Source organism: Nelumbo nucifera, chromosome 5 (assembly GCF_055504915.1).
Source record: "Nelumbo nucifera cultivar China Antique chromosome 5, China Antique-T2T, whole genome shotgun sequence".
In the NCBI taxonomy this organism is placed as follows: Eukaryota; Viridiplantae; Streptophyta; class Magnoliopsida; order Proteales; family Nelumbonaceae; genus Nelumbo; species Nelumbo nucifera.
In genome coordinates, this window is record NC_142653.1 from 22,962,203 (window position 1) to 23,076,540 (window position 114,338).

Below are 114,338 nucleotides of genomic sequence, written 5' to 3' on the forward strand. Positions count from 1 at the left end.
TTGAACATAATTCAATTGCCCAAAATACCCAAAAAACTATCTATTATTTAGTTGTTGGGAGGGGTATTTTGGTCATTGTAAAGTTACTTATAAATTCCAATTTTATGAATTCCATGTGGGGCATAGCTCGAAACATGAGAAGCCATGTCCCAAAAGCCCTCCCAAAACGGGTGCTTATGGATAGTGAGTTACTGACTTGTGGCCTCACATAGCACTCCTCACACCATCCTTAGAGCAAGTAAACTTATTCATGGGCCAGGCTCAAGTTTGGTTTTTACCATAATTTGAATGGACCTAGCCCAAAGTTCAAATCCAACACAATGTAAAGTTAGGCTCAAAGTATTGTAAGATTAATGTGAGAGCGCTTTGTGAAAGTAAATTCGGTATCACCCCTGCTCTAGATTTTTTAGTCTTCTACCCACAAACTATTCTCACGTCCCTACCCGCAGAACACTAGAAGCGCGAATTGGAAATATCTTGGTTGTCATTCATCGAAGATGTCCCAAATACATAGCGGTAGTGTGAGTACACATGTGGGAAAAGTTTGTGGACAGGAGATCCGGGGTGTATAACCTTAAGTGAAAAAAAAAAAAATCTTGCGAGGGCTATTAAAAAAAAAACTTGAGACACCCACGGGGATGGGGATGGGAAATTTTCATCACTTTGGTGGGAATGGGGTAGGGACGGGGAGAGCACTCCCCACCCCGCAAGGATCCCAATTCCTGCTACTATATGTATATATGTACGTATACATTTATATATGTATATATCTATCTATATATGCATTTATATATTAATACTTTTAAAAATATGATTGAATATATTTGAATCTTTTCTAATATGACTGTAATTTTTAATTATTTTAGTTTTATTTTTTAAATAAAATAAAAAACAAAAACAAAATGGTTGACATTATAAAAAATCATGGGGAGTGGGAATCTCCATGGGGATGGGGATAAGATTGTCCTCGTTAGCGAGGAAGGGGATGGGGAGAGTTCTCTACAAGCCTATTAGTCCGCCCCGTTGCCATTCTTATTAGTGAGAATGAAACAAATTGTCTTGTCTTGATTTATGTCAGTGGATGGTGGGACCCACTCTTCACTATCTTTTGACTTTCTCTACAAGCTTTATTTTGTTTTTGCGAGAATTCTCTTGACATTCTAAACACTCACGTTGATATCCTCTTTGAGAAGAAAAGGGAAGAAGAGAAGATGAAGATATGCAAGCTTCTTACTACGTAAACAAGAGAACTTCAATCAATTGTTTTGGCTGCTATTTTACACTTATTCTGTCAAACTTTTGATGGGTTTTCTTGGCTCTTCAATAGTGGTTTTAGAGAGGGTTTGGGCAGCTTTACTTGGTAAGATCTTTCTCATGTTTGTTTATGGATATTTTACACTTATTTCATCTCCCATTTGTTTGATGATTGTTTTATGTATTCAAGAGAAGTTCATATCTCTTGAAGGTGCTATCTTCTAGTTGGAATTAGAGAAGTTGTAATTCCTATTATTCTTATTGATGTGGAAGATTTCTACATTAATGCCCTATGATTTTTCATCTTCACATTGGAAATGCTTTTCACGTTAAAATTTCAGAGGTGTCATTTCTCTTGTAGCATTTGATTATTTTTCTCATTAGCTATCACTTGTTATTTCTCTTTTGCCATCTACATTGTTCATTTGCACACTGTTAACAAGAGATTTTAATCCCAACAATATCCACTAACAACCTTGGTTCTTACTCTATAGACGGTTACTCCAAAATTCTCAGAATTTTTTACCAATTGTTGACCTTCTTCATCGTTGCTGCTTTGCAGCTGTGAACTAGGCCTCGAAAGCTGGTTTTGAGCTCTTTGGCTCGAATGAGGATTGTAATGGGGGAAACTCACCACATTATTAGGATTATAATAGGCCATTATAGTCATTTTGATGCATTTGAAATGCATCTTACCACATTCCACGATGCAACAATGAAAAGCAATTTTTTTAGACTTTAGAGGCCAAAAAAAGAGTTTTTCAAACCCCACCTAAGTCTTAAATCTAGTACAAATAATTACATTTTTGTGTAATATTTTATATCTACGAACAAAAGTTAAAAAAAAAATTACTTAAATAGAACGCTTGTTTATATTCTTTCGGATTGTTAAAATCCTCATATATGGTTTAAAATCAAAATAGATAAATGATTAATTAAACAAAATAAATATAAAAAGAAAAATTATACTTTTAGCTTTATAAAAAAAGTATACAAAACAAAGGAAAATTAAACAAAAAAACCACTTAATTTTTTGTCAAGTTTTCCTAAACAATAGTTACAACAATCAATATAATGCAACTAGATAGATCATTGAAAAGCTGTTGTAAGTGTAGTTGGGTAGAAGTTGAATATAAAGAGGACTAGTGGGCACAAATTTCAAATGGAGGAAAATTTTTATGAAGATTTTGTTTCATATTCCTTTATTGTTAGTAAAAACTTATAAATGTCAATTTTAGTAGTTTTCGGAAGAAGAAAGTAGAAGCGTTTGATAAAGGAGATAGAGAATATGAAAGATTATTATTATTTTTTTTTTAATTTGGAGAAAGATAGTTGCAAATTGACAAACATATTCCACCATTGCTTTTTTCATGGATGGATTATTATATCAAGTGCCTCAATGTTTTACTTATTTTTTTTCCCTCTTTCTTTCTCTAGCTACTTCAGGCGCCTCAATGTCAAGAGCAATAAAACCAACCATCGTGAAAGAAAAAAGTAATAATCAAATGACTTTTGAATGGTTACATAAAATTAATTAAAGCCTTCGATGTATTGTTGGGTCCCAATTTGAACTGGTTGAAGTCATGTTGTGGTGGGATCACGGCAATGAAAAGTGAATTCTTCAAAGAGAACTCGGATTCAGGTCTCACAAGACAGTGTTTATACCATGGTTTTTAAAAACGAACCAGTGATCGAACCGGTCAGAGGTCCAGTTACCAGTTCAAACGGTTCGATCGTTTGACCCGAACGGTCGGCCTGTTTTAACAAAAAACTAAAAAAATTGGAAAATGGTGAAAACCGTTCGAACGGTTCGAATGATTAATCAGTCAGTTCAGCGGTTTGTTGATCAAAATCATCGGTTTTAAAGGAAAAAGTGGTTTTGGGGAAAAATGGAACCGATGACCGGTTCCCAGTTTTTCCGGTCCAACCATCCGGTCCGGTCCGGTTTTAAAAACCATGGTTCATACCATATTCACACGCATTTGCAGTTGTATATTCAAAATATCTCCTCATGAATAAGAAGAAAAAAAACATACAAATATGGAGATATTCTTAATACACGTTTGCAAGTGACTGTGAATAAGATGTAAACACAGTCTTATAAGTACTGAATCCGATCTCCTTTGAAGGATAGGCCACGACATTTATGAGGAGTTCACATTAGTGCCCCACAGGACATAGTCTAATTGAGAAAAATTAGAAAAAAACTTTTGATTTCTTTTAAACAAAAAACTAGCGGAGGGGCCCTACTTCGTAGGGGCTGGAATGGAACCATCGATCTATTGACCTGGTTCCTGGTCAAAAACCGTTGAATTGGTCAATGATCCATTGACCCAAGCAGTCGAACCATCGACCCATTGACCCATTTAATGGTTTTTGGCTGTTTTTTATTTTTTTAATTGGGAACCATCCAAGCACCCGATTCTGTTTTATACTAATCTCAATCCCTAGCCAAAAATCGTTAAATCGGTCAATGACCCATTGACCCAGGCGGTCGAACCATTGATCTGTTCAATGGTTTTTGGTTGTTTTTTTATTTTTTTTTTAATTTTTGTTGTTAGAACGGGCCATCCATTTAACCGAACAGTCAAACCGTCGACCTAAAAACCGATGGCCAAAACGGTTACGTTTTCAGGTCATATGAGTCACATGCTCGAATGACATAACACGTATGGTACTACTTAATGAACATCACACACTCAATTTTTTGCCTGTAATTTTTGTTGTTAGAACGGGTCGTTCGTTTTTTTTTTTTTTTAATTGGGAACCATCTAGGCAACCAGTTTCGTTTTACCCCAATACCAGTCCCCGGCCAAAAACCGTTGAATCGGTCAACGACCCATTTGACCCGAGTGGTTGAACCATCAACCTGTTGACCCGTCCAATGGTTTTGGTAATTTTTTATTGTTTTTAATTTTTGTTGTCAGAACGGATCGTCTGTTCGAATCGGACGGTTGAACCACTGACCCGAAAACCAATGTCCAGAACGGTTCCATTTTCAGGTCGTATGAGTCACACGCTCGAATGACATAACATGTATGATACTGCTCAGTTGACCTTACACACTCAATTTTTTGCCTGTACTTTTTGTTGTCATAATGGGTCGTCCGTTCGAATCGGACAATCAAACCATTGACCCAAAAACCGGTGGCCAAAACGGTTCCGTAATTTTTTGCTTGTAATTTTTTGTTGTCAAAACGGGCCATTTGTTTGAACCGAACGGTTGAACCGTCGACCCAAAAAACCGATGGCCAGAATATTCCATTTTCGGGTCGTATGAGTCACACGCTCGAATGACATAACACATATGATATTACTTAATGGACCTCACAAACTCAATTTTTTGCCTATAATTTTTGTTGTCAAAACGGACTGTCCGTCCGAACCAGACGGTCGAACCGTTGATTGTTTTAAGTAATTATACTATTTAATTAAATAATCATTAATGATAGTTTTAATAATATTATTTAGTTATTTTTAATATAATAGTAATTATTAAATTTATGAATAGGATTTATCAACAATATTCATTAAATTAATAATTAACAAAATTAAATTAAATTAACAGTATTTATCAATAATAGTCAGTAATTATAATATTTTATTAAATAATCAATAACAATACTTTTAATAACATTTTTAATATAACAATAATTACTAAATTTATTAACAGTATTTATTAATAACAGTATTTATAATTTTAATTTAAAGTAAAATTAAAGTGAATATCTATTTATTAACAATATTTATAATAACAGTAATTATTAATTATAATCACTAATTATATTTTTATTAAATTACTGTAATAATCAATAATTATTAAAACCGGGTTACTAAATTTATTAGTAGTATTTTTTAATAACAATATTTATAATTTTAATTTAAAGTAAATATCTAGTTATTAACAATATTTATAATAACAGTAATTATTAATTATATTCACTAATTATATATTTATTAAATTACTATAATAATCAATAATTATTAAATTGCGGTAATAATTACTCTCACGTGGGATCTACTCGAATGAGTAGATTCCGTTTATGGATGTCCAATTCCTATTAATCTCTCTCTCTCTCTCTCTCTCTCTCTCTCTCTCTCTCTCTATATATATATATATATATATTAGAACAACTCTTCTCTTCTCTTAAACCTAAATAATCTCTCTTCTCCTAAAATTTATCCTAAACCACTTCCCCCACTTTCTCCATAATTATCTTTTATTCCTATTTATCTCCACAATTATCTCTAATTTAGTAGAGAGTTTCTCTCCTAAATTATCTCTAATTCCTATTTATCCTCTCCCCTACTTTTTATCCATACCTATCTAAAGAAAGTTCGAATTAAAAAAATTTAAGAATTATTTAAATATTCTAAAAGATTATATAATAAATTTAAAACATTTATTAAAAACACAAACAATAATATTATATTTTTACAAAATAGGTCACAAAATTATGTACTAACAATTAAAATTATGTTTTTTTTGGATTATCAATTTAAATGTTTTTCAAATATTTAATAATATGTAATAGCTTTAAATAAATAAAATTCAAATAACAAAAAAACTTAAATATTTTATAGATTATTTAAATATTTATCATAACTATATTTTAAATAGTTAAAATAACAAATTATCTAATAAATAATTTTATATTTTTAGAAAATATATCACGAAATTATGTACTAACAATTTAAATTATGTTTTTCCGGATTATCAATTTAAATGCTTTTAAAATATTTAATAATATGTAACAGCTTTAAATAAATAAAATTCAAATAACAAAAAAATTAAATATTCTATAGATGATTTAAATATTTAAATAACTAGATATTTATCTAACTAGATTTTAAATAGTTAAAAGAATGAAATTATGTAATAAATTTAAAAAAATTCTTTAAAGCAGAAAAATAATTATAACATAATATTGAAATTAATAAAAATTTAATATATTACAAAAATAGTAATGGAATTATGTAATAATAGTATAAATTATGATTTTATGAATAATTAAATTCCTTAAATAACTAATATTTTAAAATTTAAATATTCTACATATTGTACACACACAATATTATTAAATATTGCCGGCTTAGCCTTTGGTGTCAATGGTAATTAATCTTCGGCCTCTCTCGCTTATTGTACACACACAAATTCATGGAAAAACACGTAGGGAATTTCCTCCGCCCTTTTCTATTGCCATGTTCAATTCAAGCATCTAAGTTGATAACTAGATTCAAGTTTGAGTTCAAGAAGAAAAGCAAACAGCCTCGTCCAACTCAAAAATATACTAACCTATATACTAAAATTAATATTTATTTTATTTAAAGAATTATTTATTGTTTATGTGATAAATGTATTTTCAATAATTATGTATAAATTTATTTTGTTTTCTTATTTAATAGAAAACTTTCAATAATTATTAAAGATTAAACTATTATTAGTGAAAATTTTAAATTTAATTTATTGTACTTATTGTATTTTTGTTATAACTTATTGATTAATATTTATTAGAGACAAAACTATTATTTGAGATTATACTATTTATTGACTAAGTTAATATATTTTTGTACTTATTGTATTTTTTTCATTATCAATATATTTTAAATAATTGTGTATTTTTACTATAAATTTTCAATAATTATTGAAGATTAAACTATTGTTCTTTATCATAGATGAGACTATTAATTTAGCTGAAATTATGAGTGTTCATGAGTTGGTTCGGTTCGGTTGAAGGCTATTTGGCCAACCAAATTGACATGGTCAGGTTGGGTAGTTGGTCAGCTAAAACCGACTAATCTTTTGTGAAAACCGACCGACTCAAATTGTATTGGTTTGGGTCAATTTTTTGGTTTGGTCAATCGTTCAAAATATTTAAACTTAAAAATTAAATTTAACTTTAAAAATTATAATGTAATTATTAAAAAATAAATTTAAAATTAGATTTATGATATAAAACATTTTAAACTAAGAAATATGGGAAATTTCCCACTTTCCCATATTAAAAATTATATTTAAAATAAAAAATATTAATATATATCCATGGTTATATCATTCGGTTTTGGTTGGTTTACAAATGGCCAAAGTGAAATTGATACAACTTGGTTGAATTGGAAAATTTTTTAACCAAAGCCGACCTAAAATACTAGAAAACTGACCAACTCGGGTCGAGTTGATCGAGTTGGTCGGTTTCATCAATTTGATGAATAAACCTAACTAAAATTAATTATTGTTATTTTTTGTATTATAAAAAAATTTATTAAAAGTAGTATATAAAATATGAATAATTATTAATTATTTAAAAAGTTGAAAAAATAAAACAATTGTATACTCTTATGTGATTATATTAGGGTCATTTACTAGAACACATCTTATAATTTTACATATTTACTTAAACATACCTTATAGTTTTCATTTTATTAAAACATCCCATATATTTTACAACTTATTTACTTAATCAATATTTCATTAAGGAGTGTTTTGCCATTAGGCCCATGATTTTTTATTCCAATAATACCCTTAACACTTTTTTTTGTACAAAAAACAAAATTAACCAAATATAGCCAATAGAGTGGTTGTTCGTGTCTCATAAAGGGCAAAAATGATATTTATTTTTATTTTTTATTAAATTTATTTAAATGAACATTAGGGTCAACAATATTATTTTTCATTGTCATCTAATGGAAGATTGATTAAATCCATTACAAATTATAAGTGGTGTTTTACTAAAATTTTAACTATAGGATAGATTTTAGTAAATTCATGAAACTATTAAGGATATTTTAGTAAATAACCCTTTCTATTATTTAGCTTTCACTTAATAAATCCCGTGCATCACACGGGTCCCCACTAGTAGATATATATAAGATGGTTCTATTTATGGTGGATAAGAAGCCAGGGTGAGTAAGATCATTTCCTGCTTTATAAAAGTTTTTTTTTTTTTAAGGGCAATTGGTACTTACAAACCAACTAATTGGCACCATGGATGTGTATCCTGTTACTTACTGCTAGGGGTGTAAACGATATAAAAAAATTCATCAAATTCGAAATTTGACATAATCAAATCAAATTCGGATTATATTCGAATAAAATATTTTTACCAATTAGGAGTCCATTCGATTCGACAATATATAGGGAAAAGTACGAATAAGCCCATTTCAAAATTCTGAAATTCAGGCCATCCCATGCAGAACCCAAAATGGCATTTAAATTCAACTAATCTCAGGACAAATTCCCACCCCAACTCAGAGTTATACGGAACCTACCATCACCTTCTTGTTCGTTTCCCCGCTTGCCTAGATGTAACCTGATGAAGGAAGATTTGGCCCGACCTCGCAAATCACGGCACGTGGCAAAGAAGCAAGTAGCTCGGCACTTAAAACAGCGTACCGAGGGTACAAACGCCAAAGGGAAGGGACCAGCAGGTCCGAATTCCCTAGCAAGGGGCCCGAACTCCCTACTTAGAGCTCGAACTCCCTACAAGGAACCCGAACTCCCTGCAAGGTGCACGAACTCCCTACTTAGAGCTCGAACTCCCTACAAGGAACCCGAACTCCCTGCAAGGTGCCCGAACTCCCTACTTAGTGGTCGAACTCCCTGCGAGGAGCCCGAACTCTCCCTTTGACCCCGAGTCACACAAAGCAGAGACCCGAACTGGCCCGTCTTATGACAGTTCGGGCCCCCCCTTATCCGAACTCAAGACCGCCTCACGCACCGCTCCAGGCACTTCGCTTCCGGAGCATTGAACTGGACGAACCGCGCCGTACCTGACACCGAAGGAGTCCGTATCCAAGGGCGGCGCGCCTGACTGACTTGGGATCTGACGCTTGACGGCCGCATTTCAAACGGCCACCTGCCACCGTCACCTGTCACCACTACCTCCAGTTACAGAGACGGCTCCGACAAAAGGAGCAGTGACGGTTCTACCCCAGCAGAGGCGATGACGCCCGAACTGGCAGAAGCACGGAAATACTCATTCCCAACCTGACAGGGGTCTAGGAGTGAGTGCGCGAGGTGGTTATAAAAGGCTCTCCACCCCCAAAGAGGAGGTATGCAAACTTTGCGCTATCTGGTTTATCTTGCCTTTGAAGGATTCTAACTTAAGCTTCGGAGCCTTTACACCGGGTTCTCCCCGGAGCTTCCTCATCTCCTCCGTTTCAGGTTCTCTGCTACTCGGTTCAGAGGCAAGATCGCTGACAGCTAAGACCGGCTGGATTGCGCATCATCAATTGGCGTCGTCTGTGGGAACGCTTCAAAAAAGCCTCCCTCCAAACTCTCATACCCCCTTTTCTTCTTCAAAAAACCCAACACTCATGGCCTCTTCCAGCAACGCCGGACGCGGCACGGAGACAAACACCACCGGGGAACAGCTTCAAGTTCCCGTGGTGTGCGTTGGACAGTTCACCATCCCCCTTTCAGTGGATGGAATCCCCAGTTTGAATGCGCCACAAGCAGTGGCACCCGTAAACCTTCCTGCCACAAGCATCCCCTTTCCTCCCCCTATTGAGACAACCTTTACTGAACCGACCACCATCCCCCTGGCAGCCAGCCAAAACCGGTTGGATGACCTGATGCAGTGCATGCGGGCAATGCAAGCCCAAATGCAACAGTTCCAACAACACCAGCTTCACAAGCACAAAGTGCTGCACAATATCTCTCAGTATCACTATCAACAGCAGTTCCCCCAACTGCCACTGAACCAACCACTACTTCCACCTCGCCACCCTACTCCGAGGCCGGTCAAGGCCTCCCCACAGGATGGGCGCCCCCACCAAGGAAAGGCCTCCAGGCCCCAGAACCCCCCTAATAGGCAGGCCTCATCACTAGGCCGAAGAGAGAAAATAATCATCCCCACCTCGCAGCTCGCAGGCGGGTCGGGAACCTCGACCGCGAGATCGGCACCTCAGCGCTCCAAGTCCGAGTTCCCACTCACGGAAAACCGATTCGACGCACTGGCAGCAGCAGACTACCAGCATTCCGGGCCCATCGAGCTCGGCAACACGGAGGCCAGCAGTGCCAGTACAAGGCCCACTCAACAGCGAAGGCGCCGGCGAAGTCGTTGAACCGCCACCCGTGTCCTGTCAGAGCTCAGAGGCAAAGAAGAGACGAGCTCGGACGAGGTAGGAGTTGCCCCGATTCTCTCAGTTCCTTCCCCCCTCGCATCAAAACTCCTAGCGGTCCCCTTGCCCAGAGATTTCAAGCTCCCGCCTCTGGACAAGTATGACGGGTCCTTCAACCCCAACGACCACATTGACGCTTTCCAGTCCCAAATGCACCTCGCCAGGGCCAGCAAATCATGCATGTGCGTGGCCTTCACCACCACCCTCAGGGGGGTAGCCCGCACTTGGTACAGGAACCTGGCCCCCGGGTCGATAAAGTACTGGGCTCAGTTCGTGCAGGTCTTCACCGCACACTTTGTCACCAGCAAACGGTGCCCCAGAGCAGAGGAAAGCATCTTCGGAGTAGTCCAAAGGGAAGGATAATCCATACGGGGCTACATCAAGCGATTCAATGAAGCATGCTTGCAGATACCGCGGTTAGACCCCGCAGTGCAGCTCGCGGCGGCAAAAAGAGGGGTAACGCACAAAGAATTAAAATGGCACATGGTAGCTAACCTGCCCGCAACCGTGGCCGAATTCCTCAAGCTCGCGGACAAGTTCATGAGGACAGAGGAAGAAATCAACCAACGAACCGAGGGCGGGAACGAGAAAAGAAAGAGGGAAGGCGAGCCCTCTAACCCAGTCGACCAGAAGAACCTGACCCGAGAGCCTAAGCCGAACCAGTCGTTCCGAGCTCCCCTAGCAGTTCGGACGGATTACACGCCACTGAACACAAGGTGGACCGAGATCTTAATGACGATCAAGGACGCCCCATACGTGAAGTGGCCACCTCGCCTAAAGGGAAATCCGAACGAAAAAAATAAGAATTTGTATTGTAGTTTCCATAAAGACCATGGTCATAGCACCGAGCAATGTAATAATCTCCGGGACGAGATAGAGGGGCTCATCCGTCGCGGATACTTGAGAAACTTTGTACAGCACAACCATAACAACAATAAGGCAGGTCGGCCAGGGGAACACGAAAAGGATGCCCCCGAATCTAGCAGTAGACCTGCCGAACCATTGCAGCAATAGCCTCCGGAAGAGAGGCCAGTTCGGGGAACCATCCATGTAATTGTGGGAGGTTCGGTGGTAGCAGGATGTACCTTGGCAGCAGCTCGGACTTTAGTTCGCGAAAAGGCCCTCGAGGAACGGAACCCCCCAAAGAGACCAAAGACCGAAGAACCAATCTTCTTCACGGAAGACGACGTGCGAGGGGTCCACTACCACCACGATGACGCGCTTGTCATTAAACTAAGGATCAGCGACTTCGAGGTCAGACGCGTACTCATAGATTCGGGCAGCTCGGCGGACATCCTCTTTAAATCAGCATTTGACCAGCTACTGCTACAGAGGAGCAAACTGAAGCCCGCGAACACTCCTCTGGTGGGTTTCAGCGGAGAGGAAGTCAGGCCCCTCGGAAAAATAACAGTACCTGTGGAAGTCGGCACATGGCCTTGTACGGTTAGACTCAACCATGATTTCCTGGTGGTCGCGACCCCCTTCCCATACAATGCCATAATAGGGCGGCCGATCACGCATATCCTACAGGCGGTGGTCTCCACCTACTATTTGGCCATGAAGTTCCCTACGAACTTCGCTGTAGGGTAGCGTGGAGCGACCAACTCGAGTCCCGCAAGTGTTATGTTGCCGCCCTGAAGGGAAAAACCAAGGCAGCCGACGACCTCGAACTGGAGCGGCCTGCGGAGCAAGGCGAGGAACGAGCTTCGCCCACAGAGGAAACAGTCGCAATCCCGACTTTGGCTACGGACCCAGCTCGCACACTCCAGATCAGTGCTTCGGTCGAGGAATCCCTACGAACCGAACTGGTGAGTTTTTTACTTCAAAATTTAGATATTTTTGCTTGGTCCGCGGCCGACATGCCCGGTATTGACTCTGGCCTTATAACTCACAAACTTAACACTGACCCTATAGTCAGACCCGTTAGACAGAAGAAACGCAACATAGCCCCAGAACGCTGGAGGGCAGTCGACGAGGAGCTCGAGAAGCTCCTCGCAGCAGACTTCATAAGGGAAGTCCATTACCCGAGCTGGGTGGCCAACCCTGTGCTGGTAAAAAAGGCAAACGGCAAGTGGCGCATGTGCGTCGACTACACCGACCTGAAGCAAGCTTGCCCGAAAGATTGCTTCCCCCTCCCCAGAATTGACCGCCTAGTGGACGCGACCTCGGGACATGAGCTGCTAAGCTTCCTGGACGCCTACTCAGGCTACAACCAAATCTGGATGGACCAGTCCAATGAGGAAAAAACCAGCTTCATAACCGAGTTCGGCCTATACTGTTACAAGGTCATGCCCTTCGGATTAAAAAATGCCGAGGCGACCTTCCAAAGACTTGTAAATAGGATGTTTCGACCTCTGATTGGCACGAAGATAGAGTGTTATGTAGACGACATGGTCGTCAAGACACAGTTTTCACAAGAATTAATACAAGACTTAGATTTTGTCTTCCAAATCCTGCGTCAGTTTAGCATGAAATTGAACCCCAACAAATGTGTCTTTGGCGTCACCTCGGGCAAATTCCTAGGCTACATTGTCAATCGGCGCGGTATTGAGGCCAACCCGGACAAGATAAAAGCCATCCTAGATATGAGACCACCTCGGAAAGTAAAAGAAGTTCAGAGGCTAAACGGCCGCATAGCCGCTCTAAGCCGCTTCATGTCCAAATCAGCAGACCGCTGCCTACCTTTCTTTAAAGCAATCAAAGGCAAAGGGTTCGAGTGGAACCAAGACTGCCAGCTCGCGTTTGACGAGCTAAAAGGTTACCTCGCTAGTGTGCTAACCTTAGCCCGGCCCGAGGAGGGCGAGGTCTTAGAACTGTACCTCTCGGCAAGCGACGAGGTGGTCAGTTCGGTACTAATAAAAGAAACAGACCGGGTCCAGCGACCCATATATTATGTTAGTAAAATTTTGCAGGGAGCAAAGACAAGGTACCCGCAGATAGAAAAGCTAGCATACGCACTGGTGATAGCAGCTCGGAAACTCTGCCCGTACTTCCAGGTTCACACCGTCATCGTTCTGACCGACAAACCTCTGAGACAAGTTTTACTCAAACCCGAGGTTTCCAGTCGACTGACGAAATGGGCCATCGAACTCAGTGAGTACGACCTCCAGTACAAGCCAAGAACTACTATTAAGGCCCAAGCCTTGGCAGATTTTATCGCCGAATGCACGTTTAGCCTCGAAGCCCCTGAGCCGGTCGAGCCCGAGATCCCCAGTTCGGGCGAGCTCGGAGCTCCCAAGCCAATCGAGTCTGAACCCCGTGAAGTAGCAGCCAGTGTAGCATCTCTCCTGGTTAGACCAAGCGCGAACTGGGATGAGGAGCCCTAGATCCTTCACGTAGATGGCTCCTCGAACCAGCAGGGCAGCAGGGCTGGAATAGTGCTACGCGACCCGAGCGGAACAAAGTTGGAATACGCACTATGCTTTGAGTTCGTGGCATCCAACAACGAGGCAGAGTACGAGGCACTGATAGTCGGGCTGAACCTAGTGCACAAGGTCGGAGCAAAGCACGTAGTTATCTGCAGTGATTCTCAGCTCGTGGTCAACCAAGTTACAGGCGAATACGAAGCACGCGAGCTCACTATGATTGCATACTTGGCAAAAGTAAAGAAGGCTCTGCTCAACTTCCAGTCACACTTCATCAAGCAAATCCCGAGGTCAGAGAACACTGAGGCCGATGCCCTATCCCGAGTAGCCAGCACGAGTCACAACGCCATGAGAACCGTCTACATAGAGGACTTACCTCGGCCCAGTATTCTTGGTGGGGCAGAAGAGGTCGCTCCCGTCTCTGAAGCAGAGCCGAGCTGGATTGACCCACTCGCGAGCTTCCTGCTAGACGGAACCCTCCCTGCGGACCGCAATGCAGCCAAGAGGGTGCAGCGCCAGGCAGCCAAATACGTCATAATAGACAAATGGTTGTACCGACGATCCTACACGCTCTCCTATCTGTGATGCTTGCGACCGGTCGAAGCCGAGCTCGTACTCCGTGACACTCATGAAGGCTTGTGCGGCAGACACCTGGGGGGCAGAGCCCTCGCTCAAAAGGCACTTCGACAAGGATACTACTGGCCAACAATGAAGACAGAGGCCGTCGAGCTCGTCAGAAAATGCGACAAGTGTCAGAAGCATGCCAATATCCACCATCAGCCTGCTGCCGACCTCAAGTACCTCACCAGTCCATGGCCCTTTGCGCAATGGGGCAACGACCTTCTGGGGCCATTCCCACCAGCGACAGGTGGGAGAAAATTCCTAGTGGTGACAGTAGATTACTTCACAAAGTGGATAGAAGCTGAACCTCTGGCAACGGTTACAGCCCGAAACATACATAACTTCTTTTGGAAGAACATAGTATGTCGCTTCGGGCTACCTCGGGTACTGATCTCCGACAACGGCAAACAGTTCGAGGATATCAAGTTCCAAGAATGGTGCCAAAGTATGGGAATTAGTCAGAACTTCACGTCGGTCGCACACCCGCAGGCAAATGGCCAAACAGAAGTAATGAACAGAGCCATCCTCCGCGGACTGAAAGCACGACTAGACCGAGCTAAAGGGTTGTGGGCGGACGAGCTACCAAGCGTTCTATGGGCTCACCGAACTACGGAAAAAACCACCACAGGGGAGACCCCCTTTAACCTCACCTCCGGCACCGAAGCGGTAATCCCGGCGGAAATCGAAGTACCTACATTGCGACTAGAAGCATACGACGAACAGACAAACGGAGACGAGTTACGCACCAACCTCGACCTACTAGACGAGGTGAGAGACCTCGCGCACATCCGAACTGCGGCCTACCAACAAAAGGTAGCTCGGTACTATAACGCCAGAGTAAAGAAGAGGAACTTCCGCGTCGGCGACCTGGTTCTCCGTAAAGTCATGGTACCCGAACCCGGCGTAGGAAAACTCGGACCAAATTGGGAAGGACCCTACAGAGTAAAGAAAGCACTCGGGGGGGGTATATGAGCTCGAAACCCTAGACGGAAAACAAGTACCCCGAGCATGGAACATTGTCAACCTAAGGCGATACTACCTATAGACCGCCAAGCAAAGTGGATAAAATCACCACCAAAGCCTACGGGCTAGGATGCCAAACTAATGAAGGAACCTCGGCACAAGCAAGCAAAGAAAAGAGCCAAAGGCGAAACGGAGACAACGAACTAATAGGGACATCGGCATCTCAGAGCACCAAAACAGGTCACGCGAGTGCGATAACACGGGCAGAAAACAGATCGGACGTATAGTCAGTTCGGCAAATACGTTCAGTCCGGCAAATATGCTCAGTTCGGGAGAAAGAATAACCAGCACTTAAACAAAAGTCATTCCATTTCAAAAGTAAGGTAGTATATATATATGAAAAAAAAAAGAAAAAAAAAATTTACAAGCCCGAAGCTATTTCTTCATCATCAGAAGGCACTTCAACAAAACCCGAAGGCCCCGCCTCACCCTCGGAGTCTAGCTCGGCGTCAGCAGCATTATCCATCTCCTGAGTTATGCGCGAAGTGGATATGGCGCTAACATCGAGCTTGGGGTACGTATTCTGGATCATCCACCGGCTTAGTTTAAAACCCCTCCTATATGAATCCACCATCAGATCATCAATGCTCGGCGAAGCAATGTACTCATCGACGGCTTTCTTCTTGGCATCTTCGATACCGTGAGAAAAGATCTGCGTCCTCTCCCTGATATCCTCCTGAAGATACTCGACCTGATGCTGCAGATCCAACCTCAAGTCCGCCATGTGCTTCACCACCACTCCCATGGCCTCGGCATCTCTTTGAGACCTCGCCTGCCTGATCCGTGAAAAACAATTAGTCTCTTCGGCAGCACGAGCAGCCTCCTCAGCAGCACAAACAGCCTCCTCAGCAGCACGAGCAGCCTCCTCGGCAGCACGACGAGCCTCTTCGGCAACTCGCGCCTGCCTCGAGCTCCTCTCCACCTGAGCCGCCAAGACATGAATAGAAGAATTCACATACCAAAAGAGACCGAATGATCAAAAGAACCAACAAAACAAAAGCCAAAGAGCTCTAAAAAAGGAGAACACTTACCACCATGGCATGGGTAACGGCACGGCAGGCCACTTGATGCAGAGGGAGATCAGTCCACGCCGCGACCTCCTCGGGGAAGATAGCCTCTTTACTCTTTTGAAGAGCATGGATCGGTGTCAACACACTCCTGAAATCCCCCGGGGCCCCCGAGCCAGAGGGCCCAGCTCGCGTATGAGCAGACCCAGAGTAAGCAGGAGCACCGGAGTTGTAGGAGCCCTTGCCGACTCCTGCATCGGAGGGACCATCTCGGGCTCCCTGGGCGGATCTTCTGGCTGATAGCCCGACACCTCGGGCTCCGCATCCTGGGGCATCTCGGCGCGAGTTCGCTTGGCAACCCGCTTTCTCCTCTTCATACCTTGAAACAAGTGCCCACCCCAAGTCCCTCGCGAATCCATCACACATGCGAAAAGAAGTTCACCATCAGTAAAAAGCAAGAAAGACGGCAAGATAAGAGTCTCTAAGTGAAGAACCTACCCGATCTCAGGCCGGCCGCAATGAGCTTGGCTTCCGTCAGATACTATTGACACTTCAGCCTAAGCCGCACCCATTGCCAGAGGCCCTTCACCGTCTCCTTGTCAAGCGTGACCCCGGAGTCAGGAGCGGCCATCCCCCACCCAGTCTGAAAAGGCCACCCGAGTACACTTTGCACCCCGAAATAGTCCCGCTTCCATACTGGGACCTTGTTGGGGAGCTCGTGTAAAAGCTTAAAGCCCGGGCGAGGAGACAGGTAGTAAGCCCGCTTGCGCCCAGGGAGGGGACCCACTTGCTTCTTAAGCATCAAGATTGAAGAAAAAATCTCCAAGTCCAACGGAAAGCTCTCGTCGCAGAATAAGGTGATTGTCCCCACCAAGTTTCGAATGGAATTCGGGTGAAGCTGGCCGACCGTCACGCCGAAGTGGTTCAAGACTTCGACAAAGAGGGGATGGAAAGGCAATCGCAGCCCCGCGGCGAGCTGCTCCCGGAATATCACGATCTCATCAGGACCGTGTTCCCAAGGAAAGCTACCCGAAGGTATGAAATAAGCATACTCCCCGGACAAGTTATAGTAAGTAATGAGGGATTGGAGCCCCTCGGGCGTCATGGTCGAAGGGCCGAACTTGTCAAACATCCGACCCCGCCGAGATGTGGACGCCAAACTACCCGAAGCGCCACGGCCTACGAGCTCGAACTCTTCCTCGAGCTCTACCTCCGGCTCGCTAGGGCTATCGAGGGATGCAACTTGGTTCGTAGAACCTACATCAGACCCGTTGAAAGGACTATCTAATCCATCCGAGCTAGACATCGGGAGTGATGAGATCCAGGAAAGTACTCACCCGGAAAAAAGCTGTAGACCACAGGAGCACGGATGAGCGGAAGAACTTGAGCGCGAACTGAAAAAACCTGGACGCGAACTGGATGCGAATTGAAACTCAGACGCGAGCTCGAGAGAAATACAGAAGTGACAACAACTGGGGTCCCCCCCCCCGCTATTTATGCTCACAGTGACTGAAAGGCAACGACTTAGATCAAAGCCAATCCGACGGCCTACAGCCGCACTGACCGCACGTCCCCCGAGACCGAGACGTGATTGGCGCACGTCTTTCTGAAACTGACAGTGCCGGCGCACATATTTTCGAAACTGACAGAACGCCGGCACACGTCTCCTCAGAAAAAATGGCAGCGGCATGTCTTTTTCAAATCTGAAAAGATGCCCGCTATCGCGCCCCCCAAGTGGCGCGCTTTTTGGAAATTTCGAAATAACGCGCGTGCCGCCACATCTATTAGCGTTTAGACAGGCCGGCGCACTTCCCGCCTAAATGGATGCTCGAAGAGGCCCAAGAAACCCTGACAACGCACCTCGCGCCAGCAGAACCAAGATTCAAAGTGCAGAACAAATCTACCCTACACCTTGCGAACTCCCCGCGCCAGGGCAAGACCCTTAGCACGAGGAGTGGGGGGCAATTGATGAAGGAAGATTTGGCCCGACCTCGCAAATCACGCCACGTGGCAAAAAACAAGTAGCACGGCACTTAAAACAGCGTACCGAGGATACAAACACCAAAGGGAGGATACCAGCGGTCCGAACTCCCTACAAGGTGCCCTAACTCCCTACTTGGAGTTCGAACTCCCTACAAGGTGCCCGAACTCCCCACTTAGAGCTCGAACTCCCTATGAGGAGCCCGAACTCCCTGCAAGGTGCCCGAACTCCCAACTTAGAGTTCAAACTCCCTACGAGGAGCCCGAACTCTCCCTTTGGCCCCAAGTCACACAAAGCAAAGACCCGAACTGGCCCGTCTTATGACAGTTCGGGACCCCCCCTCCTTTATCCGAACTCAAGACTTCACCTCACGCACCGCTCCAGGCACTTTGCTTCCAGAGCATTGAACTGAACGAACCACACCGTACCTGACACCGAAGGAGTCCGTATCCAGGGGCGGCGCACCTGAATGACTTGGGATCTGACGCTTGACGGCCGCACTTCTAACGGCCACCTGCCACCGTCACCTGTCACCGCTACCTCCAATTACAGAGACGGCTCCGACAAAAGGAGCAGTGACGGTTCTGCCCAAGTAGAGGCGATGACGCCCGAACTGGCAGAAGCACGAAAATACTCATTCCCGACCTAACAGGAATCTAGGAGTGAGTGCGCGAGGTGGTTATAAAAGGCTCTCCACTCCCCCAAAGAGGAGGTATGCAAACTTTGCGCTATCTGGTTTTATCTTGCCTTTGAAGGATTCTAACTTAAGCTTCGGAGCCTTTACACCGGGTTCTCCCCGGAGCTTCCTCATCTCCTCCGTTTCAGGTTCCCCGCTACTCAGTTCAGAGGCAAGGTCGTTGACAGCTAGGATCGGTCGGATTGCGCATCATCAAAATCGATGCTTCCCAGTTGAAGATTCTAAAATTGCTTTGAAGATGGAGTCGATGCTTCTCAGTTGTAGATTCTGATATTGCTTTGAAGATGGAGTCCATGCTTCCCATCCAACCGTAGTTTGAATAGATGCTTACTTAGTTATCTACGTGAGATAGAGAATGGGAGCCCCCAAATCACTCGAACTTGGAGATAGAGAATGGGAGCCCCCAAATCACGCGACACTCATGAAGGCTTGTGCGGCGGACACCTGGGGGGCAGAGCCCTCGCTCAAAAGGCACTTCGACAAGGATACTACTGGTCAACGATGAAGACAGAGGCCGTCGAGCTCGTCAGAAAATGCGACAAGTGTTAGAAGCATGCCAATATCCACCATCAGCTTGCTGCCGACCTCAAGTACCTCACCAGTCCATGGCCCTTTGCACAATGGGGCATCGACCTTCTGGGGCCATTCCCACCAGCGACAAGTGGGAGAAAATTCCTAGTGGTGACAGTAGATTACTTCACAAAGTGGATAGAAGCTGAACCTCTGGCAACGGTTACAGCCCGAAACATACAGAACTTCTTTTGGAAGAACATAGTATGTCGCTTCGGGCTACCTCGGGTACTGATCTCCGACAACGGCAAACAATTCGAGGATATCAAGTTCCAAGAATGGTGCCAAAGTATGGGAATTAGTCAGAACTTCACGTTGGTCGCACACCCGCAGGCAAATGGCCAAACAGAAGTAATGAACAGAGCCATCCTCCATGGACTGAAAGCACGACTAGACCGAGCTAAAGGGTTGTGGACGGACGAGCTACCAAGTGTTTTATGGGCTCACCGAACCACGGAAAAAAATCACCACAGGAGAGACCCCCTTTAACCTCACCTACCTATAAACCGCCAAGCAAAGTGGATAAAATCACCACCAAAGCCTACGGGCTAGGATGCTGAGCTAACGAAGGAATCTTGACACAAGCAAAGAAAACAATCCGCGCGAGTGCGGTGACCCAGGCAGAAAACAGACCGGACGTATAGTCAGTTCAGAAAATACATTTAGTTCGGCAGATATGCTCAGTTCGGGAGAGAATAACCAGCACTTAAACAAATCATTCCATTCCAAAAGTAGGGTAGTAAAAAAAAACAAAAAAATTACAAGCCCGGAGCTATTTCTTCATCGTCATAAGGCACTTCAACAAAACCCGAAGGCCCCGCCTCGCCCTCGGAGTCTGGCTCGGCGTCAGCAGCATTAGCCATCTCCTGAGTTATGCGCGAAGTGGATATGGCGCTAACATCGAGCTCGGGGTACGTATTTCGGATCATCCACCGGCTTAACTTAAAACCCCTCCTATATGAATCCACCATCAGATCATCAAAACCCGACGAAGCGATGTACTCATCAACGGCCTTCTTCTTGGCATCTTCGTTACCTTGAGAAAAGATCTGCGTCCTCTCCCTGATATCTTCATGAAGATACTCGACCTGATGCTGCAGATCCAGCCTCAAGTCCGCCATGTGCTTCACCACCACTCCCATGGCCTCGGCATCTCTCTGAGACCTCGGCTGCCTGATCCGGGAAAAACGAACAGTCTCTTCAGCAGCACGAGCAGCTTCCTCGGCAACACGACGAGCCTCCTCGGCAGCTCGCGCCTGCCTCGAGCTCCTCTCCACCTGAGCCGCCAAGGCATGAATAGAAGAATTCACCTACCAAAAGAGACCGAATGATCAAAAGAACCAACAAAACAAAAGCCAAAGAGCTCTAAAAAAGAACACTTACCACCATGGCATGGGTAACGGCACGGCAGGCCACTTGATGCAGAGGGAGATCAGTCCACGCCGCGACCTCCTCGGGGAAGATAGCCTCTTTACTCTTTTGAAGAGCATGGGTCGGCGTCAACACGCTCATGAAATCCCCCGGGGCCCCCGAGCCCGAGGGACCAGCTCGCGTATGAGCAGACCCGGAGTAAGCAGTAGCGCCGGAGTATGTAGGAGCCCCTGTGTATGTAGTCTCAGCATAAGGGCCCCCTGCCGGCTCCTGCATCGGAGGGACCATCTCGGGCCCCCTGAGCGGATCTTCTGGCTGGTAGCCCGACACCTCGGGCTCCGCATCCTAAGGCACCTCGGCGCGAGTTCGCTTGCCAACCCACTTTCTCCTCTTCATACCTTGAAACAAGTGCCCACCCCGGGTCCCTCGCGAATCCATCACACCTGCGAAAAGAAGTTCGCCATCAGTAAAAAGCAAGAAAGACAGCAAGATAAGAGTCTCTAAGTGAAGAACCTACCCGAGCTCAGGCCGGCCGCAATGAGCTTGGCCTCCGTCAGATACTGTTGACACTTCAGCCCAAGCTGCACCCATTGCCGGAGGCCCTTCGCCGTCTCCTAGTCAAGCGTAACCCCGGAGTCCGGAGCAGCCATTCCCCACCCGGTCTGAAAAGGCCACCCCAGCACACTTCGCACCCCGAAATAGTCCCGCTTCCATGCTGGGACCTTGTTGGGGAGCTCGTGTAAAAGCTTAAAGCCCGGGCGAGGAGACAGGTTGTAAGCCCGCCTGCGCCCGGGGAGAGGACCCGCTTGCTTCTTAAGCATCAAGATTGAAGAAAAAATCTCCAAATCCAACGGAAAGCTCTCATCGCAGAATAAGGAGATTGTCCCCACCAAGTTTCGAATGGAATTCGGGTGAAGTTGGCCGACCGTCACGCCGAAGTGGTTCAAGACTTCGACAAAGAGGGGGTGGAAAGGCAATTGCAGCCCCGCGGCGAGCTGCTCCCGGAATATCACGATCTCATCAGGACCGTGTTCTCAAGGAAAGCCACCTGAAGGAATGAAATAAGCATACTCCCCGGGCAAGTTGTAGTAAGTAATAAGGGATTGGAGCCCCTCGGGCGTCATGGTCGAAGGGCCGAACTTGTCTAACATCCGACCCCGGCGAGAGGAGGACGCCAAACTCCCCGAAGCACCACGGCCTACGAGCTCGAACTCTTCCTCGAGCTCTACCTCCGGCTCACTAGGGCTATCGAGGGATGCAACTTGGTTCGTAGAACCTGCATCAGACCCACTGAAAGGACTGTCTGAGCCATCCGAGCTAGACATCAGGAGTGATGAGATCCAAGAAAATACTGACCCGGACAAAAGCTGTAGACCACAGGAGCTCGGACGAACGGAAGACCTTGAGCGCGAACTGGAAAAACCTGGACGTGAACTGGATGCGAGCTAAAACTCGGACGCGAGCTCGAGAGAAATACAGAAGTGACAACGACTAGGGTCCCCGCCCCCCCGCTATTTATGCTCACAGGGACCGAAAGGCAACAGCTTAGATCAAATCCAATCCGACGGCCTACGGCCGCACTGACCACACGTCCCCCGAGACCGAGACGTGATTGGCGCACGTCTTTCAAAAACTGACAGCGCCGGCGCACATCTTTTCGAAACTAACGGAACGCCAGCGCACGTCTCCTCAGAAAAAACGGCCGCGGCACGTCTTTTTCAAATTTGAAAAAACGCCCGCTTTCGCGCCCCCAAGTGGTGCGCTTTTTTGAAATTTTGAAGCAATGTGCGCACCGCCACATCTATCAGCATTTAGACAGGCCGACGCGCTTCCCGCATAAATGGACGCTCGAAGAAAACCTGACAACTTACCTCGCGCCAGCAGAACCAAGATTCAAAGTGCAGGACAAATCTACCTGACACCTTGCGAACTCCCCGCGCCAGGGCAAGACCCTTAGCACGAGGAGTTGGGGGCAATTGATGAAGGAAGATTTGGCCCGACCTCGCAAATCACGGCACGTGGCAAAGAAGCAAGTAGCTCGGCACTTAAAACAGCGTACCGAGGGTACAAACGCCAAAGGGAAGGGACCAGCAGGTCCGAATTCCCTAGCAAGGGGCCCGAACTCCCTACTTAGAGCTCGAACTCCCTACAAGGAACCCGAACTCCCTGCAAGGTGCACGAACTCCCTACTTAGAGCTCGAACTCCCTACAAGGAACCCGAACTCCCTGCAAGGTGCCCGAACTCCCTACTTAGTGGTCGAACTCCCTGCGAGGAGCCCGAACTCTCCCTTTGACCCCGAGTCACACAAAGCAGAGACCCGAACTGGCCCGTCTTATGACAGTTCGGGGCCCCCCTTATCCAAACTCAAGACCGCCTCACGCACCGCTCCAAGCACTTCGCTTCCGGAGCATTGAACTGGACGAACCGCGCCGTACCTGACACCGAAGGAGTCCGTATCCAAGGGCGGCGCGCCTGACTGACTTGGGATCTGACGCTTGACGACCGCATTTCAAACGGCCACCTGCCACCGTCACCTGTCACCACTACCTCCAGTTACAGAGACGGCTCCGACAAAAGGAGCAGTGACGGTTCTGCCCCAGCAGAGGCGATGCCGCCCGAACTGGCAGAAGCATGGAAATACTCATTCCCGACCTGACAAGAGTCTAGGAGTGAGTGCGTGAGGTGGTTATAAAAGCTCTCCACCCCCAAAGAGAAGGTATGCAAACTTTGCGCTATTTGGTTTATCTTGCCTTTGAAGGATTCTAACTTAAGCTTCGGAGCCTTTACACCGGGTTCTCCCCGGAGCTTCTTCATCTCCTCCGTTTCAGGTTCTCTGCTACTCGGTTCAGAGGCAAGATCGTTGACAGCTAAGACTGGCCGGATTGCGCATCATCATAACCGCTTCCGATTTTTTAGTGTTTCTGCTCACCACCTCTTTAGTGGTGAACTCTCTTAATGCAATGGCAGCGACAAATTTTGAGTCCGCACCATTTCGAGGTCTACGTGTTGCCGCAATAAACTCGTATACTTGGCTGCCTTTCTTCGCATTCGATTATAAACTGGTTTCCGAGCATTCTAAGCAGCATTCCGGGATTTCTGAAATGCAAAGCGAAAGCGATACAGTAGAGGGAGGGAGGAGGAGGAGGGAGGAGAGAATGAGAGTGCGAAAGAAGAATTCTGAGTTTGGGAGGAAGAAAGTTGCAGGAAGAAGAACAGGAGAGATAAATAATGGGTCTCATCAAGGTCATTTTAGTCTTCATAAATTAATTAGTAACTTTGAAATTGAAAAAAGAAAGAAAATCTGAGTTGCCGTGGGAAGCTATCTATTGAAAAAGTTGAATTTAAATGCCATTTTAAGTTTGTATGAATTGGCCTAGATTTTAGAATTCTGAAATGGGCTTATCCTTATTTTTCCCTAATAAATATTAACCTTATATGTGCATATCGATATTAGTGGTGCAATTATATTCATATTAAATAAATATATTAATATATTGTTTTGTTAGAGTACAGTGAAATGATGAATTTTGAAATTTTCTTTTACAATATTATTTTAATAATAAAGACTATGATGACTTTTCGGTCAATTAAACGATTAAACAATTAAACGAATACAGATGTTATGTTGAACTTTGAAACAAATAAATTAATATTTTAATATTTTTTATCAAAATGCAGTATTTCATTAATTACTTTGTACTTTTCATTTCAATCACATTTAATTTTCTTCCTTCTTCTTCGTTCTTACTCTTTCTTCCTTCTTCTTCATCGGTTCTTACTCTGCAACATTTATTTTTAGCAACTTCTCTTTTTTTTTTTAATTCGGTTCTTATTTTTCAATATTTCTTACTCTTACTTTTTCTTTTTCTTAACCGCTTTCTCTCTCTTCCTTTTTCTCTATCTCTTGCTCTCTTTCTCTCTTGATGTTGCAAAGTACAGGTGAACAATCTCTCCGTTGCAGATTATATTAATGGCGACGCTTGTTACAGTGATATCAAATAGATGGCTATAATTCAAAAAAAATTTAATTGTTTTTTTTCTTTATTTTTAGAAAATTTGATGGATAAGGAACGAAAAAACTTCAAACCATGTTTCTTCTTCCTTCTTTAGTGAAGAACTTGTTAAAAATGTATTTCGAATTCGAATCAAATTCCAATATACAATTATTTAGACGAATTCGAATTCAAAGTATTGTTTTAAGAAACCGCGGATATCAATCGAAATCGAATATTTATTTATTTAATGAGTTTCGAATTCGAACCAAGTCTGATTCGATTCGAATTCGCTCGGTTTACACCTCAACTCGGCTCGTCTTGTTTTGTATTATTTAAAAAAAATATTTTATAAAAATAAAAATTATATGTAAAAGATATTTTATATTTAAAAATTTAAAAATTATAATATTTTTATTATATAAATTAAATATTGAACCGATTTGCGAGCCTCACGAACTGAATTCTAATAGACTAGAACTCTAACACGAATTAGAGTGAAATCGAGCCGAATCGAACTCGAACAGTTCGTGAAAAATTCGACTCGTTGCCATCCTATGCCCAACTAACCCCAAAAGTCTAACATCCGCTCAACTAGTGTAATCGAACCAAACGGTCAAACCATTAACCATGTGACCTATACGTGTACTTTCTTTCAAAAATCAAATGTAATCACCGAACAGGACAGTCTAATGAGCGAAAGTGAACTCATATATATATATATATATATATATATATATACCTGTGATGAACTCAGCAGCTCCAAGTCCTACCAAGAAAGGCGCGGAATTTTAGAAATGGAAACTCCATTGATAGAAGAAGACCAAGAACAGAACCAGGTAACTAGAAATAAAAGTAGTGTGTTGTTGAAGCAGGTAGGTGAAGAGTCCAAGAAGCTCTGGAACATCGCAGGGCCAGCAATCTTCACAGCCATATGCCAGTACTCGCTGGGCGCCATCACTCAGGTGTTCGTTGGACATGTTGGCACTCTTGAACTTGCCGCTGTTTCCGTGGAGAACTCCGTTGTTGCCGGCTTAGCCTTTGGTGTCATGGTAATTAATCTTCGGCCTCTCTCGCTTATTGTACACACACAAATTCATGTAAAAACACGTAGGGAATTTCCTCCGCCCTTTTCTATTGCCATGTTCAATTCAAGCATCTAAGTTGATAACTAGATTCAAGTTTGAGTTCAAGAAGAAAAGCAAACAGCCTCGTCCAACTCAAAAATATATTAACATATATATATGGCATACCTTTTGTTTTCATCCGCCTTTTGCTTAGTTGGGAATGGGGAGCGCATTGGAGACGCTGTGTGGCCAAGCATTTGGAGCAGGAAATCTTAGGATGCTGGGAATTTACATGCAAAGATCATGGGTCATTTTGCTCTGCACCGCTCTTGTTTTGGTCCCTGTATATGTCTTCTCTCCTCCTTTACTGAGGCTCCTAGGCCAGACTGCCCAGATTTCAGATGCCGCCGGTGCTCTCTCTCTCTCTCTCTCTCTCTAGAATTGCAATTTTTTTTCACAAATGGACATCGCTATCTCCAAATTTTCCTTTGAACCTTTAAACGAAATGAAATGAAATGTGTATCTCACCAAAAACCACAACTTTTTTGGGGTATAGAACTATAAAACACTTAGCTTCAAATGGTTGATGGATAATTAGATAAATTCTATGACCTGAAACGAGTCCAACCACACTAGCAGGACTGATGACTATCACAAGGTATATATGTATGATGGATGGTTAAAACTTGTTGATGGCACAGGGGTATTCGCTCTGTGGATGATTCCTCAGTTGTTTGCATATGCCCTTAATTTCCCAATACAAAAGTTTTTGCAAGCACAAAGAAAAGTCATGGTAATGGCTTACGTCTCCGCAATTGTTTTGGTAATACACGTGGTGCTTAGTTGGTTGGTCACGCTGAAACTTGGATGGGGCCTGGTCGGTGCGGCCTTCACCCTCAACTTATCGTGGTGGCTCGTCGTTCTTGGTCAATTACTCTACATTTTCATTTGGAAATCAGATGGTGCTTGGACTGGTTTCTCTTTGCTAGCTTTTGCAGACCTGTATGGGTTTGTCAAGCTTTCCTTGGCGTCCGCAATAATGCTATGGTACTCTCTCTCTCTCTCTCTCTCTCTCTCTCTCTCTCTCTCTCTACCATCTATCTGATCTTGTTGCATAACATGGCAGCTTGGAGTTCTGGTACTTGATGTTAATAATAGTGATAACAGGACATCTAAAGAACCCATTGATACCAGTCGATGCCATTTCCATCTGGTAAGAGTATTTCATCATTAATTCACTCTGTGCTTATAATGTTGAATTTACAATAAGGTATTTAGTTTTCTCTCTTTTCGACCTGCTGAGAATATCGTTTAAGACTAATTTGTTTATTTGGATACAAATTTCCTTTCACAGCATGAACATAAACGGATGGGATTTAATGATTGCAATTGGATTCAACGCTGCCATAAGGTTTTACACTCCCATATCTTCTTTTTTTTTTTCTTTTTCACTTGTCGCTTTGATTGATCCTTCAACATTTCTGTTCATGAAATCTTCCTATACGGTTGTTCTAACAGTGTGAGAGTATCAAATGAACTTGGAGCCAGTGATCATCAAGCAGCAAAGTTCGCTGTAAAAGTGGTGTCTGTGACATCCGTGATCATAGGACTGATTGCCATGCTTTTGATTATGACAACAAGAATCTACTTCCCTGTTCTGTTCACCAGCAATGTTGAAGTCATGAAAGAAGTTTCCAAGCTTTCTATCTTGTTAGGTGTCACTGTGCTTCTGAACAGCCTCCAACCAGTCTTGTCTGGTAATTAAATATCAAATACTACTTTATTCTTTTTCAGGTTCTTCTACATTGTAAAACCCATTAAAACCACTGTGGTTTACTGGAACAAATCACCTAGGAGATCTCCTACATAAAAAATAAATAAATAAAAAGAAATTTGAACCTGATGGCCAAAGGCCTCCATTTGAATTCCTTTGAGAGGGCTATAAATGTGTGAAAGGTCCATAGATTATATCTAGACAATTTATGATCATTCCAGTTTTCTTGAAAACACAACAAAAAAAAAAAAAAAAAAACACCCATGACAGAGTCAGAGAACACCCGGCCCCTATATTAGCATTTAAAACAAAATGTTCATTATTTATGAATGTTACGACTGTATAATATTTGATTCTTGTTTCCTTTATTCAGGGGTTGCTATTGGAGCTGGTTGGCAAGCAATCATAGCATACGTCAACATTGCATGCTATTATATTGTTGGTTTACCTATTGGCCTATTACTAGGGTTCAAATTTGATTTTGGGGTTGAGGTGAAGTATTAATTAAGCACGCGTGATTTAAATGAACAATTGCTAAGATCGTATAACTATTACTACTGAGACATTCTTTTTTCTTTTCTTTTTTTTTTTTTTTTCTGAGTTGCAGGGCATTTGGGGAGGAATGATTGGTGGAATTCTTTTGCAGACCATAATCTTAGTGATAATCACTTTACGCACTGATTGGAAGAGGGAGGTAAGTACCCAGAACTTCCTTAATTGCTTGAGAATTGAGTGGATATAGTTTATCTGTTTCATCATATCTCGCTTTGCAATTGTTTTCTCCGTCATGTATTATATTTGCTTTGTCTCTGGCATGTAGCCTTTATACTTATTCTGTCAGATCTTGTTAACTGAAGTCTGAAGATCAATTAGTACAAAGTTACAAACTACAAACAATTGATGCCCTTTTAACCTTTACCATGCATAACTGATGAATTTGCAGGTCTCACAAGCAGAGAACCGAATCAAAAAGTGGGGAGGATCAACAGGGCAGGATTGATATCCCGCGCACTAAACTTTTAGCTACATTGGTGTCATTTATGGTGGCAGTGGTGGATTTGATTGTCTTCATCAAGATTAACACATCACTTGTGAATTTTTCATTGAAATTATGTTATCAACATAATATTATGCGTAGGAATATTAATTATGAGTTTCTTTTCAAAAAAAAAAACAGAATATTCATGTTTTTCAATTGACAACTATCAGTATCTCTAGAGAAAAGCTCCAATAAACCGTATGGTACTGAGAGAAGCCGGTGTATGTGTAACCTCCTAAGAAATGAGTACTATGAGGCTGGTAGAGACGGGTCTTTTTCTTTTTCTTTTTTCTTTTTTATAACTAGCTGAGGTACTAGAGTTACATTGGCGCCCCCCACGGAGTGCGCCCCACATGGACATCTCAGCGTGCACTGGGAACATCTCTCATAGTTGTCATTGGGAGATGTTCCCAATACACGGTTCGATTTCGTTGCTTCTCATGGATGGAACTGTTTATTGTGGTTAGGGACATTCCACAGCATTTTTTCATCTGTCATTATCTCTTGGATGGAACTATTTATTTTTAAATTATTTATTACATTGTTTGTTTACATTATTTTTATTATAAATATATTTTTATATTCATTGATAATTACATATTAGTGTTTTATTTTATTCATTATTATTCTGTATTATTATACCAATTTATTTTGGATTTAAAATATAAGAATTTTCTGTTCAAGATCGCTATATATATTATTTCACAAGTTGTATGTGAAATGTATCAAATCTACAGTTTGGTGTAGGCAAGTCCACACTACACTTGCAAAAACACCCCTATGGGTGTAGACAATTTCAATCCATACATTTTATCCACAATTCAGAATAGTTGCAAACATTGGTGTAATGTGGATTCATTCTTGCCATAGTGGTGGTTCACACGCAACAATTTTTCATCCACGTTACATAACACCCCCCTGAATTTAGTGAATATCCCTAGCTACTTGACCTATTTATTGGGTAGAGGTCCGTGGGCTGCCACGGGTCGTGCCGTCCTCCCTGGTGGAAATTTTGGGGGGTCGGCCCAGCACGGCCCAGGCCCAAGCGGGCCCGTGCCGTGTCATGCCGGCACGCGGGCCTGGGCCGAGCTAGGCTGCAAGCCGTGCCGTGGGCTTGGACCGTGCCGGGTTGGGCCATAGGGCGGGCCTTGGGCCTAGGCCAAACTGGGCTACACTATTTTTTTTTTTACTTTTTATTTTTTTTTTTGAAAATTTTGATTTCTTTTCTAAGTAAAATTGTAAAAGTAAAATATTTAACTTTCTTATGAACTTTGGGAATTATGAACTATTTAAAAAATTAAGAAATGAGAAATTTAAGTTATTTAATACATAAATGAAAAAAAAATACTTAACCAATTTGAAATAAAAATGATGGAATGACAAATTGGAAAAAAAATAGGAATTTTATTTCATTTAAATTTGAAAATTTTCCAAACCGGGCTACTCAGCTTAAAAGCCTTCATTTTTCCCATAGTACTACTACTACTGGGGTGGGAGTTCCACTTCCATCGACATCAAACGCATCCGCATCAGTGCTAACACTAATAATATCGTGATGCGATTGAATGTCATCCATGGTGAATATGTTGTGGAATTGGTTTTGAGAAGGGCCGGCCATTTTTTTAATTCTAAAAAGATAAAAATTAATCTAATTCAACTTACCCGGATTGCCGATTCAAAATCCTAGCTCGATTTCAACGGCTGAAGCCTTTCAACGTCCAAGCCTCCCGAATTGAAATACTTGAGCTGGTTGAGCAAGCATTCTTCTTGTTGAAAGTCGAAACTTCGATAAAGTTGATACTTGAGAATTGGAGAATGTAGAATCAGACAATCAGCTAATCAGAATTTCTCAAATTGCAGATAATTGAGAATGTATGAGTATGAGAGAGAGAGAGAGAGAGAGAGAATTAAGAGAATTGTTGAATTGGTATGATGGGAATGGTGGAGGATAGGACTATTTATAGGATTTGAACATAATTCAATTGCCCAAAATACCCAAAAAACTATCTATTATTTAGTTGTTGGGAGGGGTATTTTGGTCATTGTAAAGTTACTTATAACTTTACCCAAAATGCCCCCTAAACTAGTTGTTATATAGCTCTTGGGGGACATTTATGTTATTTTTTCAACCCCTATAAGCAAAATACAGAAATACCCCCTAATATAGTTGTTTATAGTTGTTGGCGGGGGGGTATTGCTGTAACCCCCCCACCCCCCCTCAAAAAAGCTGAAACTAGCCATTGGGCCCCTTTGGGAGGGGGGGCCCAACGGCTATATTCCTGAGCGGGTTGTGTCGGCATGCGGGCGGCACGGCACGTGATGTCGTGCCATGCTGGCCCGGCCCGATTTACACCTCTATTATTGGGGAGCCTCTCTAAAAATTTCATTACAATAATCCACTCAAATCACAAAAGTGTAAAGCAATGAAGTTTCTACATCTAAGGGTGGAGAGTTTAGTTCCACAATGCATCCTTTGCTATTGTCCCTATTAATGCGTGCAATTTATGCACATTATTATAAAAAGAGTCCAGATCTGCTCCTCACACCAACCTCACAACAAGTCTCATCTTTTGCACATCAAGAACATTTCCCATACTTATATGTTGTTGTTCATGGGGAGATGTTTCCAATGCATAGTGAGATGTGTTATAAAATTGATATGCATGAGGAGCAAATCTGGTTCATTATAAAAGGCTTAGAATATTGAGGGTTGAGCCATTATGGAATTTCTTGCAAATAAAAACTCTACATGCACTCTTGAATAGCATGGGAATCTAGCTGCATGTTGGGAACATCTCCCCATGAATTTAACATACACGACACATGTAAGGGAGATATTCCCAATGTGCAACTTGGTGCTATGTCTATGTGAGCATAACTTTTGCTTGTAGGAGATCTAGGCTCAATTTAGTCTTTCTTTACTAAAGAAAGGCTTGTTTTTGGTAGAACACTAAAGAAAGCTTATACTCACTAAGGATGTTCATTAAACGGTCTTAGACCACCAAATCAAATCGAACCAAACTAAAACTTGCAGTTTGGTTTGATTTGGACATAAAAACAATTTGGTTTGGTTTCCTACATTTTACAAACTAAACCATACGACATATACCAATATATATAAATATATACCATACAAATTATCATTTATGCAAGCATATATGTTGTTTTAGCTTTCTAACAGGGTTAAACTAAGTATAATGGCCCAAACCATATTAGAAACTGCACCAAACTATAATAAAACAGTCAGATTTGTTTTAAATGCCATGAGGCATCCATATATATTGCCATGTGGCCCAAATCATTAATAAAAATTGTCATTATTCAAATGTCATGTATTATTCGTGTGTGCTATCACATTGAGGGTTAAACACCACACATGATGTTGGTGTGCACATTATAGAAAGTATAAATATTTTTTGAGCCATTGTAGAAAATATAAGTAGCTTTTTAGCCCAAAAGTAGGATCTATTTTTCATATTTTGTAACTTTTGGCTTCTTTATACTTTGTATTTTTAAAATGCATATTTTGTGAATTTATACTTTTCATGCTTTTGTACATTCAAGAGTGCAAAAGTATTTTGCAAAAGTATATCCAAATATTGCTAACTTTGGGCCCATTTGAGAGGGCTAAACTTAAGATTCAACTACCTTGGTTCAATAATTGCTTTGAAATGCTCTAAAAAACTATTCAAAGAGGTAGATAATTGAGAATGTATGAGTATGAGAGAGAGAGAGAGAGAGAGAGAATTAAGAGAATTGTTGAATTGGTATGATGAGAATGGTGGAGTGAGTACACATGTTGGAAAAGTTTGTGGACAGGAGATCCGGGGTGTATGCCCTTAAGTGAAAAAAAAAAAAAAAAAATCTTGCGAGGGCTATTAAATAAAGACAAATAATAAGGAAATGAGAAAAAGAAGAATGATAAATTATAAAGACCCCATAGCCATTAAGTCAGATGACAAAATGTGTTAAATTACCAAAATATTTGCATAAACTTTTTTTTTTTTTATTGTCATATTCTCTTTTAAACTCTAACCTAATCTAATATTTATATTCCCTTCCCTAGTGTTTATTGTTCACCAATCCATTCTCTCCTTTCCCATTGCTTCCGCCTTTACCCATTATTATTGTCAGTCACGACTCACCTTCAACATTCCCCACCGGTTACCCACACGAATAACGGAATAGAAGGATCAAAAGACCTGCAATAGTGGCCTCTTTCTAAGTCTCTTGATGTCCCTCACATAACAAAGACCAAAATGTTATTTACCTTTTGAAAAGAAATGGCTATAACAGGCAAAGAATGGTGCAACGAACAAAAATCACCAATTGAAGAATATTGAACAAATCAAGGTGATAAGAGTTGTAAGTGAAACAATAAAATGTCAAAACCTCATTGATGGTTTACAGTGTTGGTTGACATAGAAGGGCCAAAACTCTCCTAGGTTTCTGAAATTCATATATTTTCCATCTTCAAGGAAAACAAAAATCTCATGTCATCATCATTGAGTCTCCTTGAAAAGCCTAATTAGAAAGAAACTCAGAATTTCCAGTTGGATCCTACTACAAATGAATTTCCAAGATGTGACAATGGATTGAAGACTTAGACAAAACCCAATGTTTTCTTGGTTTCATTAGGTCTTGATCATCAATATCCTTTCATGATCTGCAAAAGAGCCTATCACGAGCAAGACTATTTAATAGGACAACAAAACAATCCAAATTATGTTTGTAAGGTCTCTTAGAAACCTAGTAAAAGAACTGCAATGACGATAGCGAGTCTTTGGATTTCTAACAATCATAGTGATGTATTTTCACCGTTCAGATAAATAAGAAAAGTGTAGTTTAAAGATTTAAAAAAAGAGTTTTTATAATTCAGTCCACTCGGGAAATCTTAACCCCACCCTACCGGTGGGATGAATCTGGCCGTGGATTGATGTTAAATTCATGGGTAAAATACAGTTTAAAAGAGGGCTATATTAATAGATTAAGAGGGACTATAATTTTAAATTTCTGAGGTCGACTGTAGTTTATCTATCCCTTAAAAAAATACATATATACAGGTGAATGAATTTTTTTTTCAAAATTAATTAATTAACTAACGCAAGCAGAAGAGATCTTTGTCTAACAGCTAAAGTTCAGGGGTATGACTATTGTTAGTCTTTCGCTTTCGTCCCATATTCCTCCAAAATCTCATTTTTCTATTCTTTCCTTGCACAACTTCTTTTCTAGATAACCACCTTGTCAAAGCCCTATCTATATCGCTCGTCGTCTCTTCCATTTTTTTCTGGTATTAATCAGTGCCTGACACCCCTCTACTCTGTTTAAGTGAGCGGTATAACATCAACTCAACAGCTTCATAAAAGCGGATCCGAAACCGCACCACCCTCGTCTCTTCCACTTTGGTCGCTTCTCTCATCGCTTTGGAGACCACAGACAGAAAAATATGTTACATCCACACTACTTTCCGATGATTTCTATGCACAGATAATCACTGGAACTAGTCAACGTAAATGCGCTATTGCTTGCGTCATTCTCCAGGAAGGAACCGACAAAATGATTATCAACTACCGTGATGTCAGGGTACAATCTTTTTTGCATTTCTTTTTTTTTTTTTCAAAATTAGAGCTTCTTGATATATTGTTTGGTTCCATATTTTCGATGTGTCTGGTAAAACCAGTGTTTCATGTTTGGACTTCAGATTTGTAATCTGCGCTATTATAAGAAAAATAGCATTGCTTGATAGTGTTTTTGTGCATCAATAAATCTGCGTAATTACATGCTTTTTTTGGTCCCTATTCCATGGTATGATATGAAAGAAGCTAATAATTTTCAAGTAGTAATTGAACTTCTTACTCTCCAAGATGAATTGCAGCGATGATCCGAGACCTAGTAAGAGTATTTAAATAACACTTTTTTGTTGTAAATGTTTCGTTTTTCACTTAAATGAGAAAGAACAGAAGTGTCGCTTGTTAGTTGTGTCAATTAAGCAAAACTGGTTCGAGAACATTTACAAGAGCTTCAAGTTTAAATTTATGATGTAACTGAGTTATGGTAGATTGTATGTTGGCTATGGGTTCTACAATTGACCGTAGCTTATGAGAGGAAATAACCACACGAGTTGATGAAGGTAGTGACAATATAAAACAACAAAAGTTGTATCCTACTGTTATCCAGCCATGATCTTGTTACTTGTCAGTGGTATCTTGGAGCTTCAACACTGTTATGATATCAGTATGTATGTTTCTGGATGTCCTATAAGGCTAGAAACTTATTAAAACCTTTGAGAGCTTATCACGGCTAGGATTATATCAAGCAGAAAGATGGTTTTATTATGAAAGGAGGCTAGCAAGGGGTGGGAATTCTTTTCTGAGCAGCTTTGTAAAATGAAGTAAACTTTCAGGGAGGGTTAAGAGATTTTACCCCTCCCTCCTGTTGTATCCTCCTTTTTAATCTCTTTATTAATAAAAGTTTCTGTTATTTATCAAAAAAAAAAAAGAGGCTAGCAATAACTGGAATGGGAGAAACAAAACTAGAATGTTGGAAAATGGGATCAAGATTCAAAATGGATTGTGTTCATGCAAGCTTTGAGTGGGTAGTACTCAATTACAACATTCTGGTTTTGTTTTAACAAAAGGGGAAAACTCACACTCACTCAAAGCAGCCTTTATAACTTGCCAGTCTATTTTGTGTCCTTGTTCACCATGCCAGCTTCAGTAGCCGGTACCCTTGATAAATTATGCAAGGATTTTCCCTAGGATGGGCCTAATGGTGAAAGGAAACTGCATTGTGTATCTTGGAGGTGGATATGTGAGCCTAAGCATTTGGGTGGTACAGGTAAGAGGCATCTCAGTAACATAAACAAAGTGCTTCTCTGCAAGTGGTTATGGTGGTATGGGGAAGAAGAAAATAGTCTGTGGCAGCAAGTAATTGTTGGGAAGTTTGGCTTAACAATCAGTGAGTGGGAGACTTGTGAAACTCTCAATTCTTACGAGACAAGGGTCTGGAAGGGTATAAAGAAGCATAAGGATGCTTTTCCTGGTAAGGTGAAATTGAAGCCTGGAAAAGGTGACAAGACTAATTTCTTTTGGAAGGACACTTGGTGCTCTGCTCTGATCAGCTTTTATGTAAGGTGTACCCTTCTCTCTTCTACATTGCAGCAAACAAGGAGGCTTGGGTATTGAACTACTATGAAATTCTAGGTTCTCAATTGGTGTGGAATCCCACATTTCGGATCAATATCAATTATTGGAGGCGGGGTGGAGGTAAGGGTGTCAATGGACTGGTTTTGGATTGGACCCCGTCCAGTCCAAAATCAATTTGGATGGATTGGACGGACCAACAAGACATATTGCATTGGACCAATCCAGTCCAAAATATTTATTAGATTGGATTGGACCTGGTCCATCCATAACAAATTTATATTGGATTGGGTTGGATTAAGCCAATATCTGGTTCATTGATATAAGATAGGAATATATGTGTCAATGGACTGGATTTGGGTTGAAACCAATCTAAATCAAAATGAATTTGAACAGATTGAACGGCCCAGACATTGAATTGGACCGGTCTAAATTGGTCAAAAACATTCATTGGATCGGATTGGACCTGGTCCATTTATAATGGACTCACATTGAACTGGATTGGATTGGACCAAATCCAGTCTAATTGACACCTCTAGGTGGAGGAGCTTGGTTCTCTATTCTTGAGGTTGAATGAGTTTAATTCGGTCCCTACGGACAGTGATAGAAGAGTATGGTTAGCTAACAGACCGGCTTGCTTCTCTTCTAGCTCATGTTATAGGATGTTCTAGCAGGCATCACCTAAAGTAGCATTCTTTTTGTGGACAACTGCTAGAGACAAGGTTCTCACCATGGACCACCCACTAAACAAAGGATGAAAGGACTGCCCATTGAAGATGTTTGTAGGCTGTGCAACTCAAGCACAGAAATCTTCTCCCACCTTTTTATCCATTGCACTTTCATTTACTCAGTCTGGGTTCATTTCCTTAAACTCTTCAACGCAATCTGGGTGACACCCCCTTATCTGGTCTCTTTGCTGGATTCTTGGTCCAAGCCAAGTTTTTCTACTAAGGCTCAATTTGGAAGGAGTACAAATACAAATAAGTACAGTGCAAATATATACAAAATAATATAAAATACAAGGTTGTGCACTCTACAGGTTGGTATTTGTACTCCTTCCAAACTGAGCCTAAAGGGAAAATTCTTTGGAAATTGCTCCCTTTGGCCCTTTGTAGGGGGTGTGGAATGAGAGAAACAGTAGGGTTTTTGAAGACAAGGCTGCACCTATTGAAGTAGTAATCAACAAAATTTAATGGTTGTTGGTTTAGAGGGTGCAGGTTTTAAATGCTTTTGAGGGCATACCTAGTACAACTTTTTTGAATAGTTGAACCTCTTCAGTTTTTAATCTGAACTACAGTATGTATAGTATGGGTTCATTGATATACTTGTAAAGTTTTTATATACACGCTTTGGTGGGCAGCTCGCCCTCCTTTTTTAAATGAATACACACATTAAATCTACTTATAATTCTCTAGATTAAATACAAGGAAGAATAGTCAGTAAAATACTAAAAAGAGAAATAGATAACTATAGATGATGGATCTTACACTCTGTTTGGTTTGAAGGAAAAAGTAGGGAAAGGTAAGGAAACCTATACAAGCTTTGTAAAGGTTTCCTTACCTTTCCCTTCCTTTCCCTACCTTTTCTTTCAAACCAAACATAGCCTTAGGGTTGTTTGTGATGAGAACTAATAAATAATGATTGAAAACTGAAGTCCTACTACCCATGTACTTTCAAGAATAGGAAATTCAATGAAGGGAAGAAGTATTCAGTTATTAATTTGTGATGCTAAACCATCAGCATTATCAATCCTGATAACTATCAGCTGATTGTTATTCTCAGATGCAGTAATTTTTCATCCAGGTACTTATTTGAAATATAGTAATATCCAACTATCCTGGAACATTGAACATCAGTATATGCCAACATTTTCCATTTAAGTTTTGCTCGGTCCTGTACTCCTGTATTCAGTATCAACTGCATAGTTCTATATAGTATGCCACGTTGTATCATTTATGACAGAAAATTCATGTCAAAAGAAGCAAGCAAAATGATATTATCCAAATATGTATGAAAGAGGTTTCAAGTCAGTATTTAATGCATTATCGGTCTTTAGAATCAAATAGATTCCTATTTTTTCCAAGTAGATTCTAGTGATTTTATTCATTATGACTTATTGTTGGGTTTCCATTGTTGTGCAGGAATACCTTCAGGAGAATCCATTATGGTTACACTATGTCAAAATTCCATTGGTAACATTAAATATGAAAATAGCTACTATGTGTTTGTTAAAGCTCATGGGGATGGTCTAACTGGTTAGTCTCAAGCAGTTCCTCTTGGTACTGTTTGTGCATTAAAGGTGAGTGAAAATCACAGAAACAGAACACCTCTTAGGAAAGAAAGCCTTCTGATCAGTGATTCAAGAGGAAGAAAGTAGGCCTTAAGATTCCCTGCAAAGCCCCATAGTATTCAAAACATTGAGGTTAGAACTTAAAAAATTACATGTTTTTCTTCCCAGTCATGTTTATTGAATTTTGCAAGTATTTTTTGGTTGTGCTTGTTTTTTAAGTTTTGAAAATGTAGCTTTTCTTTTTAAAACTTTCCTGTTAAACCCTGTAAAAAGTTTTCATTTTTGTCAAGACCCACACCTAGATTTATAAGGCCTTCCAGGTTTTTAACCTGCCTCAGGTGTAGGATTGGATCAACATGGGTAGTTTGTAGGTTTAGATAAAATTATTATATGCAATGGTTATCGCTTGTTCTTTTCTATTGTTGTTGCCATCATCAGAAGACATCCTGCATTAGTAACTCTTAAGTTTATTTATTTAGTTACTACACCCCCCTGACCTAATGTTGTTACGTCAAGGCCTTAATCCATAGAAAGCTTGATTGCAAACGTCCTTATATCTTTTCGAAAGGCATAAATGCACATTCATGCAAAGAATATCCAAATACTAAGCTACCTAATGTAATGAAGTTATACTGTTTAGAAGGTCTCAACTGCATAGGCAAGTAAGGGAACAAGAATGATAGCAAAACCATTTGCTTAACTGCATTTAGACAAAGATATGCCTAGCAGTTAGGGTTTTCTAAGTGGCGTGTGATTGCCCATCTGAGGAGTGGTTTAAAAGTTGTACAATTAAGAGCTATGGTATTTTTCTTCTAATTTGTGCCTCTTGTAAAATTTGTTAAATATGTCTAGGAGTTGTTGATTGACAAGGTATCTTTACAACAACTGATCACTTGATCAGTAGTAGAGTGGAAATGTAATAGGCCTTTGAGTGGCCCAATTGGAGTAGAGGATTCTATCGAGGCAGAAACGATTATATTTTTCTCTCTAGTAACTGAAGAGGGGATTAAAGCAATAGATTTTGATGGGGTTAAGGACTTTAAGAGGGTCTTGGAAGATGGTCAAATTGCTTAATGAGATGAGTCTTCTTTTATCCCTTGCTCTGTACTGACTAGATAGATCATAGTTGACATATATTTATAGTAGGCCAATGCTAAGCTAAGCTTCCACAACTTGTTAATGTTGGATCCATGGTCCTTTTGTCAGAATGCACCATCTACCTCATTCATCTGTTTTATCACTTATTTTTCTCCTTGACTTGGTAATGTAGTGATGCAACGCTACATTTTGTACCAACACCTTTCAAAGAGCACCAGTACAAGAAAACAAGAGAACTCATGTCATAATCATTGATCTTACTCTAGTGTCATATTCTTCTTATTGCAAAATAAAAAGGATCCACTAAAATCATGGATACGTTATAATCGCCCTTCCACAAGGAGATATAAGCTGAATTACAAGTAAGGGGGAGATGTGCGGTTATCCAGCTGCACATGGGATCTCTTGCAAACATTACAGCAAATAAATAATCTCATGCGCAACAAAATCATGGTTAATCGAATCGATCATTTTGGAAATTTTGGAAAACCAAAGGTACTGGTTCAATTTTAGTTAACTAATATGAAAACCGGCAATTAACCAAATTGATCGGTATTTATATTTATGTATATTATATGTTGTTATGGGTCCGGGCGTAGGATCCTATCATGGGTCGGCCCATAGTGCGAAAGCCCTGCTTTTCTTTGCGCCTTCCTTTGCGTGTAGACCCTATTGTGGCAATCGCGTGGGTGATTTGTCCAAGAGATCACCCGAACTCTCCTAATGGGTGATTTGTCCAAGAGATCACCCGAACTCTCCTTACTCTCTTTCTTGACTACGAAAACCGAATGCTTTATTTCAATTCGTAGCTCCTTAAATAGGAGATTACAAAAGAGAATTCCTTGTTGGATTCGGCTAGGCTAGGGTAATCCAACTCAAACTAAAACTTCTAATTTCCTACTCAAACTAAAACTCATAACTCTTACTTAAGAAGATAAAATAAAATAAGGATAAGATAAGATAAGATAAGGGATAAGGGATAAGATAAGCTGGCGGCGAGTTGGCTTGACGTGTCCAGATAAGGGTGGGCCCACCCCTATGAGCTGTCGTGTGGGCCCCGTTCTGTTGCTGCTGTCGGGTGCGTGCACGCGACTCATGGTGCCGCTGCCGCGCAGTGCGTGCGCGCGGCTCATGGTGCCGTTGTCGTGCGGTGCCGGGCGTGTGCGTGGTGCATGTTGCCATGTAGTGCGCACTGCTGCCTGGCGGTGTGTGCTACGCGCCATGGTGCCGCTGCCGTGCGGTGCCGGGCGTGTGCGCGATGCATGCTGCGCGCTATCGGCGGTGCGTGCTGCTGCCAGGCGGTGCCTGCTGCTGTGTGTGCTGCTGCCTATGACTGTGCCGCAGTGCGCTGCCGAATGGTGTGACCATAACATATGTTTTATATTTATTTATATTTTATAAATAAATATTATGCATTATACATATATATATATATTTATTTATTTATAATATAATATATTATAGATATCAGAAAATTGAAGAATCTAACCAGTCAAAAACCGAATGGATCAATCAAATTAAGTAATTGGTTTTGATTCTATTTTGGTTCATGGTTTTCCAAAAACCCAAAGGACCAATTTGATTTGAAAAATAGGCCGATGTAATTGTAAGTATGCCCAAAGAGTACATCTCAGCCATCCGGTACTTGTCATGGAGAGATGTTTACTATAAACGGTTGGGATGTACAATACGGATGCAATCCAATGCAAACAGCTCAAAGAGTGTTGTATAATTTTTAGGGGTTTTAACCCTTCAGTCCACCTCTAAAACTAGGTGTTATAAGTGAAGGTGTTCATAAATTTGAATTGTTGTAGGTCTGTATTTTAAATTTGAATTTTGAGGTGGAGTATAGTCTAAAAATCCCTAATTTTTATTACTCTCAGCAGTCAGGACAACTGGGCTCATCTCATGAGTTATGAAAAAAATTGGGTCACTGGGATGTATTTGGGTGTGCCGAGTTCTTGTCGTTGTTGACGTGGTTTTTTAACTACGGAAAAGGGATTTTTTATAATAAATGCTTTGACGACAGAAGTGCCCAATTATTTGGCTAACTACTTGTATTCGTACTCGTATCAGATGGATCTCAAGTCTTAAAGCGATAGGGCTAGAATTTTTACCGAAAAAACGGTAGGGCTATTAAAGTTGCTGCAATATGACAAATTTCGAATGTAGGATAAATAAATAATTTCATTTTCGGAATGAGTGAAGTAGGGTGTATTATTATCTTTACAATTAAATTAATGAATTAAACGTCTGATTAGTCTTTTTATTGAAAATTAAACGTCTGATCAGTTTTCTTATTGAAAAGCAAACGTCTGATTAAAAATAAGCCATTCTATCGCATTTTTTGTATATTATAATCGTTTTATAGGGGAACTCATTAGTCATTACTTTACGGGCGGTCATCCAACAATTTATATATTTCATTAATTATTAAACAGAATGCCTATCACGTACTTTTTTTCATAAAAAAAAAACGAGGGAAAGTATAATTCTTAAGTAATTTCACGATATTCTCTTTTTTTAAAGCCAATTTCACGATACTTTTTAAGAACTTTCCTCCGCTTCGGTTCATTTATATATGGAAAACCGAACGAAGGCCCAAGCGCAACGATAAAAAATTAAAAATCAATTCGGATGAACTCCCTCACAGGAGCCCGGATTTGCTCTTCACATAAAGCGCTTCAAAGCGCCTCACAAGTACATCCTATTATACATTAAAAATATGTAAATGAGATATTCTTAATGCACGGGGAATGTGCATATGAGGCATCTGAATGTGGAGCAGATCCCGCCCCCTGACAGAGAGCGCTGAGGCTGAGCGCCCCACAGCACGATCTATCCGTACATCTCCCCATGACAAATTGGGGGAGATGTTCCCAATGCATGAGTGGATCGTGTTGTGGGGAGCCCGTGTGCTCTCGAAAAAATCAACATGAAAAAACTTGATGAAACGTGTACAATTAGCAATAACACTAGGATCGGAACATCGAATGCCATAAGGTTTGATCATCGAGTTGAGATTGCTTGTTCGAGAGGGTTTAGAGCCCACAGCCCATTCAATGATCGGCGACGTTCCGTACACCTCGGAAAAGATCTCTTCTTAAAAATTATGATCTATATTTTATATTACTGTCATCGAAATTAAAACAGACACCATATGCCATTAATTGGGCTTTTAATCTAAATACTAATTACTTACCAATTTTTCTTTAAGCAGTTTATTTGTTAATTGTTATGACTTATGAGTTATGACTCAAGTTGTGACCCCATGGCCTGCATGTTTGGCACGTGTATAAAATTATTTCCCTCCCTTTTATTTTCCTATTTTTGGACTTTCTTTCTTTTATTTTATCGTTTTTATTTAATAAAGGCAATCTCGATTCTCAATCTTTATATTTGGACTCCCATTGTTGCAAAAATGTTTCGCAACAAAATAGCAGTGACGTCGACGTTAACGGCGCGATTCTTCGCCGTTAAATGTGACGCATCGTTAGCCAAGGGAAAAAATCAGGAACGCCGAACCCGAACGATAGTCCCCAATTGAGTTGAAGATGGTCATTCTGGAGTTTGTCTTCTTCTTCTCCCTTTTCACTCTCTCACACTCTTCTTCGTCCATCTCGTCTTATAGGTTTATAGGCTTTATAGCACAGCCAAAGCCCTTCTCTCAGTCTTGAGTCTCCCCTTTCTTTGCCTTTCCAAAGAAGGTAACAACTATTTATTGGTTCGCTTTAGCTAATTAGCTTCCCCTCTAAGCTTCTCGTCTTCCTTCCCCGAAATCCCTCCCAACTCCCACACCGATCTTGATACCTTTCTTCTCTCTGTAATCCGATCGTCCTAATTAATCGGCTTCTTCAGAATTTTGTTCCTGCTTCCTTCTTTTCATAAATCTTTATGGAGGATTACGTAAGCAGCGAAGAAGAGGACTATTATTCGGATCGTGATTCTCTCGAAGGGTTGGAGAACGAAGAAGAGGATGATTTGCAATGGCGTCCCAAGGCCGCTCCTTCGAGTTCGAGTAAGGTACGAGACATTTCTTTAGGTTTTTCTTTTTCCTGGATAATAATTGCATTGAATTTTCATCGTCCTCTTCTTTTCGTCACTTTAGGTCTTTCTCTACTTTTTCTATATCGTCCTTTCTTACGACTGGGAGATGCTGCGACGAAAATACACGGTGTTTTGAACCGGAATACAATATCTTCCTCTTGTTTTTTTGTGATGATTTACGTGGTTTGACAATCGTTCATTTCTGACTTTTGTTAATTGAAGTAGTGCCAAATATTGGCTTCATGGATTGCCTCAGAATAGTTTCTTTAGCGATTATTGTAAAATAAATCAAAATAAACAATCTTTAATCGCATAAAAGCTTGTTTGTCAATTACTATTGACACTTTGTTTTTTCTAAACGAAACAAAGCAACTAAGCCCTTTGCTTTTCTCGTAGTTGCTTATGCAAGAGATTGTCGACATAATATGGAACTATAATTCTCCAGGTGTTCATGGCATCTAATAAATAGTGAAATGTGCGATGTTAACGAATTAAAATAGTAAATTTCCCTTGTTTCGAGAGCCAATTCGTCTCAGGAAGGAACAGTTTTGGTGTTTTGGAAGATTTAATGTGAATTCTTAGGAATTAGTATTTTAATTCTTTTTATCTATTGGTATCTGAAACTAGCATTTGAAAGTGCATTTTTAAGTTTCCATTTTGTGCTTTTTTAACTCAATCAGCACGGCAAGTATGAATTTGTTTTTAAGTCCAATGCACACTCACATGGTTTATACCCCTGGTTTTGGACCAAATTCAGCATGTAGACCTGTTTTTTCTCACATTTTTTTTCTGGAATTTATTAACGAACCAGCTGGTCCTTTTGCAGGTAATCACAAAAGAATCCCTTTTGATTGCACAGGTAAATTCATCCTCCAGTATTTTTATTCTGAATATAGTCATAACTCACAATTATTGTTTTTTGCCACTCCTACAACTTGGTTATATCACATGGTATAAATCCATGCAGAGGGAAGACTTGCGTAGGGTAATGGACTTGCTAACACTTCGTGAGCAACATGCACGGACCCTACTTATTCATTACCGCTGGGATGTTGAAAAGCTGCTTGCAGTGCTTGTAGAGAAGGGGAAAGACTGGTTATTTGCTGAAGCTGGTGTCACAGTGGTTGAGCGCAAAGATCCTCCCTCACTACCATCTACATCTACAGTATTGTGTTGTATCTGCATGGATGACGTTCTTGCCAAGGAGACTACAACAATGGACTGTGGCCATGGCTTCTGCAACAACTGTAAGAGCTCCCTGTGTTTTCTTAGGTTTCATTTCACAAAATAACAACTGTGATTCTCTTTCCTATTTAATATATATATATATTAAGTATCTGTACAAAAAGTGTGCAATCTGGTTTTATCTCAACCCTAAACTGCAATTGCTGTATTAAGCTAATTACACTAGTTGTTTTTATTAGTTATTATTAAGTACAGTTCTGTTCTTCTAGTATTCAATCCCTGGTGACGGATATCTTTGTAATATGGGGAAAGAATATTATATTTTTTTATTTCCCTTTAACATAAGGGGAGAAACTGCATTGCCATTCTCTTATACTACGCCTTGAAAAATTGTGTGTTTATCTGTATATAGGTTGGACAGAGCATTTCATTGTGAAGATAAATGAGGGTCAGAGTAGGCGTATAAGGTGCATGGCACACAAGTGTAATGCTATTTGTGATGAAGCCATTATAAGAAATCTAGTCAGTGCAAGACATCCTGATCTGGCAGAGCGATTTGAGCGTTTTCTTCTAGAGTCGTATATTGAGGACAATAAAATGGTAAAATGGTGCCCCAGTGTTCCTCATTGTGGTAATGCAATACGTGTTGAGGGTGATAAATTTTGTGAGGTGGAATGTACATGTGGACTGCAGTTTTGTTTTAGTTGCTCAGCAGAAGCACACTCACCTTGTTCTTGTCTGATGTGGGAGCTCTGGACCAAGAAGTGTCAGGATGAATCAGAGACGGTTAATTGGATAACAGTGAACACAAAGCCTTGCCCAAAATGTCACAAACCAGTTGAAAAAAATGGTGGCTGCAACTTAGTTAGCTGTATATGTGGACAAGCGTTTTGGTGAGAGTTCTTTCTGTACTTCATTTTTTATTTGCAATTTTACACTATATCCTGTGGTAGGTTTGCCAAATACTTCAATGCTTTTCAATACAAACTTAATTTGACATTAGATTCCACAGTCATGCAGAACTTGTGTTTTTGCGCTAGAATGACACAATGTTATGATCTCATTGATTCATCCAGGTCTAATAATTTTTATCAACTGCACCTCACTGCCTACCAAAAAAACTATACCATGCTTAGCCTTCCCTTACTTGGCAAAACAATTTAGAGGCTGGTTGTTAAGAATTATCTTACTGCCCAATTGACATATCTGAAAGATCAACAGACAGCATTGCAATTAACAGTTCCTCCACTTTGACAGTGGTCATTGATGATGTTTGTTTCTTGATTTCATTATCATGTTTTAGCTGGTAACCTGTATGGTCGTCCATTATGAAAATTCTCGACACATGGCCTTACAAAAATTGGTTATGATATAATTGCATCTAAGGTGAATAGTGTTCTATCCATATTTCTTACCAAAATGGTTTGCAGGCTAATAGCTATAGTTGCACCTTATACAATGAGAAAATCAGGAACCAGCCTACCTCTAAAAGAATGCCCATAGAAAATGGATCTAGTGCAGGGAAGACTCCTGAAAAAATGAAGCATTTGAAGGCATAGATTGAGATTGTCTGCTGAGCTATTCATTTATCTTCCAGCAGAACTGCCAATGGGTTACAATGGAATTAAGCATATTGTTCAATAGACTGTGGTTGGGAGTACTAAATGAGCCTTGGGATTTATTTACTAATACTCGTTGCAACCCCAAGCTCCTAAAAGGTGCATGATTTGAAAAACGAAGGGTCTTTTCCAACATAAAATACCACTTTTTTTCTAATGAAATCTTCTTTGCTTGCATTTTTCTATCTGCCTCTTATGACAGACTTATTCCATTAGCCATTGGCGTATCTTGTTATTAGGAAGTTGTTTAGTGATGATCTTTTCAATTATTAACATGTAGTTGGCTGTGTGGTGGAGCTACTGGGCGGGATCATACATGGTCAAGTATCAGTGGTCATAGCTGTGGCCGGTATAAAGAAGACCACGAGAAGAGAGCTGAGCGTGCGAAGCGAGACCTGTATCGGTACATGCATTATCATAATCGCTACAAGGCCCATACAGATTCCTTTAAACTTGAAACCAAGCTCAAGGAAACCATACAGAACAAAATTTCTATTTCAGAAAGTAAGGAATCAACACTGAAGGATTTTAGTTGGGTAACAAACGGGCTCAATAGGCTCTTCAGGTCGAGGAGGGTACTCTCATATTCATACCCATTTGCATATTATATGTTTGGGGATGACCTATTCAAGGATGAGATGTCTAAAGAAGAAAGGGAAATAAAACAACACTTATTTGAGGACCAACAGCAACAGCTTGAATCAAATGTGGAGAAGCTCTCTAAGTTCATTGAGGAACCATTTGATGAGTATACCGAGGAAAAAATCATGGAAGTACGGATGCAAGTAATCAATCTTTCTGTGATTACTGATAATCTCTGTAAGAAAATGTGAGTTTAACCGTTCCATACCCCTGATCTCCTTTCGGATTCATGCAAGTCAATTAGTCTCACTCGCTTGTATGCAGGTATGAGTGTATCGAGAATGATTTATTGGGTTCTCTCCAACTGGCTATTCACAATATAGCTCCTTACAGATCAAAGGGTGTTGAGAGGGCGTCAGAACTTTCCGTCTGCTGGAACACCAAGGCCAATGATACCGATAGCTGTATACTATCAGATACTAGCATAAATGGTACTGGTATTGAAAATTTGAAACCTTTCCAGCTAGGCCTAATCGTATCTAACTAATCATTTACCTGATTATTAATTAGTGTCTGTAGTTTCAAATAATCCTCCATAATTACTTCTCTCTCTCGATTATAGTTTTAACTGGAAGCGAATTTGAAGATAAATAAGACAGTCTTCCAAAAGCTACTGACACATGCAATATATAGGAGGAAGAGGAACGATGGAACCTGGTCGGCATTTTCGTGGGTCTCCGAATTTAGATGAAATTGGATGCTCTTCTCGGAAACGTTCTAGGAAAGAAACTTTGGGAGATGGCCTCTTTGACCTCAACTTGCCTGCTGAAGTGATAGACAAGAGCTGATTTTTTTAGGGTTCTGGCGTCGTTAGACAGACTCAAGTGTACAGCTTTTGAGTTTTAACTTGAAGCGACCTCCGATACCATCAATTGCCATTTGTGGATGAATCACCACCTACCTTAACTTTCTTCAACCAGGAAACAGAAAGTGAGATAAATAGATGATTCTAGACCTTACTTTCTTTTTTTTTTTTTTTTGCAATCTTATTTTGTACATGCCTGTCTATTGGGGCAGATGTCCATATATTTATGTGTATATTTTCTTTGAAGGGCTTCTTGAGAGTTAAAAGAGTACATGAAGATTGGCCGATTTGAAGTGAACCGCTTGGCTATATACAGTACATAGGTCACGGTTATTTGAACTTGCATCAGGATGGAAATGCGTTTTCTTATCCGTCTCTGCAATCAGTTCGTCACATCTCGCGTCCTAATGATGCGAAACTTTTAGTAGATACTAAAAAATCTAATAACAAATTATCACCCGCGTGCAAGTTACTTTCTTGGTTCGCTTTCACCTAGCAAAATGTAATTTTAGAAAAGCATAATAGTTATCTCATGAACGTCTGTAATTTCAAACCATTTACCAAGTTTTTCACCAATTTGAAATTAGCGGCAAAGGGTCAAGAGCTATCGGATGTTACTGGCGTAATTCAACGATTTAATAGTTTGTCTATCTATCAAAGGGCATCCCACCGTATGGCTAATGCTGACGATGTGACAACGATTCTAGAGATAAAGAATAAATAATTTTATTACTGCCTGAAATGAATTGTGACATTAAAACAAAATGGCAAAGGCTTAGATGATGATGGTGATGATGATGATGATTATGAAACGTGAATCAAAGCTTGCTTGTTCAATATGATGAAATATGCATTCGTGGTAATGGTCCATTGGATCAAGTTTCCTCTGGCAAAGGGGAGATGATTATTGACCATCACCCAGAATTTTCATATTCCTGTTGTCGACTCCAAAAATCAGAAACCACCCTTGTTCTGGTTGGGTAGAGATCTTGAATTTCTGAGTCTACTGTAACTTATTCAACAATCAACATAGGCGGCCCCGGCAATTAGGAGCACCACAATGGCAAGAATGTCCTTGTCCTGGAAGCAACTTATAGTGATAATCAAATCCCAATTCCTCACCTGCAGATATCTGAAAATCATGTAAAACAAGTTAGCAAATTGCAAGCAAGATGAAACCAAGTGAAGAGATATAACTGTCAACACTGTATGGGTAAGTAATCCTGATTCTGTCACAGTACAAGTATCTGCAGTACACATACATGTAAAATGTCATTATACCATAAATGACTTTCCCTAGGCAAGACCTACCTGTTTCTGCCATTCGGAAAACCCCAAGGCCATTCCAGACCATCAGATGAGGACCTTCATCAGGATCAACCATGTGTCCACATCAATTAGATGAGGACCTTCATTAGGACCATCAATGGGTTGGATAGACCCAACAGAATTGAACATAATCGACCCAATTATATAGGGTCCAGTTCTGCATCACAGGTCCCGATTGTAATTGGGTAAAGATCGGTTTTGCTTGTTCCAAACTGACCATATGTGTTAGTATTGGCATATTACAAGGCTAACCTCATAATGACCCTAGCCTAATACCTTTCTTTCTCATGATATAATTGTAATGTAATCAATTTTTTTGGAAGCCAGCAATGTAATCATATTATCATTTCCAAATGTGTCCAATTTAACAACCATCCAAGCTTATTGTCTAACCACAAGTTAAAACTAGAGTATCAATTATATTTGGGTCTCATTGAATCAAATGTCTATGGAGCATTTCAAAAACCAGTACAGATGGATGACTGAACCATTCAGATCACCAGTTAAGTCACCTTAACAGTTTGTTTTTACCACCTAACCATTATTTCCTTAAATCATTGGTAGGTCAAAACCAGTTCAAGCCTTCTGTGGATCAACATATCTATGGCATATGTAACATTGCTAAGAAACCATCCTTTTTTTTCTCTTGGTAATAAATTCAAAGGTTTTCATATAATTTTTCTATCCTCCCCCTTCCTTTTTAGTTCTCTTCATGTTCTTTTCTTATTATTCTCTTTTTAACATTAATATGCACTATTGATGACATCATTTAGGGATCATTGTGGAATGCAATGGTGAAACCTGGAGCTGATGGCATGAGAACACAAGTTTGAGTCTGAGAGCAGCCACTTTGTTTAAAAAACAAACAAACAAACAAAGGTTAGGTCCATTTCCAGCCCACCCCTCCCAAAACCCAGATAGCCAGGACCATCATTGATTGATGACATCAAACCACTGATGCTTATGTATCAAAGTCTTTCACAAACCATCTATATCTAATATGTATATGCATTCTCCATGTCCTAAACATCATAGTGTGAAAAAAAGGCCATCAAACATTCCATCAGGAAAAGAAAAGAGCTCATACATCTTGTCTGGCATAGAGACCAATATGTGCAAGCCGACAATCCATGCTATCCACGAGAACAAGATAGTTCACAAGATTGGGCGAGCAACTACAAAACCAATATGAACAAACACCATAAATTAGTAATTCACACCTTGAGCAAAGGAGATACAGGATAATGTTGATGAACAGGATTAAAAATCTCACAACTCTCTTGATGAAAAAAGAGGCAGCATTCTTTGATGCCATAAAGCTCAAACTTCAATTGGCAAGCCACCTATAGGACAGATCATGGCCCAAATTTCATATTAACATTTAGGTATCTTACTATTCATTCAGGTGCAAAACTTTAAGATGACTTTGTTTAATAATGTGAAAATAAAAGCAAGGTATTAATTTATTCAATTCATTGACTTCTAAATGGCAGATGGACCACCACTTGAATGTTCCAGAACAATTCACAAATAGTATTACCAAAACATGTTGCACCATTCAAGCCATCTCAGTGACATCTGGGTAAAGGGCAAAATTGTGGCACTTATTGACCAAAATGTCCCTGATGTATTATCCTGTTGGAAGACTTGTTGACAAGATACCCTTCTACATGGACATGTCTGTGAACAGGGTAGATCTTTTTGACTTAGTACATTAAGAGCATGTACAAAGATGGTTTTACCAATGGTTGATGAACCGTGAAACATTTCCAAGTATTGTGGCATCAATCACGTATGGAACTGCTCCTTCAGTCAATCCACTAATATCATTGATGTGGGGATCAATGTCATACAAATAGCTACAGCCTTCATTATCAAACCTGCAATTTTGAAATAAGACATTTATATGCAGCTTAGAACTTAGAAACCAGAAGAGAACATGTGATAAATCTAAGACCTGTTGCCCCTTCTATTTGCCTCTTGATCAGCCAAAACCTCCCCAATGTATTCACACACAAAAGTCCCACTGAAGGATTGGCTCACCAGCTCTGACTGCCCAACCCTGTGAATTATCAAGTAGAAAATAAATATAGTCCATAACTACTAGAAAATAGTTGAAACTATTACCCTATTCTCTGTTTTGAAGACTTCCAATTTGACCTGCACCCCGTTCTGCAATACCCTATTCCGGCAAGTTCTGTCACAGCTGCACATGGAATTGCACTCATAAACTGGATAACCCTCCTGCAAAGTTCAGCAAGTAGAGTACTAAGCTTAATCATCTACTTTTCGTAAAATGAATATGTGCATGAGACAAACATTGGAGTCAGAACAGGACTAGATAACCCCCTGCAAAGGTTAGCAAGCAGAGTACCAAGATTAAGGGTCTGTTTGGTTTGCTTCCGCTTGGAATTGGAATCGCAATGGTCTATTCCCATAGCCTGTTTGGTTCAGACGGGAATCAGAATCGGAATTGGAATCAACTGGAGTGAGATCTCATTTCCAAGGGAGAGGGAGAGAATGGACATTCCCTTAAATGGGGGAATGCCATTCCACTAGGAAGGGGAATGGGATTTCGATTCAGCCCAACCAAATGGTTGGAATTGGAATGGGCCATTCTGATTCCAGATCCTTATTCCCATGAACCAAATGGGCCCTAAGATTGTCTTTCTATAAAATGAATCTATTCTATATGCAGAAGATAGAAATATTGATGTGAGAACAGAACCAGCTAGGAGAGTGCCAAGCTCAATAATATGCATTTTCTATAAAACGAATCTACTCTATTTACATATGACAAAAATGTTTGGAGGCTGTGATCCTCTTACTCTATTTTCTATAAAATGAATTTACTTTACTCTATTTACATCCCCCTTTGTCAGCTCCCTTACCTACATTTCCAGACCTTGGCCTTCCCATTTGTTGTAAGGAATATAAACATAAGTGTAATGCTCACTGTATCTCTAAACACCTTTCTTATAGCCTTTTGTCACCCTCATACTATTCTTTTCCAGACTGTCTCTACCCAATCAATCCATAAATTTGCCTCAAAAGCTTTATCTAAGCTAGAATGAAGGAATGCTATTTCTATGAGAATGGAGATGGAAGCATTACATAAGAATAATAAGTAGGACATTGTTAATTTTCCTAATAGGAAGAAACCAGTTAGTTGTAGGTGGGTGTACACTATCAAATACAATTTTGATGGATCCATTACAATATGTAAAGAACATTGATGTGGACCCCACTGATTGTTAGACAATGTATACCCTTAGCTCCAATCAGAATGATGTACATTATGACATTTAATGTAAATGAATAAAGTACATATTTGATTCATGTTATTATGGTGTGTTTCTGTGTAATACCCTTAAATTGGACACATATGAGACTCGTGTTAATTTAGAATCTTCACAGCCGTTGGATAGATCTGGGGAGATTTATCCTGCCAAGGCTGATACTGACGTGCCACCAAGTTGGTTGGGGTGGCCTGTTTCAGTTGCCAATGTGAGACCTGGGGTACATGCAGTGTGGGTTTTCTTGAAACCCTGAACCGGACCAGAATTCCAGTATTGCCCTAGACCTTGGAGATAGATGGGCAAAACTGGAATGTTACACCTGACCCCTAGACTCGATTATGATACTGCACTAGGTGTCAAATTGGCCTGTCTTTGATATGCCAATCAGTGAGATCCTTAGAGGGGGTCAAAACCTGGGTATGTTGGGACAGTCCGAGAATTCATCTGAGTGGGTGATCATAGTGACAGGATCAGCCCCTTTGTCAGACAAAGTGAATGATCGGGGATGCACTTTCTCTGATGGAAACCTAAAATCCGGCAGTTGATTTCAACCGTTGAAATTTGTTTTGCAAAATATATTTATATAGAGATATACATATACATACATACATATATATATATATATATATATTATGGTTTCAAAATGTTTGCAAAAGATTTTAATTCCCGGGATCCATGTGAGTAGAGAGTGCAGCACTGTACCTTCCAGCCAAGGGAGAGGTCCTCTCTTGTCGGGCAGTGTTTGATCATTATGGGCTGAGAGGTTAAGTGTAAGACCATTGAGGGTAATACCTGATGGGCTAATCTTGCATCTGCCCACAGTCCTTGGGTTTTTATAAGGTGGCTTGACCCAAGGACCATTTAGTGTAAATGTTGGGCCCATTCAGAGCCCATGGTGATGGACTCAGGGGTTCACTATCTCCTACAGTGAATTCGGCCAAGCCTTGTAAGAGAGGCTGGGTTGAACCCATGTGGCTGATGTGTAGATCAATGTTTGGGTCCCACGCCATACAAGGATAACCAACTGGGCAGCAGATTGAGGGGCTAGTGAGCAGATAGACTTAATGGGCCTAAAGCCCAATTCGAACTGGCTTAATGAGATTAATTAAAAGAGGGTGGTTCTGGAGCAGATAGGATAAGGGATTATCCCTATCCACTCAGAGTCCAGATCCAAATAAAGATTTGGATCAGTAAACTCCTAATTAGATTAGGAAGGCTGATCTTTATTTGCATATAAGATAAGGGATTATCCTTATCTCTTAAAGAGAGTCCATATCCAAATAAAAGATTTGGATTAGGAAACTCCTAATGGGATTAGGAGAACCTCTCTTTAAGGCTATAAATAGAAGAGCAGGGCGACCCTCAAAATCATCTAACAGACTACTGAATTCTAGAGAGAGACAACACAGTTTGACTGCACTATCTCCTCTCTTGCTCTTGCCGCCATACCAGATCGATCTCCACCTGTGAGAGCGATCAAGAAAGGTTCTTGATATTACCCTTTGGTAGAAAAGGTAATCTGAAGTCATGCTCACTAGCCCTCCATCACATTCTTGCTAAAGAATTTGGTTCTTGCTGAAGAGCCGTCCTGCTGATTCTGCTTCATCCTGCATCGTGTCATCTTCGGTGGAAGCAATCTTGGGATTTTTCCTTGGGCGTGAACACCTTCATTGGAGGTTATTATTACTTCGTATCAGGCATATCCCTCCACTCCCTTTTGGTTTCAGATCTGGTTCGGTTTGGTTTCAAAATTGATCCTTGAAAATACAGTTTTCTAAAATAGGGAATGCGATTCCTACCTGGGAGAGAAATTTTTGAAATTTCGCCCAACCTTCCTACAGGCTTCGGCCATCCATATGATGGATCTCTCATCCCTTCACTGATGTGGTCCCCATAGAGTTCGTATGGCAGCAATATTTCTGTTAGATATGACAGTGTTAGTTGGTAGTTATTTCAGCTTTATTATTAGTTATTTCTTATTCTATTTGCCATGTAAGAAATAAGGGTAATTCAGCCCTTTTACAGTTAGCCAATAGTTATAAATACTAAGAGAGGGTCGACAGAAATTATGACCTACTCTCTCTTTTCTGAAACTCTCTTCATGTACTTCTTTTCTTCCTCTCCTCTCTTCTTCTTCTCTCCAATTTTTTCATCCTTTTTTTCTTTTAATTCAAGACTGATTGTAGTCTAGATCGACTACTTGATATCAGAGCCGACCTAGGAGCTCTTATGCTAGTCTGATTAGGTCGACTACATGAGAACCACCTAGATTTGGAAGTTTTTCAACAAGGAAGGAGGATTGGCTGATTCTTGGAGGTTACTGGTAGTGTGCGGCTGCTACTAAAGAGATTGTAGAAGTCTGGGAGAGTTCCAGTAGTCAGGAAGAATTAGAAGAAGCTTCGGATCCTCAAGATTAGGGTTTTGCATCAACCAGAAGGTGGCCGCCAGAGATTTTTCCATAAAGTAAGCTTTTTCTTGTGACTCTGTTCAAAAAAGATGATCTTGGTTTAGTCTGAGAGGTGCGGCTTCAGAATTTTTTGTGTTTTCTTTAGGGTTTTGAGAGAAAACCCTAAAAATCCAGAACTGTTATTTGTTTCAGATCGGAATTTGAACTGGTTTCATTCAGAATTTTGTTTTCTGTGTTCTTTGGAAGAACTAGGCCGACTGTTATAAGTTGCTTGGGTGCTATTTCTCCTATTACAGTAGTTAAAAAGTTTTTTTTTTTATTAATTCTTGATCAAGAATGGAGTTCAAGAGTCAAGGGGAAGGTGTTTTTGGGACTAGCAATTCTGGTAACATGTCTGAGAATACCTTTCATATTACAACAGTTAAGTTTGATGGATCAAACTACCTAGAATGGGCTCAATCGACCATGATGGCCATTGGGGGTGGGGGAAAACTGAGCTACTTGTTGGGAGATGCGAAAGAATCAACTAAGGATGACCAAACCTATACCAAATGGGTTCAAGAGAACTATTTGGTTATGACATGGTTGTGCAACTCTATGCAGCCACATTTCAGCCGGAACTATTTGTGGGCGAAAACAGCTAAAGAAATCTGGGATGTCATGAAAGAGACCTACTCCCAACCCCTTAATGTTGCTAGGACTTATGAACTGAAATGTGAGGTTAACAACCTTAACCAATGAGAGAAATCGGTCTCGGTTTACTTCTCTAACACTGAAATCTTTGTGGCATGAAATTGACCACCTAGAAACACTTGAGTGGGAAAGCCAGAAGGATGCACAAACTCATAAAAAGCAGGTTGAGACTATTAGGGTTTTTGAGTTCCTAGCTGGTTTGAATCCTAAGTATGATATTGTGAGACAACAACTACTGACAAGAGACAATGTGACCCTATCACAAGCCTACTCCTTAGTGCACAGTAAAGAGACTAGGAGAAAGGTTATAATGCAGCATCAGCCCTTCCCACCAGCCTTGGCAGCAGTCAAGCCTAAGTCCGGGGGTGATACGGAGAGGGGTATAAAGAAGGAAGACAAGCGGGATCTAGTATGTGAACATTGCAAGAAACCCAAGCATACTAAAGACACCTGTTGGAAGCTGCACCCTCATTTAGTCCTAGCAAAACTCAGGAACAAAAGGGGTAATGCTAATATGGCTGTTAATACTGATTGTGCCTCTTCATCTAGCCCAAAATGCACACCCCTAGACACCCTAGCTGCTGCCCGGGCTGCCCTGACTCAATTGGAAAAGGAAGTTGGCAATTCAGCTCTATCATTTCAGCCACCATCAGCTTTTGCTCATTCAGGTACTTAGGCCTCAGCTTATCATGCTTCAGCTCCAGGTAACACTGAACATTGTTGGGTAACAGACTAAGGTGCATCTGACCATATGACTGGCTTGCCATCACTGTTCACTACCTATCACTTATCTTCTAGCAGAGATAAGGTGTCCATTGCTGATGGTTCCCTTGTTCCCATTTTTGGCAAGGGAGACATCAAGTTGTCTAATGCCATATCCTTATCTTCAGTTCTGCATGTTCCTAAGCTTAATACTAATTTTCTTTTAGTCAGTAGCATTACAAAACATCAGAATTGTTCAACAACCTTTTTCCCTGACCGATGTATTTTTCAGGACTTGGAGACAAAGAAGGTGATTGGAACTGGTCGTGAGACGAATGGGATCTATCTGCTTGGAGAGAGATCACATTGGGAAGATAGTGAAGATAGGAAGTCTTTTGTTTCTCAGTCTGTTAGTCAGGTTATGCTTTGGCATAATCGGTTGGGTCATTTATCTTTTCGGTCTTTGAAGAGTTTGTTTCTTGATTTATTTGAGTCTATTCAGATGTCCAATTTGAGGTGAGAGTTGTGAGCTTGCAAAGCATTGTAGAACATCTTATTCATTGAGTAATAAAAGAAGTAATAATCCTTTTGATATTGTGCATACCGATGTTTGGGGTCCTTATCACGTCACTGCTATAGGGGGGTACAGATATTTCTTGTTGTTTGTTGATGACTATACCCGGTTTTCCTGGGTTTACCTTATGCGTTCTCGAGATGAGGTTCCTACTTTGACCCGGATCTTTCATCAGATGATTTTAACCCAATTTGGGGTCAAAATCAAAATCTTCAAATCCGATAGTGCGAAAGAATACTTTGCCAACCAATTAGCCTCCTATTTGCTTGACCATGGGATTATCCACCAAAGTACTTGTCCTCATACACCACAGTAGAATGGGGTTGCTGAGAGGAAGAATAGGCACATATTGGAGGTGGCCAGAAGCATCATGTTTAACTCCAATGTGCTTATTCATTTATGGGGAGATGCTATTCTTACAGCAGTTTATCTCATTAACCGAGTTCCTTCATGGGTTCTTGACATGAAGCCTCCATTTACCCTCCTATACCCTAATAAAGACTTGTTTATTGTTCCCCTTAAAACCTTTGGTTGTACTTGCTTTGTTCAGATTCTTGGACCTCATCGTTCCAAATTTGATCCTAAGGCCTCCAAATGTATTTTTCTCGGTTATGCACAAACTCAAAAGGGATATTGCTACTATGAACCCACTTCTGGGAAAAGATTTGTCTCTATGGGTGTTACTTTCTTCGAAGATGTACCCTATTATCCTAAGGTTTCTCCTCAGGGGGAGAGTAGTGAGTGTGGGGTTAACTCATCTGAAGTTCCTTTACCTGTTCCATTGAGTGATGAGGGATGTAACGGGGAGGAGTGTCAGAGGTGTCGGGATTTGAGAGTCTACCACAGGCGGTGGAGGCAGGTTGATTTCGGTCACCAGCAATCCAGGCCAGCCCCAGTTCCTTCTGTGGATCCAGATCCAGGTACTACAGTTCCTTTATCGGATCCATGTTCCACTGAGATACCTTCCACTATTGAGCCCTTACCTTCTTTGGATGACCTTGACCTCCCCATTGCAATCCGTAAAGGCAAACGGTGTTGCACCACATCCACAACCCACTACATTTCCTAATTCTTGTCCTATGATCACTTGTCCCCCTCTTACAGGTCCTTCCTTACATCTATTGTTGATATTCCTATCCCCAGAACAGTGCAGGAGGCCTTGTCAATTCCTGTGTGGAAAGATGCAATGAAGGTTGAAATGGATGCTCTTCTGAGGAATAATACTTGGGAGCTAGTTGACCAACCTAAAGGGAAGAAACCGGTTGGATGTAGATGGGTATTTACTGTGAAACATAATGTTGATGGTTCCATTGAAAGGTATAAAGCTCGGTTAGTTGCAAAGGGATTTACTATGACTTATGGTATAGACTACTTGGAGACTTTTGCTCCAGTAGCAAAGATGACCACTATTGGAGTTTTATTGTCCCTTGCAACCAGTTACTCTTGGCCCTTGTTCCAGATGAATGTCAAAAATGCCTTCCTCAATGGAGACTTGCAGGAAGAAGTCTACATGCAGTTGCCTCTTGGATTTTATGATGCAGACATAGGAAAGAAGGTTTGCCGGTTGAATAAAGCTTTGTATGGACTAAAACAGTCCCCCAGAGCTTGGTTTGATAGATTCAAACAAGCCCTTGAAAGGTTCAGCTATGTATAGGCCCAGTCAGACCATACATTATTCATTAAGAGAGTGGACTCTTTCTTGACCTTGCTTGTTGTATACGTGGATGATATTGTAGTGACAGGGAATGATAATGGTGAGATCGAGTCTCTCAAACAACTCCTTCATCAAGAATTTGAGGTGAAAGATCTGGGAGAGCTACAATATTTCTTGGGTATTGAGGTAGCTAGATCTAAACATGGGATTTTTGTTTCCCAAAGAAAGTATGTTCTAAATTTGTTAGAAGAAACTGGAAAGTTAGGTGTTAAGCCTGCAGATACACCTACTGAACAGAATCACAAGATCAGTGCAGAGGGTGGAGAGCCACTTGAAGATAAAGCTATGTTCCAGCGGTTAGATGGAAAACTCCTCTATCTTTGTCTCACACGACCGGACATCAGTTATGCGGTCAGTGTTGTCAGTCAGTATATGCACTCTCCAAGGACTACTCACTTACTTGCAGTTGAGAGGATATTAGCATATTTGAAGAGGTGCCCAGGTAGAGGTATACTATTCAAGAATAATAATCACATGAAGATAGAGGTTTATACAGATGTTGATTAGGCTGGGAGTATTGATGATAGAAGGTCTACCTCTGGATATTGTGCTTTTGTAGGAGGTAACCTGGTCTCCTGGAGGAGTAAGAAGCAAAGTGTTGTTTCTTGTTCTAGTGCAGAAGTTGAATACAGGTCCATGGCTAATGGTGTGGCTGAAATCATATGGTTGAAATCACTATTTGAGGAGTTGGGTATTGCTTATGAGAAGCCCTTAATGCTGTATTGTGATAATCAGGCTGCTATTAATATAGCTCATAATCCGATACAGCATGACAGAACTAAGCATATTGAAGTAGACGACATTTTGTCAGAGAAAGGGTTTCATCTTAAGAAGTGTGTCTTCCGTATATCACCTCCAGCATGCAGCTTGCAAATCTTCTCACCAAGGTTGTTCCAAGGAAAAAGCTAGAGGCAGATTTGTGCAAGTTGGGAATGACAAATATCTATTCCCAACTTGAGGGGGAGTGTAAAGAACACTGAAGTGGTCCCACAGTGTTCATATGGCAGCAATAATTCTGTTAGATATGACAGTGTTAGTTGGTAGTTATTTTCAGTTAGTTATTTCAGCTTTATTATTAGTTATTTCTTATTCTATTTGCCATGTAAGCAGTAAGGGCAATTCAGCCCTTTTACAGTTAGCCAATAGTTATAAATACTAAGACAGGGCCGGCAGAAACTATGACTACTCTCTCTCTTTTCTGAAACTCTCTTTGTGTACTTCTTTTCTTCCTCTCTTCTCTTCTTCTTCTCTCCAATTTTTTCATCCGTTTTTTCTTTTAATTCAAGACTGCTTGTAGTCTAGATCGACTACTCAAGATACAAGGCCTGCCATGTCACCAAGGGATATACCCAACTACTCAACTTTTTCTTCCTCTCTTCTCTTCTTCTTCTCTCCAATTTTTTCATCCGTTTTTTCTTTTAATTCAAGACTGCTCGTAGTCTAGATCGACTACTCAAGATACAAGGCCTGCCATGTCACCAAGGGATATACCCAACTACTCAATTTTTTCTTCCTCTCTTCTCTTCTTCTTCTCTCCAATTTTTTCATCCGTTTTTTCTTTTAATTCAAGACTGCTTGTAGTCTAGATCGACTACTCAAGATACAAGGCCTGCCATGTCACCAAGGGATATACCCAACTACTCAATTTTTTCTTCCTCTCTTCTCTTCTTCTTCTCTCCAATTTTTTCATCCGTTTTTTCTTTTAATTCAAGACTGCTTGTAGTCTAGATCGACTACTCAAGATACAAGGCCTGCCATGTCACCAAGGGATATACCCAACTATATGGCATCGACTTTGGAGACTTTTTCTCCTTTGGTCAAGATGAACTCCATTCATGTTTTATTATCCTTGGAAACCTCTTTCTCTTGAACCCTGTATCCGTTTGATGTTAAAAATGTCTTCTTGAATAGGGACCTTCACGAGGATGTATATATGCCACTTCCTCCTAGGATGTATGGTAAGGATATGCAAGGAAAGGTCTGTAAGTTGAAGTATCTCCATGGACTCAAGCAATCACCATAGGCTTGGTTTGAGAGATTCAGCAATGCCTTCATTGCAGTTGGTTATGTTTAGACGTAATAAAACCATACAATCTTTGTGAAGAGGAATGATGCATTAGTGACTACACTCATTGTTTATGTTGATGATATCATTGTTACAAGGGATGATGTCAAGGAGATTGGCCAACTTAAGCAGTTCCTTTCTATACTGAGTTTGAGATTAAGGATCTTTGGGGGCTACAGTATTTTTTGAGTATTGAGGTAGCCTATTTCAAGGAGGGGATCTTTATACCTTAGAGAAAGTATGTTCTTGCTTATTGATAGAAACAGGTGAACTTAGGGCTAAGCCAGCTCCTACTCCTATTAACTACAATCATAAACTATCTATTTTAATGGAAAGTTATTGCCTGTCAGGGGAGTGTTTCAGAGACTTGTCGAGAAGTTATTATACCTCAGCATTATCTGACTAGTTTATGCATGCTCCCAAAGACACTCATTTAGCTGCCACTACAAGGTTTTTATGCTACTTAAAGGGAACTCCAAAAAAGGAATTATTTTTGCTAATCATGGATACAAGAGAATAGAGGCTTATAGAAATGTACATTAGGCAGTGTTAACAGGTGTATTACATGTACTGTTCACAGACTTAGTACCCGTAGGGGTATTTTTGTAATTCTGTAGACATATTGTTATGTACGGCCAGAATAGTATAAATGCAAAGCTTCACTCGACTGAAGCTAAGTTTTTGAGGCCTTAACTCTGTAGCCTCTTCTTCTTCTTCTTCTTCTTCTTCTTCCTTCTTCTTCCCTTCTTCTCCTTCTTCTCCTGCTCAACATGGTATCAGAGCAGGACTGTCCAGGCCTAGAAAACAACCAGCTGAGGTCTCTCTCCACTGCTGCGTAGAAGCTATAGTCCTAATGCTCGAAGACAAGGAGAGGAAGCATTCTCTAGTGCTGCGGATTGTCTCCACTGTCGAGTTGGGTTCTGCTACATGAAAGCTGACTGTTCAACTTCCTGGCGCAGAAAAAAAAGGGTTCTGCTACTGACTGTTCAACTTCCAGCCTTAGGTGCTGGTAGCTGGTGTTGCTCGGCTAAGAAGTCTATGGAAATCCATCCCAGATGTTCGAAGGAAGGTTCTGACCTGAAGAGAAGTTCGAATCAATGACTGTTCTACCTATTCACAGTTCGGGTGACATAGGGATTGAAACTTTTTTTTTTCCTGTTTATGGCTCTCTTCTTGCACGACTGTTAATGTCCCAAAATCTGTGTAGGGACTGTTCCCCTTCCTCCGATTGTATGTTGCTCTATTCAACTCTCCAAGAGACTGTGGTTGAACCCTAGACCCTAAGTGACTGTTCGGCTGTCCTAGAAAGTGGATATCAGCCGATTAGGTGTGGTGCACCACCACTTGTATTGCTGTTTCTACTGAGTTTTTTTTTTCTCTCTTGGTTGAGAAGCTGTATTGAAGTTGCAAAACTGTAGATCATTCAGACCTGGTTACACTGCAAGAGCAGTTCGTATATTGTTCTGTGGACTCCTACACAGTGTAGGTCATACATCCTAGTACTGCAGCTGCAGTGTTTGTGTTTGGTTCTCTGTGAAACTAAAATTCAGCAAGTGCCTAGTTGTGGACTGTAACAGCTCTGTAAGGCAGTGTGCCTGTGTTTTGAGTACTTCTAAACCTAGAATCATGAATAAGGAAAGATTGTGGTGCACTAATTGTCAGAAGCCCCGGCACACCAAAGATACCTGTTGGGATCTCCATGGGAAACCAAAGTGGGCTCAAGATTTACCTAAGAAGCAAGGCTTAGATGTAATTAGAAGACCCGGGCAACAAGGTACCAAGAAACACCACATGGCAAATATGGTTACTCGGGAGAATCAGCCCTCCACTTCTACTGTGCCTCAAACACCACATAGCCAACACAGCTACTCTGGATCAGACCCAAGGGAGGATATTGTAAACTCCTTCCGTGACCATTTGGAGCTTTATGGTAGAGCAATTCGCCAGATGGATGCTCCTCCCACCACCTCTTTTGCATCCATATCAGGTAATCCTGCCACAGCTTTCCATGCTGCCTCACACAACCTTGACTCTCCATGGATCATCGATTCTGGAGCGTCAAAACACATGACTGGTATGTCCTCTTACTTTCAAACTTATCATCCTCTTTCCGAAAGAGATAAAGTGAGACTAGCTGATGGATCATACACTTCCATAGCTAGTCAAGGAACTCTCTCTCTTCCCCTCGGCCTTACTCTTTCTGATGTTCTTCATGTTCCAAAATTCCCTATGAATTTGTTCTCAGTCAGTAGTGTTACAAATTCCTTGAACTGTTCTGTGACTTTTTTCCCTACCTATTGTGTGATTCAGGATCTGGCCTCGGGGAGGACGATTGGTAGGGGACGTATGGTTAATAGACTCTACATGCTGGAGAATACGGCTGGCCTTCATGTTACAGAGTCTATGAGTCAGTTCAAAAAGAGTAAAATGTATTTGTGGCACTGTCGTCTGGGTCATTTGTCTTTTGAGACCATGAAATTGGTTTTCCCAGAACTGTGTAAGTCAATGTCTGTTTCTAATTTTTCTTGTCAAACGTGTCAGTTAAGCAAGCATTGTAGAACTCAATTTCCTCAAAGAAATAGTAAATCTGAGTTTCCTTTTCACATTGTGCATTCTGATGTGTGGGGCCCTGTTACTTTACCTTCTGAGAGTGGCTACAAGTACTTCATTACCTTCATTGACGATTATTCCAGATACACTTGGGTATATCCAATGCGAACCCGTGAGGAAGTACCAAAAATTATCCAAGATTTTCAGCGGATGGTCTTCACCCAATTTCAGACCGAGATTCAAATATTCCAGTCAGACAATGCAAAAGAGTTTTTTCATAGTGACCTCACGGAGTTCTTTGCTTCACATGGCTCTCTTCATCGGAGCTCTTGTGCCCGTACGCCACAACAAAATGGTGTGGCTGAACGGAAGAACCGACACCTCCTTGAAGTGGCACGGGGTTTACTACTCCACATGAATGTTCCCAAACATTTTTGGCTTGAGGTTGTCCTTTGTTCTACATACCTCATTAACCGAATGCCCTCTCGTTGGTTAGAGTACAAAGCCCCACATCAACTTCTCTTTCCTAAGGCCCCTCTTCTTTCTATCCCTCCTCGTGTTTTTGGTTGTCGGTGCTTTGTCCAAAACCTATCTCCCACCCGGGGGAAATTGGACTCTCGTGCTATCCCGTGTATATTTCTTGGCTACTCATTCTCTCAGAAAGGGTATCATTGCTTTGATCCTGTTTCTCGGAGATTCTATGTCTCCATGGATGTTACCTTCTTTGAAGATGAGCCCTTCTTTCCTGTTTCTCCTCAGGGGGAGTGTAGGCATGAGGAGAAACTGGTTCAGCTTCCTCCTCTTCCTAATCCTTCTCCTTCTCCCCCTTCTCTTCCTGATCCTCCACCTTTCCGTGTTTTTTCTCGTCGTCATAAAGGCCAACCAAGTTCAAGAGCTGTGGAGAATCTAAAAGTTGTACCTCAAGTGCCATCAAACTCCTCGGGGGAAGATCATACTCTCTCAGGTAACTTGACTCCCAATGATAGTCCTGACCTCCCTGTTGCTAATGATCTTGACCTTCCTATTGCTCACAGGAAAGGTGTTAGGTTGTGCACCACAAAACACCCCATTTCCAACTTTGTCTCCTATGAGAACATCTCACCTTCATTTCGTGCCTTCCTTACCTCCATTGACAGTATCCCTATTCCCAAGAATGTCACAGAAGCTCTCTCAGTACCAGAATGGACAAATTCCATGAAGGAAGAAATTGATGCTCTTCATAAGAATGGCACGTGGGAACTTGTTGATCTCCCTAAGGGTAAGGTTCCAGTTGGATGTAAATGGGTATTCACTGTTAAGCATGGGGCTGATGGAACTGTGCATAGGTATAAAGCTCGTTTATTGGCAAAGGGTTTTACTCAAGTATATGGAGTTGATTATGCAGAAATCTTTGCCCCTGTTGCCAAAATGAACTCTATTAGAGTACTTTTCTCTCTTGCTGCCAATCTGAATTGGGATCTACATCAGCTCGACATCAAGAATGCCTTCTTGAATGGTGACCTTGAAGAGGAAGTTTATATGGCTCAACCCCCCAGTTTTTTGGCTCAAGGAAGTGAACAGAAAGTGTGCAAGTTAAAGAAGTCTTTATATGGGCTGAAACAATCACCAAAAGCTTGGTTTAGCAGATTTCATACTGCAGTTCAGCAGAGGGGATACAAGCAATGTCAGTCAGATCACACACTGTTTGTAAAAATGGTAGAAGATAAAATGGCTGCCCTAATAGTATATGTGGATGACATAATTGTTACTGGTGACTGGGAGGATGAAATTCAAAGTTTGAAGGGCTTCCTTGCCACTCAATTCGAAGTGAAAGATCTAGGACCTGCCAAATACTTCATTGGAATTGAGGTTGCCCGATCAAAAAAGGGTATCTTCATATCCCAAAGGAAATATGTACTAGACTTGCTTAAGGACACTGGAAAGATTGGGGTTAAACCAACTGACTCTCCCATTGACCCCAACCATAAGTTAAGTGACAGCCAAGGTGAACCTCTTAAGGATGTGAAGCAATTTCAGAGGCTTGTAGGAAGATTGTTGTACCTCTCTATGACTCGTCCAGACATAGCATATATTGTCGGTGTCCTCAGCCAGTTCATGCATGCACCTAGGTCCACCCATCTTGAAGCAGCAGAGAGAGTACTTCGGTATCTTAAGAAGTTCCCGGGTGCTGGTTTATTATTCCAGAAGCATGGACACTTGAGGGTTGAAATTTACACAGATGCGGATTGGGCTGGATCCCAAAGTGACAGAAGGTCTACTAGTGGTTACTGCACCTTTGTAGGAGGGAACCTTGTTACTTGGAGGAGTAAGAAGCAAACCGTGGTAGCTAGATCCAGTGCTGAAGCTGAGTACCGTGCAATAGCACACGAAGTAGCCGAAGGTAAGTGGATAAAAAATCTATTGGGAGAGTTGGGTTTTCCAGTTGGTAAACCCATGACTCTACTCTGTGACAACAAGGCAGCTATCAGTATCGCTGCCAACCCGGTATTACATGATAGAACAAAGCACATTGAAGTTGACAAGCATTTTATCAGAGAGAAAATCATCACAGGCGAAGTATGCACTCCATACATCAGCTCTGAAGACCAACTAGCAGACTTATTTACAAAAGGGCTAAACCATTCCAAACATCAAGGTCTCTGTGACAAGTTGGGCATGATTGATATCTATGCCCCAACTTGAGGGGGAGTGTTAGCAGGTGTAATATACGTACTATTCACAGACTTAGTACCCGCAGGGGTATTTTTGTAATTCTGTAGACATATTGTTATGTATGGCCAGAATAGTATAAATGCAAAGCTTCACTCGACTGAAACTAAGTTTTTGAGGCCTTAACTCTGTAGCCTCTTCTTCTTCTTCTTCTTCCTTCTTCTTCCCTTCTTCTTCTCCTTCTTCTCCTGCTCAACAGGCAGGTTGTGTTGATTATAGGAAATCTATATTTGAATATCGTACTCTTGTAGCTAATAATCTAGTCTCTTGGAGGAATAAGAAACAATCAATAGTGGGTCTTCACAATATTGCATGTTGCTCATGATACACCAATAATGCAATATTGTGAAAAATTAGGCAGCCATCAACATAGCCTATAATCTAGTTCAGCATGACAGAACAAAACATATTGAAGTGGATAGACACTTCATAAGGGAGAGAGTGACTTCTGGAAAAGTGTGTCTTCCTTTTGTTGCTTCAAAAAAAAAAAAAAAATCAATCAATGTTTTCACAAAGGGGGTTCCCAGGTGTAAATTGGAGCAGTATGTAAGCAAATTGGACATGATTGAATCTATGTTCAACTTGAGGGAGAGTGTTGAGCTGCAGGCTTGGGCTTTACTTATATTGCCTTATTTTAGTTTTATTGTTAGTGGGCCTTAGGTGTAGAGGGTTGTATAACTAATGTACTTCCTATTTTATTCTTGCAGCCACCCCATCAGGGGTAATCTTTTAAATTATTTTACATTAACATTACTCTAATAAAAGAATGATTAAGGGGCTGAGGATTGGATAGAATCTCTTGACCACCTGAACACATTTTTCTTCCTCTCATCTTCGTGCTCTTGTTCTGAACTTCTCTCACACATTTTTTATTTGCTATCAAATCACACTTAATCCTTTTTAGAGCTGTTTTACTTCTGTATTGTATAGCTATTTTGAGCATTTGGGAATTGACTTTAGTTATGAACCTTTTAAGGACATTTGTGACCTTTCAACCTAGCTAGCACCACAGTGCAGATAGGTCCCACCAGATAATCTAAGTATTACAATAACCATGTCTTCAGTTGCCTTAACTTTGGAAACCAGAAGTACAATTCTCTTGCATGAAAATGAGTTGATTAATTCTTATTTTCCTAGATCAAGGGATTTCAATTGTCAAGGATGACAAAATGGCAAAGGTTTGGGCCTCAACCAATTTTGAATTTTTGACTTCTAAATCTGAAAGCAAGGAACCAGAAAAAAAAATTGTGAAATCTGAGGCATGGTAGATCCCAAACAACCTGAAGATGCCCAACTTGCCATGGACAGCTTACCAACTAATTGTTTATTGTTATATAAGCAGGCTTACTATCAAATTACAAAGTTTATTACCAATCAATAAACATTGATCTTGTTTATTATCAAATCACACATTGAAATTTAGAGTTGTCATTATGTCAATAACAATCAGGCCTTATTGGGTCAGGCTTGATAGGCATGAATTGCAATTCTGATCAACATCAGAGTTGGTTCTGGGTTTACTATTACAGACCCTACAGGGTCTGGTTCAGGACTGGGTCTGCAAATTTCTTTCAGTTCAGGGTTGGGTCCACCCTCACCCAAACTAGACCCAATCCATTGGCAGCAATGCATTCAGGCTAGGTGACCAACAAGGATGCCTTGTTGCCCAAGCAATGCCTAGACAACTATTTAACTAATTAGTTGACCACATTTTAGTTACGAAGGTGGTTGAAGATAAAAAGGGCTTCAACTTACCTCCAAAATAATCCGGCCTTGTTCATCATATGGAAATCTCCCCTGATTGGTTTACCATAGATGTCCTTGGCATTTTCATAATCATTACCGAAAAGATATACATGGTCACATTTCTCAGGATAACATGTTGAATGTGAGCAAGCACAGCCCAATTGTGAACTCTGCACAGAAAAGACATGGAATATATAATCATTCATCTGTGTTGATTCGAGACTTTGATTCAAATATATGAGGTTACACATGCATTCATATAGACATGGTATTTTTCTATTTGAAAAGCTTATGTACAGCACACTTAGATGCCTTTCCTTTTCCCTTTTCTTTTCTTCAAAGCCCTGTAGGTTGTTTCTTTTTTTTCTTCAAGATTTAGCCATTAAGTATCAAGATCAATGATGACATCTGTGATTATTTAGAGGCTAATCAAATCATGCTTTCTTTTTGTAAAACCTCATTTGATCATCATTGGAATTTTGCACAGGTTTTTTTTTTTCAATAAAATGTAAGACTTTGTTGTAACTCTGACACTGGGAGCTTGTCTTGCACCATAACAAAAACTTTTGCCAAACTCGGATGATCATGGATCCTGAATTGCCTTTTTGTGCAGATATGACACTAAATAGAATGGAATGGCGAAATAGGATTCATGTTGCTGACCCCATGTAGTTGGGATGGGGCAAAATAGAATGGAATGGCTGTTATTTTATTACAAAAACCCTTCATATTATGATCTATAGATTCTATACTCTGCTTTTGTTTGAAAAAAAAAAACATGAGATGTTAACACGTCATATGGTATATACTCTAGTTTCTTTATTTGCTTTATTTTTGGATACTATGCTATATTTTATCAAAAATCTAAGCTTCCATCTCATTGACCAATGCATTCTCTGCTGTTATGCATATTTCCTTTCTATATGTTTGCTCATTTGGAAATTCTCTACAATGCTTTTATTTGTCGATGGTTGAACTTTTTTTTTAAGATAAATAAAAAATCTTTATTAAAAAAAGAAACACAGAGAAAAGGTGCTAAGAGATCACCCAAGAGAAACAACAAACCCTCAAAATCCCAAAAAAATTCCCAAAGACCCGCCCCTCAGCAACACAAAAACAAACCCAACAACAAAACTCCTAAAAGAACCCAAACAAGGAAATCACAACTTCAAAAACATTACACAAGAATATCCCCAACAATCACTCCCCTGCAGATTAAAGCTTCTTTTTTACTGCATCTGGATCAACTTGAGACTTTAGGGTCCATTTCGTTTACAGTCGGCATCAGAATCAGAACCGGAGGTGGTCTATTCCCGTAGTCTGTTTGGTTCAGACAGGAATCAGAATGGGAATTGAAGTCAGCTGGAAGGGGATTTCATTCCCAAGGGGGAGGGAATGCCATTCCACCAGGAATGGGAATGGGATTCCAAGTCCACCCAACCAAACAGTTGGAATCGGAATGGCCCATTCTGATTCCAATTCCAGACCCCTATTCCTGTGAACCAAACAGGACCTTAGTTCCTTGCAAGATGGTCAAACTTTATTAATATGAATAAAAGAATAGTATGTGCAACATAATGCTTAATCATTTTATGCTGGGCTATCCTTGACTACCCAACCCCAGTTTATCTATGGTATGGTCCCCAGTACAACAGAGACCCATTAACCCCTTCTTTAACCATTGAATGAGACTTATTTGCTGATCTGTGTACTTGTAAATGTATGGTTACAGGTATTAGAAGCAGAAAAGAGCTTAGAAGTGAAAGAGCAGTCACGATAGGCATGAAAAAGGGACTGCTCAATGGAGAAAAAGTTAGTCCACCAGTCAGCTAGATATCTTTATAAAACTAGATAGACACAAATACCTCTGTTTAATCATGACCAAAAATAAAAACAAAAGAGAAAAACTAGTAATGGAGTTCTCACGGCAGTATATCTGATTAACAAGGTGCCTTCTCGTATACTTGGATTCAACACTCTGTTCAGCCTTCTTTTTCCTCAGGGGGAGATGTTTCATATTCCTCTAAGGGTGTTTGGGTGTGTCTGCTTTGCGCATATCCTTGGTCCTTACCATTCGAAGCTTAATCCCAAGGCAAAGAAATGTGTGTTCCTTGGATATGCAGAGAATCAAAAAGGGTATCGCTGCTATGATCCAGTCTCTGGGAACCGGTATGTTACTATGTGTTTGCTGAAATAGAGTTGTCGAATGAGAGGAGAAGAAGAAGAAGAAGATATGAGATGGGCAGCAGAAGTGTTCTCAGCCAGCCCTAATCTATTATATATAAGAACATTACATAATGTTACATAAATAGACCAGAATGCCCCTGATTAGTAATGGGACACCTAGTCAAAACAAACACTAAATAAGATTAGGCCCAGTAACTAAGGCCCAATAACTAATGACTTAAGACCCAACAAAGATAAACATACAAATTAAGACAGCCGAACCAACACTCCCCCTCAAGCTAAGCATGGATGTCAATCATGTTTAGCTTGCCAAGTAAGTCCATGAATTTCATTGTAGCTAGCCCTTTAGTCAGAACATCTGCAATCTGCATCTCGGAGGGAGTATAAGGGATGTAGAGTTCTCCTGTGACGGTCTATCTCAATATGTTTCGTTCTATCATGTTGCACTGGGTTATTTGCAATGTTGATGGCAGCCTTGTTGTCACAGTACAACCTGAGAGGACACTCAATCTTAATTCCAAGTTCACCAAGCAGGATCTTAAGCCATAAAAGTTCAGCAACACCATGAGCCATAGCTCGATATTCGGCCTCTGCACTAGATCTAGCAACCACATTCTGTTTTTTCCTCCTCCATGTAACTAAATTTCCTCCAACAAAGGTGCAGTACCCAGAAGTAGACTTCCTATCCCCAACAGAGCCAACCCAATCTGCATCAGTATATCCTTCAACTTCAATTTTACTGTTTTTCCTGAACATAATCCTTTTCCCCGGGCAAGACTTCAAATATTTGAGGATCCTTTCCACAGCTTTCATGTGAGGGATTTTAGGAGTGTGCATGAACTGACTGACAACATGTACAGCATAAGCAATGCCAGGGCGAGTGAGGAACAGGTAAATCAACTTCCCCACTAGCTTTTGGTATCTTTCCTTATCAAGGTAGTCCTCTCCTACTGATTCCTGTAGACCATGATTCTGTTCTATTGGAGTATCTGCTGGCCTACACCCCATCATGCCTGTCTCTTGAAGAAGATCAAGAATGTATTTCCGCTGACATATATAGATGCCCTCTTTGGATCTTGCAACTTCAATCCCAATAAAGTATCTCAGTTGGCCCTGGTCTTTGATCTCAAATTCAGCAACCAAGACCTCCTTTAGTCTTTTAATCTCTTCCTGATCATCCCCTGTAATTACCATATCATCCACATAGACAATAAGTGCTATAAGTTTGCCATTTCTCTTCCTTATGAATAGGGTATGATCTGCCCCACTTTGAGTGTAACCCCCTTTCTTCATGGCCCCACATAGCTTCTCAAACCAAGCTCGAGGGGATTGCTTAAGGCCATATAGGGCTTTTTTCAGTCTGCATACCTTCTTCCCAAACCCATAACCTAGTGGAGGATCCATGAACACCTCTTCATGCAGGTCACCATTCAAGAAAGCATTCTTCACGTCCAACTGATGTAGTTCCCATGAGAAATTTGCAGCTAATGATAATAGAACTCGGATTGTGTTGAGTTTTGCCACCGGAGCAAAGGTTTCTTTGTAGTCAATCCCTTCTTTTTGAGTAAACCCTTTTGCTACCAGTCTAGCCTTGTACCTTTCAATGGACCCGTCCTCCCTATGCTTCACAGTGAACACCCACTTGCATCCAACAGTGCCTTTCCCTTCTGGTAGATCCACTAATTCCCAAGTCCCTGCTTTCATTAAAGCCTTCATTTCTTCGTCCATAGCCTCTTTCCATTTTGGGTCAGATACTGCCTCAGAATACCTGGTAGGAACATGCACAGAAGAGAGAGCAGACACAAAAGAACGATAACGAGGAGACAAATGTGAGTAAGACACAAAATCAGCAATGGGGTGTCTGATAGTACAAGAACGAGTAGACTTACGAAGGGCAATAGGAAGATCCAAGTCAGAGGAACTGATAGGATTACCTTGAGTTTCTAAGACAGGTTGATCCGAGTCCAATTGGTTGTTGTCATGAGTTAGAGGGCCCTTCTTCCTTCTGTTGTAGGTGATTCTGATATCTCTTTGTAGCATGTTGGAGTCTTCAGTAATATTTGCAACATCACTACTAGTAGTTGGTACAATGGGAGCCTCACTAGATTCACCCGGGATACCACAACTAGGTGGATTAGGAGAAGATGGAAGGCCTAAGGTAGAGAGAGGCACAAAGAATGGGGGAACAGAAGAATCCTCTTCCATCCCACTAGTCTCCCCCTGAAGAAGATTCTGGGAAGAATGAAAATAGGATTGAGACTCAAAGAATACCACATCCTTTGTGACATATTTTTTCTTGGTAACTGGATCATAACACTTGTATCCTTTCTGAGTAGGGGAGTACCCCAAAAAGATTCCCTTTGTAGCCCTAGGATCCAATTTGGTCTTCTTCGAATCCTTGACATGTATAAAGCATACACAATCAAAGACTCTCGGTGAAAGAGAAAAGTTAAGAAGATGAGGGCAAAGAACAGAGAAAGGAGTTTTCATCCCCAATACCTTGGATGGCATTCGATTTATCAGATCTGATGCAGTAAGGATAGATTGAGACCAATAGTTTTTTGGAACTTTGTGCTGAAATAGTAAGGCTCGAGCAGTCTCCAATAGGTGCCTATTCTTGCGTTCAGAAACCCCATTCTGTTGGGGGGTACTAGCACAAGATGACTGATGAATCATTCCAGCATCCTCCATAAATAGATTCAAGGACCTTTCAAAGTATTCTGCAGCATTATTTGACCTGAATTGTTTGATCTTCGTGCCAAATTGTGTTTCAATCATTTTGCAAAATGTCATGGTTACCCGCGGTACTTCTTCTCGTGCTTTTAATAAGTAGATCCATGTGCATCGAGAAAAGTGATCAATAAAACTGATAAAGTATCGAAAGCCATCAACAGAAATAATAGGAGAGGGGCCCCAAACATCAGAGTGGACCAAGTCAAAAGGAGCTTGAATGTCATTACTCGAAGTTGGATAAACAGTTCTACATTGCTTTGATAGTTGACAGACTTCACAAACTAACTCTTGACTTGAAACACTTTTGAATAATTCTGGAAACAACACTTCCAATGATGAAAACGGTAAATGACCTAGCCTAGCATGCCACAGATGTAACCTAGCTATTGACTCCACATTGGACTGACTACTAGTAGCAAATGTTTGTAAGGCCGAACTGATGTCTGCATCAAGGTAGTAGAGACCTCCACACTCATGACCGCTCCCAATCGTTCTCTTCGTCAATCTGTCCTGAAAGACACAATGAGTAGGAAAAAAGGTTATGCTACAATTCAAATTTTTGGTAAGCTTTGAAACAGATAAGAGATTTGAAGAAAGATTGGGAACATGCAAGACAGATTTGAGTGAGAGGTCCTTGCTTAGGTCAACCACTCCTTTCCCAGAGATGGTAGAGAGAGAACCATCAGCAACCCTCATTTTATCTTGGCCAGACATTAAATGATAGGAAGAAAATAGAGAAGACACGTGTGTCATGTGGTCAATTGCACCAGAATCAATAATCCAAGAGGCAGGATCAATAGTACTAGATGCACTAAAAGCAGAGACAATACCTGATCTGGCAAGGGAGGAGGATGGAAGAGAATTGGTCCTTAGACGGGCTAGGGCCCGGCTAAGTACCTCTACCTCATCGGCAGTAAAACCCAAGGGCCCAGTTCCAGGGGAATTAGTGGTCTGTCCCATGGAAGAGGAAGTAACTGTGGATGAGTGTTTTGAACCATCATCACTTTGACCCGTAGCCAGATTGACCCTTCTGATGCTTCTTATCTTTCCTCAATGCAGCTGGCTTCAGATGCGGATGGAGAACCCAACAGGTCTCTTTCACATGCCTTTCCCCTCCACAGTGGGTGCACTTCAGATGTCTCTTGTCAGAGTGCCTGTTTCCCCTTTGATTTGTAGAGATTAGGGCCGAATGTTCCACAGACTGTTCAGCTAGTTTAGTTTGAGTATCAACCTGCATCTCTTTTCTTCTCACCTCTTCATTCCTCACAAGGTAGTAAACATGATGTAAGTCTGGCATTTCATCCCTTCCCAGAATTTGGGACCTTATGCTCTCATATATAGGATCTAGGCCAGCTAGAAACTTAAATGCTCTACCCTCTTCAACTTGTTTGTCATGCTTTTCCTCGTCTCTGGCATTCTCCCAATCAATAATAAGGTGGTGATCTAACTCTTCCCATAGTCCTTCCAGTGTAGCAAAATATGCTGCAACACTCATATCTCCTTGCCTCAAGGCAGCAATATCTTGATTCAGTCTGTAAATTCTGACATTATTCTTTTTCTGCCCATAGGTTTTAAAAACTTTTTCCCATATCTTGGCAGCCGTGGAAAAATGTTGAACAGTCCTAGCTACTCTTGGAGTCATTGAGGCAAGTAGCCAGGACATAACTGTAGCATTCTCCTTGCGCCAAGTTGCATATTCAGCACTCCCCACTTCGAGTTCCTTCTTCTGCCCGTCCAAGTAACCAGTGAGTTCCCGGGATGTGATGAAAAGCATGGCTGAGACATACCATTCTCTGAAGTTGTACTCATCCAACAACACACTTGTGATCTGTAGGCTGTGCAGATTTGGATTCTCCAAATTAGGAGATCTCCCACAAGCCCTAACATCTCTAGAAGACACTTTCCTGGATATGGAATACATCTTCTCTTACTCGTAAATGTCAAGACTGTAAACACAATATATAGTGAACTGTTTCACACTTACGGAACTTGCTGCACTGTAAACTCAGTCCTGAGAACCCAACACAGAGCTGAAACACCGAGTACTGCACTACACACTGTGCCCTAATTACTGCTGTCACAGATTATAATCTGTTGTGCTACCTTCTGCTGTGTTCTAATCACTGCTGCCGCAGCCTGCAACTTGCTGTGTTGGCTTCTACTGTGTGCTAAGCACTGCTATCGCAGGTTATAACCTCACCCACGAACAGTTCTAGGACTGCTGAGATTAGTCCTTCCGCCTAGATCTGTTCTACACAGATCTATCTTAGCCGAATGGCTATAGTCTGCTATACTGCGTCTATTAGGGCATCAGCCTCTAGGTCTAACTCCCCTTGGGCCCTACAACCAAGGGAAACCCTAGATGTAGGTCCAGCTGTGTTCTACGACCAACCCTAGGGTTTCTTTGCAGCAACCAAAAAAAAAGAAGTGAAAGAGTTAACTGCGAGTAGAAGAAGAGGCGGCTGCTGTAACCAGTCAAAAGATTAGCGCTCTGATACCATGTTTGCTGAAATAGAGCTGTCGAATGAGAGGAGAAGAAGAAGAAGAAGATATGAGATGGGCGGCAGAAGTGTTCTCAGCCAGCCCTAATCTATTATATATAAGAACATTACATAATGTTACATAAATAGACCAGAATGCCCCTGATTAGTGATGGGACACCTAGTCAAAATAAACACTAAATAAGATTAGGCCCAATAACTAATGACTTAAGACCCAACAAAGATAAACATACAAATTAAGACAGCCAAACCAACACTATGGACATTACCTTTTTTGAGTCTACGTGCTTCTTCTCAAGGAATCCTTCTCAGGGGGAGTGTTTTGGGGAAGTAAGTTAGCAGTCTATCCCTCTCCTAGTTCTAGTCCCTGTGTCTACTCCTGTGCTTGACCACCACCCGATATCACCTACCTTGCCACCTCCTTTGCGTTTCGTCTCACAGCATTACTCACGGCAGAGACTTCATAAGGTGGTTGATTCCACTACAACAGAACTCACACCACTTCCTATCAATCCCTTGAAGACTCCAGATTCGACTGATACGGATTCAGGTATTCCTCTTGATCCCACTACTATTTCAGTTCCCATTGGTCCTACTAACACTGCTACAGATAACCTTGATCTCCCTATTGCTCTTAGAAAAGGGAAGAGAATGTGCACTGCTCATTGTATTTCACAGTACTTATCCTACAGTGGACTTTCTCCTTCATACCGTGTTTTTCTCTCTTCTCTTGATTCAGTGTCTATACCCAAGGGTGCTAGTGAGGCTCTCTCCAAACCTGAGTGGAAGACATCTATGCAGGAAAAGATGGAGGCTTTGATTAAGAATCAGACATGGGAGATTGTGGACCTACCAAAAGGCAAGGAGACAGTTGGACGCAGATGGGTTTACACAGTAAAGTATAAGGCAAATGGAAGTCTAGAGAGGTACAAGGCAAGACTTGTTGCGAAAGAGTACACACAGACCTATGGCATTGATTATAGTTGAAAAACAGTCCTAGAAGTATGGGACTGTGCTAGAAAACCAGAAAAACTAACAAGAGAAGATTAGAGAAGGAGAGAGAGAGAGAGAGCTGCGGCAAGGAGAGTTAGAGGATGAGGAGTTCGAACTTAACCTCCCTCTAACACTCTAATACTCTTTTATTAAGTTAATCTTTTAGTAATTACAAGAGAGGTCCTTAGTTGGACAAGAAATTACAAAAAAGGAACATAGAAGAGTATGGGCCCAGAATAAGGCCCATTACAGAGAAGAACATAAAGATAATATACAGTAACAACCTATGGGCCATTCGGCCCATCTTCTCTACACTCCCCCTCAAGCTGAGCATAGATGTCAATCATGCCCAGCTTGCTAGTGTCATGTTGAAGCCTTGCCTTGGGAAGTCCTTTGGTGAGGAAATCTGCCAATTGTCCTTCAGAGGTAATGAATGGAAGGCACACTTCACCTGAAGAGACTCTTTCTCGAATAAAGTGTCTATCAACCTCAATATGTTTAGTTCTATCATGTTGTACGGGGTTGTGGGCAATGTTGATGGCAGCCTGATTATCACAGTACAACATCATTGGCTTGTCATAATCAATCCCAAGTTCTTCCATCAATGACCTTAGCCACAACAGTTCAGAGACTCCATGTGCCATGGCCCTGTATTATGCTTCTGCTGAGGATCAGGTCACAACTGATTGTTTCTTGCTCCTCCAAGAGACAACATTACCAGCCACCAGACTGCAATACCCTGAAGTGGATCTTCTGTCATCAATATTTCTAGCCTAGTCAGCATCAGTATAGGCTTCGAGTTTCAGATGTCCATGCTTGGTAAACAGAATCCCTTTTCCCGGAGAGCCTTTCAAATAACACAGAACTCGTTCTGCAGCTGCCATATGAGTATCTCTAGGTGCATGCATGTACTGGCTAATACAACTAATAGCATATGCAATATCTGGCCGAGTCATGCACAGGTACAGAAGCTTCCCAAGAAGTCTCTGAAAAACCCCTTTGTCTTCCAACAATGTCCCATCTGAAACAGACAGTTTGTGACTCATATCAATAGGAGTAGCAGCTGGTCTAGCACCCATCTTCCCAGTTTCAGAGAGCAAGTCAAGGACATACTTCCTTTGGGAGATAAGAATCCCATTCTTGGATCTAGCAACTTCTATGCCAAAGAAGTATCTCAATTCCCCCAGATCCTTAATCTCAAATTCTGTACGAAGGAAAGACTTAAGAGCACGAATTCCTGAGGCATCATTACCAGTCACAACAATGTCATCAACATACACAATGAGATAGACTGCCAGGGAATCACTTCTCTTCACAAAGAGAGTATGATCTGACTGTGTCTGTGTAGCCAAATTTAACAAGTGCTGTTCTAAATTTCTCAACATGCTCTAGGAGACTGTTTGAGGTCATAAAGAGATTTCTTCAATTTGCATACCTTTCCTTGCATCTCATTTCCATACATTCCTGGAGGGAGAGACATATAGACTTCCTCATGTAAGTCACCATTCAGAAATGCATTCTTTACATCCAACTGATAAAGAGGACAATCAAAGTGAGATGCCAGAGATAAGAGAACTCTCACAGATGTCATCTTCGCAACTGAAGCAAAGGTCTCCAAGTAATCAATCCCATACGTCTGTGTGTATCCTTTGGCAACCAGTCTGGCCTTATACCTCTCAATAGTCCCATCAGCCCGGTATTTAATGGTAAAGACCCACTTGCAACCAACCGGATCCTTCCCTTCAAGCAAATCCACCACTTCCCAAGTATCATTTTTGTGTAGGGCATCCATCTCAGATTGCATGGCATCTCTCCATTCTGGAATCTCAAGAGCTTCTGACACAGATCTAGGAATAGGGTTAGAAGCAACTGAAGAGAGATAGGCAAAGTATGAAGGAGAAAGTAGGTCATAAGAAAGGTGTTTGGAAATGCAGTGTGCAGTGCACTTCCGTTTTCCTTTCCTAATAGCAATAGGAACATCAAGATCCGAAAAATATGGTTCCAAAGAGGTAAAAACAGCACCTGTTGTCTCATCTGCGATTGGAAGTGTATGAGACTCATCTACAGCAAGAGAAACAACCTGCTCATTCCTGGACCTTTGCCTTTGATACACCTTGGGATTGTGGGTAGGACGAGGAGGTAAGAGATAGAAGTACTAGGACAAGAAGAATGAAGTGACTGGTCCCCCCCCTGATTCATTTTGTGAGGACATGGGCCCATCAAGAGACTCAACTGGGACAGGGAGAGGAAGACCAAACACTTGTGACAAACTCTCCCCCTGTTGACAATGTCCTTCCTGAGAGGACCCATAAAAAGGAGAAAGTTCATCAAAGGTAACATCCATGGAGACATATCGAGTGCCAGTCTTTGGATCAAAACAACAGTAACCCTTTTGTATGGGGGAATAACCAAGAAAGATGCATTTGTGGGCTTTTGGTTCAAACTTATGTCTCTGGACACTTGGAATGTGAACATAATAGGTGCAGCCAAACACACGGAGAGGAATAGGGAAGAGATCCTTGTTTGGATGAAGAAGACTGAAGGGGGATTTAAACCCTAGAACCCTGAATGGCATACGGTTTATGAGATAGGTAGCAGTGAGAACAGCATCACCCCAAAATCTTGTGGGAACATGTGAGGCAAATAAAAGGCTCCTTGCAACTTCAACAATATGCCTATTTTTTCTTTCAGCAACTCCATTCTGTTCAGGGGTTCTAACACAGGAACTTTGATGAACAACTCCCATGTCAAAGAGATACAAGGATAAACTCTTCTCAAAATACTCTTTTGCATTGTCAGATCTGAAAATCTTGATTCTGGTATCAAACTGAGTTAAAACAAATTCATGAAATTGCCTCACAAGTCTTGGAACTTCTTCACGAGATTTCATTAGGTATATCCAAGTGAATCTAGAAAAGTCATCAATAAACAGGATGAAATATTTGTAGCCCCCCATAGAAGATAAGTGGTAAGGACCCACACATCAGAGTGCACAATATTAAAAAGAGAAGAGGATCTTTTATTGTCCAAAGGGTAATTGTTTCTACAATGCTTTGATAACTGACAAGACTCACAATTAAGACTGGACACACTGACTCCCTTAAACAGTTCAGGAAATAGATGACTCAAAGCAGAAAAAAACAAATGACCCAAACGACAATGACTCAACATGATTCGACTGACAGACTCTGACAAGGTAGATCCAAAGGCAGCATTCTTAGGATGATCAATGCATTGTCCAGGAGTGTCAAGCAGATATATTCCATTCGCATCATGGCCACTCCCAATCACCTTCCGAGACTCCAGGTCCTGAAAAACACAATGAGAAGGAAAAAAGGTTACACAACAATTCAATGATTTGGTTAAGCTACTTACAGATAACAAATTAGTATTCAATCTAGGTACATGAAGGGTGGGGGATAGGAGTAAGGAGTCCGTAGCCTTGACAGTTCCCTTGCCAGAAATAGGGGCAAGAGAGCCATCAGCTAAGGTGATTTTGTCACGGCCAGGAAGCAAATCATATGAAACAAACAAAGTGGAAAGATTGGTCATGTGATCAGAAGCACCTGAGTCTATGATCCAAGGGATCTAAGGATTACCTGAGGTGGTTGCATGGTTAGCAAAAGCCCTTATTCCTGAGTGAGCAAATGCAGTGGTGACTGAATTTTCCGAAGGGTTGGATGATGAGGTCACTCCTTCAAGATGGCTGATCATCTTTCCAAACTTTTCATACTCAGCCTTCATGGCTACCAATTGTGCACAGGCAGACTCAATTTCAACATCTGTACCCGTGGCTGCATTTGCACTCCCTGTCTTCCTACCATCATTTTTCTTCTGAAATCGAGCAGGAACAAGTCTGGGATGTAATTTCCAGCACTTGTCCTTGGTGTGCTTTGGCTTCTTGCAATACTCATAGACAACCTCTTTCTTTCCAGTTCCACTGGGAGCCCCTATAACTCCTTTGGGTTTAACCCCCATATTTGCAAATGCATTAGTGCCAACTCCTTGTACCTGTACCTGTCTTCTACTTTCTTCACTACTAACTAAAGCATATGCTTGTGATAGTGAGACACTTTCCTTGGACAGAATATTTTGTTTTGTGATGTCATATTCAGGGTTTAGCCCAGTTAGGAACTCAAAAACCCTGTTCCTTTCAACTAATTTCCGGTAGGTCTCTGCATCATTGAGAGTATCCCATGTCACTGCCTCTATTAGATCAATTTCTTGCCACAGAGATTTCAAGGTGGAGAAACATGCTGCAAGGGATTTCTCCCCCTGTCTCAGATTCTTCACATCACTCCTTAGTTGATAAGCTCTGGCTACATTCAGTTTCTGGGAGTACGTTTCTGCAACACTATCCCAAATTTCCTTAGCCGAATTCATCCAGAGATAATGCTGACTAATCTGTGGCTGCATTGAATTCATAAGCCACCCAATCACTGTGTAATTCTCTTGCACCCATTTCTCATAAGAGGGATCATCCACTGGGGGAGCTTTCTTGCTCCCAAAGATAAACCCCCACTTCCCTCTACTGCAAATATGAATTTTTACAGATTGTGACCAAGCCAAATAATTGGTTCCATCCAGTTTAACTGTAGTTACAGCCAACAAGGAATCAGTTGTAGTTCCCGAAGTATGTCCATATTCAGCAGTACTCTTGTTCTCAATTTCTGAGAAGTCCATTATGTAACAACTCCAATTAGGGTTTCGGCAAGCTACCAATAGTATATTGATTTTAAAGAACTCAGATTGAATTGAATCAACAACAAACACAGCAACTCACAAATTCAATTCAGGCCTAACAGCCGTGAGAACCAAGTTCGGTGGCAGCACTTTCAAGAAGAAGGAAGCCTGATTCAGCCTTCAAGGAATAATCAGCCGACCTCCAAACACTATGTATTCTTGGTTCCCAACAATATTTTCCCAAAGAGAACAAAAAATATAATCCACAGTACTTAAGAGGCCTTTTTACAAACACTATGTATGCACCAGTCAACACTCCACTGTTAACAAGTAGGAATCACTTCAAGAACACTCCATATAGGTCCAAGAAGTAGCTGAACTAAAGTAGAGGCTTGTACCACTTGGTTTAGATCAGTTTTCAGCAGTTTGGAAGTCCAATAACATCCGAACCACACTTCCAAAATAACCCAGAAATTTCTGAGTAGAATCAGTCCAGCAATAGTGGGCCGAATGGAGGTGTGCTTTGAATGCCTTAATAATCCTCCCAAATAACAAAATAACTCAGCAAAGAACTGAGAAAACAACTTACAGTATCTCTGGTTTGAACTTCAAACCAGGCCGAACACTTTGCTCTCTGAGCTAGCTTCGAAATCCCTTTTCTCTGATTTCAAATCAGGCTGAAAAACTTGCTCTCTAATTCTTCCTGGTCACCGAACCCTTCTCCAAGTGTATAGGAACTTGGCACCCTCCAATGACCTCCAAGAACCAGGCGAATGACTGTAAACATTCAGCCCTAGAACCTCCTCATGCAGTTAGCTGAACTAGAACCACATGAGGGACACGCCAAGCAATGACCCGCTCTGATACCAAGTTGAAAAACAGTTCTAGAAGTATGGGACTGTGCTAGAAAACCAGATAAACTAACAAGAGAAGATTAGAGAAGGAGAGAGAGAGAGAGAGCTGCGGCAAGGAGAGTTAGAGGATGAGGAGTTCGAACTTAACCTCCCTCTAACACTCTAATACTCTTTTATTAAGTTAATCTTTTAGTAATTACACGAGAGGTCCTTAGTTGGACAAGAAATTACAAAAAAGGAACATAGAAGAGTATGGGCCCAGAATAAGGCCCATTACAGAGAAGAACATAAAGATAATATACAGTAACAACCTATGGGCCATTCGGCCCATCTTCTCTACAATTATCTAGGGACATTTGCGCCAGTTGCAAAGATGACCTCTGTTCGGATACTCTTTTCTCCTACTGCCTCATACTCTTGGCCCTTGTTTCAACTGGATGTGAAGAATGCTTTCCTAAATGGGGATCTGCAAGAAGATGTGTATATGGATCTTCCAGCTGGTTTTTATGATAATGCTGAAAAGGGAAAGGTATGCAAGCTGAAGAAGTCACTATATGGCTTGAAACAATCTCCCAGAGCATGGTTTGACAGATTCAGAAAGGCCCTGATTGTTTTTGGCTACACTCAAACTCAATTTGATCACACCTTGTTTGTGAAGCGCAGGGGATCTTTGGTGTCAATCCTGATTGTTTATGTGGATGTTATTGTTGTCACTGGGAATGATCTGAGTGAAATTGATAGTCTGAAGAGGAACCTGCATAAGGAATTTGAGATTAAGGATCTTGGTGAATTGAGATACTTCTTAGGCATCGAAGTTGCGAGATCGAAACATGGAATTTTTATCTCTCAAAGGAAGTATGTCTTGGACCTTCTCCAAGAGACAGGGAAGCTTGGAACAAAGGCAGCTAGCACCCCCATTGATCAGAACCATAGAATCAGTGCATCAGAAGGTGAACCAATAAAGGACCTTGGGAGATACCAAAGACTTGTGGGTCGGCTACTATACTTGTGTATGACAAGACCGGACATCTCCTATGCAGTAAGTGTAGTGAGTCAATACATGCATGCTCCACGAGACCAGCACTGGAGGGCAGTTGACAGGATCCTTGCTTATTTGAAGGGACATCCAGGTAAAGGCATATTGTTTACTGATCATGGACAGTTGAAGCTAGAGGCTTATACAGATGCGGATTGGGCAAGATGCCTCGATGACAGAAGATCAACTTCAGGAGTGTGCACCCTAGTTGGGGGTAACCTAGTCTCATGGAAGAGTAAAAAACAAACAGTTGTGGCAAGATCAAGTGCAGAAGCCGAATATAGGGCCATGGCACATGGAGTTTCAGAACTTCTCTGCATTTGTTCTCTGTTAGAAGAAATCGGTGTACAGGCAGAAGAACCTATGATGCTATACTACAATAACCAGGCTACAATTAATATTGCCCATAATCTAGTCCAGCATGACCGAACTAAGCACATTGAAGTAGATAGACACTTTATCAGAGAAAGGGTAACTTCTGGAGAAGTTTGTCTTCCATACATTTCTTTTGATCTGCAACTTGTTGATGTTCTCACAAAAGGCGTTGCAAAGAATAAGCTGGAGCATGATCTACGCAAGTTGGGAATGTGTGACATCTACTCCCAACTTGAGGGGGAGTGTTGAATGGGCCGATTTGTGTTTAGTTTATTTTCTTTTAAATTAAGAAGTTGTTGGGCCTTGGGCCCATTAGTTTTTATTTTTAAAAGAGTTGTAACTATTTAGTTTGAGTTGCCGCCCTACTAAGGGCATCTTTGTAATATCTCATATTTAAGTTAAATATAAATAGAATGAGGGGCTGGCGGCTAAGGTTATGATACACAATCCTAGTTGATCTTTTTCTCCTTTTCTTCCTCTTTCTCTTCCTATTGCTGAAATCTACAACTTTCCCCTCTTCCTTTCACAAGAAGCTTGACCGAATCAGCAGATAGTGGTTTCTACTGATAGCACTTGTATTGTCAGCATAAAGAGGAATAGTAGTAGGAAGCTGAATGCCAAGATCCATAAAGAGAGACTATAACCAAACAATCTCACTGCAAACCGAAGACATGGCCCTATACTCTGCTTCAGTGGAAGACTTGGAGACTGATTGTTGTTTCTTACACTTCCAAGAGATGAGTAAATCACCCATAAAAACACACCACCCAGAAGTGGACCTACGGGTGTCTAGACAACCAACTCAATCCACATCAGCATATGCTCTCAACTAAATAGGAGAGGACGAGGAGAAGAACAGTCCCTGGGAAGTTGTGCTTCTAACATATCGAATGATGCAATGAACAACCGTCATATGAGGCTGACAAGAAGCATAAACAAATTGAGTAACAACCTGAAAAAAATGAGAAATATCAGGCCAAGTCATAGTGAGATAAATGAGGGACCCCACAAGCTGGCGATATAAGGCAGCATCAGGAAGTAATGGACCTTCAAATTTAGATAGCTAAGATTTAGCTCCATAGGTGTATCAACATGCTTTTCATCATTAAGACCAACAAGTTTAACAAGGTCAAAGGCATACCTCTGTTGACAAACAAAATACCCTCGATCACTACGATGTATTTCCAGTCCCAAGAAATATTTGAGAGGGCCCAAGTCCTTCATGTGAAAGGAATTATGAAGTAATAGTTTCAATTCACGAATGCCTTCAACATCATTCCCATTCAACATGTCATCAACATATAGTAGGAGAATGGTAATACCTTGAGGCCGATGCCTAACAAATAAAGAGTGATCAGAAGAAATCTGGCTATATCCAGCAGCAACTACAACATCGCAAAAGCGTTCAAACCATGCCCGGGGAGCTTGTTTTAGACCATATAAAGATTTTTTGAGGCGACATACTAAAGAATGATCACTACAGTATCCAGGAGGAGGCTTCATGTAGACCTTCTCCTTCAACTGACCATGAAGAAAGGCATTCTTCACATCAAGTTGGCATATGGTCCAAGACTGAGCAACAGACACTGCTAAAAGAGCACGGACTGTGGTGACCTTTGCAATAGGAGCAAAGGTTTCTTCATAGTCAATACCATACTCCTAACTATATCCCTGGGCAACTAAGCGTGCCTTGTATCAATCAAGAGATCCATCAAACTTCAGCTTAATGTTGTAAACCCAACAACTCCCAACAATGGATGCATTTGGAGGAGCAGGCACAAGATCCCAAGTGTCATTCTCATGTAAAGCATGAATCTCTACATCCATGGCTTCCTTCCAATGAGGGCTACTATTAACTTCTTGGTAGGAGCAAGGAACATCTATGGAGGATAGGACGGCAGACAAAGAGCTATTGTTTAAAGGAAAACCATAGCGGCCAGGAGGTCTAGATATACGAGTAGAACGACGAAGATGAACAGAAGTATGAAGAGTGTCTAAAGTAGAGGTATCACTTACAAGAAAAGTGGTAGGATGATGATCTAAACCGAGAGGAAGGAGAGTCGTAGGCGTAGGGGCTGGAGCATGTAACCGCTTGCGAGAGAAGACGAGAAAGTCCTTCTCAGCAGAAGGAGATGGAGCATCCTGTGAATCAAAGTTTGGAAAAATAGAAACAGATGGTGCAGACAGTCTAGCAAAAAATGAAATGTGCTCAAGGAAAACAACATTACGTGATATACGAATGCGACAAATAGAGGGATCATAACAAAGAAATCTTTTGTGATCAGGATTGTAACCCACAAAGGCACATATGACAGACTGTGCAAACAATTTAGAACATTCACGAGAAGGAAGATGAACAAAGCACACACATCCAAAAACATGAAGCATAGATAAATCTAGAGAACGACCAAATAACTTCTGAAAGGGAGACATATTACCAAGAACTAAGGAAGGAATATAGTTGATCAAAAACACAGTTATACTAGCTGCCTCTACCCAAAAGTACGAAGAGTCCTCACAACACTAAGAATATGTCCATTCTTGCGCTCGGCCACACCATTCTATTGAGGAGTATCTGGACAACTTCATTGCACTTGTATTCCATGGTCCTTCAAATAGGATAAAAAAACTCCATCAGTGTATTCTCCCCCTAAATCCGAACAAAGAATACACACTTGTGATTGAAACCAAACCCGCACCATAGCATGAAACAACTTAAATGTTGGGAACACAGACTTGTAGCGAATAAAGTATATCCATGTGTACCTGGTACAATCATCAACGAACGACACAAAATATTTGTATCCAAGCCGAGAAGAGACAGAAGCAGTCCAGACATCACTATGTATAAGCTCTCGAAGTGAGAGGTAGTATGCTCAGATATGTGAGGAAATGGTAAGGTACGACTCTTACATAAGCAACAAGAAACACAATATGTATCAAAGGTGTGCAAGGAAGGAACTTTATTCTTAATAAGGCCTAAATCAAACAAAAATTTTAATTTTTCAGAATGTAAATGACCCAAACGTTTATGCCATAAGTCCCAAACATTATTTCTATGACTCAAAAAGGAACTAGAAGTAGAGGAACTGAAATAAACTGATGATGTTGTTTGAGGCTTCTCGAACTCCAATGCAAACAAATGGCCCAACCTGCGCCCCTTCCCTTTCACCTCCCCAGTGTTCCGGTCCTGAATCAAATATTCATCCTGAGAGAAGATGAGAATGTTACCTTCATCAATTAATTGACCAACATAAATCAAGTTTGTAATGAGATTAGGAAGAAGAAGGGTCTTGGTAAGAGGGAAAGATGCAGTGGGTAAAAGCTTAAAGACAGATCACTACTACCAATGATGTTTAACATTTCACCATTGGCAGTAACAATATGTTTGTGATGGGTTTTAGTAAGGTTACTTGGTTGGTTAGGGTAGGCTCCTGTCATGTGGTTGGTAGTTCCAGAGTCAATGATCCAAGTATGAGAAGAAGAAGCACAATAATCAGAAAACTCACCAGGTAAGCTAATAGCAGAAAGAACAGAAGAAATAGTAGAAGTTACCAGCTGTCAAATGTTTTCCTCAACCATAGATGCTAGAAAATCACTTTTAACAAAAGAATCACCACCAGTAATAGATTTCTTACTCCCATGTGCTACAGCAACAGTGTCAATTCCATAAAGCAAGAAAACAGCAGTCCAGGCACAAGGATATTAGGGACAACCAAATTCAGCAATCAAGAACTCAAGATGACAGTCCAAAAAAGGCAAGTTTTAAGACTATCAAGTCTAAAACCCTTCAAATATGAATCTAAAGTCTGAATCAAATAAATGGGAAGCAAGAAAACCCTATGGCGACACCAAATCTAGGGTTATAGGTTGATCGAGTCATCCGATTGAGAGAAAACTGTGATTTACCAACACAATAGGTGTCTTTTTCAAAAATAAGGAGATATCTTGTGCTGATCAAAACAATCCCTACAAATCTCCAAACTAGAAACTGAGTGTAGGATTAAGAAGAGCTTGAGAGGACCCTTCAATCTGGAGAGAAAAACTCAGATCGCAAGCTGATGTAGAAGGCCAGAAGTCCAAAAAAAAGTTACAGTCCAAAATCATGCAAGTTACAAGGCTCTTGCTGCTTTTCACTATGTCCACAATCTGAAATTCCACTGCATGCACCAAATGAAGTGGGCAATCCATCTACTTTACCTTCATCTCCATCTGGTTATCTTTCTCTGGCCCTTCATCATTCAGTGCAAGGTCTTCCACCTTATGCATACAGACCAAATGCCTGAGCTTGTTTCCCTGGTTCAAGGCAGTTCAGTTCTCCACCACACATAAAAGTTGTCCCTGCACTCTGTTTAGGTTGATTAGACTCTTCAGCATACTTGACATTGGAGCATGAAAGCACTTCCATAGCTCTAAGATAATACTTAAAATGCCATAAAACGTCTGACCGGTATGAGGTTATGCTCCCCTCTACTATACTGCACACATAAATCCTTGGAAGAGTCATATCAAGGCTATAGAGGAGAAAATATTGATGACACTCACTCAAACTAAAACATTTCCAAAATACAAGGCAGTAAAATGGCAATATTAACAATGATAACTGTAAAGTATAAGGAAATATCATTTAGCTTCAAATAACATCTTAAATGCTCTACAGAAAATCTGTGCCAGAACTGACATACAAATACAAAGATAGTAGCAAGATTCATAACTGATGAGTAGGTAACCTAAATGGGTCAAACTGCTAAATTGGCACACAATATGCGCTTTTAAGTTAATTCAAGAGTACCAGTACTCAACTGTATGCCTTAGCTGCAAGGAAAATTTTGAAGGAGAAATACATGAGCTTTCTTCCGATTCCTAGACCAATTTCATAATTTTTGGATGATAAATTTTTGAGATTTTTTAATTTATTTTCTAGTTTTTTGGTGTCTTAGGAATAGAGTTGAAGTTTGGTCTTCTACAAATTTACTATTAATAAAACTAAAATTACTATATGGTAACTTTTAGACTGTCTGTTAGGTGCTGCCTAACTCAGGGTTCATAGAGTGAACCAAGCTCGTGAAGGAAGAGGAAACTGAAGGGAAACAGGGAGAGGGGAAGAAAAGGGGATTCAGAGGGAGAGAGAGAGAGAGAGATTTGTTCGGATGGAATTCCTGCCTCTTTGTTTCTTCTTCGGGTTTTTATATAGACAGGTAAGTTGTTTACAGTTGCAGTCTGTTACAAGATGGTTACAGCTTGTTGTAGGACTGTTATTCTGTTCTAACAGTCAGCCACTTGGACTACATTCTTGCTGACGTGGCTTCTCCCTTTTCTTGTAAACTTGGTATGCAGGCTGGCTATTCCTGTGCACAGGCCTTGGTTTGCCGCAGCTCTTGGTCTTATCAATACCCCCCTGGTTAAGCTGGACCTTGCCCTCAAGGTCAATATGGGGGAACTGGTGTTGCAGTTGTAGATAGGATTCCCATGTTGCATCCTCTTCCGGTAGTTATGACCACACAACTAAGGCTTCTGGAACAATGTGGGAACCTTTCTTGACCCATCTGAAATTAGTGATACACACTGGATCTGTTTCTAGGTTCATATCACTTGAGAATTTTGGAAGATGTGGTTGAGTTATAGCCTCTGGTTTCAAGCATTTTTTGAGAACTGAGACATGGAAGACTGGGTGCACTCTTGAACCGGGTGGGAGATCCAATCTGTATGCAAGAGGTCCAATTTTCTCCAAGATCTTGTCCAAAGTAGCGAGGTGTCAGTTTGTTCCATCTCTGTTTTTGTACAGAAAGCAACTTGTAGGGAAGCAATTTCAAGTAAACCATATCCCAACTTGATAGTGTGCTTCCCTATGGTGTTTATCATATGATTGTTTCATCCATTGTTGGGACCGGAGTAGGTTCTGTTTAAGTCCTTATAGAACGTTGTCTCGATTTAGCAGGTGTTCTTCTAGTGAAGCTACTGCTGTGGAGCCCCTTTCATAGGGAATCAGTGTGGGTGGATCACAAATTCACAACCATATAATGCCCTAAAAGGGGTCATCCCAGCCGATATTTGATAAGTAGTGTTGTACCACCATTCAGCCCAATGCATCCAGCTGAACCATTGTCTCGGCTTTGTTCCGGTGAAACATCGTAGATATGTTTCTAAGCAACGATTGACCACCTCCGTTTGCCCATCTAACTGTGGATGGTTGCTTGTGAATTTGCTGAGCTGTACACCTTGGAGGCGAAAAGGTTCTTTCCAAAAGAGGCTGATGAAGACCGGATCTCTGTCAGAAACAATAGACTTTGGGAACCCACGGAGCCGAGCTATTTCCCGCACAAAAGTGTTAGCTACTGTAACTGCAGTAAATGGATGTGACAGTGCTAAGAAGTGGCTGTATTTTGTAAGGTGATCAACCACCACTAATATGACTGCTTTACCGGCAGAGGTCGGTAGGCCTGTTATAAAATCCATAGAGATATCTTCCAAAACTTGGTTGGGTATGGGTAATGGTTTTAGCAGGCCCAGCTGGGGATTGGGCCTCATACTTCCAAAACTTGCATTGTTAACATACCAGGCCTCCTGAGTGTCCACCCATCGGTGTCGCATGGAAGTAATTTATGAGTTGGTCCAAAAGTGCTGAGTCCGCTGGTAACACCATTCTACCTTTATAGTACAGCACTAACCCTTGGATAGAATACCCCGGTTTGTCCCCTGTTTGCTGCAACAACTGTGTCTTTATTGCTTGGAGTTCCTTATCACTGTCGGCTGCCTCCCTTAATTGGTCCCATAGTGCTGTCGTGGGTTGTTGGAACACCTACAATTGGAGTATGCTCTCCACTCCATGTTTGGGTTGACGTGACAGTGCATCCGCAACCCTATTTGTTGCTCCCGGTTTGTATTCAATAGTGTAATCAAAGCCCATTAACTTTGAGACCAACCGCTGCTGATCTGGAGAAAGGACCCGTTGTTCCAATAGGAATTTCAGACTTTGGTGATCAGTCTTAATTATAAACTTACGGCCTAGCAGGTAGGAGCGCCAATGCTGAACTGCTAATACAACTGCCATCAATTCCCGGTTGTAGACTGAAAAGTGGTTTTGTGTGGTGGATGATACCTTACTGAAGAAGGAAAGGGGCTGACCATCTTGCATCAACACTGCTCTCACGCCCAGTCCCGATGCATCACACTCAACCACAAATGGTTTGTTGAAATCCAGTAAGACTAGAGCTGGTGGGGATGACACCGCTGCTCTTAAGGCTTCAAATGCTACTTGGGCTTTGTTGTCCCAACTGAAGGAGTCCTTCTTTAGAAGGGCTGTCAGTGGTGCTGCAATTATCCCATAGCTTTTAATGAAGCGTCGGTAGTACCTTGTGAGTCCTAGGAATGCTTGGAGTTCCTTGATGTTACGTGGCGTTGACCACTGTTGGACGGCAGCTATCTTGTCTGGATCTGCTGAGACCCTTCCGTCTTCCACCACATGGCCCAAATAGTGTACACGGCCCTGCCCAAAGGCGCACTTCGATTCTTTGGCATACAGTTGATTTTGTAACAGAATGTCTAGGGTGATCTGCAAATCCACTAAATGTTGGGCCCATGTGGGGCTGTACACCAAAATGTCATCAAAAAAGACTAATATGAAATGACGTAAATGTGGCCTGAACAAGTCGTTCATTAAGGCTTGGAAGGTAGTCGGGGCATTTGTGAGGCCAAATGGCATAACCCAGAACTCATAGTGGCCATCATGAGTCCGGAAGGCCATTTTTTGAATGTCACTTTCATGGACTCTAATCTGATGGTATCCAGCCCATAAATCCAACTTTGAAAAAATTCTTACAGTCTTGAGTTCATCCAGTAGTTCATCTATTATTGGAATTGGAAAGCGGTCCTTAACCGTAATATTATTAAGTGTTATGGGCTTGGGCGTAGGATCTCGTCACGGGTCGGTCCACGGGGAGAACCTCTTGCTTTCCCTTGCACCTTCCCTTGCGTGCAGACCCTATTGTGGAAAACCGAATGGGTGATTTGTCCAAGAGACCACTCGAACTCTCCAAATGGGTGATTTGTCCAAGAGACCACCCGAACTCTCCTCACTCTTCTCTTGACTCGAAAACTGAATGCCTTTATTTCAACTCATAGCTCCTTAAATAGGAGATTACAAAAGGGGTTTCCTTGCTGGATTCGGCTAGGCTAGGGTAATCCAACTTAAACTCAAACTCCTAATTACCTACTCCTAAAGGTAACACAACTCTTACTTAAGATAAGATAAGATAAGGATAAGGATAAGGGATGAGGAATGGTGTAGCTGGCGGCGAGTTGGCGGGCAGAGCTGATGAGGTAAGATAAGTGTGGACCCACCCTGATGAGCTGTCATGTGGGCCCCGCCCTACTGCTGCTGTCAGGCGGTGCGCGCGTCTCGCAGTGCTGCTGCCGTGAGGTGCGTGCTGCTGTCTAGTGCTGCTGCCGTGAGGTGCGTGCTGCTGTCTAGTGCTGCTGCCGTTCGATGCGTGCTGCTGCTGTGCGGTGCGTGCTGCGCGCTGCTGGCCGGTGCGTGCTGCATGCTGCCAGGCGGTGCATGCTGCCTGCTGCCGGGCGGTGCGTGCTGCTGTGCGGCGCTGCCGGGCGGTGCCTGCTGCTGTGCGGCCTGCTGTGCATGCTGCTGCCTATGACTGCGCTGCCGGGCGGTGTGTCCATAACATTAAGTGCCCTATAATCCACACAAAATCGCCACATCCCATCTTTCTTTTTGACAAGAAGAACAAGTGAAGAAAATGGGTTGTGGCTGGGTTGAATAAAATTTTTATCCAACAGTTCTTGAACCTGCCTTTCAATTTCTTGTTTTTGAAAATAAGGGTAACGGTAGGGCCTTACATTGGTAGGAGGCGCATCCGGCAATAGTGGGATTCTATCGTCATGATTCCTTGTTGGATGTAGGTCCGTTGGCTCCTTGAAAACTGCAGCATATTGCTGGAGGATGTTGCAGAGCTGCTGTTTGTATTCAGCTTGAGTTGTTGTATCCTGGGCCTGAGATAGCGTTGGGCCTGTATGATTTGATCCCCAGATGATGAGCTGATTCGGGTCTCGTGCTTCTTTCAACATGGATGCCAAGCTTACTGGGCTGGCTCGGCTAGCTGAGTGGCCTTGCAAATGTATTCTTGTCCCTTCTATCATGAAATCCATAGACAAACGGGCCCAGTCGCATAGAACAGGCCCAAGTTGCTGCAACCATTGAATTCCCAATACAATGTCGGCCCCACTTAACTCCAGTGGATACAGATCAACCCGAAATTGTTGATCTTGGATGCATAACCCAATGTCTGTGCAAATTCCATCGCATTGGAGTGAGGTCCCATTTGCCACATGGACCTTAAATGAGGTTGTGGGCTGAACTGGCAATCCTAATCGTCTGACTAGCACAGTGGTTACAAAGTTTAGAGTGCTACCACTGTCGATTAGGATAGACACCTGGCGACCCCGAACTAAACCCGTCACCCTCATGGTTTGGGGTGATGAGAACCCTGCTAAGGCCTGTAGCGATATTGATGAAGGATGATTTGACCCGACCTATGAAACGGCGACACGTGGACGCTGACTCAGCGTAAGCGATAGCTCAGCATTGTGGTCCAGTACGGCTAAGTGATAGGCCCATAAAGCAGCTCGCTACATGGTAGCGGGCTAAAGGAGGGAATCGCCGCAACGTGAGCTCCGGGTCCCCCGAGCTACCTCAAGGGATATTCCGAGGCAACTTTAACTTGCAAGCTAAGAAAGCCAGCTCGCCCGAGCTCCCGAACAAGGCGAGTCATCCGAGGACCAATTCTACCAAGGGTACTTCTGAAGTATTCGAAGCTCGTCGCAAAGTAGCTCGCGAATGGGCCGCACGAGCATTCCTCAGGAAGCTTCAATTTAATAAGCCGTACCAGTTAGATTTGGCCACGTCCCTAACTGACGGCGCAGTCCCTGTCCTTTCGACAGTCTGCGCCCACGTCTCTCAGTAGGCGGAGGTGTGCCTGTCACTTTGAGGACGTGTCACTCGCCCGAGTAAGGAGTACGTCCCCAACGGCCACCTGCGCAGCCCTGGCAGGTAACGGTTGTGGCAAGGACCCAGTGGCGGTTATGCCTGATCTCGCAAGAGCGCTCCTATAAAAGCCCTCAGGGCAAAGGAGAAACTTCTTCTAGAGACCTCATATCTCTCGAGTATAGTGATAAAGCGCGACCTCCACTCTTAGCCTTCGTTTCTCTCTTTACTTCCCATACACAGTACTAACTTAAGCATCGGAGTATTCCCACCGGGCAAATCCCCAGGAATCCTTCCTTTCATCTTCTCAGGTGCCGCTCGTTGCCCTCAAGGAGCCAGTCAGCAGCCAGCTAGGAGTGCCCGGATCGCGCCACATCATTTGGCGCCGTCTGTGGGAACGCTTCAAAAGGCCTTCCCCTCTAAATTCTTTCAATTCCTTCTTCTTCCTTGAAACAACCCAGCGCTCATGGCTTCCTCTAGCAACGTCGGACGAAGCATAGAAATGGGTAACTCCAGGGAGCAACCCCAGCTTCCTACTGTCTATATCGGACAGTTCACCGTCCCCCTCTCAGCGGACAGAATCCCCAGCTTGAACGTGCCTCTCACAATGGCACTTGTCATCACCCCACTCCCCGCTACAGTCGGAGAAACGTTCACCGAACACTCGGTTGTGCCCCCAGCGGCCAGCCCGAACTAGCTAGAGGACCTGATGCAGTGCATGAAGGCCATGCAGGCCCAAATGCAACAGTTCCAACAACTTCAGCTCTATCAACAGCACGTGCTGCACCAGGTCTCCCAGTACCAGTATCAGCAGCAGTTCCCCCAGCTGCCCCAACCCCAGCTTCAACAGCCTCAGGTCCAGCCTCAGCACCTGACCTCGCAGCAAGCCAAATCTCGCCGCCAGAGTGAGCACTCCGGCCGAGGAGAGGCCCCCCAAAATCTCCCAAAAAACCAGGCCTCCCCCCATGGCAGACGGGAGAGACCGACTACCCCGATCTCGCCGCAGGTGGATAGGTCGGGAGGACCCCGGCTCGGCAGGTCAACGTCGCCTCGACAGTCGAAGTTAGGAACCCCGATCCTTGAAAACCGGTTCGAGATCCTGGCAACAGACCCCAAGCAGGCCCCTTCCGTCCGCAACCATCACCAACAGACCGGGCTACTCCCGGCGCAAACCATTCTGGACAGCGCGGAGGTAAGCAGCACGAACGTCGAGCCCACCAAGAAGCAGAGACGCCGCCGCCGAGCTCGCCGATCCGTCACCCGCGATTTGCCCGAGCCCATGTGCAAAGAAGAGGTAGGCTCGGCTGAAGCCAAGGCTCCCCTCCTCTCGGTTCCGTCCCCCCTGTCTTCCGAACTCTTGGCAGTCCCGATGCCCAAGGATTTCAAGCTTCCCCCCTTGACAAGTATGACGGGTCGTTCGACCCGAATGATCATGTAGATGCCTTTCAGTCACAGATGCACCAGGCGCGAGCCAGTGAGTCATGCATGTGCGTGGCCTTCTCCACTACTTTCAGGGGAGCAGCCCGCACGTGGTACCGGAACTTAGCACCCGGGTCGATAAGAAGTTGGGCGCAGTTCGCACAAGCCTTCACCAGCAAACGGTGCCCGCGGACTGAAGAAAGCATCTTCAACGTAGCACAAAGAGAGGGAGAGTCCATCCGAAGTTATATCAAGCGGTTCAACGACGCTTGTATGCAAATACCACGCCTGGACCCTGCCGTACGCCTTGCAGCGGCCAAGAAGGGCGTGAAGCACAAAGAGTTCAAGTGGCACATGGTCGTCAACCAACCCGCGACCATAACCGAGTTTCTAAAGCTTGCGGATAAGTTCATAGCCACTGAAGAGATCAACCAGAAGGGTGAGGGCGCACCCGAAAAAAGAAAGAGAGAAGGAGAACCTTCCAGTCAAGAGGACACCCGAAGAAAAAAGGAAACAGTTCGGGGTGCAAAGCCGGGTCAGTTGTTCCGAGCTCCTGCACCAGACCGAGCTGACTACAACCCACTGAACGCAAAGCGGGCCGAAATCCTAATGGCAATCAAGGACGCCCCGTATGTGAAGTGGCCACCCCGTCTGAGGGGGAATCCCAATGAAAGAAATAAGAGTCTGTATTGCAGTTTTCACAAAGACCACGGTCACAGTACCGAGAGTTGTACAAACCTCCGCGACGAGATAGAGGAGCTCATCCGTCGCGGATATTTGAGAAACTTTGTACAAAATAATAATAACAATAATAATAGCAATAGAACAGATCGGCAAGGGGAGCACGGTAAAGACGCTCCCGAGTCCAGTAGCAGGTCGGCCGAACAACCGCAGAGGCAACCTCCAGAGGAGAGGCCAGTTCGGGGGACCATCCACATGATAGTGGGAGGTTCAATCGTTGTGGGTTGCACCTTAGCGGCAGCTCGAACGTCGGTTCGCGAGGTCACCCGGGAGGAGCAGAACCCCCCAAAGCGGCCGAGAACGAAAGAGCCAATTTTCTTCACAGAAGACGATGCGCGAGGGGTCCATTACCCCCACGACGACGCGCTCGTAATAAAGCTGAGAATCAATGACTTCGAGGTCAGGCGCACACTCGTCGACTCAGGCAGCTTGGCCGACATACTCTTCAAAGCTGCGTTTGACCAGCTCCAGTTGCAGAGAAGCGACCTGAAGCCCGCAGACACTCCTTTGGTAGGCTTCAGCGGAGAAGAAGTCCGGCCCCTTGGGAAAATAACAGTACCTGTAGAGATTGGCACATGGCCTTGTGTGGTCAGATTCGAACACAACTTCCTAGTGGTAGCGACCCCCTCTCCCTACAATGCCATAGTAGGTCGACCGATCACCCATGTCCTACGGGCGGTGGTCTCCACTTACCACTTGGCTATGAAGTTCCCAACAGACTTCGGTGTGGGAGTAGCGCAGGGCGACCAGCTCGAGTCCCGCAAGTGCTACGTTGCCGCCCTAAAGGGGAAAACCAAGGTGGCCGATGACCTTGAACTGGAACGACCCACGGAGCAAAGCGAAGAACGAGCCGCGCCCACGGAAGAAACAGTCGCGGTCCCGACCTCAACAGCAGACCCAGCTCGAACGCTCCAAATTGGCGCTTCCGTCCAAGAGCCCCTACGATCCGAACTGGTAAGTTTTTTACTTCAAAATTTAGATATTTTTGCATGGTCCGCGGCAGAAATGCCCAGTATAGACCCCGAACTCATAACTCACAAGCTGAACACTGATCCTGTAGTTAGGCTCGTTAGACAGAAGAAACGCAACCTAGCCCCGGAACGGTGGAAAGCGGTCGACAAGGAAGTCGAGAAGCTCCTCGCGGCGGACTTCATAAGAGAAGTCCACTACCCGAGCTGGGTAGCCAACCCCGTCCTGGTAAAGAAGGCTAACGGCAAGTGGCGCATGTGCGTCAACTACACCGACCTGAACCGGGCTTGCCCGAAGGACTCCCGCTCCCCAGAATCGACCGTTTGGTGGACGCGACCTCAGGGCATGAGTTGCTAAGTTTCTTGGACGCCTACTCGGGCTATAACCAGATCAAGATGGACCCGGCGGACGAAGAAAAGACTGCCTTCATCACTGAATTCGGCCTGTACTGTTACAAGGTTATGCCTTTCGGGTTAAAAAACATAGGGGCAACCTTTCAAAGGCTTGTAAATAAATTGTTTGCACCATTAATCGGCTGAAAAGTAGAATGCTATGTAGATGACATGGTCATCAAAACCCAATTCTCACATGAATTAATACAAGACTTGCATTCTGTTTTTGGAATTTTGCGTAAGTTTAATATGAAATTGAATCCAAACAAGTGTGTGTTCGGTGTAACCTCGGGCAAGTTCCTAGGATACATCGTTAACCGGCGCAGCATTGAAGCCAACCCGGATAAGGTTAAGGCCATCTTAGACATGAAACCACACCGGAAGCCGAAGGAGGTTCAGAGGTTGAATGGCCGCATAGCCTCCCTAAGCCGTTTCATGTCTAAATCGGCGAACCGCTGTCTGCCGTTCTTTAAGGCAATAAAGAGCAAAGGGTTCGAATGGACCGAAGATTGCCAGCTCGCGTTCGACGAGCTCAAGGAATACCTTACTAGCGTGTCGACCCTAACCCGGCCCGATGAGGGCGATGTTTTAGAACTCTACCTCTCGGCAAGCGACGAGGTGGTCAGTTCGGTACTAATAAAGGAAGTAGATCGGGTCCAACGACCCATCTATTATGTTAGTAAAGTATTACAGGGAGCAGAAACGAGATACCCGAAGATGGAAAAGCTAGCATACGCACTGATAATTGCAGCTCGGAAGCTCCGCCCGTACTTCTAAGCTCATACTGTTATCGTCCTTACCGACAAACCTCTGAGGCAAGTATTGCTTAAGCCCAAGGTCTCCGGTCGGTTGACGAAGTGAGCCATTGAGCTCAGCGAGTACGACCTCCAGTACAAGCCGCGAACTGCCATTAAGGCCCAAGCCTTAGCAGATTTCATAGCCGAATGCACATTCAACTCCGAAGTTCCCAGGCCGGTTGAGCGCGAGGCTCCCACCTTGGGTGAGCCTGAAGCTCCCGGGTCGGTCGAGTCCGAACCCCGTGAAGTAGTAGTCAGTGTGGCACCTCTCCTAGCTCGGCCAACCGCGAGCTGGGATGAGGAGCCCTGGATCCTTCACGTAGATGGCTCCTCGAACCAACAGGGCAGCGGTGCCGGAATAGTTCTGCACGGCCCAAGCGGCATGAAACTGAAATACGCGCTACGCTTCGAGTTCGAGGCATCCAACAATGAAGCAGAATACGAGGCGTTGATAGCCGGACTAGCCTTAGCCAAAGAAGTAAAAGCCAAGCACATCGTTATCTGCAGCGACTCCCAGGTCACGGGTGAATATGAAGCTCGCGAGCCGACCATGGTCGCCTACCTAGCCAAAGTCAGAGAGGCCCTGCTCAACTTCCAGTCACACTTCATCAGACAGATCCCTAGGTCGGAGAACGCCGAGGCCAATGCCCTGTCCAAGTTAGCCAGCACTAGCGACATCACCATGAGAACCGTGTACATAGAGGACATGTCTCGGCCTAGCATTCTCGGGGGGGCAGAGGAGGTCGCTCCCGTCGTTCAAGCAGAGCCGAGCTGGCACTCATGAGCTTCTTGTTACACAGGACCCTCCCTGCAAAGCGCAATGCAGCCAGAAGGGTGCAACGCCACGCAGCTAAATACGTCATGATAGACGAGCGGCTATACAAGAGATCCTACACGCTCCCCTACCTGCGTTGCTTGCGACCTACCGAAGCCGAGCTCGTACTCCGCGACAATGGAATACGGGGATGCCCTCGGCGGTACCATTGATACCAGAGGATGGCATCTCCGTCCAGATGCATTGCTGCCAATGCCACCCTATCTGGTCCAGATGTTTCGTTGTATTCAAAAAATTTTTCCGCCCTGTATATCCATGGGATGGGGTCTCCGCCTGAAAAAATTGGGAAGCTCAGTTTGGTGTTTCTTTCCAGGGTGGAGCTGCTTCTTCGGTTGCTTCCTTGGCTAACTCAATCTTGGTCAATTTCCCTGTCTTCAGTCGGCAGGCTCTGCTCCAATCTTTGCAAGACTTCTGTTAAAGTATCCTTGATACCTCGCATCTCGCCTGAAACTCGGTGGAGCTCGACTTCCACCTGATCAACTCGGGCCTCCATGGCTGTAGATCGCGTATTGGTCATGCTCTGATACCAATCTGTTAGGTGCTGCCTAACTCAGGGTTCGTAGAGTGAACCAAGCTCATGAGAGAAGAGGAAACTGAAGGGAAACAGGGAGAGGGGAAGAAAAGGGGATTCAGAGGGAGAGAGAGAGAGAGAGAGAAAGAGAGAGAGAGATTTGTTCGGATGGAATTCCTGCCTCTTTATTTCTTCTTCGGGTTTTTAAAGACAGGTTGTTTACAGTTGCAGTCTGTTACAAGATGGTTACAGCTTGTTGTAGGACTGTTATTCTGTTCTAACAGTCAGCCACTTGGACTACATTCTTGCTGACGTGGCTTCTCCCTTTTCTTGTAAACTTGGTATGCAGGCTGGCTATTCCCGTGCACAGGCCTTGGTTTGCCGCAGCTCTTGGTCTTATCACTGTCTATAGCAACTCTTGTGATTACCATTAAGTTACATTAAGTTAATGGGTTATTAAAATTGTTTTAGGAGTTAAAGTCCTTATTTAAGTATCCCTATGGGTTACATATAGGTTTGTCATAGTTTTAAAGCAATTAGCAGTTGTTTTCAGTTAATTTTTGAGTCCAAATTAGAGTCTGTAAAAGGAGATCCAACCCCTTATGTTGAGTCTATCCATAGTCGTTTTTTTTTTTTTGAGAACAGTATAGATGTAATTGAAATTTAGGAAAGTTTATTTAATGAATAAAAGTTTGGTTTAGTAAATTCTGATCGTTGCCAAGGTATTTTTCTCTTTTCCCTCTCTCATTTAATTTTTCTTCTAAGTGACTTGTCTCTTTGTTGTTTACTTTAACAAGAGTTACTTCTTTCTTCCTAATCTCCTGCTCATTCCTATGTGGTAAATCACTTACATAGTTCTCCACCTATATCCTTCATCCTTGATCACCCAAATAATCTTTCTTCACCCTACAAAGCCCACCACCAGAACTGAAATTTGTAGGACAACCTACCTGTTCTATGTCATTTGTGCACTTCTAAAAGAATACCCAAATAAGATGGTGAAACAAGCATCATGCCCAAATTTTTCAGACTATTTGCAGGCATAATTTGCATGACCAAAGAAAAAGCATCTCCCCAAAGCATAAGTTGCTGATAGAGATGCACAAAACAGGGAAAAAACAATGACAGTACCTACTTTGCAGGTATGGCATGCATGGAGGACCAAGTAATCAGTCCCACTTAGAACTTTCAACAATAAATTGGCCAACATAGTTGGAATCCCTTACAAGCTGGCATTTGATAGGCCTGAGCAACCAAGGCACCCTGGTTTGTAGGTGGATCCCGGCCGTTATAATGTGGGTAGTGTGGACAGAAAGGAACTCTGGGATCTATTCTAATACCAGCTCCCAACAGGATGAAATCTGTTGGAATGCCACTCACTGCCAAGATATCTTCATGGGCTAGAACTCACAATGTTTCTCTTGACAAGTTATTTTATGATCAACACACTTCTTTAATCTTTTGTTAAAACAGCAGAGATGTATAGCCATTCACTGTATGGGGAACTTTTCCCCTTTTACCTACAGTAATGCAATTCATTATACTTTGCCTTTCTTAAAAATATATATTAAGATAAAAAAAAATGGCAGTGAAGCCCCAACATGGATAACTTCTGCAAATGAAATTTCTTAGTAAGTCACCAAATGCCACATCCCAATGACCTGCATACATGCCATGTTATCACCTTGATACCTGAACATCCTGAGTGTACCCCTATTAGCATAATATGATACCAAGTTTAAAACCAATACCAATATGGGTAATGGAGGATACTTCTATCATGTGACTTTTTTTTGGTTAACATCGCAGGACTCTTTTTGAATTATACCATGTATCTTTCTCTTAACTCCAGACAATTTATTTATTTGTTTTGTCAATAAAATAAAAAAGATAATATCTATCAAAAAATAAAATAAAAAAGATAAGAAGCATAGATGGCACGTCTTAACAAAACTTGCTATAAAAAAATGCCAAAATAAGATACTATTATTAGAAGAGATAATTCAGAAAAAAAAGTGAAAGTAAAGGCATGCTATCAATGCAACGATCATATTCAAATCTGTTCATGTCTTGAATTTTCAGAAATGAAAGATATTCATCAAAAAATTTCAGAAATGAAGGAATGTATCTCAGTTTCCCATAGCAGCCCCTATTCATATGTGTTTTTAGGCATCTTAAAGAGCCACTTTCACAATACAGGTATGGTATTAGAGCTATTTCCCATCCTCCCATCTTGATTCGAGCAGAGAATTGTATCCCCATTTACTATATTAGTTACATATTGTGTTTCTCATGTCATGTGTTTATACTCCAAGTTGGAAATTATGTTCAAAGTTCATATCCAGAACTTCTAAAGCAACCAGGCATAACAGCAAACAACTTGGTACTCGGTAGGAAAAGTGACTGGCTTTCTCAATAAATTCAGGAATACTGTTTAAATCAAAGCCATCAGAAAATCCCTAAATTATATCCCAGTTAATATTATTAAGAGAAAACTTAAAAATGCATCTTAAATTGAAGAATGGGTTCCTTGCTATGAACTTGCCAGTTGCCACATAAAAAAAAAAAAGCATAACCATATTTCAATCAGAATTCATGAAAAAAAAAAAGATATAGTGCCACAACTTAAATCAGTGAACTTACTAACATTCAGATATAATTTATATTAGTTTTGTTTCCTCAACTTGTTGAACTTGAGCCATGTTTAGCTAGTTAAATTAAGCCTTGTCTTTTTTATCAGCAAATTAAATATTGTCGTTTTAAACCAAATGGTTTTCTACAAATCAGAAAATACCTCGGTTAGTGCTGTCATGGTCGCTAGTATAGAAGATTTCTTTTGGTACAAGTAAACCGACTAAACTACCTAGCTATTAATTTCTTGGCATCTTTTGGAGAAAAAAAGTACATAAAACCAGGTCCTCTGTCTCATTTAATTAGTTCTTGAATGGACTCGTGCACTACACCATTTGCGAGGATCATACCCCATTATCATCCAAACAGCAAGGGCAATAAAATTCGGTTCCCAACCCTCAAATCCGGAACCATTATAGCATATATATATAAATAAAAGACATCAAAAACAAAAACGAAAAACCTCAAGATGATGCTGCCCCTTCGTTTACATGTATCGTCATTTTCAAATTTCGTGAGTCAGAATAATAACAAAATGCGTCATTACGAACTTTTTCTAATAAATAAAAAAAAAAATGGTACAGGCAATAGGCATGGAACAGTTCTCCACCATTTGCAACCCATAGAAATCCCAAAACAACCCCATAACCTCTACTTTACACCGATCACGATCCAAAGCCCCTAAACTCATACACCCAGATGACAAAACCATAAGTACGTCCAGAAAGAAAAAATTGAATCAAATCTCAAAATTGATCTAACAAGGGACCCATATACACTACAGATCATCAACATCTAGGGCAGCCTCAGCCAAGATTCAAAGACACAGTCACATAAATGTGTGTGGGTCCAATTCCAAAGACGAAATCCTTAATCAAGTAAACACATCTGAAAAGACAATCAAAATCGAGAAACACTCCAAATGCGTTAATTAGGAGTTTTCGCCCCCTATTTTTCCATTGGTTCCTTTTTTTTTAGAGGAAAGGGCGGGAGGTAACTGGTAAGCACAAGCTTGACTGTGCAATGTTACATACACGACATACGACATGTCTATGCACGCAGCCACGCACACACACACTAGAAAATGCGGGAAAATGAGGGTAAATCATAAATGTACCTTTAAAAGGATGGCAGGGGAAGAACTTGGACGAACATCTCCTTTGGGCTTTGTCCATCCATGACCATGATCCATGAACGTTGGTCAGTGAAATTGGTGGTTTTATGATAATCCTCCCCAGTAAGGGCAACTGGGCAAGGGATGGCACAAATTACCAGTTTTTGTTTCAGGTGTCTAGGACGGGGTACAGGCGGGCGCAAGGTGACTTTACAAAGGGTTGGTTTCTCGCTTTTTTTTTTTTTTTTTGTTGAATTGCTAATTTGCTACTTGCTAGAGATCCAGATATCTGTTTCGGCCCCTGTTCTAATTTATAAAGTCGGGTCTTACTTTATAAACAACTAATCTTCATACGTGATTTCTAATTTTCCGGATGTTGGATCTTATACCCGCCCATTTTGCCATCTCTACCCAAAAGTTGCCGTTTTCGGTTTTCCCTTTCATATTCTTTGTTTTGTATATTGAACATTTTCCTTTCGGCTCAGTTTGGAAGAAATATAAATATAGGTATATACAGTATAAATATATATATAATAATATAAAATACAAAATTGTGTAGTTTTACTTTTTCTTGTATTTACCTTTGTTTTCAGAAAAAAATTAATTAAAAAAAAAAACGAACGAGTAACTCCTAGCCATACGAGTTCGATACTTCGATGAAACTTGTGGCTTAAAGCTACAAAAAGATGATTATTCCACACGCTAACGCTACCAGGGATTGAGCCCAACCCGTGTGGGCCGTGTGGCTAGCAGAGACAGCGAGCGACAGAGCTGGCAGCCACATTGATGAACAAATTATCGTTGTCATTCCAAGCGACAAACCGAATTGAGCAAGTTTACCCGTGTGGTGGCAGCGTTTCAGTGTCTGTCCGGTTATTAAAAGATTTGAATATATCCTAATTTTTTTAAATCGACTAGTTTTTCATACTGGACCTAAACATACCTTATTGGGTTGCCCCAATGGACATAAACGTACCCTCCCACGGTAAAACGTTTAGATCCATCAACATTAACCTCATATGACCCATCTGAATTTTTAAAAACCCTATTTTGCCCTTTAAAATGCTTATGTTTTGCACTTATTCGAGAAAATTGTGCAAAAGAAAATAGACATGTCACCATGGAGGCATGAACAATGCACAAAATTCATACCTGTGCTCGGAGTATTCTATGGGATCAAATGTAGGTGCCAAAGTAATAGTCCTTGACTGATCTCGAACTCATGCTCATAAGGAGTCCGGATCTCCTGCCCATGAGAATTTTGCCCATGTTTATCTCAACCATATATGGAGAACATCTCATCCTCTGCATAATATTATGCAGGGGGAAATGTTCCCAATTCACAAGAGATTGTATTGTAAGTAAGCATGGGCAGAATTCTCGTGAACAAAAAATCCCGTGTCACTCATAAGACCATCCCAAGTTAAAAGTGAAGATTCAGAGGGAACTTTAAACAATGAATGGCATCATTCTGGATGAACAAACCTTAGAGTGTGACTTACAAATAGCTATCCAGGAGGAGGACTATGCCCAAACAACAAAAATAAGAGATGGCCTTCGGCTTCTCCACGAGGATAGCAAGGCTTCAGTTTCTAGCGGTAAATGCACGATTCTGCAATTCCTTTAGAATTGGAGATCTGGCTATAATGCATAATGCAATCCCTCTAGGAAAGAGGGGAACATGTCTATTGTGTGCACCCAGTGACTGAAACATTTGGTTATTATCTTGTCGGGAATTGTGAATTTGTGTGGGCAAAATATGAACTCCCACTTGAGATAGAGCTGAAAAATGTTTTCAAGTTAATCGGGAATATGCTCCGAGTAGTTAAATAGCAATTGGGGGAAGGGGCAGCTTGCTTTTGAGCTCTTTTATTTGTTTCAAGTTTTGACTACATTTGGTTTTCATTAAGTTGCATTCTAAGCTCTCTTCTGTTGTTCAATGTTTAATTATTTATTTAAATTTTACATTTATATGTATTCTGTTGCCTAAAAGAGGAGCTGAGGAAGTAGGAGGGGTTGAATGGAGTTGAAAGTGGGGTTTTGATTTCTCTTTAGTTTTGTTTTATCATTGGTTTTCTTTGAAATTTTAAAGCATTATGAAGGGCATAATAGTCTTTTCATTGATTGTGTAAAATTTAATAATCACAAGGTATGTTTAAGTCCAACTAAAAACCCACTTCTCAAACCTTGGGTTATGTTTAAGTCTTTTACCCTTTACTTTATTATCATTAATAAAACTCTACCATTAAATGTAAAATCACATTAGGAAAAGGATATTTTAATTTAATTTCCAAAAAAACAAGAGTTGTCATCACAACCAAATTTTTGTTAATATATAATATGGGATCCAGACATGAAATGATTAACTATTAATTGTATGACGGTGTTTAGTTCGCGTCTTAATGGAATATGATTCAACTCGATCTATTCAGTTTGACAGTTTTATTTTTCGAAGCACAAGCACCTAAGCACGTTTATAGATGATGCATTTTAAGACACATTTTGCTTGTCATAATTTGCAAGTTTTTTCTTTTTTTTATTTTTTTGGTGGGGGGGCGGTGGGTATTCGGTGTCATGCACCACTAGACCTGTTCATGGGCCAGGTGGCCCGACTCCCAGATGGGCTTGAACATGCTTATAGGCCTGTGGGCTTAAATTCAGGCCAAAAAGCCCGGCCTGCAATAAATTCGAACCGGGCTCGGGTTTTGTCAAAATAGTCCGGCCTGACCTAATATTAAACTTAAAATTAGTTATGTGATTATGTCTATTTGAATAAATTTTTTGATTTAAAAATGTAAAATTGTGTTTTAAAATATAAAAGAAAGGGAAAAATACCATAGTGTAGGCCCATTGTTCATTTAAATAGAAAAAAAATACTATCTGAACTTTTAATTCTAATTTGAATAGGGAAAATAGTTTTTTTTTTTCAATTAGGTCGGGCTTCGGGCTCGGGCTCAGGTTTCGGGCTTTTTACTAGGGCAGGGCTCGGGCCCAAGTTATAAGCCCATTGGTCGGGCCGGGCTCGGGCCTAGTATATTTTCATTATTGACAAATGAAAACCCGTCCCGGCCCATGAATAGGTCTATGCACCACTAGTAACCCCCTTTTCCCCAAATTGGTAGTTGTAGGAATCGATTTTATGCCAATGCTGAAACGAGCCAACTAATATACCAATGAACCATTTCTCCGTTGGTATTTGCTAATAGATCCGCAATTTGCTTGGCCTCCATGGACATGGGTATATTTTAATTGGGAGTGGCAATATATTTTAATTAGGAATGGCAACGGAACGGGGGGTGGGGCTAGGTTTTGCATGATTTGTCTCTGACTCTAAACTCAAATACTCCGCCCAAATCTCATTAGGGCTAGAAATCTCAACCCCATCCTTGCTAGTTAGAAATGGGGATCCCTAAATTGTCTCATTCCGCCTTAATCATTCTTACTTACCATTTTTTTTTTTTTGAGATCAGCATGAAAGTATATTATAATATCTAATGTACATTATAATAAAATATTCAAAGTTGAGGCGAGGGTGATGTGGACAAATACCATCCCCACCCCATCCTTGATCCCTAGAGTGTTATGTTTCCCGGAAACCCACCCTAACCCCTGATCAATGGTTAAAAAAACACACTCTAACCAAAGTGGAACCCCACAAGGACAGGTCAAATTGCCAACTCTAATTTTAACCTAACACATATAAAGGGAGCTCGTTAATCATAGTAAGTTGGTTTAGAGACGGGTGCATGTGATGTCCACTAACATTAGTGAGGGTATACAATTAATGGGTTCGAATCTCTACTTCCATTTTCAAAGCAACACTAATTTTACCCATTTGTCGGTTATGGCAATTGATTATGAGCTAAGGTTACTAAAATTAGTTTAATGGAATACTCCCGGGTGAAATAGTGTATTCAAAGTTGCTCTTAAGGGTCAATTACAAATAAGTAACCTATACTTTGGGGCTAGTAAGACATAAGGGATTGAAGAAATGTACATACAAGTCCAACGCCGTTAACTAACATCGTGGTGGGTGGAAAAAAATAAAACAAATTACAGAGACTTTTCTTTGTTGGGGATGAATCCAAAACAAAGAACAACCTAAGTTCTTTAAGTCCAAAATTAGTCCAAGCCCCCACCCCCTAATGACTTTATGTAAATACATCCAGCACTCGCAGAGTTTTTAAGAATCATAGAAAATTTTAAGAACAAAAAAGAAAACAAAAATGATCACATAAAGTACATCGATGATGGTTCCTAGATATAGTTGATTCTCGAAAAAATACACAAGTATGCTACAATAGTTATCTAAACTTACTTCAAACTCTTAAACTTGGTATCATTGTTTTCAAGATTGAACTGGATCCTACGGTTGCACCGGAAAAATCGAGGTGACCGGTTCCATTTTACCCCAGAACCGTTATTTCGCTATAAACCATTGATTTGGTCAACAAATCGTTGACTCATGCGGTCAAATTATTTGAACAGTCCAACGGTTTTGGCTGTTTTTATTTTTTTTATTTTTTTATTTTGTTTGTCAGAATGAGTTGTACATTCAGTTCAAATGGTTGAACCATTCAACCCAAGAACCAGACCTTAACCAGTTCAGTTTTAAAAACATTGCTTGATATGTTAAAAACCTAATTATGAGTATCATATGTCCCATGAACTTTCCTCATTAGGATGGAAAAGAAACTCTATAGCATGTGTTCTGTACATTTTAGTACGAAATTTCAATCAGGCTCTTACTTATTTGGACATTTTAGTACGAAAATAAATATGGTTGGAGCCTTGGAGGTGAATCAGTTGCAGTTGTTAGTGCTTTTTTTGTTATTGCTTTCTATGTAAGCTTCCTTCCCTCGGATTGTTGTAGTTCCCTTTTCAACATAATCAACTTTGACTACTGGAAACTTTTTTGTGGAAGTTTATTAGATCCCATGTTTTCTTGGGAAATTTTCTTTGTGTACCATAGTTTTAATCCAGATTTCCATCTTTTAATCTAGTAACTATCTTGCTTCCAAGCATCAAGGACTTTAAACACCAAAGAAATAGATTTTGGTTAGATTTCAATATGTGGTTACAACAAGTTTCTTTACCTTATTTATTAGTAGGGGATTTGAATGAAACTGCCTCAGTGGATTCGTTAGAACCTTCTACCTCTTCTAATGCTTCCGCTTTATCTTCTAGGCAATACAGAAACCTTATCCTTGACCAAAACTTGTTAGAGATGAGCATTCAAGGAGGCGGAATATCCTAGACTAATAAAAAAAGCTCGGGTCATATTAAGAGAACCCTTGATAGAGTAGTAGTTTCGCTAGATTAGTTGGATTTCTTCCCCAATGCAACCCTTTCCTTAGGGTCTAGATGGAGCTCAGACCATCATCCTCTTATTCTAAACTTAACTCTTATCACCCTCAACTTTCTGAAACCCTTTAGGTTTTTTGAAATGTGGTTAACGGATAGCTCCTATAAACAATTAATAGAAGATGATTGGAAGCTTTCCATTACTGGTTTATGCAGCTTATAGGTTAACCCAAAAGTTGGATAATTTGAAGACAAATCTAATTAATTGGAGGAGGAAAACATTTGTAGGATCGAAAAACAAACTCAAGAGTTTGGAAGCTCAGATCTTACAGGCTGAACAATCGGAGATTCCTTACAATCTAAACAACTTGTATAAGGAGTATGAACAATCGAATTGGCAACAAGAAAGTTACTGGATACAAACTTCTTGACAGATTTGGTTACAATTGGGAGATAATAACACTTTTTTTTCATAAAAGTACCATTTTTAGAAGGAAACAAAATCATATTGAAGGCATTAAGGACGAGCAAAATATTTGGAAAAACTGCCCATGAAGACATAACTAATATCTTTCTAGATTATTTTGAGAATCTTTATTAAACCCAGGACACTCAAGACTTGCTTCTTAATTCTATTCCCTCAGCCGAGGAAGTCAAGTAAGCCTTGTTTACTATAGGGAGTCTCAAATCCCCGGGTCCAGATGGCATGCCAACAATTGTTTTTAAGGAATATTGGGATTTAATGGGCTTAGATATAGTACTAGTAGTACAGGAATTTTTCCAGAACAAGAGACTCCTGAAGAGATTGAATCATACTTTTATTTGTCTTATTCCAGAGAAGGTAGATTGTACAAAAGTCAAAGATTACCGTTCTATCAGCCTCTGTAATGTCATCTATAAAGTAATAGCCAAGCTGATAGCTAGCAGACTTTGTACTATCCTAGACAAATGTATTTCTCCAAACCAAGTGACTTTTATTCCAAGTCGACAAATGTCTGACAACTTAATCATTACCCAGGAGATGTTCCATTTCCTAAAACAAAAAAAAATGAGGTACGGCTATATTGGCCTCAAGCTAGATATGTTTAAAGCCTACGATAGATTATAGTGGAACTTCATTCTTAAAATCATATCTCTTATTGGGTTCTTAGCTGATTTTTGTCTTCTGATAAAAGAATGTATTTCCATTGTTTTCTTTTCAGTTCTCATTAATGGTACTTCTGAATAACATTTATACCCTTATAGGGGTTAGGGGTTTAAGACAAGGAGATCATTTATCTCTTTATTTATTCATCTTAGCTATGGATGGTCTTTCTAGACTTCTTTTTTTAGGCAGAGCATGAAGGAGATAGACTTCCTCTCCCAGAATCTCACACATTTTCTTTGCTAATGATGTAATGTTATTTCTTCGGGCTCACCTAGAGGAGATAGATAATCTTCTTCAAATTTTAGAATGCTTCGAGCCAATTGATTAATATGGGAAAATCTGGAGTTTTTTGTAGCAAAAACATCCATCCTAGGTTTCAACGATTGATTAGGAGACAACTAAAAATAGGACCCCTGAACAAAAATTCTAAATATCTGGGTCTTCCCCTTTTTGGTATAGAAATAAACATGCTTGTTTGACTTTTATTCTAGATAATATGAGAGCTAAATTACTTTGAGAGCTTCGACAATCAGTCAGGCAAGAAAGAAAGTTCTAGTTCAATATGTTCTTCAAGCCATTCCTCTCAATGCTATGGCCCTGGTCAAGTTTCCACAAAAAAACTATTGATTAGATGAAAAGGTTAATTAGAGACTTTTGGTGGGGAGTATCTAATTCTCATAAACATCATTTCCGTTGGTGTTCTTGGAACACTATAATGTTACCTAAATCTTATGGAGGCTTAGGCTTTAAAAACCTATAACTAGTAAATCAAGCCCTTCTTAAAAAAGTCACTTGGAAATTTCTCAATGAACAAAACAAATTATGGGTCCAGGTTTGGAAGTCCAAATATCTTAGACAACAAAATACCTTCCCCTATTCTACTACTTCCTCAAGCTTTATATATTGGAAAGCAATATGTCCAAATCTTATTGAACTAACTTATGAGTGTGATTACCTAGTAAATAAGAACTCCTATTTTCCAATTTCTCAATTGCCTTGGATTCAATCGAATAATAAGTTTTCAAGGGTTTCCTTTCCTTTAGTCCCCCCCCCCCCCCAACTTATAAATTTGAATATATCACATCTGATCCACATGGGCCATTGGAATAGTAATTTAATAGATTCCTTATTTCCCCTAGATGAAGTGACAAATATTTTAGGAACTCCCATTTTCCCTACTACTAATACAATTTATTGGATTTTGTTACATAATAGTTCTAGTAAGTTTACAGTAAAAGAATAATACAAGAAGAAGCAACAAATTTCCATGCCAAATATATCCCCAGATCTTCGTTTTTGCCTTACAAAACTTTAGTAGTTGGCTATTCCTCCTCGTTTCCAATTAATCTTTTGGAGAATTCTTAATGATTTTATTCCAGTAAAAGATTTTCTTTTTTGAATAAAGAAATCGATTTTTTTTTGTGTTCTTTGTGACTTGAATGTTGAATCTATAACTTATCTGTTCATGTATTGTCATTATACTCAAGCAGTTTTATTTGGTAACCCTTGGAACCTTCATCTGCAAAATATATTTCAAGGGTCTTGGACTTCATGTATTCAAACTTTGTATAACCAAACTGCAAATAATTCTCTTTTTATGAATATGTTAGGTTGGATAGCCATGATTTGGTATGCTAAAAATGAAAAATGTTTCTGAAATAGGCAAATCTTGCCTATTACTCTTATTAACCGAATCAATAATTCTTTCCAGTAGTCATTCTGACTTTTAAATGTGTCTGATCCTTCCATAATTTGGAGTTCAAAGGTTAAAATTTCACTTGCCATAAGCCATACTACTAACTTGACTGTGTTTATTGATGTAGGGAAAATACCGGATTCATTGTTTAGTTATGGTCTCATTATTCTTTCAAAAAAATTATCCTGTTTAAAAAATATTGGAGGTAGAACTAATCAGGTTTCTTCAGTAGTCCAAGCTGAACTATTTGTCATTATGAAGGTCTTATCAAAGCTTCAAGCTTGGAATACTCAAGAAGTTTGTATATATTCAGACGCTCAACAAGTTGTAAGGGTGTTACATCAAGCTGCAGATCTTCCCTAGTCCTGCCATTGGCTTTTGTCTAGGACCAGGAACTTAATGTTGAACTTTAGCAAAGTTAATTTATGTTTTGTAAACCGAATATTTAACAGCCCCGCCTATAAGGTGTCCCAAATAGCTAAATCTCACTGTTTATCATCTTTTGTTCTAAATGATTATCAAGATGGAATACCGAGGGTGGAGGACTTTGTTCTCCTGGTTTTGTGTTAATATAAGTGTTAATCTTTCAAAAAAAATTGGGGTTTTATTTGTTCAGTCCACTCCTAGAAATCTTAGTTCCACCCTAAGGGTGAAACGAATCATGATCATGGATTGATGCCAAATCTACAAGCAATATATGGTTTATAGGGGAGGCTACTAGTAGATTAGCTCCACCCCATCTTATTCCCACTTCTCTAGACTTGTAGCAGAGGCAAACTACAACCAAGTATGATTTTCAATCGATTTTTCTCTTTTTTTTTTCTGTTTAACATTGATCAAATATCAATCCTCACCATTCTATCTCCCTCTTTATTTTTCCTTCCGTCATTGTTTTTTTTGAACTAAATACCCCAACATGGTTTTCTTGGTTGGAAACAAATAAAATGGCGTTTTATGGGCTTAAAATGGTGTTTATACATGTTTTTTTAGGATTATACATGACTGGGGGTAATATTGTATATTATATTGGAAAAAGCCTGTTTTCAACCAAGCAATGTTGTGAAAATAATGCTTTTTATTAGGAAACACATGACAAAAAAAAAAAACACCTTACCAAGCATGTTTTAAGCACCTTTTTAGAAACACTTAAAAAAAAAATCGCTTAGTGACAATAAGTCTTGCCAAACACAACCTTACTAAATAAGCTAGAAGTTTGGGTTTATTGAATAAGTGCTTTGTTTTCAGGGATAAACACATATTTGGGCTTATTTTCTAAATGCAAATAAGTGCTTATCAGTGTATTCCCGACCCAAAATAAGTGTTTATTCAAATAAGCACCCCCAAACTTAGCATTAATATTCTACTAGTGTAAGAGGATGCATGCCACATGTGCAAAATAGTTAGCTTAAAAGATGATAATTTGGACACCATTTTGTAAGATCTATGTAATTGTGTTATCTCCTCTATCATTGTACCCCCATCTCTTCAAGGAGAATGGGCAAATTATTTGTTCTTCTCACAAAGTTATGGTCAAATACTAATAATAATAATAATAGTAATAATAATAATAGTAATAATAATAATATTATTATTATTACTATTATTATTATTATTATTTTGTATTTGGTGCTATGCACCACTAACAACCCCCTTTCCCCAAATCGATCATTGCGAGAATCGATTCCACATCAATGCCGGAGCAAATCAACATACCAACGAGCCACCCCTCGGTTGGTCAAATACTAAGACCCATTTAAAGCTCCAAACATATTGGTATAGATGTTAACTAATAAGGGATGTATATCAATGAAAGCCATGTTTGGTTCAACTCTCAATTATTTCTCATTCTTATCCAACATGAAATTCTAAAATGAGCAAGAATGGGTTAAAAATGGGCATAATGAGAACATATTGCTATGAACCAAACACTTTTTTCCTAAAAAATGTTTTTATTTTCCAGACCGACAAGTGTCCTATGTTGCTCATTTTCATGCTTAAAAAAATTCTATGTTAGTAGTCATAAAAGTGCCAGCATAGGTCTCCAAAACTGTTAGCGTAGATGTTTACCGGCGGATGGGTGACGATCAATGCCGGTTGGCATAAGTTTCTATAGTAGTCCGCTAGTAAACATCTATGGCAACAATCTTGTAGACCTAGGTCAATGGTTTACTAAAACTAACATAGAATTTCTTTAAAGAATGAAAATGAACATGATGTGAAGAATGAGGCTCATGACAAAAATTTTGTAATCAAATTATTGTTCATGAACCAAACATGAAGATTAAAGAATGAAGCCCAAGCAGCGAATCAAATATGACAGAAGTCACTATCATGAGCTTTATCTAATGCGAGCATGGTTTTCAAAATCGGATCAGACCGGATGGTCAGACCAGAAAAATCGATAACCGTTCAACCATCAGGGTCCAGTTATACCATAAACTGTTAATGCCTAAATAACCGTTGAAAAGGTAAAAAGACCGCTGACCCGGGCGGTCGAACCGATAAACTGTTCGACCCGGGCGGTCGAACCGATAAACTGTTCGACCCGGGCAGCGGTTTGCGGGTTATGAAATTAATTTCCATTAGATTAAAAAAATAAAAAAAACAATAAAAGGACATTCATGTCCCCGATTCCCAAGTCTTACGAGTTAGAGTTAGAAGTTTAGAACGAAACCTTCCTTGAGTTCCTTCCTCTCAGACGATCTGCGACAGCCACGACCGACGGTGAATCATGACGACCGACAATGGCGGTGAGTTTCATCTACGATGGATTTCTTTTTGTAATAAGCAGGAGCAAGAAGTAGCGGCGGCAGGCGATTTTGCAGCAGCGGTTGGGGGTTTATAATATGCTGCGGTAGTAGCAGTTGGCAGTTGGCAGTTGGCAGCAACAAGGAGACACGGACTGCAGCGGCCGGCGATGATTTTGGTCACATACAAGTTTTTTCCTATTCACTTTTGTTTTTTATTCATCCTTCCTTTTTATTTTGCGTGGCCGCTTCTCTGTTGGCTCATTCTAATTTCGTCAAGGTCGATGAATAACTTTTTCTTCCGCATCCTTGTTCAATTTATTTTGAGGACTGTCCGAGTACACTCTCTTCTCTTATCTTTCTCTCAACCATTGTTGTCTAAGGTTGATCAATTCAATTTTATTCAGCCGGTCAAGTGTTTCTTTTTGTCTTTGTAATGTAATCATTCATTTATGCTCGGCTTTTTTTTTGGGGGGTAGAAGTTTCTGCTTTGCTCTATTTCTACTAAAGAACTCCCTTTTTTTAGTTAATTAGTTTTTTGTGCCTCTTTTTTTTTTTTTTTTTTAAATTTTCATCCGTTTGTGTTGTGAACCGGAAACCTTGTTATAGTGTTTGAGGAATATTGGCTTGAGCAGGATAACGTATTTCCATATTAACTTCTTGTGCTAGCTGAATTGCACCCATAAACCAACACCATCTACCTAGCATCCTCAACATGCACCATAGCTGTAGAACTTTTCTGTTTTTTTTTTCCTATACTTTTTAATTTTTTTGAGTTTTTTCTGTATTTTTTAGATTTTTTTTTTGTATTTTATTTTACAGTAACCTATCACAAACTGAACCGCTTAACCGAAAACAATCCCCTTCCCAATTCTGTTTCTGGGTCGTTTTTAAAAACCTTAATGCGAGGATAACCTTTAGCCAATTTAATGGCGATTCAGCTTGGTAGGAAGATTTGGGGTTACCTCCAAAAAAATAGTCTTATTCCTTTTGGATATTAATATCTGGCGCACTCATTGTCATAAGCTATCCAAGTAAATATTTGACGTATGTTGTCAACATGGTGTTTGTGCAACTCTCATAGTAAGATGGACCGTATCTTCTTATCATATGAGATCATCGGATGCGCTGGTTTTGAGTGCGCATTTCTATATATTGGCAGTAGACCTCTTGATGGC

The 114,338-nt window shown here is 41.3% G+C and overlaps 3 protein-coding genes across 10 annotated transcripts; 2 read left to right on the forward strand and 1 right to left on the reverse strand.

Annotated features, from left to right (window-relative positions):
* Positions 1–25,770: 25,770 nt before the first annotated feature.
* On the forward strand, positions 25,771–29,157 carry LOC148791292 (protein DETOXIFICATION 33-like). The gene is made up of 9 exons (XM_088887181.1): positions 25,771–26,054; positions 26,284–26,479; positions 26,771–27,116; positions 27,196–27,282; positions 27,424–27,480; positions 27,588–27,826; positions 28,217–28,335; positions 28,451–28,537; positions 28,787–29,157. Exons 1-9 carry the CDS (start codon positions 25,800–25,802, stop codon positions 28,841–28,843), a joined length of 1,443 nt encoding a protein of 480 aa, XP_088743307.1. The 5' UTR covers positions 25,771–25,799; the 3' UTR covers positions 28,844–29,157.
* A 13,784-nt stretch (positions 29,158–42,941) lies between these two features.
* On the forward strand, positions 42,942–48,008 carry LOC104595795 (putative E3 ubiquitin-protein ligase ARI2). Of its 5 annotated transcripts, none has more exons than XM_010256688.3 (7): positions 42,942–43,435; positions 44,286–44,318; positions 44,427–44,706; positions 45,057–45,537; positions 46,544–47,092; positions 47,170–47,342; positions 47,539–48,008. In XM_010256688.3, the coding sequence occupies exons 1-7, from the start codon at positions 43,307–43,309 to the stop codon at positions 47,691–47,693; spliced, it is 1,800 nt and encodes a 599-aa protein (XP_010254990.1). In that variant the 5' UTR covers positions 42,942–43,306; the 3' UTR covers positions 47,694–48,008. The 5 variants fall into 5 exon arrangements, with proteins under 5 accessions (XP_010254990.1, XP_088744175.1, XP_088744176.1 ...); XM_088888049.1 differs by having other exon boundaries at positions 42,942–43,430; XM_088888050.1 differs by having other exon boundaries at positions 47,468–47,642.
* Positions 47,866–102,567, reverse strand: LOC104595796 (histone-lysine N-methyltransferase SUVR5-like). Of its 4 annotated transcripts, XM_010256696.3 has the most exons (8): positions 102,270–102,565; positions 87,061–87,338; positions 67,508–67,668; positions 51,167–51,283; positions 50,997–51,101; positions 50,782–50,919; positions 50,127–50,214; positions 47,866–48,842 (listed from the first exon to the last, which is right to left on the reverse strand). In XM_010256696.3, exons 2-8 carry the CDS (start codon positions 87,127–87,129, stop codon positions 48,735–48,737), a joined length of 786 nt encoding a protein of 261 aa, XP_010254998.1. In that variant the 5' UTR covers positions 87,130–87,338; positions 102,270–102,565; the 3' UTR covers positions 47,866–48,734. The 4 variants fall into 4 exon arrangements, with proteins under 4 accessions (XP_010254998.1, XP_088744177.1, XP_010254997.1 ...); XM_088888051.1 differs by lacking the exon at positions 87,061–87,338 and having other exon boundaries at positions 51,200–51,283; positions 102,270–102,567; XM_010256695.3 differs by lacking the exon at positions 87,061–87,338.
* Positions 102,568–114,338: the final 11,771 nt, after the last annotated feature.

What these genes read in the sequence shown, in the direction of transcription:
- LOC148791292 (XM_088887181.1), top strand. Translation starts at nt 25,800, where the DNA reads ATGGAAACTCCATTGATAGAAGAAGACCAAGAACAGAACCAGGTAACT. An exon ending in GGATTCAACGCTGCCATAAG is followed by an intron (nt 27,481 to 27,587) that starts GTTTTACACTCC and finishes TTGTTCTAACAG; the next exon opens with TGTGAGAGTATCAAATGAAC. An exon ending in CCTCCAACCAGTCTTGTCTG is followed by an intron (nt 27,827 to 28,216) that starts GTAATTAAATAT and finishes TCCTTTATTCAG; the next exon opens with GGGTTGCTATTGGAGCTGGT.
- LOC104595795 (XM_010256688.3), top strand. Translation starts at nt 43,307, where the DNA reads ATGGAGGATTACGTAAGCAGCGAAGAAGAGGACTATTATTCGGATCGT. An exon ending in ATATGTGGACAAGCGTTTTG is followed by an intron (nt 45,538 to 46,543) that starts GTGAGAGTTCTT and finishes ATTAACATGTAG; the next exon opens with TTGGCTGTGTGGTGGAGCTA. An exon ending in GATAATCTCTGTAAGAAAAT is followed by an intron (nt 47,093 to 47,169) that starts GTGAGTTTAACC and finishes GCTTGTATGCAG; the next exon opens with GTATGAGTGTATCGAGAATG.
- LOC104595796 (XM_010256695.3), bottom strand. Translation starts at nt 102,344, where the DNA reads ATGGATCATGGTCATGGATGGACAAAGCCCAAAGGAGATGTTCGTCCA. An exon ending in CCCCTGCCATCCTTTTAAAG is followed by an intron (nt 67,669 to 102,269) that starts GTACATTTATGA and finishes TTTTCTGTGCAG; the next exon opens with AGTTCACAATTGGGCTGTGC. An exon ending in AAGGCCGGATTATTTTGGAG is followed by an intron (nt 51,284 to 67,507) that starts GTAAGTTGAAGC and finishes TGAACTTTGCAG; the next exon opens with GAGGGTTATCCAGTTTATGA.